Here is a 137,425-nt window from a genome sequence, read left to right as displayed (position 1 = left end):
CAAATCAAATTTCTCTGTGTACTTAGGGGAGAAAGAATTAATTCAAATGCAGGGTCTGCCGCTTCAGGTCCATTTACGGAAGCCGCAATCCTGCACTATGACCACCAGGGGGAGCGCTAGGCCCATCCCTGCACAGGTAGCTATTTTTAGAGGTTGCTTCTAGCCTGGAGGAAGAAACCAAAGAAATAAAAGACTATGATACTTTTTTTTTAACCGGACCAACTTATAAATTATTTGTAAGTCCAATAAAAGGCAATTATCAACATTTCCTACTATTTCAGGAGTAATATATTCTATGTTAGAAAAAGATGCAATTTATTCCATGGCTATGATTCAGACAATGGGAAATTGGAGACAACCACAGCAAAAAAAAAAAAAAAAAAGATTGTTACCCTGTGTAAATCTTTGTCTTTAAAACCCAAATCAGAGGATGTGAATTCTGGCCCTAGTGGGCATGAGATATTTGCCCTGAAGGCTGTGGAATTTGATGGGCTGGGGAAGGTGACTGGAAGGTATGTGTGTGATGCGTGTGCAGTAACACTGTGTATAACTCTCATTCTTTCCACAGCACAAGGGAAGTGAGTCAGGGTACTCTTGTCCAAACAACTGAATAGTGAGCAATAGCAAATTGTTTTAGGGAATATAGTTTTATTATTTCTAACTCTGTAGGCATACAATATAATAATGAAGCTCAGAAGATATTCTCATACATGTATGTACATATATACATACACACAGACATATATATACACACACACAGAGAGAGAGAGAGAGAGAGCATGTGTGTATGTGTGTGTGTGTGTGTGTGTGTGTGTGTGTGTTTCGCTATGTTGCCCAGGCTGGCCTCAAACTCCTGGGCTCAAGAAGATGTGTCCTCCTGCCTCAACCTCCCAAAGTGCTGGGATTACAGGCATGAACCACCACTTCCAGCCAGAAGAGATCCTCTTCTAATAAACAAAATTGTTGTTTTCAAAGAGTCCTCCTGTTCTTTCCAATCAATTGTATGAGCATCACTCTCTTGCCAAGCAGCAGTGTCGTGTGATGGGACAAACATGGTTCCTTGACTCCAGAAAAACAGAGCCTGAACCTTGCCTCTGTGAGTCAGTAAAACTGAGACTTTGGGCAAATAATTGAACCTCTTCCATCTTCAGTTTCTATAATACAATACCTATCTCCCAGAATGAACACAAACCTGGAATGAGACAGTATACATGAGTACCTAGCTCAATAAATATTAGCTTTCTACTTTGATAAGGTCTCTTGTTTCCCTACAGATGGCAACAAATACATTTGAACAGAGTTGCTGGATTCTACATTGTCACATATTCTGAGTCTGTGGGCCTGGATGAATGAGGTTTTGCTTTGAAGCCATTGTAGGGATGAGGAGTGGGTGAGGGTGGACCCGCTCGGGTGTGGAGGCGGGCTTACCGAATCCCTTAGCTCTAAAGAGAAAGCATGTTTCCAGGGCTATGTGTTCTCCAGAGAACTGAGGCCCTTCACTGAGCTGAGAAGGCCTTTTTCTCAAGCACAGGGAACAAAGCAGCAGGCAGTGGGAATGTGAACATGTAAACCAAGGCTCCCATCAGCTGCTGTGACTACTTGGAGACCTTTTCCTGACTGTGTGACAAGCAGAACAATAAGAGCTGATAAAGCTCAGAGCCTCTGCTGGGGCAAACGACTGAATGTTTGTGTGCCCCCCAGATTCATAAGTTGAATCCTAACCCCCGATGTGATGATATTTGGAGGCGGGGCCTTTGGATGGTGCTAAGGTTATGAGGGTGGAGCCCTTACAAATGGGATTAGTGCTATTATAAAAGGGACCATGGCACTATTCACAATAGCAAAGACTTGGAACCAATCCAAATGTCCATCAATGATAGACTGGATTAAGAAAATGTGGCACATTTACACCATGGAATACTATGCAGCCATAAAAAAAGGAAGAGTTCATGTCCTTTGTAGGGACATGGATGAAGCTGGAAACCATCATTCTCAGCAAACTGTCACAGGGACAAAAAAACCAAACACCACATGTTCTCACTCATAGGTGGGAATTGAACAATGAGAACACTTGGACACAGGAAGGTGAACACCACACACCGGGGCCTGTCGTAGGGTGGGGGGAGGGGGAAGGGATAGCATTAGGAGATATACCTAATGTAAATGACAAGTTGATGGGTGCAGCACACCAACTGGCACATGGATACATATGTAACAAACCTGCACATTTTGCACATGTACTCTAGAACTTTAAGTATAATATATAAAAAAAAGGGGGCCATGGAGAGCTACCTCACTGCTTCCACCATGTGAGGTTACAGTGAGAAGCTGGTGTCTGTGAACAAGGAAGTGGGTTTTCACTAGACACTGAATCTGCTGGGGCCTTGATCTTGGACTTCCCAGCCTCTAGCAATGTGAGAAATAAAATGCTTGTTGTTTAAGCCACCAAGTCTATGAGTATTCTGGGTTATCATAGCCCGAATGGACTAAGATAGCTAGTGTCTAGGGAACTTGGAGGTGCAACGTGTAGAGCTTGGAAGAAGGTGAGTTGCAGGCATTCTGAAGATTACCAGGACTCTGGGGGTCAGCTCAGTGCTCCAGAAACAAGAAAAAGCTGACGCCCCTAGAGAAAAAGCCCATTTGCCACAAGGTTTGCCATCAGGCGGCACAGTGAGCCCAGCACCTGCTCCCCATTCACAGAACTGGTCTTGAACCACTCATTTCTACCCACCCATTCCTCCAGGCCTGATCCCTGTTTGTGAGCATTAGCCTAAGACCTCATGCTCATCTCTGCTGTTTATCCTTAATACCCCTCCACACCTGTCCTCCACCTTTCTCAGCCGTTGTCTGTGCCCTGGGAGACTGCACCACCTGGACTTCTTTGCTGCCTGTTCAGGTTAGGAAGCTCCAGCAGGAGGTCCCAAAGTGAGATAAGAAGGAAGTTGAAGTATTTCTCCCCTGCCCCTCTTCCTACTTGGGTGTGAAACTCTGCCACTCCTGGTACCCTTCCAGCAACTGCAGCTCCTACCAACCCTCCTCATGGCCCCCATCCCCGTGGAGATCTAGTGATCATCTTTCCCCTGCCACCTTGCTCCTTCTACCGTCTGTGTGGTAATGGCTTCCTGCTCTTGCTCCACGCTGGGTGCTCCACTCTTCCTTGTCAATTCCTTCAACCCTATTCACAACTCCCTGAGATGTCTTGTCATTAAAATCTCTGCTTTTCAACCACCTGGGGTGAATTCTGTTTTCCACAAGGGCCCTGATTTATATATATCCCCTCTTCATAAATATTTATTTACATATATCTTATTTTAGAAAGGAGCTAAGAACAATATATAAACTGTAAAATCACAAAAGTTAAAGTAAAATTTAAAACCATGGGGACAAAGGCATAAATTGGAACCAAAGACAAAACTAAGAAAACTGCACAGCACCATAACTCCCCCATTTGCTTATTGGTGGCCACAAATGTAGCCCCTTGTTTTCTAGATGCCCACAGATAATGTACAGCCTCTATTGAGTGCAGAGTCTACAAAATACCAATAAACCAAGTACCTCACACAAATACAACTCTACGGGACTATAGTATTAGCAGCATTCTCTTCGTCGTAATGAAAAGACTTTTATACGGAACAGCACCAGAAAGGGGAGGACTAGGTGAAGGTGTTGCCATAAAGATGCCCTTGGCCATGAAGGAAAAGGGCATGTCCCAGGCATCTGAGAACAGGTGCCACAGTGTGGACAGACCTTCCAGTCAAGGCACCTGGTCCAGGGCACCTGCAGAAATCTCAGCGGCAGGGCTTGCTGGCTCTGCAACCCAGTGGTCCACCATTAGCACCGCTGACTTTTTCTAACTATTGGTTTAACTCTGCTTCTCTTTCTGCCAACAATTTGCTTCCTCAAATGTCCTTGGTCTTTCTCAGAGTTCTGGTTACTCAGGTTTCCACACTGCCGTAATTTTGTTTGCACATAACATCAGTTTATTCAGGGCCTCTGTTCTACCGCATAGCCTCTCTCTGGGCATTCAACCAGCCTCACTTTCTGCTACTGATTCTCCCTATATCTTTCAATTCAGGTTTTCCAGAGTGAAAATATGATTGGCCATATTTCTCTTCGGGCAGAACTTTCCATATTCGGTCACATCATAACTGGCGTTTGGTCAGGTGTCCAGCCTAGTGCCTTCTGGGGGCTGCCAGGGTAGGTAGGGTCACATGCTAAACATGACAGCTCAGGATTGTGGTGGGTGCAGGGCAGTTTCCTTTGGAAGAGGAAGATCAACCCATATAGACTGCATCATCTGGGCTCCACCAGTTCACAAGGAAAACCCTGTCAGTCATTTTTCACTCTTCATGAAGAGACTATGGATGATATGTGAACATCTGCTGATTCTGGTCTCCTGGACTTCCCTAGGAATCTCCATCATGGCTCGGTCCTCTGTAAAAAAAAATTTCTACTGATCTACTCCAGCCCTGAAAGCAGAACCCAGACAACAGGGGGAATATGGCCTGGGCAAACACAGTAGATATTTGATTTTGGTGAGGTCATTGGTTCCTGAGCACGCCAGCGTGAGCTAGGGGCTACAAGACAAATGATAACCACTCTCTGCTGGTGAGGACAGAGAAGAACTCTAGCTTGCAATGAACTCAGGCCATGAAAAAGATGAGCTGTGGATGATGTCTCTGAAGGCCTCCAGCTGAGTGCGGCCAGGAAAGGCAAGCAATGTCACATAGCCAGTCTGGAGAGTGTGTCCTTCTGTAGTGTGGACAGCCATCAGAGGAGAACTTTCCCCAGGGAGTTTAGCATTGGTGAGTGCTGGCAGAGCTGGAGTTCTAACCCTGCCGCGTATCAGCTGTGTGACCTTGGACAAATTACTTGATTCTTGAACCTGCGTCTGCATATATAAAATGCAGACAGTAATATCTACTTTGAGGAGTTGAAGCAAGAAATACATGATAGAGTGGTTATGAAGCACTTGGAGACTAAGCTTTCAAAAACTGATAGTAATTTTTATAATTATGATTCTTGGTGGAGCTGCTGACCTGTTTTCTAATATTTGCAATAGGACTTGGGTTCCCAATGACTTGAGAATAAAGGAACCTTTCAAACCAAAATGAGGAATTGTGCCACTTATGATGAGGCAGCCATAGCATTTTGGGTAGACAGGGCAGTGGTTTTAAGCAGAGGCTGGGGCTACGTACTTCATGCAGCTCAGTTGGTTGTGGGTTGAATAATCTATTGCAAGATCCAGATTTGGAGTCAAATTTTTTAAAAAGGCAGTGGTACAAGAAAAGATAACAGGTCTCCCAAGAGGCATAGCAGGCTAGAAAGCATTTGTTGCATGGAGACACAAGGGTGGCTCAGTCCGTTATAGCATAACCCTGCCCCTCAAATCCTGGAGGTGGTGAGGGAAAGCGCAGGCAAGCTTGACCTCGTATTGGAGTTGCCATCTCTCACAATAGCCCTCTCCGCCAACATCTGAGATCCTTAGTTCCAGCAGGGTGTGAGCTCTGAATCACTGAACTCTATCTACCTATACCCTCTGGGGAGGGCTGCAGGAGGCCAGTGGCTTAGGACTTTTTTTTTTCTGCCTCCTAGGGGAAAAACTGTTCCCCTTCAGCCAAAGGGGCCATTTCTGCAGTCAGAAGGGAAGGAGCCCTGCTCAGTCTTGCTGCCAGGTGCGGGCTGAATTATCTTGCAAGAGCAACTGGAGTCTACCTTGGCTGAAGTCAGTGAGGTTGTAAAATCACTTCCCTGAGGCACTGCAGCACCCAATTTGGAGATGAGTGGGGATTTACATGATTCAACGGAATGTTTCTTTCCAGTGTCAGGGCTCAGTCAGTCGTGAAGGAGGAATTTGTGAGCAAAGCTTACGGGCTGTGTTTGAGATTCATTCTTGTCCTTGTCCGGAGGGGCTGGAGGAGCAGTGGCAAAAAAAAAAAAAAAAAAAAAAGGGCTAAATTTTCTGGGACAAGTAAAAGTAAATTATGCTCAGGGATAGGATTTATCTACTCCACTGGGACCTTGTGAGGCTCTCTTTACTGGGGCTGGGGGATGAACCGAGAAAACTTTTCTAAGTCTAAATCCACAATGAAATGGACACTCAATTGCTGAATATTTATTATGATAGGTTAGGTGCTATGTTAAGTCATTTACATAACATTTTCTCATTAGATTCTTACAAAAGATCTATGAAGTAGCTATTTTTGTCCTCATCTTACAGATGAAGAAACTGAGGCTGAGAGAAATTAAATAATGAGCCCAAGATGATGCGGCCAGAAAGTTGCTCAGCTGACTCCATACTGCCCTACCCCAAGGTGACACTCCCTGGAGTTGTGGCTGGAATTCGCACCTGAACGTGTTTATTTCCAAATACATATCATGCAATCTAAGAACAAAATAAGCCAGTACGCTTACTTTGCACTTGGAGGCTCTGTGTGATCTCCCTAAAAACAAGTTAACAGGTAGCTGGAAGTTGGGGAGAAGTTCTGTCTGTATGATTACCCTGTGGTTTAGTGGATAAAGCTGGAGATTGGAGTCCTCAACCAGGCAGAATTCAGATCCATGCTGATCCACTTACCAGGTATGGGATTTCAAGAAAGTCACTTATCCTTTCTGAGCTTCAGTTTCTTCATCTGTTTACATGGATTGCTAAAGGAACTCAGAGTGCTTGTCAATGCAATGGCCTTGCTGTATGGTATAGGCTCCGCAAATGTTAGGTTTTCCTCTCTTGTGGTTATCTATCGCTGTATAACCATTTCAAAACATAATGGCTTAAAATAAAACAATCCCTCATTTTGCTCAGTTAAGGTTAAGGCTCAGTGAGGACATCTTGTTCCTTCTTTATGCAACATTGGCTGGGGTGGCTCATGTGGGAATCCTCTTTCAAGATGGCTCATTTGCATGGCTAGCAAAGCTGCTTGTCATTTCCTTTTGAGATGGGATATTTCCCTTGACCCCTTTGTAGGACTTGTGAAGGGGTGACTCATTTACTCAGCCCGGAGCTCTGAACCCCTCACAGGAGGGGGAACACACAGGTGATTGGGTGCAGGAGCCCATGCAAATGAATGCTGGAACAGGCCGGTTGCTCCTCTCTGGTGGGAGCAGGCTCTGTGCAGCCCTGCAGCAGGGTTCAAGCACATTACAATGTTCTTTTAGCTCTGCTATCTGGGAAGGGGTGTCTGCAATCCCTGGAGCCCCAGAGGGTGTGTGTTACAATCAGTGCTCTTTTAACATTTGCTGTCCATGGATGGCTAAGTGTTTACTAGCTCAGTGGGGAGTCAAGGTGCCAGCCTTTTATACCCTGCCCTCTTGGTACCTGAGTTCTTGTCTGGCATTCAGGAAGAATCAGGTCACATGAATGAATTGAAGGGTGGTGAATGCGGAGGATTTTATTGAGTGGTGGAAGTGGTTCTCAGTGGGAAAGGGAGCTGGAAGGGAGACAGAGTGGGAATATAATCTTCTCCTGGAGTTCAGCTGTCCCCGGCCGAACTCTTTTCTGAAGTCCCCGTCAAGCTGTCCCTCTGAAATCAAGCCGCTTTTCTTCTACATCTGGCTGCTGCTTCTCTACTCTCCTTCTCTGCCACTCCATTCTGCTCTTCTGCCAGTGGAGCTTGGGATTTTTATGGGTACAGAGTGGGAGGCTGGTGGGGGGGCAGGGTGGTTTTGGAAAAGGCAACATTCAGGCAGGAAAACGAGCATGTGAATTTCTAATTTAGGGCCATGGGTCCAGGCTTGAGGGTGGAACCCTCGCCAGGGACCCACCCTCTTCTACCCAGTATTTCTCTGCCTCCTGTCCATATCACTTTCCACATTGGTCTGTTCACAGAGCAGCTTGTGCTTCCTCACAGTATGGTTGCTGGGTTAGAAGAGCAAGTGTCACAAGAAACAGAAAGTAGAAGCTGTCCATTTATTAAAGCCTGGACCTGGAAACTGGCACAGCACTACTTCTGCCACATTTTATTGGCCAAGAAGTCCCAGAACCTAGATTCAGGGGCAGGGGACATTAATGGGAGGAATATCAATTAGTTTTGGGATCAAGTTTTAAAACTACCATGCCACACTTTGCCCTCTGGCCTCAAATTGATTACATTTATTCTACATGCCAACTATACCCACTGCTTCCCAACACCCCCCAAAAAGCCTCATCCCATTATGGTGTTAGATTCAGGCTCAAGGTCCAGAATCCTGTCATTTAGTCAGGTTGAGATGCCAGTGAGGCTCCTGGGCGCAGTTCCTCAGATAAAGCTCCTTTTGATCAGAAGTCCTGTGCACTAAAGAGACAAGTCCTCTGCTTCCACTTACAATGGTGGGACAAACTCAAACCATCAGAGCAGCGGTGTTCAGTAGAAGCTGAGCTGCTGAGTCAGTCTGGTGGGCTGGGGGGTGTCTTGTAGCAGCCTCGTGCCATGGACTGAGCACAGGCTTTGCCACTAGATGTTCTGGCTTCCAATGTAGACGCTGCCACTGATTTTGTGGGTGGCAGTGAGTACGTCTTTCTGCGACTCAGAACCTTAATTCCCTTTTCCTTAAAATGGGAATAATAATCTGCGCTTCACAGGTCTTTGTGGGGTTTAAATAATGTGTTGTACTTGAAATTGCCTGGTAAAATGCATGGCCTATACTAGGTCATCAATATGAGAATAAATTGGGCATAATGATATTTATTTCACAGCATGAATGCAAGACTCAAAGTAAATGAAAGAGATTTGTAAACTGTACAAGTTTTATGAAAGACTAATGTGTGTTTGTTTCTTTTGTTAACATCCATTGGCTGCTTCCTAGTTGAGGCCCCAGCATCAGCAGTGAGGGGTACCCTCTGCCCTGGGGCCAGTGACAGCTTGGTCTCTGAGGCAAAAGCTGGGAAAGGGAGCTGCTAGCTGCACATGAACCAAAAGTCATGAGACTCTATCCCTTTCCTTTTATGGTTGCCTTTGCTCTGAAGCCACCAGATTTCACCCACATGGGATTACACCAAAATGTATCAATCCAGCCTTTGGTGCTAGAGAAAATTTCTGGAGGGGATAATTAGATGAATCTACATTGTAGCCAAAAGGTCAGAGCAGCAGTGAGTGGGTGGGTGGCCATATGGTTTCTGTTTCTAAGAGTCAAAGATGAAGTAGAAGTAATACCGGCTTAGAAGTAGGCAAACCAGGCCAGGCGCAGTGGCTCACGCCTGTAATCCCAGAACTTTGGGAGGCTGAGGCAGGTGGATCATAAGTTCGAGAGATCAAGACCATCCTGGCCAACATGGTGAAACCCCATCTCTACTAAAAATATAAAAATTAGCTGGTTGTGGGGGCGCGTGCCTATAGTCCCAGCTACTTGGGAGGCTGAGGCAGGAGAATGGCTGCAACCCGGGATGCAGAGGTTGCAGTGAACCGAGATCATGCCACTGCACTTCAGCCTGGTGACAGAGCAAGACTCTGTCAAAAAAAAGTAGGCAGATCAGGGTTCAAATCCAGATACTGTCTCTTTTGACTATGTGGTGTGGGAAAGTCCTCTCACCCACAGGATCCTCAGCTTTCTCACCTGATATGTAGGAAAATAATCATCCCAGCTGATGTAGTTGTAGAAAGCACTGAGGCAATGCATGTGAAGAGCTCAGAGCTCGCTTCATTGCCTGATGCAGAGGCAGTGCCAAGCAGATGCTACTTTATTATTATTGGGAGAGCATGGGATAATAGTATTCCCCTCATGGGCAGGTATAAGGATTGGATAAATTGCATTCAGAGCATTTCCCAAGAACTAGACATGTAGAAAGTGCTCAGGAAATAGTGGCTGCTGCCATTAATAATTTTAATTTTAGCAACAACAGTGTTAATCACACTCAACTAACAATCTTTCGAAGTTTCTATAAGCTTGGAGATGAGTAGGTTTGAATTATGTATACAGATGCCATGTGAAAGATTTCTTCTGCAAGACACTGGTGTATAAACAATTTACTTGCACAAAACAAGGAAATAAAAAATATTAACAGAAAAGGAGCCATACTGAGACCAGCACCCACAATTTTGTTGATGTTTCACATGAAAAAGTGCACAATAAAATCTCCATTTTGAAGATGTTGCTCAATTTTTTAGACAGAGAGAAATACTAAGTGGAACAGGCTCACTGAACAGTTCAAACTGGGGCCACAAACCAGATATGGTTTTATTTATTTTCCAGTCACTGCCTTCAGCTAAGCTCTGTCTAAATCCACTTTCCCATATCTTATTGGTAAATCCATAGCTTTTTGGTCACTTTCAGCAACATGGATAAAATCACTCTAGTATTTTAGCCTCCTTGTCCTAAACATGGTACTCCGTGGTCCCTACCTAACCCTCCTTGTGTGGGCTACTCCATCAAGTCTCCTGCCTTCAGAAACCAAAAGAGAAGTAGGCACCAGTTTCTATGCTTCTATACGTTCCCAAACTCTGAGAGACCTCTTTTAAGAACTTTCTTACACTCTTCCCCTCCATGTCAAGGTGGTCCTGGGCTGAGACCTCACATTCTGCAGCTCAGTGGACAGCAGACTGGGGAATATAATGCTTCATGGGTAAGCTATTGATACAATAAGGCTGTCTAACACTTAATCCAACACCTAGTAGTTTAGACCACACTCTTTCTCAGATCTGTGGCTGGCTGAGCAGCCTGGCTTCAGGCTATGGCGGGTGGAGATCAGCTGATTGAGTCTGGATTTGACTGAGCAACTCTAATTCAAGCTGAAGGTATGCAGGTTTGCTGGGCCCTTCTGTTCCATGTGCCTCTTTTCCTCCAGGATAGAGGGATACCTGAGGCATGTTCTTTTTATGATGACAACAGAGACGTAAAAGGGCACCTCTAAGTATCATGACCTCACATAACTATATTCAAGAACATGAAGGGAAATGAGGATTCTCCCTGCACATCTCTTTGTTTCCATGCCTTCAGAAACCAGAAGAGAAGTAGGCACCAGTTTCTATAAGTTCCCAAACTTATAGGGTGGTAGTTTTCCTTAGAAGTTACCCAACAGATTTTCTTCTGTATCTTATCCACCAGGACAGAGTCTCATGTCTATCTTCAAATGAATCTCTGGAAAAGTGAAAGCAATGACCATGGTGGGCTCAGAAAAATGCTTGTTGAGTGAATTGATTTTTATGGAAACAAGCAATCTTCGTTTAGGTTGCTAAACGAAGTGTCACTTCTGAGAACAAGCAAAATGCATGCCCAGGTTAGGGTAACTAAGTAAAAGGAAATGAGGAGGGAAGAGTAGGAAGAAGGATCCTGCTTTATGTTTGTTGCCAGCTCATCTACTGAAACACAATTGTAGTTTCAGTAACACAGAGTGATAATATGCTCAGAGTTTGAGGGCTACGCAAGAGCTTCCCAAGCCTGGGGGTCCTTATTTCATATTCAAGAAAATAAAAGCAGTGGCAGTAAGGAAGTTAATTATAACTGTAATAACAATGTGTTATAATTAGCTATTAATAATAATTAGCTATTTTTAATACTTAGGTAGTACCAATTAAGTGCAGGCACTTTCTTAAGAGCTTCCTAAATATGAATTCATTATTATGTATTGCTCATGAAGACTGCAGTGGCCAGTTGGCCTCAATGAACCACACTTTCTGATATTCACACCCTTGGATGGTCCCCTCCCACATTGATCCTAGGGTTGGCTTGCAATTTGCTTTCACCAGTGGGACATTGACAAGTGTAATATAAGCACAATAATTATCTTTTGGGAGTCAGCTGCTATGCTGTAAAGAAGCTTAAGCTAGACTCCTGAGTGATGAGAGGCCACGTGCAGAGAAACCCTATGCAATGAAAGGATATCTTTCATGTCCCAGCCCCATTTTAGCTCTCAGCTGAACAACCTTCCACAGAGTCCTGAGAAATAATAAGCCAATGTTGTTTCCAGCCACTGAGTTTTTAGGCAGTCTGTTATACCGCAGTAGAAATTTAAATAATTGGTACAACGAATGTGTGCAAATTCCTTGGACAATTTATGTGAATGACTTTCTTTTCCTTTCTTACTATTTGTGATCAGCCAGAAAAAGCTAAGGGGAAGATTATGAGGCTCACAGGGCTCATTTATTCATTCATTCAACACATATTGATTGCATGCCTGCTCTGTGCCAGGCAGTGTGCTTGGTGCTGGGGTACCACTGTGAGTAAACAGCCCCTGCCTTCGTGATGCATATAATTTATGACACAAATCCCTCCTCCCTGATGCCGCTCTGAAAAAATAAGTAGTGACCCCCTCAAATATATCATTTGTTTTCTTAATAACCTATTATGCATCTGTCGCTCATCTAAATTTGGCATTAATCTGCTTGTTATGTCAAAGACAGGGGCCTAGTCAGACTCTGAGGTCAGGTTAACTTGGCCTCAAATCCTCTCTCCCTCCTGCCTCCTTTTGGCCTCAGTTTCCTCCTTTTCGGATTGGGTATAAGAATTCCCACTTAAAGCTATTGTAAGGAAGGCAGGAAAAGCACAAGTGCTCAATAAATGTTCATTCTTTTCTCTCTTCTTTCATGGATTGAATAACTACATTCAATTTCAGGGCAGTTTTCATCAGAGGGCAGTTCATGGGCATCTTGTCTGGACCTCTCCTGTTTTCTAGGATGCTGATGCTGACAAGAATTTTGCACCAAGCTCTCCTAATGCTCTCTACCCCCCTGACTCCCTGATCCTATGCAGTGGGCGGCTGAGCCTGTGATCCTGGATGCAGGGCCCCTCGTCGACAGAGCATTACAAAAGACTCTCATGTACATTATCTCAATTACTCTTTCCAGCAGGCCCACGAGGCAGGTGTGCTTAGCCTCATTTTATAGTCGAGATACCCAAGGCTCAGAGAGCTAAAGTGACTTTTGCAAGGTTACAAAGACAATTAGTGGCTGAGCTTGCCTTGAAACCCAGGTGCCCTACCTCCTGCCTTAAGGTTTTTCTAGTCTCTTCGCACTGCTTCCCTGTCATGCCACCCCCCACTGCCTACTGCTACATCACAAAGACCTTTGAAAAGTGAAACCCAGAGCGTTCTCAAGAAATGGAGGCACAAATGCACAGTTATTGTTTTTCTTGCAACTGTGTACGTGGGGGGCATTAACATTCACCCAGGAGCTGCTGAAATCCGCTCAACCAGAACGAGGCTGGTGAGGAGAGAACTGACCAAATTTGTTTACAGGGGGCTAATCTGGCTCTGTCTCTCACTCCACACAGCCTGGGAGAAAGTCTAATTACAGCCTGACAGCCCAGAGTGTCTCATGGGAAGACGAATCTTGAATAAAAGTATGAAAATAGACTTGAATGGTGTGTGTGTGTGTGTGTGTGTGTGTGTGTGTGTATTTGTTTCCTGGTCCTGCAGTTCTAAGAGGGATTTCTGAGATAAGGATTATATAAGCCTAAGGTTGCCTACTGGAGGAGGCAGTGGAGATAAGCTAACCCTTAGGTGTGGACCCTGAAGTCCGGAGAAGTCACATGACTGTCCCAAGTTCATGCAGTGGGGTCTTGATACAGGTTAGCATAAGAATCCAGGTGCCTGACTCTGGAGATTCTGAGTTCCCTCCAGGGAGCCCCCAAGGGCTTCCCCTTGTGTGGCAGGTGCATGGTGTTCCAGGTCCTGGGAGTTGGTCTCTAACCTGGTTTCTTGGCTTCCGATCCTAACTCCCCGATCCCTGCCCCTCACTGCATCCTCCAAGAGGATCCCAGAGTGCAAAGTACAAATCTGATCAGGAGGCTACACAGCCTCAATTCATTCAATTGTACCTCCATGTCCTTAGGGATGAAATACATATCTGAGTCTTAGCAAAAACCAACAACAAAAAACCAAAACCACAAAACCCAAAGTTGTTGGATGTGGCTTTGCCTGTCCTGCCAATCTTTCTCAAGGTATACTTAGTTCTAGCCCTCCAGATAGCTGGTTGAGCCCCAAGATGGCCATGCTCTTTGGTGCCTTACTGGATTTGCTTATTCTATTCTCAATGTCTGGGATGTTTGCTCTTTCTTCCTCTCTCTGTTTAAAGCAACTTCTGCATCAACCAAGCTCCTATCCCCTTCCTTCTGCTTCCTTCAAAGCATAAGTCTCACATCAGCAGCTGTTTGTGGCTGCTTCCAGTTTGGCCATCTGCAGCTCTCCATGGCACACTCACCCCTAGGCATGGCATGGTGATGGGCAGGGGCTGTGTTCTCTTTATCTCTGAGTGTTCAATGCCCACCACAGTGTCTAACCCTAAGCCTTGATGGAATGAATGCAATAACTGATTGCCATGTGCATTATATCACTGACTATAACATAATAGTGAAAAACTTGTCAGCACTCCCACAGCTCAAGTTCTGACTGATCAATCCATTGGGTCACTATTGCTCTGAGACTTTAAGGCTATAATTTCTTTAAGGGTCTCATTTAAAATGTAAATACTCATGGGCTGACAATATAAAGATGCCTCAAATACATAGAAAAATGGCACACACACACACACAGTGGTCTACATCAGTTTCTCAGTGCCATTACTTGTGCCATTACTGATTGTGCCATTACTGATTCTTCAGATGGCATCTCGGGCACCGCTAAGAGTAAGCCCAACCGAAATAGCCATAGATTGGTATTTCTGGAATAGAGAATCATGACAGAAAGGATGGTGTATTCGTCCATTTTGTGCAGTTGATAAATATACCCAAGACTGGGAGGAAAAAGAGGTTTAATTGGACTTATAGTTCCACATGGCTGGGGAGACTTCAGAATCATGGCAGGAGGCAAAAGGCACTTCTTACACGGCAGTGGCAAGAGAAAATGAGGAAGATGCAAAAGCAGAAACCCCTGATAAAACCATCAGATCTTGTGAGACTTATTCACTACCATAAAAACAGTATGGGGGGAACCGCCCTCATGATTCAAATTATCTCCTACCGGGTCCTTCCCACAACACGTGGGAATTATGGGAGTACAATTCAAGATCCGATCTGAGTAGGGACATGGAGCCAAACCATATCATTCCACCTCTGGCCCCTTGAAATCTCATGTTCTCACATTTCAAAATCAATCACGCCTTCCCAACAGCCCCCAAAGTCTTAACTCATTTCAGCATTAACCCAAAAGTCCACAGTCCAAAGTCTCATCTGAGACAAGTCAAGTCCCTTCCGCCTATGAGTCTGTAAAATCAAAAGCTAGTTACTTCCTAGATACAATGGAGGTACAGGTATTGGGCAAATACAGCCATTCCAAATGGGAGAAATTGGCCAAAACAAAGTGGTTACAGGGCCCATGCAAGTCCAAAATCCAGCAGGTCAGTCAAATTTTAAAGCTCCAAAATTATCTCCTTTGACTGCACGTCTCACATCCAGGTCACGCTGATGCAAGAGGTGGGTTCCCATGGTCTTGGGCAGCTCTTCCCATGTGACTTTGCAGGGTACAGCCTCCCTCCCAGCTGCTTTCACAGGCTGGCATTGAGTGTCTGTGGCTTTTCCTGGCAAGTGGTGCAAGCTGTCAGTGGATCAACCATTCTAGGGTCTGGAGGATGGTGGTCCTCTTCTCACAGCTTCACGAGGTGGTGCCCCAGTAGGGACTCTGACCCCACATTTCCCTTCGGCACTGCCCTAGCGGAGGTTCTCCATGAGCACCCTGCCTCTGCAGCAAACTTCTGCCTGTCATCCAGGTGTTTCCATACATCTTCTGAAATCTAGATGGAGGCCCCCAAATCCCAATTCTTGACTACTGTGCCCTCTCAGTCTCAATACCATGTGGAAGCTGCCAAGGTTTGGGGCTTACACCCTCTGAAGTCATGGCGTGAGCTGTACATTGGCCCCTTTCAACCATGGCTGGAGAGGCTGGGATGCAGGGCACCAAGTGTACACCACATGTACACAGCATGGTGACCCTGCGCCCAGACCACAAAACCATTTTCTCCTAGGCCTTCAGGACTGTGTTGGGAGGGGCTGCCATGAAGACCTCCAGCATGCCCTGGAGACATTTTCCCCATTGTCTTAGGGATTAACATTCAGGTCCTCGTTACTTATGCAAATTTCTGCAGCCATCTTGAATTTCTCCCTAGAAAATGGGTTTTTCTTTTTTATCACATCATCGGGCTGCAAATTTTCTGAACTTTTATGCTCTGCTTCCCTTACAAAGCCGAATGCCTTTAACTGCACCCAAGTCACATCTTCAATGCTTTGCTGCTTAGACATTTCTTCCACCAGATACCCTAAATCATCTTTCTCAAGTTCAAAGTTCCACAAATTCCTAGGGCAGGGGCCAACGCTGCAGGTCTCTTTGCTAAAACATGACAAGAGTCACCTTTGCTCCAGTTTTCAACAAGTTCCTCATCTCCATCTTAGACCACCTCAGCCTGGACCTTATTGTCCACGTCACTATCAGGCTTTTTGTCAAAGCCATTCAACAAATCTCTAGGAAATTCCAAACTTTCCCACATTTTCCTGTCTTCTTCTGAGCCCTCCAAACTGTTCCAGCCTCTGCCTGTTACCCAGTTCCAAAGTCATTTCCACATTTTTGGGTATCTTTTCAGCAACGCCCCACTCTGCTGGTACCAATTTACGGCATTAGTCTGTTTTCACTCTGCTAATAAAGACATACCTGAGACTGGGAAGGAAAAGAGGTTTAATTGGACTTACAGTTCCACATAGCTGGGGAGGCCTCCGAATCATGGTGGGAGGTGAAAGGCATTTCTTACATGGTGGCAGCAAGAGAAAATGAGGAAGATGCAAAAGTGAAAACTCCTGATAAAACCATCAGATCTCGTGAGACTTATTCACTACCATGAGAACAGTATGGGGGAGACTGCCCCTATGATTCAAATTATCTTCCACCACGTCCCTCCCACCACATGTGGGAATTATGGGAGTACAATTCAAAATGAGATTTGGGTGGGGACACAGAGTCAAACCACATCAGGTGAGAAGTGAAAAGATTACAAAGAAAAACAGCATGCATTATGATTTTGCCTGGAAATGCTTGCTCATTCAGGTAAATTCAGTAAATATCAATTAGGTACTGTGTGTGTATATATGATATATATCTGTATGCATATACACACTTATATATATTTATAAACCCAATAATCATCAGACCCACTATATAGGAGGGATGATGAAGGCATAGTGGTGAAACAACTTGCCCAAAGTTGCAAGACTGGTTCATGGCTGTGCTGGGATTTCAATCCAGTTATGTTTAGACCTAAAAACTGAAATCTTCCTGTAACTGCATAAAACATGCACCTGTTATCTGTCAGCAGTGGAAATACAGAGATGATTTAAATCATGGTCTTTGCTCCCAAAAAGCTCGCAGGGTATCGGGAGAACAGAAAGTAACAGACATCTCAGTGTGGTGCTGGGAGGGAGTGGAAGGTTGGAAACTGTGGGAGAAGGCAATGTGACCAGGGACATTGTTTAGAATAGCCTGCTCATGGGGACCACACGAAACCAACTGACTTCTAGTGAGCTTTAGGATTGTTTTTAACATCTCCACACACAGCGTGCTCCCTTATTGCTTGCACCAGGGGCAGATGAAGCCAGCCTGGCTATGGAGAGCTAGTTTCACTCACTGACTCTCAAATATCTGGTTCACAAAGACTTTGGGCCAGGCATAGTCTTGCCTTCCAGAAGTTCACAGAAATCACAAGCAGGATGAAGGACGATCCATCAAGTCAGTTGCCTTTTAAAGCGAGTGGTATGGCCTGGCACTGTGGGAACAGAGAGGGCTATGCTGCACCAAGCTGTGAGTGAAGGCACCACAGAGAAGGAGACAATTGACCAGTGGATGAGGCCCGGAGAATTTGCTCAGGTTCAAAATTAACTCTGTTTTTATTGCAGCCAAATTCCAACACAGATTTTTTGAAGGACCACCCAGATTTGGCCAGAGCTGCTAACAATGCTGAATGCCTCTTTGAGAAAAGGTCTTTAATTTCTATTTTAATGAGGCAGACAGTGACTCCCTCTCATCCACCCCCTGAAATGCAAATACAAAGCTTCAGTATGAAGTAGGGAGCAGCAGGCACGCATTAGCCCATTCGTTGTTAAGCCTCTGATTGAGACCAATTACTAAACCAGCCCCGCTTCATTTCCAGTCGAAAACCCACTGTTAATGTCTGTTGGCTGCTACCAGGGACTGATGAGGTAATCAGGAGGAAAAACAGATATAATAGATGTGTAATCTTACAAAGGGTGAAGAAGGGACGATGGGGAAGGCAGTGGGCAGGAGATGCTCATTTGCTAATTGCAGACTTTGTACCAGGTACTGTGCTGAATATTTTTGCAGGCTTCTCCAGTGAGGGTGCAGGATATCATCTCCCAGTATACCCACACACCCACCCACACATATACACATACATACACAGCCCCCAGAGAGATACCTTAAGCAAACCCACAAAACTGTGTGTTCAGCCATCCATGTTGACCAACCAGTTAGCTGCACAGAGAAACTTTATGTCTTCTATGACCACGGTTAGATTGGCCACGTCCATGTTGAAGTTGCTACTTTGAGTTGCTCTCAAAGTTTTCAACCCTTTAGATGCCATCACGGTACTGGAACTTGTGTAGAAGCAGCCCCTCTACCATGTTGCCACCTGGGATCTACAGCTGGAGTCATTCTATCAGCTTCTGCTGGTTGCATCGTTCTGCCAGAGGGGTTCACAATCAGTCCAAGGAACCAGCACACAGATTTCTCACATCCTCCCTCCAATAGTCTCTTTGCCAGATCCCTCCTCTCTTCCACTTTCTCTTTTCTTGGTACTTAAATGAAAGCTCTCATGCATATGAATGGGGAAAAATAGATTGTGAGAAGGGGGAGCATTGTTTGAATAAAACAGCAACAGCTGCTCAAAATGCCCAGTTGTGAATAGATTTCTTCATTTAGTGTTTAAATATCTTCATTTTAGATATTTAAATATCTTTAGATTAAATATCCTCATTTGGTGCTTGATCCTATCCTGTTAGATAGGTATTATTTTATCCATTTTACAGATGAAGAAACTAAGGCTAGGAGACAACAACTGGCTAGTGGCACTTTCTGATCTAAAGCTGTGTTTTTTCCACTCCAGCACATTGCCTCCATTTGCACTACAGAATTTAGATCTCCTATTTGGACTGGGCCAGCACGAGGGGGAATGTGGCGCAGAGCTTCTAAAAGCTTTGCAGAGAGCACAGATCTGGATGTCACCCCGTGGGAGCAGTCTGAGCCAACATAGGACATGTTCCTTTCTGAGGTCATAACTCACAGGCTGACTTAGATAGTGTAAAGTGTTTCCCTAAGACAGGCAATGTGTTTTCAAAATGAATTACCATCTCCCTGTCTGTTCTGCGTGGTATTTTATAACTATCTATCTTTGATAACAAAATGCTACAATTAAGGTGGAATCCACATATGCAAACCTAACAATTTTTTGGCATTTCCCATTCATCTTAGAACAGTTGGGCTGAAAGCAGATAGATGCCCCTCCCCCATCCCAGTGCAGGCATGCACATATGCACACATGCACACACACACACACACACACACTCACTCATAGAGGCACTGAACACTCACTCCACTCACTCCCATTTCTTATTAGATTTTCTCCTTTGATTTCATCCTGTGATGATTTTGCTTTCTTTGTCCCCTAGAAATTATATTCGTTCTCTGCTAAAGCATAATAGTTCATTAGACTTGGAGCTAGAAGACCGAGGCCTTAGTCCTGATATACCACTTAGCAGTTGCACCAGACCAAAAAGATCTGAAGTTTTGCAGTTGGACGGATTATAAATCCATGACTCCAAGACTCGCCTGCTGTGTGATTGCAGGCAAATTACTTAACCACCCTGAATTTCAATATCCTCATTTTCAAAACTGCATTAGTATTACTGGCCTTGCATGGTTGCTGTGAAGATTAAGTAGACATATAAGGTGGCAGGCACTGGGCCTGGGATTCCAAACATCTTAGTTTCATTTTCCTCCTCAATCGCTATCTGTCTGACTCTCAAGATTCTCTTCAGGATAATGATTTTTTTTTTTTTTTTTTTTTTGAGCTAGGGTCTGGATCTGTCACCCAGGCAGGAGTGCAGTGGCGTGATCTTGGTTCACAAGATCTGATGATCCTCCCACCTCTGCCTCCGAGCTCAGGTGATCCTCCCACCTCAGCCTCCCAAGTATCTGGGACTACAAGTGTACACCACCATGCTTGGCTAACTTTTGTATTTTTTGTGGAGACGGGGTTTCACCATGTTGCCCAGGATAGGATAATGATTTTTAATCTCATGAGATTATTTTGAGAATTAAATGAGTAAATATGTCTAATCATATTCTGAAATAGTAATCTATTTTTAATTGCTTATTTGCTTATTCACTCAATCAACAACAATTTCCTATTAAAGATTTTATTGTTAAGTGATATGGATGATTATAAAGAAGAATCAAACACAGAACTTACACTAAAGACATGTTCATTCTCCAGTTACGCCCTGCTCCCCTAGAAGAATATGAAACAAAAATTATAAGTGCTGCTAGCACATTTATGAGGTTGAGCTTCCAAGCAGACACCTTTTAAATGGAGCCACCAGCAAAAGATCCATGATGGATCTGACATTTGAGAAGATGCTTGGCAAAAAGGGAGGAGATGATGGATGAAGATAGTTCAGGTGGAAGGCCCAGTGTGAGCAAAGCCACAGCAGCAGCAAAGCATGAGGAAGGTGAAGGGAACCTAGACTATGTTGTGGGGGATCATTGCAGAGTTGTGGTTGATAAGGCTGCAAAAATGGGCTGGGACTCATTTATGGAGGAATTTGGACTTTTACTCTTAGAGATATTGGGGGAGCCACTGCAGCTTTCCGAGTAGGACAGTGATGTTGTCAGAGACTGTTTCCTTGATGATGAATCCAGGAGTGCTAGAGAGGGAGGGTTGAAGTGAGAAGTGGAGGCCCACTAGGAGTGGGTTATGAGAGTTACAGAGAGATGAGGCCCTGATATGGATCAAAGACAGTGAGGATGAAGGAGAGAAGCTTGGCGGGAAAATATTACAGAGGAATATGGTGGGGTGTAAGGGACCATGTTGGGGGTGGGGTGGGAGAGGTGATAAAGGTTAAGGAGGAGTCCTAAAGCCATTGAGGGCTTGGGTAAGGAGAAAAGGCATCAGAGACATTTAGAGAAGGAGCTGCTTTAAGAAGGAAGACCCGATTGCTTTTATTTCAGGGATCAGGGGAAGGCAGACCAGCTTTTCTGTGGGGCAGTGTTTCCCAGCCTAGGTACTCTTGATATTTTGGGCCGGACAATTTTTTGTCCTGGGCACTGTAGGATGTGTGGCAGCATCCCTGGCCTTTACGCACTAGGTGCCAGTAGCACAACTCCCCAAGTTGTGATAACATAAATATCTCTGAACATTGCCAAATATCCCCTGAGGGCAACATCACCCCCAGTGGAGGACACTGTTGTAGCGGAGGTTGTCTCCTCATGAGAAAAGCTGTGGGAGGAGTGGGGGAACCTGAGCTACACTTCCCAGGGGGCTCTGTGGATCTGTGTCAGGAACTTTGACTACGGATGAGAAAGGATGCAAGTTGGTAGAAAGAGGCGGCCTCCAGATGTGCCATCCTGAACTGGCCCCAGGGTGTCCAGATAGAATACCCTCCATTGTCCTCCATATCTTCAGTGAAAGCATAATGAAATGCCAGTCACGCTGGAATATTGTGGAGCAAACAGAAAGTGTGGTTTTCAAAGTAGGGTAGAACTGAGGTCAAGAGGACCAAGGAGTCAAAATGAAAAGAGGTAGGAGAAAGAGAGACACAGAAATCACAGGCTCCGGGGACTTCCCAGGACCCAGAATCCACATTTACTTCTGTCAAGTTTACCAAAATCTCTGAGAAAAGGGAGATGATAACAATTTGGTGCCTTTAAAAAAATCTCCGCATTTAAATCAGAAACACATTTTCTTAAGCATACAAGTCATTCATTAAAATTTCTCCTAACTTTGAGATCAGTAATGGTACTACTGGACAGTCCTGCTAATGAGAGAATCTAAATATTCCCAAGGATATTGAGACAGCTATACAACCTTGGGCAAGTTAGTTACTTTCTCTGGGCCTCCATTTATTCATCTTCATTAATTCCATCTAAATGGAATTAATAATTTCCATCTCATATCCCTGCTATGAAAATTAAATAAGACATATGAAATGCCTGCCACATAGTAGCCATTAAATTATTGTCTCTGTATCTATCCATCATCTATGTATTTACCTACCTACCTATCCATCCATCTCTATTAATTTAATTTAATTTATGTCTTGAAGAGTAAGAGATTTTATGCAGGTATGGCACCATTAGTCCAGATGTGTGGTTTTATTGACATTATAATTCTAGAGAGTGCTTCTGGAGATGTCTATTTAAGACATCTGGCCCCCTCAATAAACAGATACGCTGGATCTCAATGATGCCCAATGTCTGTATGAAAAGTGGAAAGTCCATTGAATTACACATATATTTCAGGATTTAGATGTTTGGCAACGTACAGTAGAACCTTCATGTAATGGTTAGCATTTCCTACATTTTTCTGAGTGCTTTATGTCTGAGTTGATATACCAATATTAGCCTTGTTTCAGTCTTGCAAAATAGATTGATCTGACCTCAGAAGTTCCAAGAGACACTGAAAAAGACCAAGAATTCTAGAACTGCATCTTGGTTTGCTTTTTGCCTCCTTTTGAAAATAAGACCTCTTTGCTAAGCTGGTATTAGTTAAATATCTTCCTTTCCTTAACCACACGGATATTGTTTTTCAAAAGGTCTAAAGGGCAGTGGCCTTTGGTTTCTGGAACACTTTTAGAGTATTTAGGTAATCAATATCCTGGTTACTATTTAACCATATTTGAAAGAGAATCAAGTGAGTTCTGTGCAAATCTATGTGTATCTGGGTGAGTTTCCAACATCAGATAGATCTTACAGGTCCCAGCCTGTAGACATCTTTTACTCCAATTTCCTGAATAGATAGCTTTATTCCTTCAAGGTAATATAGCGCGGTGGCTTCTGGCTGAGATGTTTGCTGTTGTTTTCTTCATCTTGTCTTTGATGACTTGTCAGCCTGGGGTAACTGCACAGGAGAAGGTGAACCAGTAAGTGGGCCATATGTCTCTGCAAAACTTGCACATAGGAATCACCTGCTGGGGAACTAAGACACTTTTACGTTTGCAGCAGAGGCTGTGTTAGAATGGAAAATAACCTCTTTTCATGTTATTACTACTCCTGTGGAGGAGGATGGGACAGTGAAAAGACCGTGCACTTGGAGTCAAATTGGTCTATGTGTAAATCACAGCTCTAATGCTTAGAAGCTGAATAATTCAGGGTAAATCATCTCATCGGTTTGATCCTTAGTTTCCCTAGCTGTAAAATGAGAATAATAATACCTCTTCTATAAGAGTTAATGTAGATAAAATAAGATCCTGAATATAAAATGTACTCAGCTTATAGTAGACACTTAATAAATGACAGTTCTGAGTGGTGCTGAACAGTTAACTTAACCCCTACTTTCTTATCTGTAAAAGAGCATCATAAGAGTGCTGTCTCATAGTTTTGGGGGAGGATAAAATTAGATAATGTGTTCAAAATCACTGTGGGGAAGGCAAAGGACTATAGAGATGCTGGGTCATTTGATTCTAAAAATGACTTTATCTTTTGCTATGGGATAATAGAGGGAGGTGATATAGTTTCATATGTACATAGCGTTTTACCCATTCTATTTTCTTGAGATTTCCAAGCTTGCTTCATGGGTTTTTTTTTTTTTTTTGGTATCTTAATATTAAGTATTTTGTGGAGCCTAAGCAGTCCTTTATTTCACCTTCGGGATAGCTTTAAAGCAATCCCTGTCTCCCAAACATTAAAGATTTTAAATAGAATTATTTAATTCTAATTCTTGATAGATGATGCAATTTTGAATCATTAGTGCTTTTAAATGCTAGAGCAAGTGAGAATTCCTTTAAGTAACAGTTCAGAAGGGAGGAAAGCATTTTTAAAAGCAGTTAATTTGTAACTTGTATTTAAAGGAAATACAATTTTGAAATCAGAAAATTCATCTCTAATAATTAGAAGATAAAGGCAAGAGAACTGTGGTAAAGGAAATCTCTGCCGAGATATTCTTAATTATAAAAGCTTATCATTGTAATCCTTTTTGAAAATGAACAAAGAGTCTTGATGTTTGATGAACTTATCAAACAAGACAGACCAGTGAAGGGGCAAATTTCAAGTCAAGGCAAAATGGAACCAATTAAATACTTTACAAAGTGCTGAAGAAGGAAATCATGAGGTCTTTGTATCTAATGCCAGTGTGTCTGACACTGACTTTGAAAGTGAAAAACTACATGGTGAAATGATTTTATTAGGTTCAAATTCTGGCACTGACATTCACTAGCTGTCTGATCTCAGGCAAGTTATTTAATTTTTCCGAGCTTCATTTTCCTTACCTGTACAATTGGAGGAAAGTAAGAACAAAAATTAAATGCATGAAAGTACTTAGATCAATACCTGTTACCTATTACCTAGTAATCATTCAGTGAAAGCTGTCACCAGTGCTGCTGTGTGATTGTTATTGTTATTTTTTGGTATTTCCATTCCCTTGATGGTTGACAATAATCAGACAAAACAAATTTATAATATGCCAATTGGCATGGATCTTTCTGATCAGTCAGAGATTTTAAACTTTATTTTTAAGTAATAGCACTCTTTTTCCCTGCAAAATAAAATTTCACATGAACCCTAACATTGAAAACATATTATATAGTTTTACATTTTAATGGTACACATTTATTTTATAAGTTCATGTTTAACATTTGCTTATTATAAAATCTTAAAAATTTGTTGAGGAAAACATTTTAAAACAATGGTGATGGAAGGAAGTTATAATCTTCAGCCTAAAAATCAGTGGATCTCTATTACATATTTTATACAAATTTATTTTATAAGTTCATGTTTAACAGTTGCTTATTATAAAATCTTAAAAATGTGTTATTTGAGAAAAACATTTTAAAACAATGGTGATGGAAGGAAGTTATAATCTTCAGCCTCAAAACCTGTGGGTCTCTATTACATATTTTATACAAATAACACCTTTCATTATGTGTGTTGCTTAGAAGTTTTTAATTTCAAGTTTCTAATTTGCTTAGAAGTTTTAATTGCAGTTCTTTTAATGTATTGGGATTTGTCTTTTACTAAGAGTGTGATCAACCTTAGTGAATATTCCATATGCTCAAAAAAGTGCATTATTCTGTTGTTCAGTGTAGTTCCAAGTCAATTAAGTCAAGTTGGTTGTTAATGTCACTCAAGTTTTCATCTTGTTCTATTGATTACTGAGAAAAGAATGCTGCAATCTCCAACTGTATTTGTGGATTTGCCTACTTACAGTTCTATCAGTTTTTGCTCCATGTATTTTAAGGCTCTGTTATTAAATACACACACACACACACACACACACACACACACACACACACACACATCTAGAGTTATTCTGACTGCTTGATAATTTACCCCCTTATTATCATGAAAGGCTTCCATTATCCCTGGCAATGGTCCTTGTTCTGCAACCTATTATGTTTATTATTAATACATATAGTTATGCTTGCTTTCTTATGATCTGTGTGTGCGTGGCAAATCTTTTTCTATTATTTTATTTTAACTTATATGACTATATTTAAAAATATAATTCATGTGAACATACATAGATGAGGCTTGCTTTAGCTAGTCTAACAATCTCTGTCTTTTGATTATAGTAATTAGACCACTTACATCAAATATAATTATTGATATGCTTGGGTTTGAGTTCACCATTTTACAATTTGTTTTCTATGTGTCCCATGTCTTCCTTGTTTCTATTTTTTTCTTTTTTTGGGCCATCTTTTAGATTTATATTTTTCTAATTCCAAGGTGGTATGGTTCTGTGGGTTATAGTTTTCATCAAATTTGAAAATTTTTGCCATGATTCATTCATATATGTTTTCTGCCCCATACACTCTCATCTGTCTTTCTTATAGTCCAATTACAGAGATGCTAGCCTGCTTGATAAAGTCCCACAGGTCAGTGATGCTCTTTCTTATTTTGTTGTTGGAAGTTTATTTTCTGTTTCATTTTGGTTTCTATAACTCTATATTTATTAATTTTTTGTTCTGCAATGTTTAATCTGCTGTTAAGCCTGTCCAGTGAATTTTAAATTTCGGTTAATACAATTTTCAGCTTTAAATGTCTCATTTGGTACCTTTTACTATCTTCTACTACCCTTCTCATTATCCTCTTAATTCTCCTCAAATATTGGAGCATATTTACAGTTAACACTTTTAATGTTCTTGTATGCTAATTCCATTATTTCTGTTTCATTGGTCTTTAGAATTAGGAAGGATTTAGTATCTAGCTTAATCCACTCATGTTGCAGAGCAAGAAACTGAACCTTAGAGAGAGAAGGGGAGTATTCAATAACAAGATAACTCAGATAGGCATTTATGAATACTGGCCAATTTAACCCTTATTACATTCTTCTAAGAGTGTTGATTTTACTATCCATCAATTGAAGGCCAAAATTTTCAACCCAACATTTCCATTGATGAAAAGCAGAATTCCTTAGGGGAATTTAAAAAATGTGAATGAAGACCCCAAACATAGAGGACAACTATCTAAGCATCTAAAGTTTTTCTTTTTGCTGAAGCATCTAAAGTTTTTCTTTTTGCTAAGTAGGCCTATAGGCAGTTGATCCTAAAGAAGTTTCAATCATGATGTCCCTTTTTATTTTATTGCTTTTATGGACATCAGAGTATGTTTACCAAAGCATCTTGGGCCAAGGCCATGTGAATATTTTTAATAGTAGTCCAGAAGACTGAAAATTGATATGTATTCAGGAAACATGAATTTTTAATTAATGAAAACAATTGGAGTAGTGGATGTGACTCAAAAGTGAATCATGTAATATGGAAACTTTTATTCAGGGTAACTAATCTTTAGCAATACTTCAGGTGGCATTGGGTCTGGGCTATGAAGTATAATCGATCTGGGATTAAGTCCTGGCATCACCACATAGTGGCTATGGAAGTTGGGCCAGTTGCTTAAACTTCCTAAGCTTCATTTTTTGTTTCATCTATGAAATGGAGATAATACATATTTCTTAGAGTTCTTGTCAGGACTTTAGTAAGTTTATATAAAGTACTTATAACAGAACCTGGTACATGGTAAGCCTTTAGAAAATTATTTTTATTACCCTATTTCTCTTTTGTCAGAAATCCTTCAGAATACATCTCAGAATGCTTAAAAAATGCATAGGCTTTGGAGTCTTTGTTGGTTTGAATTCCAGCCTTGCCACTTTCTACCTACATAACCTTAAGCAAGTTATTTCAACTTCTTATGAATCTGTTTTACTCATCTATAAAATGGGAATAGTACTTCCTACCCCCACAGGGTTCTTGTGAAATTTTAATGAAATAAGATTATATGAGATAATATATTCAAGGTACTGTGCTAAGCACTAGGGTACAATGGTGAGCAATAGAGTCATAATCTCTGTCTTCCAGAGCTTGCAGTCTAGGAGTAGGAATAAAGTGTTAGAAGATCCATGTATATGGCATTATGTTAGCATAGGACAGGCAGGCTAAAGAAAATTATCTGGAGAGAATGAACTGAAGTGGAAAGGTTTGGCCAGATGAATGAGATATGATTAGCATTCTGTGGAGGAAATAGCATTATGCAAATACTGCAGGAGAGCCCAATACATGCTTGGAACTTAAAGTTCTGTATGGAATTCTATGTGCATCTAGCACACAGTGGATACTTTTTTGGATTTATTTATTCATTCATTCAATAAATAAATATTACATGTATGCTAGGTGTTAGGTAATAAACTGAACAGATAACGTTTCAACACTCATAGGATTTACAGTGTAGCGATGGAGTTAGTCAATAAATATATAAACAAAAAATTATCTTAAAAACTGTGGGTGCGGTGGCTCACACCTGTAATCCTAGCACTTTGGGAGGACAAGGCAGGTGGATCACTTGAGCTCAGGGGTTCGAGACCATCCTGACCAACATGGTGAAACTCTGTCTCTACTAAAAATACAAAAAATTAGCTGGGCATGGTGGCACATGCCTGTAGTCCCAGCTACTTCAGAGACTGAGGCACGAGAATTGCTTGAACCTGGGAGCCAGAGGCTGCAGGGAGCCGAGATCGTGCCACTGCACTCCAGTCTGAGCAGCAGAGCAAGACTCTATCTCAAAAGAAAAAAAATTTTTTTTTTACATTGTGATAAATACTGTGAAGGAAATAAATGGGGCCCTTTGTTAGAGGATATCAGAGCAATCTAAAGACAGGCTGATTGAGGGAATTTTCTGTAAAGGTGGCATTTAAACTGAGATGTGAAGGGCGGTAGTGAGAAGCCGGGTGAAGAGCAGGGTAAAGCGGAGGGATCACCTGTGCTAAGACTCTGTGGTTGGAAGTGGCTTGTCATGTTTGAGAACTGAAGGATGGGAGCAACATGAAAGCAGAGAAATGTGCCTTAAGAGGATGTCACAAAAATGGACAGAGGCCAGATCCCAAAGAACCTTAGGCACCACAATGAGAAATTTGGAATTGAGTCTATGGGTAGTAAAACACACACAAACACAAAAACAAAAATCACTGAGAGTCTTATAAAGGAAGGATGTTATCTGATTTCTCATTTGAAAAAATTTTCTTGATTGCTGTGCAGAGAATGGATTGGAGAAAGGTAAAGTAGAAGAAGGTCTTGGCCCACAGGAAGGCATAACAAGGAGCTGCTTAAAAGAGAAAATGAAGAGTTTACATGTGGAACCATTAAGTTTGCCATGTCTAAGAGGCATTTGATAGACATACCAAATGGAGAAGGCGGATAAACAAAACAGAACTACAGAGGACTAGTCTAGGTTGAAGGTCTAAATGTAGGAACATTTGCACAGATGGTGTATGAAGCCAAGGACGTGGATCTTACCTTCTTAAGGGTGAAAAGAGCAGAAAGAGAAAAAGAAGAAAGACCGGACTGCACTTTGAGGAATTCCAGTTTTTGGAGAACTGGCCAGAGGTAGGAAGAGAGTGAGGAGGAATTGTGCTGAAGAAGTCCAAGAGATGAAAGTTCTCATGAAGAAAAAAGTGGTTCACAGACTGCGTCTTAGTCAGTTTTGTGTTGTTATAAAGGAATACCTGAAGCTGTGTAGTTTATAAAGGAAAGGAGTCTATTTGGCTCATGGTTGTGCAAGCTGTACAAGAAGCATGATGCCAGCATCTGCTTGGCTTCTGGTGAGAGCTTTTTTATTAAATTGACATATACATGCTTATTGTGTTTTATTGAGCACCTATTATATGCCAGGTACTGTTCTGGGCCCTGGGGATATAAATGAGAAAGACAAAGTCCTTGATCTCAGATCTCATGAAGCTTCTATTCTAGAAAATGTATGCAAATATTTTATATACTTTAAGTTCTATAAAGAAAATAAATTAGGAACATCCTGGTGAGTACTTTTGTGCTGCTTCAAAACATGGCAGAGAAGGTAAAAAAGGAAGTGGGCACATTTGAAGAGGGACCAAACAGGAGGAGGAACCTTGCTTTACAACAACTCATTTCCATGGGCCCAGTGAGAATGAGTCTGTCTAGCCAGGAGAACCCACTCACTACCACAAGAGCAGCACTAAGCCTTTCCTGAGGGATCTGCCCCATGACCCAAACACCTCCCACCACACCCAACACTGCCGCATCGGGAATCAAGTTTCAACATGAGTTTGTTTTTCTCCCCCTACTTATTACACTCATGCAATCAACATGAGTGGGGACAAATAAACCATAGCAGAGGGCAAGTAAAACAAAACTAGACAACTTTCCACTGGACTTAGCAACATGGAGGTTGCTGAAGACTGAGCACTTTCAAAGTTAAATCTAAAATACCTCTATTGTATGATGGAATCTCCATGTAACTGGATGGGTCTGGCTTAAGATTATATAACTAGTGATAATCAGATTTTAATACAAGCTGAGCCAATTTATTGGGATAACCCCCTGGTAATCATCAGGGTTAGAATTTCTGATCTTCTAGCCTAAGATTGGTAGCTAATTAATTATTTTCTTTTCTAAATTGCTGAAGAGGCCACATTCTGGGTCAAGTATTTGACTTTCACATTGCTTATTCAACTCTAGGTTTTAGACTCTTTGCCCAATATGCTGCCCTATTTTAAAAGGCAGATGGGAAGCATCTCACTTGTCCACAGCCCTATCCGAGTACATTCAATATATTTTTGATGAAGATGGGGTGGTTTGATGAGCATGTGTGACGTTGACAAGGTTAGAGTGATGCTAACATGTATGCCAGGCTTGTGCTCGAGATTTTACATACATGATCTCACCCCATATTCAAAATAGTCTTGCAAACGATTTTCCCTGTTTTATAGCTATAAGAAAATTGAAGTTCAATAAGTAGCAGAAATCAGATTCAAATGCATATTTGCTGGACTCTAAACCTCTTTCTTTTACATCGGTGTTTCAACTGTGTTACATAGTCTTACAGATGATGCATACAAAAAGAAATGGCCTGTGTTTCCTCACAAAATTTGGGAAATGCCAGGTTATGCAAATTAAAATGCAGAAACTCTCTGAACCTTTAATATGTTATTGGGCATTTTGAATCTCCAAGAACAATATGGTGTATGCAGTTCATCCAAATGTATTTGACCATGGAACTTTTCTCCTCTTCCTCCCCGACCCCAGTGCATATCTCAGGAACTGGTACTCTGCAGGGTACATTTTGAGAAACTCTGCAATAGCACCATATAGACTTGTGCTCATTCTGCAGACTAAAAAACTAAAAGTCAGTTAAAGCAGCTTGCTCATAGTAGCCCAGCAGATGAGAGGCAAACTGAAGATTTGAAGCAAAGACTCCTGAGTCCCTATGCTCCGTATTAAATGTTTTACTGATTGAGTAGATTTTTGCCAGCTGAGAGATGCCTTAAAAATATTTTCCAAGATTTATTAGGCCATGGAATTATGAATGGCTCCTTAAGTAATTAAAAAATTTATACAATTCTTTTGGAAAGCCATTTGGCAATATGTGCCATAAGCTCTAAAATCCCTTCAATGCAGTCATCCCACTCTACAGGATATATCTTCAATAAATAACTTGAATACAGAAAAACTGGGGACTCGATAATCTAATTGTTTAATATAAGGGGAGTGGAACAATGTGTATTACCATAAATAGTTTATATTTCTGCTCTATTATTAAGTGGAAGAATCAGGATATAAAATGTAATACTCAGTATGACCTCAATATGTTATGAAAATAAACAGAAGAAAATATAACTAAATATTAATGATAGTAAAATTTGGGGCAATTCTTTTCATTTATAATCTTTCCTATGTTCTCTGTAATGAGGCTGTATTACTTTTATAATCATCAAAAAATGAACCACATTGAAAAATGTATTGGAATAATAAAATGTTGGTCACATTGGTATTGGCTAAAAGGTTGGAGCCCTGTAATGACTTTAATGAATGGTCCTGGTGTATTTTCTGTATTTTGGCTCCGTGATAGCATTAGCATGTATGCCTCTGTCTAGACTTCATGTCACAAGGCTTTTAAAACTACAGCAATACACCAACTGCTCTCTGTCTAGGCTTTTGCTTCCATCCATTAGTACTGTTTCCCTCTGGTTTGACACATAATGCAGTCTCTATGGGCTTACAATGACATTATCTTGACAATTGTGTAGTGAGATGCAGAAATAATGCTGGAGTCCTTTTCTGTTCTCAAACCTTCTCCCTATACCTTCTGTCTCTCCTTCCAATTCGCCGTGTTCCCCCACTTCAAACTTTTATTATTAGAACAGTCTATTAGAAAAATATGTGTGTAACCAACCCTGAGCCGTTTGAATGTCGAGATACCAGGATCTAATTTAATTTAGATTATAAGAATCAAGTTCAAATAAATATCTCAACAATGTCACTGTCTATATCCCAGAAATTGGTTTTATTATTTCCCTTCCCTCCCTCTCTCACTCCCTTCCCTCCCGCCCTCTCTCCCTCCCTCCCTCCTTCTCTCCCTTCCTTCCTTCCTTCCTTTCTTCCCTCCTTTTTTCCCTCCCTCTTTCCCTTCCTTTTTTCCTTTTGTAAATATTTACTGAGCACTTTCCGTGGGTCTGGCCCATGATAGGTGCTGGGAACTCTGTAGCAAATATAGGCAGTATCTGCATTCATAGAGCCTAGAATCTGGTAGAGAAGAAATAAATTATACAAATATTACAAGTTTGATAATTAAGTATTGAGAAAATGTGCAGAGATTGACCAAATCATATGAAGGAGGTTTTCAACCAGTCTGGATATCAGGAAATATTTCCATAAGGAATTGATGTTTATGATGAGAATGAAAGATACATAGGAATTATCCAAAGTAAAGAGGTAGATAATTGGATTCATTCAGGGTTGGGATTTACAGTTAGGTGTGATTGAGGGAACAGTGGGGTCTAGGTGTTTAGAATATAGGTAAGATTGTAAAGTGATGAATCATGGAATCAAAACTGGTTATAAAGGTAAATAAAGAGAAGAGGGGGTCTTATTGAAAGGGAGGAAGCTTAGATGTCGAGATAATGGAGATCCCAATGAGGTTCAAGAAAAAGTGCAGTGGGAATCCCCTTAAGCATATAAGATAGAAGAACAAGAGGCTGTGGAGGCCCCAAGTAACTATTCACAGGTGATTCATGAATGAATGACTTGGAGGAGGAGTTGTTTTAGAGAGTGAGAAGGTTCAGAAGAGAAGATAATTACAGATAAGGAAAAGGAGCAACCGAGCAACCAGAGAGTTGGATGACTCATTTATAAGGATGATAAGTCTCCCAGCATGATGACAGGAATTGATGTAGGGGGAAGATTGTGAGCTGGGCAATGAAGTTTTCTTTGAAGGGATGGGAGGGCTTGTGCCTGCTAGCACCAAGTTACAAATTAGAGTTTCTCAAAGTGTGTTCTTTAGACCCCAGAAAGTCCCCACAATCTTCTCAGGGGACCTGTAATTTCGAAACAGTTCTCATAATAATGGTAAGACAGTATTTTCCCCTTTTACTGTGTTTACAGTCGCACTGATGGTACAGAGGCACCAGTGGATAAAACTGCTAGGGCCTTGGTCAAAATCAAGGCAGTGGCACTAATCTCACAGGAAAAAACAAACAAACAAAACTCCTAAGTTTTAAGTTTTACTTAAGAAAGTCCTTCTAGAAACAGTAAGAATTGTTAATTTAATTAAACCTCAATCCTTGAATAGATGGGACTTAAATATTCTATGTAACAAAATGGGAAGAACGCATAAAGAAATCATTGAGTATACACTGAGTATGATGGTTGTCTTGAGGAAAAGCAATTATTTGAACTGTAAGTTAAGGTAGCCACTTGTCTTACTACTTGGACTACTATAACAAATTACCATAGACTGGATGGTTTAAGCAGCAAGCATTTATTCTTCACAGTTCTGGAGACTGGGAAGTCCAAGATCAAGGCACTGGCAGATTCAGTGTCTGGTGAGGGCCTACTTCTTCGGTTAACAGGTGATCGTCTTCTAGCTGTGTCCTCACGTGGTGGAAGGGATGTGGGAGGTCCCTGTGATCTCTTTAATGAGGGCACTAATTCCATTCATGAGGGCTTCACCCTCGTGACTTAGTCACCTCCCAAAAGCCCCACTTCCTAATACCATCAGATTGGGGATTAGGTTTCAACATATAAATATTGGGGGGACATAAACATCAGTCAGTAAGACCACTTTTTTCCTGGAACACCATTTTTTCTTGATGAAAAAACTACCAAACTATGGTTATTTGGGCTTAGATATTTGGCATGCATTGTATAAAAAAATGCAGAGACCCTATCATTTCAAGGAAAACAAATAACATTACTTGTTACTAATGACAAGATTTGAGCTTCTATGAGAAAATTAAAATTTGGGGAAACATATCCACTACCATGAACTTGACAAGATCACTGGTGATATTAACAGGTTTGATGTTTAGATATTATACAGTGAAATGCATTAATATTTGTAAGGCACATACTCAGTGAACCATTATTTTCCAAATTTCAAATGCCTGATGTCGTAAAAATTGTATATGGGCACAAGATCCATTCAAAGTATAAAGACCAATGGATTTTAATGTGACAGAGAACAAAAAATTCACTTATATGCTTTCAGGTTCCACATGCCACTAACATGTAAGAAATTGCCACTTGTCAAGTTTTCATGTAATAACAAAGGAGAACATCCACAGTTATTGGAAAAGGCTGTTAAAACACTCCTCCCCTTTTCAACTACATAACCATGTGAGGCTGAGTTTTCTTCACAGATTTCAACCAAATCAGTATATAGCAACAGATTGGATGATGAAGCAGAAATAAGCTTCTAGCTATTTTCTACTAAACCAGACGTTAAAGGGATTTGCAAAAATGTACATTTATGGTAACATGTAATAGGTTTGTTATTGTAATTTTAAAAAAGTTAATAAATATTTTTTAAATTTCTCAGTTTTAATTTTGAATTCTGTGAATATTGGTAGATCTAGCCCACTTATCAGCTCTTTGGAGTCTTTAGTAATTTGCTGAAATGTAAGGGTATACTGAGACCAAAAGTTTGAGAACCAGAGTTAAAGATAGACAAAATTTTCTAAACTATTCCATGGCTCCTTGTGCCAAGTTTCAACTTAGGTGTCAGTATTCATCAAATTCATTACATCATTAGCATGAGATTCGAAACACTTTCTGTTCCTACACTAGGGTTATAATCATGCCATTCATCACAGCAGTGGCTGCCTGGCTCTCAGAGGCTGTGGTAATTCCAGTGTTAACAGTGTTCCCACTTTCCCAGTGGGCCAATCTGGCTTTGAAGTTGTAGCAGTGGTGCTATGGGAAGAGGCTAATGTGGAAGCCAGGCAAACTTGCGGCTTGTCTCTCTTTCCCTGAGTAGGCTTTTTAATTGGTGAGGGGGAAGTATAGGGTAAGAGAATGATCGTGGGCTTGGAGATATGCTCTCTCATGTCTGTTGGCTGATTCATAAAATGAGGCAGTAGCATGATGAGGAGCAGGAAATGGGTTTTGCCATCAAACCAACTAGTTCCAATTTTGCCTCTGTCATTCCTGGGTTATGACTTCAGGGCTACTTAGCTTTTAGGAATCCCAGCTTTCTTACACTGTACATAAAATAGATCTAATAATATTTATCTCCAAGGATTGTTATAGGGATTAAATGAGATAATCCACATAATGTCCCAGCATGTAATAATGAAAATCATCTTGTAGTAAACCTTTCATAAGCATTTCAATACACTTTCAATAATCCTTTTAGGTAATGTTTTTTAATGTAGTTTTATAGATGGGAAAGCTGTAGTTCAGAGATATTAAGTAATTTACTCAAGTTTTCAAAGTCAGCAAGTGGTTAAGATTCAAACCCAATCCTCTTACCCCAGACTCCACATTCTTAACCACTGAGCTTTCCGCTACTTTGGCTCTTCAAAAGTTGTTAGCCCTCTTTAATATTCTTCTCTCTAAAATTATAATAATTTGATGCATGGGGGACTGATACAGTATTAAAGGGATAATTTATATAAACCCTCTAGCACCATACACTCTCTCATTTCTGTTGGCATTTCTACATAAAGTAGGAGTACAATAAATGTTCATTCCTCATTTCCTCCAAACCATGTTTTACTGGGAGGAAAATGTGCACAGCTTTCTCATTTGCTTAAATTTTGCATCTCAAAATTGATGCATGGATCTTCCCTTTCTTTAGGAGAGTAAGACGGGCAGCTACACCCGCAGCAGTTACCTGCCAGCTGAGCAACTGGTCAGAGTGGACAGATTGCTTTCCGTGCCAGGACAAAAAGGTGAGACACTTACAACCGGTTTGGGGGCATTTCATATTTGATATGTGTATTAGGCATTCAAATGGAGATTAAGCAGTCCACTATGTCTAGGGGTCTGGGGAGAAATTGGGTCTAGAAATTGTTGTTTGAAATCCATTATACATGGATGGTGAAACTTGTTTCCGTGTCTCCTGATTTTGTTTGTAAGGTAATGTTGAGTGAGGCTGCAAAAGATGTATGTTATGGCTCATAGGCAGAAAAGTCACTATCTGTACATGGGCACGTTTGTTTTTCTCTGAGTCATGGCAAATCTATTGCCCACTCATGAGGGTCTTCTGGAGGAAGTAATAGCTTAGAAATAAAATACAAAGCTGCCCATGAGGAGATGAGATAATCCAAGGGATGTCCCAGAGTGTGTTCTTGAGAATTCCACTTTCATATATTGAAAAGACCAACACACTCAATGAAGAGAGGTGTGTCTACTTTGCCTATCTAAATGGTTTTGAATAGTTCAAAATGATCCCTAGTACCATTGACATATGAAGGGAAGAGGGATGTTGGGAGCCCTCCACTCAGGCAGAGGCGAGTATTAAAATTCTGACTTTGTTCAGAATCCCTGGCTCACAGTAATAATAAAACATAGTCAGCCAGGTGTGAGGGCTCACACCTGTAATCCAAGCACTTTGGGAGGCTGAGGCAGGAGGATTACTTGAGCCCAGGAGTTCAAGACCAGCCTGGGCAACATAGCAAGACTTAGTCTCTACAAAAACACACACACACAGAAAATTAGCTGGGCATGGCAGTGCACACCCATAGTCCCAGCTACTCAGGAGGCTGAGGCAGGAGGATCACTTGCGCCCAGGGGTTTGAGGCTGCTGTGAGCTTAGATTGTGCCACTGCACTCCAGCTTAGTTTACAGAGCCAGACCCTGTCTCATAAACAAATAAATACATAATAAAACACGGTGTTACTTCTAGTCTGTTTTATTATTGTTTTAAAATTTCCTTCAGACTCACATGTCTGTATCAGATGCTCCCTTCCCCACTCGGCATACCACTCACTGCCTGAACCTTGTCTATTAGCACATTACCTCCAAGTTTAAGTGTTAAGATTCAGTTCTGCACTTTAGATCCAGCTTTGCCTCTTATCTGCATTGTTACTTTGGGAATATTTTTAATCATCTCTGTGCCTCAGTTTCATTATGTATAAATTGGAGTATAAGAGTACCTACTTTCTAGAATTATTGTGAGCAATACATGAGTAATGCACACAAAACTCTTCTCATGCATCTGGCTCAGAATACATGTTTAAGGAATTCCAGATGTTTTCCTTCTTTTATTTTTTCATTTTTATTTCAATAGCTTTTGGGAAACGTAGGTTTTGGTTACATGGTTAAGTTCTTTCATGGTGATCTCTGAGATTTTGGTGCACCCATCACCTGAGCAGTGTACACTGTACCCAATGTGTAGTCTTTTATTCCCTCACCCTCCCCACCCTTCCACCCGAGTCCCCAAAGTCCATTATATTATTCCTATGCCTTTGCATCCTCATAGCTTAGCTCTCACTTATAAGTGAGAAGATATGATACTTGGTTTTCAATTCCTGAGTTACTTCACTTACAATAATGGCCTCCATGTCCATCCAAGTTGCTGCAAATGCCATTAATTTCATTCCATTTTATGGTTGAGTAGTATTCCATGGTGTATATGTACCACATTTTCTTTATCCACTCGTTGGTTGATGGGCATTTGGGTTGTTTCCATAGTTTTGCAATTGTGAATTGTGCTGCTATAAACATGTATTACAGTCTCTTTTGTATATAATTACCTTTTTTTTCCTTTAGGTAGATACCCAGTAGTGAGATTGCTAGATTGAATGGTAGTTCTACTTCTAGTTATTTAGGAAATCTCCACACTGTTTTCCATAATGGTTGTACTAGTTTATATTGCCACCAGCAGTGTAAAAGTGTTCCCTTTTCACCACATCCATGTCAACATCTATTATGTTTTGATTTTTTAATTATGGCCATTCTTTCAGGAGTAAGGTGGTATCTCATTACAGTTTTAATTTGTGGAATGCCAGCTGTTTTTTAATAATTATCTGTGCTTTCCTCTTCATTCTCAGTCCGATTGCCTTGAATTAATCCCTGCTTTTCTCTCACCTGAGTTCTTGCAGGGTTTGCGAATGGTCATCCTGCCTCCAGACCCACCACTCAGTTAGTGAGGTGCTCTGTGAATGTTCCTGATGAGTTATTCAAAATTGCATAGCTAGTAAGTGGCAGAAACACACACAATTTTGACCTAGTTCATTCAACATCAAAGCCTGAAATTTGTTATTCTGCCTCTCTCATCTCTGAGAAGTGCTGAAGAATCTTAGACTGTTCCTGTTTAAATGTGTCTGATCCCTACGTGCTCATTTTGCTCTGACATCCTGTATTAGTTTCTTGAGTCCACTGGAACAAATTCCCACAAACTTGGTGGCTTAAAACAACAGAAATGTATTCTCTTACAGTTCTGGAGGCCAGAAGTCTGAAATCAAGGTATCAGCAGAGCCATGCTCCCTCTTAGAGGCGCTAGAAGGGACTCTGTTACTAGGTTGGTGCAAAAGTAATTGCAGTTTTGGCATATCAAGTAACAGCAAAAACTGCAATTACTTTTGCAGCAACCTAATATTTGCCTCTTCCAGCTTTTGGTGGCATTGACAATCCTTACCTTGTGGCTGGATCACTGCAGTCTCTGCCTCCCTGGTCACGTTGCTGCCTCATCTGTGCATCTTCTCCTCTGTGTATCTGCCTGTAATCTCTCTCTGCCTTCTTCTTACAAAGACACTGTGATGACACTTAGTGCTATCCAGACAATCCAGGGTAATATCCTCATCTCAGAAACTTTAATAATGTCTGCAATGGCCGGCTTTCCAAATAAGGTAACGTTTACAGGTTCCATAAATTAGGACTTGTTATCTTTGTGTGGCCATTATTCAACCTGTTATATATCCTAAATTAAATTTTTCTTATTTATTTCAGTTTAGACAGCAGATAGCACAAGACAATGACTTGCAGTTTAAATCAGAATAGAATTATTTCCTTACTGACTCAAAAACACGTGTGTTTTTAAAGTAACCCTTAAAATAATTAACTCTGTTAATTAGGTGAAAGACCACCCTAGTTTTTTTATTAATATGTTTCTTCTTCTCAAAATCATCCAGACAAAGATGTACATTTATGGAAGGAAATATTATCTACCAGTTAGAAAAGAAAATTATGTCTTAATGATCCCAACCACAGGCAATAGCATGGAGAAGTCCCTAAGGGAATATTGGCACCAACCTTCCTGCCACACAAATATCTTCATTATTTGATAGCAACCTAGAAAATAGGGAATCAATGGGAATGAACCTTATGGCTTGCACCATAATTCCCAGTATAGATACTATAGGAAGGATGACAATGGCAATAGTCACCATTTATTAAATAATTTCTATGTACCAGACAATTGTGCAAATGCCTTAAAAAATTATCTTGTTTGACTTTCACAGCCAACTTTAAATGACAGACATCATCATCCACTTTGTTTAGGTCACCCATTAAGAACATGACAGAGCCTTGATTTAAAACTTGGTCAGTTGACTCTAAAAAGCTTCCGTGGCTGACTGCTCCACACTACTGCCTCCCGCTGAACCATCCAGGAGAGTAATGAGTGACATAAGTGGTCACTTCAATTCCTTTTGAAGTAGTCCAACAGCTAGATACAAGAATGATGATGACATTGATAACTACTATTATTGAGTGTATATCAGAAACCAGGCAAATTGATTATTTCTTTACATGTGTTATGATGAATCTTTGCAATGTTCTCAGACATATTTCATTTTAAAATGAGAAAACAGGATCAGAGATGTTAAGTAGTTGACCCAGTGATGCATATACAGTAGGTGGCAGAGCTGGAATTCTAACTCAGCTCAAAATGGGATTCCCATAGTATATTTAAGTTCATAAACTTGCGAAGATTAAATAAGATAAGGAATGTAAAGTGTTTGGCCAAGAGTAGGCACTCAATACATGGTAGCCACCATAAACATTATCAAGTTGGTAGGTACAGGTGTTAAAAATCGAATATAATTTTTAGAGTAAGAAAGAAAATTGGCTGCTAATTCAAAGAAGGAGTACTCAGAGGCAAGTACCTCCTGTGTCTGATTTCGAATAACATTATGTGTTATTTGTTTGGAGAAGCTCAAGCCGTTACTAAACTATATTGAATCTGTTCCTATAAGTCACTGTGAAAGCACTGCAGAACAGTGGCATGTACCAGATCCCTGTTGCTCATTTAACTGTGAACTCCTCACCCCATAACATGTACAACAGATATGCTAAGGTATCCTGGCACCAATTTTCAGGCTCAAATTTGCCCTTTTGTCAAAGAAGCAAAAATGTAGTTTAGAATGACCTAACTGCAATATTCCAAGCAGCAATATTGTCTTTCTTTGGACCTTGGATAAATACCTTTACAATTCACTCCCAACCTCATTCTCAATGAAGTGGAATTATAAGCACAACATATTCATCATAAAAAGCTGTAATCAAAATAGATGTCATGTAATGGCAAGCAGTCGTCTGAGTTGGAGAGCACTATACCATGCATATTGTCCTTGTTAGATATTCCATTCTCATTATGACATTGACTGGATATCTACTCAGTGCTGGCCATGTTAAAAAGTCTGAGATGCTTTCCTTCAAATAACATGTAACATTAGTTGATGATAAAGGAAAAATATAGAAAAAAATATTTAAGATAATATATCTTAATTCAAGTAGAAAATGAAGACAATAAGATCTATATGAGTTTACAAGAAAGTCAAACCTTTGGGGTATGAATTGTGGGAAAAAGGGTGAACAGTCTTAAAAGACTTCATGGTGGAAAACAGGCTCTAAGCTATATTTTAAAGGAAGGAAAAATTTGAAAGTGAGATGAGAAGTCATTCTAAGAAGAAAAACCATGAACAAGAGTCTACAGCCAGGAATAAACATAGTATGTTTAGGAACAATGAGCAAGATATATTTGGCTGAAGTCATAGTTTCATGTAAGGAAATTATAGAAACGTATTTAATGTGGATAGCAGTTACACTTCAAAGAGTGGGAATGACTAAACATTTCGGAACAGAGGAAGTAACAGATAAACCAGTGTTCTTGGAAGGCACATCCAGAAATAAACTGACATAAAGAGAGGAAAAAAAAAAGAAAGAAAGAAAATTGACTCTACATTTCTATGCTGATCACGCCTTTATTTGCTGTGCTGAGGGGCAAGAGTGTGGGTGGGATATTAAAATATACTGATGTTCTCCAACTGGTCATTAATTACAATCTCTTCCCACAGAGTTTACAAATCTCTTACTGCTGTTATTAACTGAAAGGCAGGACAGACCTATGGACAGGTTTGATCTTCACCTCTCCTTGCTACCTTTGCCACTTTGTTAATGAGCCGCTAAGGAGACAGAGGTGGGTAAGAAGAGAAGTGAGCTGCACTGCTCCACAACTCACCCATGGAATCACCTGGAAATACTGCACGGATAACAGTAACAATGTGAAAACCACCTCTGCTTATTGAACACCAATAATATACCAGAAACAGGGCTGGGGGCTTCTTTACACATTCTCTTACTCAGAGCTCACACAGTCCTTTCAAGGGAAAGTGCCATTACACCCATTTCACACACTGGAAGACAGAAGCTCAGAAAAGGGAAGTGGCTTGCTCATGGGCAGTTGGTAAGAAAATCTGGGCCCTGAACCTAAGTCTGTCTAATCCTCATGTCCATGCTCTGTCAACTGCAGGACACAGGTGAAAGGATATTAGTCACTATAATTAGGTAAGTCATTTAGCTCACCCACCTCATTGCACAGATTTAGAAACTGAGCCACAAAGTACCAGACACTGATACTTCACACAGCAAGTAAGAAATTGATTGAGGTAGGAAAGCCACTTCTCTTGCTGCTCAAATCATTGCTTTCTTACCTACATACTAACGTTCTTTTTTTTTTTTTATTATTATACTTTAAGTTTTAGGGTACATGTGCACATTGTGCAGGTTAGTTACATATGTATACATGTGCCATGCTGGTGCGCTGCACCCACTAACTCGTCATCTAGCATTAGGTATATCTCCCAATGCTATCCCTCCCCCCTCCCCCCTCCCCACCACAGTCCCCAGAGTGTGATATTCCCCTTCCTGTGTCCATGTGATCTCATTGTTCAATTCCCACCTATGAGTGAGAATATGCGGTGTTTGGTTTTTTGTTCTTGCGATAGTTTACTGAGAATGATGGTTTCCAGTTTCATCCATGTCCCTACAAAGGACATGAACTCATCATTTTTTATGGCTGCATAGTATTCCATGGTGTATATGTGCCACATTTTCTTAATCCAGTCTATCATTGTTGGACATTTGGGTTGGTTCCAAGTCTTTGCTATTGTGAATAATGCCGCAATAAACATACGTGTGCATGTGTCTTTATAGCAGCATGATTTATAGTCATTTGGGTATATACCCAGTAATGGGATGGCTGGGTCAAATGGTATTTCTAGTTCTAGATCCCTGAGGAATCGCCACACTGACTTCCACAATGGTTGAACTAGTTTACAGTCCCACCAACAGTGTAAAAGTGTTCCTATTTCTCCACATCCTCTCCAGCACCTGTTGTTTCCTGACTTTTTAATGATTGCCATTCTAACTGGTGTGAGATGATATCTCATAGTGGTTTTGATTTGCATTTCTCTGATGGCCAGTGATGATGAGCATTTTTTCATGTGTTTTTTGGCTGCATAAATGTCTTCTTTTGAGAAGTGTCTGTTCATGTCCCTCGCCCACTTTTTGATGGGGTTGTTTGTTTTTTTCTTGTAAAATAAATGGTGCTGGGAAAACTGGCTAGCCATATGTAGAAAGCTGAAACTGGATCCCTTCCTTACACCTTATACAAAAATCAATTCAAGATGGATTAAAGATTTAAACGTTAGACCTAAAACCATAAAAACCCTAGAAGAAAACCTAGGCATTACCATTCAGGACATAGGCGTGGGCAAGGACTTCATGTCCAAAACACCAAAAGCAATGGCAACAAAAGCCAAAATTGACAAATGGGATCTAATTAAACTAAAGAGCTTCTGCACAGCAAAAGAAACTACCATCAGAGTGAACAGGCAACCTACAGCATGGGAGAAAATTTTCGCAACCTACTCATCTGACAAAGGGCTAATATCCAGAATCTACAATGAACTCATACTAACGTTCTTAAAGGAAGGGCCCGTGGACTGAGCCAGGGAGAGAGGCACCAGGAAATACAGGGCTGCACGTTTCCTTGTCGGCCACTGTGTGTTTGCTATCTGCACTGCATGTTTTTTATTATTACACATTTTATGTCCTCAACTAGGGTCTACGCTTCTTGAAGGCAGGGATAGAACCTCATGTTTCTCTGGATATCCTAGTTTTCAGCTTCCTTCTCCTACGCTAGTGCCTGACACTGTACACTATATAGAAAGCATGATTATGAAACTCTAAAGTCCCAAGATTGGCGTGCATTTTAATTCCTTCCTTCTGTCAAGTATCTATTTATCTGCAGTCAAAGGTGGACCCAGGGACTCAGATGATGTCTTCAGAGCTCTCTTTCTCTCTCTATCTCTTGGATGGGTGCTTTCTGCATAATAGGCAAGGCATCTACAACTTGATGTCCACAGTTTCCCACAATTCCAGGAGAAAGAATCTGTCTCTTTGTAAAAGAAAATCCCCAGAGAGAACTTGATTGGATGGGGTTGAGTCATGTGCCAATCCATGAAGCAATGATTACAACAACTAGGCAGATGTGATGCTTTGGTGAACCAGGCCTGGTTCATACCCACACATCCCTGTGACTGAGGAAGTGAGTCCATTCCCACCTTAACTATAGGAGATATATCCCCAAAGAAAGAGGGGAATTCCAGGACCAGAAGAAATGTTGCAAAGAAAAAGCAACAGATGTCTTCTAAACGTGCCTCTTGAGTACCTGACCTTAGATCAAGTGCCAAGTGTATGAAGCCAAATAAGACATGGTCCTCTCTTCTCTACCCTCAATATGAAAATTGCTCACAGTCTGGTGGGAGAGATGGAGAACTACATGGATGCTCAATTGCAACTTCATATGCCAAGTGCTAGTAGACAGGGAAGCGAGCAACTTGCAGAATGTTACTGAAAGATTAATAGGAATTTAACTTCTTCAAGAAGAGGGAACAGAGGTTATTCCTAGCAAGTAGGAAGACCCTAGAAATATCTTGTCCAGGCCTTTCATTTGATGCTTGGAGGCCCTATTCAACATTCCAATCAGTGATTGTGCCACTTCTGGTGATACACCACTGTTTATGCATATTCATCCCTCAAAAGACAGCTTCACAGGCAGGTCTCAGTCATTAGATAATTATTTCTTATGTTGAGCCGAGACCAGGCTGCACAAGTCTTGGTTGATTGATTGATTGGTTGACAAGAATGTGTCTTGTTCAAAATCTGGTTTAGTACCGACACCGGAGCCTCTTGCAGCCAAACAAGTTTGGGGGAACCATCTGCAGTGGTGACATCTGGGATCAAGCCAGCTGCTCCAGTTCTACAACTTGTGTAAGGCAAGCACAGTGTGGACAGGATTTCCAGTGTAAGGAGACAGGTGAGTAGCATTTCAGCAGAATAACAGCTGTGCCTGTCAAAAGTGACATGTGAAACACTTCCCCAGGGAGCTTATTAAAATGCATACTCCTGAGCCCTTCCTCTCGAGGTCGCCATTCTCTAGGTTTGGGATGGGTCCTAGGAATCTGCATTTTAAGCCAAGCCAGCAGCCCAAGTAATTTTGATTCAACTTTGTAGGAACATCTGTTGATTCATTTAGAAAAAGACAATTCATTCATTCACCCACTCATTGAACAAATATTATTGGCCATATATTATGTGCCAGGAAGTATGCTATCTGCTGTTAATATAGACATGAAAAAAATAACGCACCTTACCTTGATGTACTCCTAGTCTAGAGACCTAGAAAGAGTTAATTACAATACTGTGTGATAGCCATGGGCACATGCATGGCCTAGTGGGTCTTTCTAGCAGGAGGTTCCCAAATCTGCTTTGGGCAGTCTGGGTGGGCTTTGAAATGGTAGTTGAGTAGAGACTTGGGAAACAAAATGGAACTTTCTAGGAGAAAGAACATGCAAAAGCATGGGGATCAGAGACTCCCAATCAGCCCAGAATGTTTGCAGCATCAGGGCTTTTGGAAGAGAGGTAGGTGATGGGTAGGTAGGTGATGGGCAGGTAGGGTCCAGACTGTGGCATTTGGAAGAAGAGGAATGGAGAACCACTGGAGGATACTGAGCAAGGGGATTACATGGGCAGACTGGCATTTTAGAAAGATTACTGGGGGCTGCAATGTGGAGAATTAGAGAGAGAGAAACTCAGGCAATGCCCAAGCTGGGAGGCTGCAGACAGGAGCTCATTAGGCTGGAAGGAAGGCAGAGGCAGTGAGAACAGAAAGAGAATGGGACAGATGGGAGGTTTATTTCTGAGGAAGAAAGGACTTACTGATTGTGGGTGTGAGTCTGGAGGGAGAGGGGAACCCGAGGAGCAGCCACAGTCTCTTCTCTCCAGGTCGCTGCCTGAAACGCCACCTTGTGTGTAATGGAGACCAGGACTGCCTTGATGGCTCTGATGAGGACGACTGTGAAGATGTCAGGGCCATTGACGAAGACTGCAGCCAGTATGAACCAATTCCAGGATCACAGAAGGCAGCCTTGGGGTGAGGCCCTGCCTACTAGCTATTTAGGAGCAGGGAGTGATTTGTCTTCAATCGTGAGCATTAGTTTTGAGGACAGAAGGGGGCCATTTTGGAGGGTTCCTCTGGAGTGCATGCTGTGAGCTGCTCTCAATGTCCCCAGAGATGGATTGTCCAGTCCTGCCTGTGTGACACTGCCCATGCTCTCCCCTCATGTCTCTGCTTGAGAGTTCTCCTCTCTTTTAGTACACCTACCCTACTGCTCATCTCCCTTCACCCCAGTGCCATTTCTAAGGCCCATTTAAGAAGCCACAGCTTCCATGAAGCCTTCCTGATGTCTCAGAAAGATAGCTCTTCTCTGATCTAAGCCGTTGCCTTTCCAATAGCCCTGTTCCCAATCTGCTTTGCACTGTAGATGCTTGCAATAACCAGGGCTAATGGTGTGACACAGTGTAAAGAAAATGGGCTCAGGGTGAGACAGAGAGGGGCTTTAACCCCCACTTTCCCATTGCTTACTTAAACCTCTCAGGGCACAGTTTCTTTATCTGTTAAGATGAAATCAGCCTTGATTCTAACTTCTCTTCATTCACCTTATGTTCAGGGTCAGTTCCTTGAATGCATCACACTCTTTCCTTCTGAGCCTTAATCAATATTCCTGGAATATTCTTTCCCAAATTCCTACCTGGGTAACTCCTTATCTAATGTTCTGCACTGTATTGTGTCTCCCCTTACCCCCACATTTATGTGTTGAAGCTCTAATTCCCAATGTGACTGAATTAGGAAATAGGGATTTTAGAGAGGTAATTAAGGTTAAATGAGGTCATAGGGTAGGACCCTAATTCAAGAGGACTGGTGGCTTTATAAGAAGACAAAGATATACCAGCGATCTCTCTCTTTCCACACATGCATAGCCAATGAGCCATGTGAGGACACAGCGAAAAGGCGGCTGTCTTTGAGACAGGAAGAGAGCCTCCAGCAGAAAACAACCTTGATAACACCTTGATCTTGGACTCCTAGCCTCCAGAACCATGAGAAAATAAACTTCTGTTGTGTAGAGCACCTAGTCTATGGTATTTTGTTGTGGCAGCCCCTGCAGACTAGTACACTGAGGTACCATCTCCCCTAGGTAGTCTTGGTAACAGCCCCCTCCCCTGCTCTTGACTTTGCCTAGGTTGACTTAGTCCCCTCCCATTGCTCCCAGAGACTCCTGCAAGTCTTATTCTCACAGCTCTTACCCAATAGGCTGGGGATGTCTGTCGGGGTGTCTATCTGCCCAGGCTAGGGGCTCCTTGTCATCTCTGCTTCTCCAGTACCGGAACAGGGCTTAGCTCAGAATGACGTTCCAGTATTGTTAGTCCTCTGCCACTCTGTCTTTGCCTAGGGTCTTGTCTCCTAACTTGAATAAACTCTTTGAGGGCAGAGGTTGCTTCTGACTCAGCTTTTTCATCTCCTCAGCCCCTGTGTCAGAGCTTGTCCTATAGCCTCTCGCTGAGTGTTGGTTGAATTGAAACAAATCAATATGATCAGCTGGATCTTTACAAATAAGGAAATGAGGAGATGTAGTAACTGTCACAGAGTGACCCAGCCCTGTTGCAGCCCACCCAAGGACAAGTGGGGGTTCCATGAAATGCAGCCCTCATTCATTATGGTTAATTGCTCTGAGATCAGAACCCACCTACTCGATGTAATTGAACTCTGTAAGTGCATGTAGATATACACATATAAAAAGATGAGAAAATTCTGTTTTCTTTCATACCAGCAGTATTAGTTTGCTGGGATTGCCATAACAAAACACCACATCCTGAGTGGCTTAAACAGCAGAAATTTACTTTCTCACAATTCTGGAGACTAGAAGTCTGAAGTCAGGGTGTCAGCAGAGTGGTTTCTTCTGAGGCCTCTCTCCCTGGCTTGCTGATGGCTGCCTTCTTCCTGTGTCTGCACATGTTCTTCCCTCGAACATATCTGTGTCCTAATTTCCCCTTCCTATAAGAACACCACTCACATTGGATAACAGCCCACCATAATGACCTCATTGCAGCTTAATTACCCCATTAAGGACTCTGTCTCCAAATATACTCACACTCTGAGGCTTTGGGAGTTACAATTTCAACACATGAATGTTGGGGAGATGTAATCCAGCCCGTAACATCAGTAAAAGGGGATTCTTGTTGATTTCAAAAGTGACTACAGAGTAAACAATAGAAGTGTGAAATATTGACATGTTGAAATAAAAAATAATCCCTTCCTTATTGGCAGACCATGGATCTTCTCCCACGTGATTTAACTAGAAACATTTCAAATACACTTTCTGAACAGTGTGCTTCACCCACACTGAACACTGAAACTGGTAAAATGGTCCTGCTCCACTCCAACCACTGATGTTTGATGGTTCTTCTATTTATCTCAGATCTCAAAGGCCTTCCTTTCTTGCTGTTATTTTTTTCTAATTTAAGCATTTCCCAGATTAAAATTTTTATTTATTGTTAGAGAAGTAATACATGTTTGAAATAAAAATTGACAGTTTTCTTCCATCTTCTCTTACCTGCACTCCATCCAACAGCCCTCTCTCCTTTCCCTCCCTAGAGCTGACCCCTGTTAACAGTTTGGTGGAGATACTTCCAGATTATGTAAAAACTGCATTGACAATATGCATTATATAGAAAATATACCTATGTGTACTGGGCATTATAGACACAGGTATATTTTACATAATTGTGATCATGCTATACATATTGTCTGCAACTTTCACTTTTATACTTAATAGTAGAGTTTTAAGTTTTCCCCCAAATTTTCTATCTCTTTTTAATAAGCAGCATATTCTTCTATAACATAGTTAGCAAACTATGGCCTGAAGGCCAAATTCAGCCAGCTATTCTTACAAATAAAGTTTTATTGAAATACAGCTTTTACCCTGCGATGACAGAGTTGAGTAGTTGCAACACAGCCCTGTGACCTGCAAAGCCTAAAGCATTTACTATCTGGCCCTTTATTTAAAAAAAATTTCCAACTCCTCATCTATAGTATAATTATATAATTATTTGACTACTTCCTATTGAAAGAGAATTAGATTATTTCCCATATTTTCCTCTTACAAACAATGCTGCAATGAACATTCTTGTACACATAGTTTTGTACACATGTGTGGATATTTCTGCATAGTAGATTTCCAAAAAGTAGAACTTCTTTGACTACACCTTTCCCTTTTAACTGGGGCTTTCACAACCATCTTTTCCAAATATATATAGGCTTTATGCTTAGAGGTTATATTATATTCTTAGAGATTACCGTTTCTTTGAGTTTTGTTCAGTCTATTAAGAGGCTGTATTTATAAGCTACAGGCAGAAACATGTTCAGTGGTCAGGAAGATAGAAACTTCAGGGGAAGTAAAGGGAAGGAACCCAGATTTTACTATCAACAAAATCTAGGAAAAAATCCAGCTATGACTAGAGACAAGTTATTTAATTTTTCTGAACTTCAATTTCTGCATTTGCAAAGTTGTCGTGAGGTTGAAAGCTAAATGTCTAGTAGAGTATGTATTCAATTTACTGTAGTTATTATTACATCACTTCCACTAATATGAAGAAAGAGAAGGAGAAAGAAAGAGAAAAAGGAAGTTAACATACATTGAATTTCTACAATCTGCCAGGTGCTCTATAATTATCCACTTATTCCTTTGAGGTGGGTTTTATTCGCAGTTTATCCCCTGCTCCTTTCCTGCCTTGTGCCTTTTCACAGAGGCCATAAACAATCATGACGATCGCTATGCTACAGGTAGTCACTGCATCCCTTGGGAACACAGAGGAGGAAACAGCAGTCTTTCCAGAGCATTCAAAGAAGGCTGTCGACAGAAGGCAACATTTGAGTTGGCTCCTTAAGGTTAAATAGGAGTTTGAGAGACAAAAAACGAGCAATAACTACATTATCTGCAACATAAGAGGCTTTGATTGTCAGGTCTTAGAACTCTTAGCCAACTCTACGGTTTTTGTTCTGTTAACTTTCCCTTTTTAGAAAATTAAAGCTGTATTTCACCTGCTTGACATTATTTTACCTGAATATGGTAAAACCATCCATATCCTAAAACATGGAACCCGGGTTGATGATTTTTAAATACTCTAGAAAGGGAAGTATAGAGAAATATTTCTGGAAGAGTGTTGGGCTAGGGAAAAGTAAGTATAATTTGTTGAATGCCTAATATGTACTTTACTGCTGTTTTAGTTTCATACTCTCAGCATCACAAAAACCATGAGAGGTAGGTATTATTATGTCTATTCTTTAAATGAGGAAAATGAAATGCAGAGAGCTTCTAGACTGTGTTCAAAGTCATACAGCTAGTAAGTGGCAAAGCTGGAAATTAAACAGGAGTCTCCCTGACTTTTGAACTGTGCACCCTCCAATGTCCCATGCTGCCTCAAAGATAATGGCCTTTCTGAGGATTAGAGTCTCAACCTTAGCACTATGAATTGCATCCAATATTTCAAAGTTTTTTTTTTGTAGCAGCAGAGCCCTTATACTATACTAAGAATTATACTTAATATTAACAATTGCTACAACAGCAACCTTTATTCAGTCTTTAATGTATGCTGAGCACAATTATGATTTCTTTACATGTTTCAACTCATTTAACTCTATGAGGGCAGTAGTATTTAAGAACTGCTTTTTACAAATGACTAAACCGAGGCACAGAGAGGTTAAATGATATGCCTGAGGTCACACAGCTAGATGTGGCAGAGATGGGAAATGGGCCCAGACTGTCTGGCTGCTGCCGTTGGATTCATGATAATTGCACATATTCTTCTCTAACTTATTCAACAAATATTTAAGGCTGCTTCCCATGTGGGAATATGATTCTAGATGCTAAATAGGACTGTCTAGATGATCTGGGTAAAGGAAATCTGAAGGCTCAGGCCAGCCCATTTAGTCTCCAAGTGTTACTACCTACAGTGGCCCATAAGCTTCTTGGAGGAACCCCAGGGCTCCACAGAACATAGATTGAGAAACTGTTACTTGTACCAGCTACAACATCTTTCAGAAGATGACATTATGTGCTACCTTGCTTTTCTAATTCTCTCTCCTAAAAGCTGCTTTTGCTTTTGCTTTTTAATTTCCAACTTTTATTTTAAGTTCAGGGGTACATGAGCAGGATGTGCAGGTTTGTCACATAGGTAAACGTGTGCCATGGTGGTTTAATATACAGATCATCCCATCACCCAGGTATAAAACCCAGCATCCACTAGCTATTTAGAAGCTGCTTTGTTCCATGTAGGTACAATATCCTGACCCAGGAAGATGCTCAGAGTGTGTACGATGCCAGTTATTATGGGGGCCAGTGTGAGACGGTATACAATGGGGAATGGAGGGAGCTTCGATATGACTCCACCTGTGAACGTCTCTACTATGGAGATGATGAGAAATACTTTCGGAAACCCTACAACTTTCTGAAGTACCACTTTGAAGTAAGTCTGAACAGAGGGGCTCTGAGGCCACTGTGGTGTAGGTGGCAGAGAGGCAGAGGCCTATTTGTGGAGATGACTTGCTCTGGAAGCTTTTGTTATCTATAAAGTTTGCTGGTGTCTGAAGTCTCCTTCATACCCATCCCCACACATGCTTCGTGTCGAAGGGTGCTGAGAGGCAGATCATAAATGTGGCTACCTACCTGTTAAATCTTGGCTCCATTCCAAAATCAGTAAAATAGATCTGAGGCTCTATTATCTGGGCTGCCAATCAGACAACCTATTTCCAAGTTGTGGCTCTGTTAGACTATATACAAGACTGTTAGCAGCTAACTCACTGCCCTCCTTGGGCCCAGTTTTCTAATCTGTAGAGTGTGGGGGAGGACAGGGCATAGATGAGCAGGATTCTGAGACCTGTGCTTTTGTTTCACCAAGGGCAGCTCACACTGATCATTTTCATGTCTTGGCTCTTTGTATGTGATTTTGTGTGAAGCAAGGGTTCTTCTGTACAAAAATGCTTGCAAATTGCTGACGATCACTAAGACTCTCTCCATCTCTACAATTTGGTGGTCTCTTGGTCACTTGGAGCTCATGATCAGTCAAGAGACTACTCATGGCCATTAATTTTCTTACCCCTCATCCTTTGGGTGAAACATCCACACAGCAAACATCATTGAATGCTTAACATGTGTCAGATCTTCTACTTTCACACGAATTCTCCCATTTAATCCTCACAACACAATGGGATAGATATTATCATTGCCTCATTTTAGATATTAAGAAAAAGAAACACAAAGGGTTAAAGTGTCAGGATCAAACTCTACTGCAGTTGGTGGCAAAGACAAGACCCAAACCTAGATCTGTCTGAACTAAGTCCAGGCTGCACAACATTTAGAAGAAGAGATAGATTATACACTTTCTAGAGAGAGATAGTAGGATCCTAGGATTCTGAACAAAATACTGACAGAAAATAAGGCCAAGCTTATAGGGCCTGTTTTTAAGAAGTTTGCTCCCCCAACCCCACTCCAACCTCTACTCTCTATCAGGCCAATGGTAAATCAAGGTGGAAGACATAAACAACACCATGTTCCTAATCTCAAGGAAGGTCTTGGGGCTATGTATCAGGCAAGGCGGACTAAGTGCTTTGGGGACAAAGAATTCTCAAATCTCAGCAGCTGAAGCAACAACACCTTGCTTATGCTACTTGTCCACCCTAAGGTAGAAAGGAAACTGACCATCACAGACACTCAGGGACTCAAGGTAATGGAGGCTCCATTTCAACACATGCTCTCATGATTGCAGAGCAAACTACTCACAGGCTCATAAGGCTTACTTCTTTGGCTCAAACAAGGCCAAGACCATGCCTCAGTTCAAGACAGCAGAGAAATGAAATCCTGTATACCACTGCCTAAGACAATCAAAATCTGCAGGTTTCCTTTGCTTCTTTCCTCCCAGGCTCCTGCCCAGATGTGGCTTTCTGTATCTCACTATTGCAAAGACAAGCAGCCAGGCTTCTCTCCTGGGAGGATAAGCCAGCAAGAAAGAAATCCACGCTCAGAGCAATATAGCATTTGATCAGAATCATCTGCATCTGTGTGTGTGTGTGCGCGCACGTGTGTGTGTGCAAGCACATGTGGTGTGTAAATAAGTATTTTATCAGTACCACTACACACTAACAATGCTGTGTTTTCTATATTTTAATAAACATCAGTCTAATGACTGGATTGCCTTATAAAAGAATTACCTACCATAATCTAAAATTTTAGATATTTTACAAAGCAAAGATTTAAGTATTAAATATGAATTGAGAAATGGCTCTATGTGCACAAAGCTAATATCTATCCTTTTTTTTTTCAGGCCCTGGCAGATACTGGAATCTCCTCAGAGTTTTATGATAATGCAAATGACCTTCTTTCCAAAGTTAAAAAAGACAAGTCTGACTCATTTGGAGTGACCATCGGCATAGGCCCAGCCGGCAGCCCTTTATTGGTGGGTGTAGGTGTATCCCACTCACAAGACACTTCATTCTTGAAAGAATTAAACAAGTATAATGAGAAGGTATTCAAACATAATGTCTGTGTCTCACAGTATTCCATAATATACACTGAACACGTATTACCTTAATTTCATTAAAAAGTACAGTAGTAATTGAACCTTAATTTGCTTGTGTAATTGGAAATGTCTGATCAGTGGTAATCAGGTTTGTTTTTCTTATTACGCTTTTGCACACAGAATCATCACAAAGGAAATAAAACTGAATGATAAGACTAGGACTCTTATCACTTTGCCCCCCCCACCATCATTTTTTATGGTTACCTGGAGCATATAGGGAAATGTGTAGAATGGTAATGTTTTAAGAGAAACAGCCGGACCCTCTAAATTTCACTTGGAAGAATTGTAAAGCAAGTCTTACTTTTCCAAAAAGATAGAAGGACTGGTATGCTAAAAAAAAAAAAAAAAAAAGATTTCATTTTTCCAGTAAACCTTCACCATTAAGTGCCTATTATCCTGGGGGGTCAATATATGCTTCCTTGAGGAAAGAACATTGATCTAAGCTTAGATCTAAAGATTAGTGCAAATTGTCCAGACAAAGGGAGACAAAAGTTGGCAGAAGGGTGCTCTAGGCATGGAAATCAGCATGTGCGAGGGCCTGGAGATGAGGAAGCCACACAAAAACTTGGGATTGAAAGTACTTCAGCCAGCTGAAGCACAGGGTGGGAAAGGAAAACAGAGAGTGATGAGGTTGGAGAGGTAATCAGGTGGCCAGGGGAATATTTATTGAATTAATTAGAAGCTTACTAAAAATTCTCAATTGCATTAATACCAAGACTATGGATCAAGGTGGGGTTCAAAAATTATCTTGAATGATGAAAATATAGTTATAAAAATCAACTTACTCAACACACATAAATTGAGTCCTAGAGCTTTGCCAAAGAATTAGCTATTGAGCTGAAGGTAAAGTCCTATATTGTTCAAGGGTTATCCGTAGTGTGTTAATATGGACTTTTTTAAAAGCATGTGTACTCCTCTAACTTCCATCATCACTTTGAATCAAGGCTTCTATTGCCTGAAAGTAAAGCCCATAGATGGCCATCTTCCTGTAAAACCAATCCAAAATTCTTCCAGTGCTATCTCTTATTTTTTTATATAAGGATGCTGCTTTTCTTTATTACTTAGTTCAAGATTACTATTGGAATGTAAACTCCATGGGGGCAGGAGCCTATCTCATTCAAGATTATGTCTTCTGCACCTAGTGTAATGCATTCTACTATAGGCATTGTAGATCTTTGCTCAATAACTTCAATTGAATGACATTTCAGCATGTCACTAAAGATATCTTAAACACAATTTTTAATGGATATGTAATATTAGCATAGGAGGTTTCACAATGCAGTGCTTTGATTAGCACTAGGAGAAGTGTGGGGGTGGGAATAGATTGGGAGAAGAACAGAAGGATGAAGCACAATGAAGAAACCACTGTAGTAGCTCACCCAGGTGAAAGCTGATGAGAACTTGACCTAGGCAGGGGCAGTGGGAACAGAGATGGAGGTGTGGGGGAAGTCTGGCACACATTGGTGCCTAGTATGTGCTTGTGAAATATAGTAGTACTCCAATTACATGTATTTATGTTCATATATGTGTTTATAGATAAATATATATTTAAATAAATATATATTTATATATTTATATAAATATATATTTATGTAAATATATATTTATATATCTATATATTTCTTGCAGCTACTAAAAGCTGACCTTTTGCATTCTTTCTTTTTTGTTTTTTTTTTTTTTTTTGGTCTTTTTTTTGAGACGGAGTCTTGCTCTATTGCCAGGCTGGAGCGATCTCGGCTCACCGCAACCTCTGACTCCCTGGTTCAAGCGATTCTCCTGCCTCAGCTTCCCGAGTAGCTGGGATTACAGGCATGCACCACCATGCCCAGCTAATTTTTGTATTTTTAGTAGAGACGGGGTTTCACTATGTTAGCCAGGATGGTCTCGATCTCCTGACCTTGTGATCCTCCAGCTTCTGCCTCCCAAAGTGCTGGGATTACAGGCATGAGCCACTGCACCCAGAGACCTTTTGCATTATTTCTAATGGTAAAATATATGCTCTCTTTGTTCTTTTGCTTTATTCAATGGCGGTTGCTGGCAGAAATTCATTTTCACGAGAATCTTCACAAAGGTGCAGACTGCACATTTTAAGATGAGGAAGGATGACATTATGCTGGATGAAGGAATGCTGCAGTCATTAATGGAGCTTCCAGATCAGTACAATTACGGCATGTATGCCAAGTTCATCAATGACTATGGCACCCATTACATCACATCTGGATCCATGGGTGGCATTTATGAATATATCCTGGTGATTGACAAAGCAAAAATGGAGTCCCTTGGTAAGTAAAGCAGAAGCTCTATGTACACAGTAGTCAACACAGACACCAGGTCATGGTTTGAAGTTTACTAAGCACTGACTATGAGCCATGGGTGATCTCATTTAGTTTTTAGGACAACTCTATAGGATAGCATAAGTATTATTACTCCCAGGGAACTGAGATCCAGAAGAGTGAGACTTGCTAATAAGTACCACAAACAGGATTTGAGCTCAGACTTGTCTAGCCCCCTAAAACTATATGCTTCTTATTGCATCATAGTTACTTTTATTTAAAAAAATAATTGGGGGGATTTTGTTATTTAAAATGTGAAAACCTGTTTTAAATGTAGTATTATTGGTTAATGGAACTACCACACAGTCAGTGAAGCTAGAAACTTACATTCATCTCAGACTCCTCCTTCTCCTTCACTCCAGTAGATCTCTAAGGTGCTTCAGTTCTCTCTCATTCTTCCACTCTCCTCCATCTCCACTCCTACTGAGGTATGCTGGGGTCTCATCTTTCCCTTGTTACTGCATCAGCTCCTAAATGGTCTCTGGGAGTGGGCTCACCTCTTCCAACCTATTCTCGTTAATTGGATGGATCTTTCTACTTCACAGATCTGATTATATCACTTCCTTGCTTAATATCTTGAATGGCTAAGAATAAAGACTATTAGCATCGACCACATTAAAGATGTTACTCCAACCTAGGAGAACAGTGGTTCTCAAAGTGTGGGCCCCAACTGTCAGCATAGCATCACCTGGGAACTTGCTGGAAATGTAAATTCTCAGGTCTCCATCCCAAATCTAACTAAATCAAAAACTGGGAATGGGTCCAGCTGTCTGTGTTTTAACAAGTTCACCAGGTGATTCTGATGCTACTACAGTTTGAGAACCACTGACCTGTTCAATGAGTGAGAGGAAGGATAAGAGATCTATCCATATTGCAAAGCCAAGTTCAAATTCCCAGCTTTAAGAAGTTTCCTTGACTGCATCATCCCAGGCTGGCTACTCCTTTTCTTCAACACATACATAAAATTCCACACTAGGTAGTCTTTAAAAAACAATTTTCCAGTAATGGGATTGCTGGGTCAAGTGGTACTTCTAGTTCTAGATCCTTGAGGAATTGCCACACTATTTTCCACAATGGCTAAACTAATGTACACTCCCACCAACAGGGTAAAAGCATTCCTGTTTCTCCACATCCTCTCTAGCATTTGTTGTTTCCTGACTTTTTAATGATTACCATTGTAACTGGCATGAGATGGTATCTCATTGTGGTTTTGATTTGCATTTCTCTAATGACCAGTGATGATGAGCTTTTTTTCATATGCTTGTTGGCCGCATAAATGTCTTCTTTTGAGAAGTGTCTGTTCATATCCTTTGCTCACTTTTTGATGGAATTGCTTTATTCTTGTAAATTTGTTTAATTTCCTTGCAGATTCTGGATATTAGCCCTTTGTCAGATGGATAGATTGCAAAATTTTTCTCCCATCCAAAGGATTATAAATTATTCTACCTATAAAGACAGATGCACATGTATGTTTACTGCAGCAGTATTCACAATAACAAAGCCTTGTAACCAAATCAAATGTCCCTCAATAATAGACTGGTTAAAGAAAATGTGGCACATATACACCACGGAATACTATGCAGCCACAAAAAAGGATGAGTTCATGTCCTTTGCAGGGACATGGGTGAAACTGGAAACCATCATTCTCAGCAAACTAACACAGGAACAGAAAACCAAACACCACAGGTTCTCACTCATAAGTGGGAGTTGAACAATGAGAACACATGAATACAGGAAGGGGAATATCACACACCAGGGCCTGTCGGGGATGGGGGGCTAGGGGAGGGATAGCATTAGGAGAAATACCTAATGTAGATGACGGGTTGATGGGTGCAGCAAACCACCATGGCATGGGTATACCTATGTAACAAACCTGCACATTCTGCACATGTATCCCAGAACTTAAAGTATAAAAAAAAAATTTCCAAATGTTAGTATTATCTTCCTTATCCAGATAGCAAGATATTTGAAAAAAAGTATCATGCCTGCCACTTTTCTATCTCTTTAACACTCAACACAGGGGTTAATACATAGTGTTCAAAACAAGACAGGAAGTTCGAGATGAAGCATTAATTTAGATTCCTGGCTAGAGTTATTCATTAATTCATCCGTCTACATATTCATTTAAAAAAAATTCAAATGCTCTAATGAGTATACATTATGTGTTTGTGCTAGGGATACGATGGTGAACAAATCTAAATATGGTTCCTACCCTCTTGCATTACAGTATTTTTCAAATAACATGTTGTAAGCCAATTGTAGTTCTCAAAATCAATGTATATGGATCACAAGAAAAGTTTTGAACAACAACAAAGGACAGAATAGAAAATATCATAGTGGATTATAGGCACTAAAGATAAATTATTACTTCAATAAATCTTTTCCAGTTAAATAAAAACATGCATATTTGTATCGTGTCATGATGCAAAATAAGTAGCTTACAATGGATGTAAAAAATGTAAAATGTAAAAAAAGCATTTAAAAAACTTTACTCAAGTGGGTCTTTTAAGAATCATTCAAAAACACGAGGAAGGAAAGAAGAGTTAACATTTGTTGAGCACCTACTAGGTTTCAGGGGCTATTGCACATATTCTCATTTAATTTTCTTGACACCATTTAGAGATCGGTGTTATCCAAGTTTTAGCTACATAAACACTGTGGCTCATCAGAGAGGCTAATTACTTAGTCCAGGCCTGCCAGAATCTGGGGTCAGAGCCCTGGACCTCTAGTCTTCCACCATGTGGTTGTGGTATAGCCTTTCATTTGGGCTCCCGTCTTTGGGGCTGGATTACTAATTAATTGCCTGGGGTATCTGGTGGCCCCTCCTCTTTAAAATCTGTGAGGCTGAAATGGGCTTCCAATGTGGTTAATATTCAAAAGGAGCCCACCGACAAATTGTCCCAGGGATAATTACCTCAGCTCTGTTTATAGAAAACCATATGTCGATAATAGCACAATTTGCTATTTGTGAAGAGCTGATTTTCTATAAATCCGGAAAGTTAGTGTTGCTTTTCTATAAATATGGAAATGTGCTAATCATCACCTCATCTGCTGGAGACCGCTAATAAATCAGAATGTCATTTACATATTAACCTACAAAGAACAAAAATATCTACCTTCTTTCCCTTTGACAGACAGAATCACACACACCTTTTCTCCATTTTGATGTTTGCTATATTGGGCTGGTTCAAAAGTAATTGAAGTTTTTGCCATTAAAAACCACAACTTTTGCATCAATCTAATAGCTTTCTCTCTGTCTTATTCTCTTCCCCTCAGTCTCATTCCGTTTCTTTCTGGGTACCTTTCTCTCTCTCTCCCTTTTCTCTTTCCTCTTTGTCACTGTCTTTTTCTCTCTCTATGTATCTTTGATCTATATGCTATTAATTTATATTCTATTAAGTGGCTGTTTCTAAGAGACATCCTGTGTGGTGAACATTCATGTCTGCAAAGGACTGAGCTTGGCATGGAATGATTTAAGTGAACATACTCACTGGTTTGCTCTGGGGGAATCTTTTGTCCTTGGGTTTGCTCAGATCCTCTCTGGGTTCGTCCCAGAGGATGCACGAGGCTGTTTTCTTCTAATGTGCCCTTTAGATCACATGCTTCTCCCCCAAAGACAGCAAGAAACCATGCATCAAAAATCAAGGGAAGTCTTGGATGTTAGGGAGGTGACGTTAGACTTCAATGAGATCCTAACATTTCCTCAAGGGCTGTGACTGACAGCTTTCTACCTTCCGCAGGTATCAGTATGGTTGGGGCTTAAATTTCTAGATTTAGACTTTTTTCCCCTCCTTCATTCCTTCTTTGGAGCTGTCATTATTTGTCTTTGTATCAAGGTATACAAAAGAGAAATAATGTATTTCGCATTCTGACTTCTCTGGTTACAAAGCTGCCAATATATGTTGGACAGGTCAAGTACTTCAATGCCATTGTTCTGTTCAGCTGGATATTCCTGGCCTCCTTTGCACATGCTGTTCTCTCGTCTCCCAATGCTCTCTTCTCTGTCTTGCCAACCTGACAAACTTCAACTCATCCCCTGAACCTTGTAGGGGCATCCCCACAACCTTGTAGGGGCATCCCCACCTCTGTGAAACCCGCTCTGATATTGCTCCACCCCTTCTCCCATAGTTTCATCTGTTTATACATTTATTCATTCAACCATGTCCATTGAGTTTGTATCACGTGTGAAAAGAACAAAATCAGTATGGTCCCTGTTCTTGCAAAGCTCATGATCCAGTGGAGGAAACAAAATAAACAGCCAAAGTCCAAATATCATACTTGGTCCTCTTTTACTTCCTGGCCCCATCAGCGAGATATATTGACTTTACTTCTAAAGCATATGCATCACCTGTTCTCCCTCTATTACTGTCTCACTTGTCCAAGCCACCATTGTCTCTCACCTAGATACTGCAAGAGTATGGTGGTCTCTTATTCTCTTTCTTTGTTGTTGTTGTTGTTGCAGGTGTTGTCATCACTGTTGTTCCTGTAACTCTCTGGCACTTCAAGCTTACTATAGTCTAGAGTCTTTGTATTAGCCGTCTTCTTGCCGGAACCACCCTTTCCTCTGATGTGTGTATAGCAGTATTCTTATCATTTGGGCCTCCTTAAGCGTCACCTTTTCAGAGAGACCTTTCCTGACCATGTAGTCAAGTTTCTGTTTGTTATATCACCCTATTTTAATTCTCAGCAAATCAGTAGCCCCCATACTCATAGACTTATTTGTTTATTGTCAATCTCCTCTTTCTAGAATGTTCATTCCAAACATTTTTGTTTATTACTGCATATTCATTTCCTAGAATATAGTAGGGACTTAATAACTTGTGAATTAATTGATCAATATATAATTGCGAATTGTAATAAAAGCCATTTAGAAAATGAACAAGTTGTAAAAACGGAGAGTAACTTCAGGGGGTGAGGGAAGATATTCACTTAGCTTGGGATGATCTGGGAATGTCTGTTTGAGGAAGTGAAATCCAAACTGAGATGAGATCCAAAGGATAAGGAGATGCCAAAGACAAGGGTGAAGGTGCTCTGGGTGAGTGGACAGCTTGTACAAAGGCCCTGTCTGAGGAAAGAGCATGGTGTGTTTGTGAAAGGGAAGAAGGCATGTGTGGCAGAAGCCTCGGAATAGGGGAATAATAGCAGAAACTGAGGTTGGAAGAAGCCAAGAGGTGTCAGAGGGTCTTACTGGCCGTAGTAAGAAGTATGGACTGTACCTGTGGTGGCAGAGAAACCACTGCAGGGTCATCAACAGGGCAGTGCTTGGTCTAATCAACGGGTCAGCAGACCATTCTATTGCCATGTAGAACACAGATTAGAGGAGCAGGAGTGGACTCAGGAAGAACAATTAGGGGCATTGCTGATGTCCAGGTGAGGAATAAAGAATGGACATGAAAGAATATGATAGATTTGGGATGTATTTTGAAAGTAGAAATTAAGGAATTTATAGATAGACTGGGTGTGGATTGTGAGGTGTCAATTACTCCTTTCTCTAAATTGTATTTTTATCATAGACACACATAAGTGTGTGTGCATGCACACATACACACATTGAGGTGAGAAGGACAGGATGTGCTTGTCTGAAGGTGCCAGCTTCATGGTAAAGACATCCTGCAGGCATTTGGAAATATGGTAGGGATTCTGGGGGCAAAGAAGGGACTCTAAATATATATACATATTTAAATGCATATTATAATAATTGCAATTATATATTTGTCTCTTCTGCAGACTATGAACTTTGATGTACAAGTCCTAGGCCTATTGTCCTTGGGGTATTTTTTGTATCTAGCACAAGGCTGGGCCCACAGTAGATGCACCACGAATACTCATTGAGCTGCATTCTCCTTGCTTCTTCTACTCCTGCAACTCTTACCATCATGTGAATGACCTCCACATTTCCATCTAGAGTCTTCTTTCTTCTCCAGAATCCCTACCCATATTTTCATATGCCTGTGAACATCTCCACCAGGAAGCTGGCACCTCCAGGAATAACATTCATGTCCTTCTCACCCTAAACCCTTCAAGCGTTTCTTCCTGAATTCTTTCTCTATAGGGACACCACCATCCTCCCAGTTTACTTGACATAGACAGGTGGAAAAATAATTGACTATTTATTATGTGCTAAGCTCCATACCAAGACTCCTCACCTAAGATTGACAATGATCCTGTGAGGGAGGCATGGTTTCCTCATTTTTACAGATGAAGGAAACAAGGCAAAAAAGTCATATCACTAGTAAATGAAAAATATACAAAGTGAGTTAAAATCCAGGGTTCTTTCTTTTTCATTTCAGTCGCCTTTACTGGGACTCACAGCCTGGGAAAAATTCTGTCTCTCCCCTCTCTCCCCCTACATATCTCATTAGTAACCTCCTCCGTATCCACAATCCATCCCTTTCTCTCTATTCCCGATTCTACTGATGACCATTCTATGCTATTTTCTCTGCAGGTTCCCTCCAGCCAAGCAGACATGCAGAATGAGAAATTTATCAGAGGTTAGATGGATGTTTCATAAAAGCCTTTGGAACAAAGTTGGTGGTGGTCTGCTCCAGACCCCTTCTGTGGCTCATGTAGATAGGACCTGATACATTTGTTTCAGCTTTTGTGCCCTGGGTCCCTCAAAATGCAACATGAAGTAGAATGCTTCCTACCAGTTAAAGAGTCTCAGGGAGTCTGATCGGACACCTCTATCAGGGATGCTGTAATAGAAATCCTGCATAGAATAGAAAGTTAAACTGCTGTGATTCTTGGCCTTATTGAAAGGGCTTTGCAAAGACCTCACAGAAAATGACTTATGTTGATGATTTGCTCACAAAAACAGCCGTAGCCATTCTGCCACCATATCAAAGACAGTAGGCCCCATCAAAGATGGCAGGCAGTGTGATAGTGGAAAAAATTATTTTCCCTGAGATATCTTTTTTTTTCATCTAGGCTCTAACATTCAGAAGCTGGTATGTCACATTTCTGAGTCTCAGTTTTTCCATGACTAAGGTAGAGATTGTCATAACTACTTTAAAAGTCTGTTGTGAGAATTAACCAAGATAGTCATGAAAAGCACTGTGATACCTTAAATACTGTCCAAGCAGCACTTACTATTATGGATTATAATTTCAGGTGGAGTCAGTAAGTACTAAAGCCATTTTGATCAAGCTCTGTTAAATTAAGAAACATGCCAGTGACATGGTAGCAAGGAGTCCACACTTTGAAGTCAGATACATCTGGGTGGGGCTCTTGGTTCTATTATTTAGTAGCTGTATGACTTTGATTGAGGAACAACACTTAATTTCTCTGATCCTCAGCTTCTTCAAGATCCAAATAAGAATGATAACAAGGGCTTGTTTGGTTGAAAATAATTCTAAGTGCATGTTGCATGATAAGTGTTCAATAGATATGTATTCCCTTTAGTGAAGGACATGGATATAGCACAGTGGTTGGAAACATGGACTCTGCCACTTACTAACTGTGTAATCATGGGCAGATAATTTAATCATCTTAAGTTTCAATTTCCTCACCTGCAAGCTGGAAATACTGTCATCTGCCTCATAGAGTGGTTGGTTGTGAAGAATAAGTGAACTTATTTTGTACCCACATTCCAATAAGCACTCAATAAATTTCAATTGCTGAAGTAGGTTCTGAGTCAGATTGCCTGATTCAAGTCCTATCTCCACCCTTTATCAGTCATGTGACCCACAGACAAATTAGTTTACCTCACTGTACCTCAGTTTTCTCTTATAAATGAGTCAATGAGAGTACATACTTCATAGGGTTGTTGTAACCTTGAGGTGAAACAATCTTTGTGAGCATGTGGCATAGTGCCTGACACAGAGTAAGAGTTCAAAAATGTTACCTATTATTGCTGTACAGTGTTGGTGTTATTATTACCACATTTTTATTATTCTCAAATTTACAGTTATCAACTCTGGAATGTTAACTGTTCTCTCATCTGTAAAGTGGGGATAAGAGGAAGATCCATCTCCCAGAGTTCTGCAAACACTCAGCTCTGAAACATTGCTCAACTGGGAGGGAAATCATTATCATGATGTCCAGCCTGCAGTGTCTGGTATATTTGCTGTGGACTTGGAGCCTCAGCAATCATGCCTCCTCCTCCACCTGCCCATTTCTTTGATCAAGGTCATTCATTTCTGTCTCCAGAGCTTCATCCAGTTTTGGAGGGACCACTCTTCCCATTTATCAAGGTCACTTTGAACTCTCATCACTATCTTTCAAAGTGTTAACAACTCTGCTCAAATCAGTGCCTGCTTTCCATCATCCCTGGCCCTGATGGATACCAGATAACAGTGACCCTGGGAAAGACCCTTCCAGCAAGAGTTCAGTACATCCAACCCATTATTGATCATCTTATTCCAGTCAGGGCTTGTGGACCAGCCAGTCTACCACCTAACACACAATGTCTAAAAAGCTACAGGGACAGAATTTAAAACCTCACCAAAGTTAATGCCAGTTATAGCTCTACATCCTCTTCCTCCTTCCTCCCTGCCTTCCTGTATTTCATTCAGTCCTCTAGCCTTTCCCTCGACAAACATTTATGAAGTACACATAACATGGGAAACACTGTCTAGACACCAAGACGCTTAATACATTGTCCCTCTCATCAGGGGGCTCATAGAAAGTAAGGGGGTTTCTCTTTGTCATAATCATCTGATTATGGTCAGGGATAATTTACTCTGTGGACAGCCAAATTGGTTACCACCCAAAGTGAACTAGCAATTTATTTTCTTATTCACTATTTCGTTTTAATACAATGTTTTTGCGTATAATAACATCTACTATTTGTAGAGCATAACACATCTGGCATTCAAATTGATCCTCATAATAACTTTATGAGGAATTATATTATTATTTTCCCCAGTTTTATAGAAAGAAAGTTGAAATCCAAAGAGGTTAAGTAAATGGCTCAGTGTGACTCACTTAGTATTGAACCTAGGTCTTCTGATTTAGATTTTGTATATCTTCCAAGTACTCATCCCTTTTTCCATACATTCTGTCATTCATTCTGATACTATATGCGAGAGGCTTAGACTTTAGCAGTGGTGGTAAGTCAGCCAAGATTTACTGAGTATTCACTGTGTGGTAGACATTAGGGTAAACACCTTAAATGCACCATCTCATTTAATTCTCAGGAGAGACTTGTGAAGAGGATACTATTATATAATCTCCAATTCACAAAAGAAGAACTGAGACTCAGTGATTCTCTGTTAAATAGCTTGCCCAAGGTCACATAGCTATTACTTGGTGAAGTCAAACTCAAGAACCTGTAATGTTAAGCAAGGTGCTATAATGTCTCAAGGATGTCTTAACCTAGGATTTTTCAAACTGCAGACCATAACCCATTAGTAGATTGTAAAAGAAATTCAGTGGGTCATGATCAGCATTTAAAAAATAAAGTGTAATAGAACACAAAGTATCAAAGTATGTCACACAAAGTGTAGTTAAGTATTTAAACTTTTAAGCTAAGCACAGTGGCTCCTTCTTGTAATCCTAGCATTTTTGGAGGCCAAGGCTGGAGGATCATTTGAGCCCAGGAGTTTGAGACCAGCCTGGGCAACATAGGGAGACCATATCTCTATAAAAATTAAACAAACAAACAAAAAACTAGCCAGGCATGGTACATGCGCCTGTAGTCCCGGCTACTTGGGAGGATGAGGTGGGAGGATCACTTGAGCCTGGGAGGTCGAGGTTGCAGTGAGCCAAGATCACACCATTGCGCTGCAGCCTGGATAACAGAGAGAGGCCCTGTCTCAAAAAGAAAAGAAACTTCTTTTAAATGAATGTGTGTAGACTGATCATGATGTAAAATGTATTTCTTACTTTGAGAGTGGTCAAGAAAGTATTGAAAACACAATCTTAACTCAGTGTGCTCTACTAACTACAAAAACATATTTAATTACTTTAAATAAAGGAAAAATCATCAATAGCCCTAAGGGAGGCATTGGGAAGTGTATTAGTCAGGTTCTCCAGACAAACAGAACTAATAGATACCTGTATCTCTCTCTATTATTTATCTTTATATAAAATGTATACATAATATAGAGATTTATTACAATGAATTGGTTCATGTGATATGGAGTCTGACAAGTCCCAAGATCTGCAGTCGGCAAGCTGGACACCCAGGAGGGCTGATGCTTTCGTTTCAGTCCAAGTCTGAGGGCCCGAGAACCTGGGCAGCCAGTGATGTATTTCCAGTCTGAAGGCCAGCAGGCTTGAGACCCTGGAAGAGTTGACATTTCCATTCAACATTTCCTGTCCAAGGGCAGGAAATGAAAGCCAATGTTCCAGGTTGAAGAAAGGAAGACTCTTCTCTTATTCAGAGGAAGGTCAGTCTTTTTGTTCTAGTCAGTCCTTCGACTGATTGCATGAGGCCCATGCACATTAGAAAGGGCAGTTTACTTTATTAAGTCTAGCACTTTAAATGTTTATCTCACCCAGAAACACCCAGAATAATGTTTGATCAAATACCTAGGCATTCCATGGCCCAGTCAACTTGACATATGAAATTAACCATCATAGGAAGATAGACGTGGGAAAGCTGGAAGCAGATGTCAATAACAACTGTGGAGCTAGGTCTGGAAAGTCTCATGTAATCAAGTGCTTCCAAGAGTGTATCTCAGTGGAAATAGAGGAATAAGCATCACTGGGTTCTAACTCTGTGGCAGGTGGCACGCTGAGCCCTTTCATACACATCATCTTATCCAAGCCTTGTGGCAACCCTTCAAGCTCTATTTTATGGCTGTCCTCATTTCACAGATGAGGACCACCAGGCACTGAAAGGCAAGATGACATGTCCAAGGTGACACAGCTGGTCAGAGGCAGGGCGAGGTTTGAAACCAGGTTTCTAATTCCAAGTGCAATGTTTCTTGCAGTAAACCTAGATATTTTATTTCATTTATTTTCCTTTCTAAGAACATCAAACTGTTGTGATAGCTTTGAAAGCGAGTAAATTGGGTTTTAAAAATAATTAAGGGAGTATTATTTTTATATCTATTTCTAAATGTAATGTTGGGTCAGTTTGACCCATTGATTGGGAATTGTAACTGGGAGAATTGTTAATGTTTAAACTGAAAAGCATGAGATTGTTCTGAAACTTAAGTACAGGCACAGAGCCAGGAACAAGCAGAGTGTGCTGGCTGGTGACACTCAAAGAGGTGAACCTCAGAGACTTGCATGTCGGAAGAAGTGTCTAAGCCAGGGATGGCAAGTGGTCTTAATAGCAAATGCTACCTAGACTGCTGAGTTGAAGATTGGAACACAAGATGCGGGCTCAGCCAGAAAGTGCTATCATCGATTAGTGATGTCTGCCAGAGGCTGGGGACTGAGGGCAACAGGGCTCTTGGGCTGTGTATTTACTATACAGTTATTAAAATAAGACAAAGGCAGCCCAGATGATTAAGCCATGTGCGGAGAGTGATTGGGGTGGGAAAGACATTTAATCAAAGTCCCTTAAATTACCATCACATTTATATATCATGGCTGGTTGTTTGATTATAACTCCCTTTCAGGAAGATTCTGAGTAGAGCATTTACCCTTGTTGCACAAAGTTGGAAATAGGAAACAATCTCAGGGGAAAAACCGTATTCATAATCTAATCTCCATTCATCCATTCATCCACTCATTCAGTAAATGCTCACTGAGCACCCGTGATTTCTGGGAACACAGGGGTGAGACATACAGAGCCCTTCCCTGGAGAAATGTGCAGTCAGTTGGGTGCCAAGAATAACATAATGTGATAAATGTTTAAATAGAAACAAATACAGTAGAAGCACAAAGGAGGGAGCCACAACTTTTTCTGCCCCTCCCACTTGCTAGACCCTAAAGACATTCAAAACTCATCTTCCAAAATTACTAGGAGTAGAAGTTTACCTGGAAGAGAAGGGAGTTGCATGGGAATGGTTGGGGCAGCAAGTAGGTAAGGATGAGTAAAAGGAGATGAATGTCCAGATTCACTCAAAGGTTGGACTCGGTTTTGGAAGGGCTTGCTGCTGAGGCCAGGGCATAAATGAGAACAATCTTGGCTGGATTATGCCAGGAATAGTGATGATAACAGTGGCCAGAGTCAGTGTTGACCTCTCAGAAACCACAGAGAGGATGGCAAGCTGCAGGAATCATGCAAGGTGAACACTGAAAGCAAGAGAGCCTCTGCGTCTGGAAAAGAAGGCCAGCATTTCAGTGAGCATGCACAGACCTCCAGCTCATTGTTCACCATTGGGGTGCACTATACTGAGCAATGTACTGGTCCCTGGACTTACCATACTCTTTCTCCTTGATTTGCATATGCTATTTCTTCTACCTGGAATTTTGCACCTCTCCCTCTGCCCTTCCTTATTCGCCTGGTTTATGCTTATTCATCCTCAGTTCTCTGCTTAGCTCAAATAGGACTCTTCCAGGCAGTCTTTCTGTCTCCTCAGTTCTGGGTTGGAAGCCTGTTTTAGGTGCTTCAGTGTACTCAGGACTTAGCTCTGAGTATCACACTATTGCAGCTGCTTGTGTCCAGTGTGCATCCTGTTAATGTTGCATCCAAGAGTCTTGCCCATTGACTGAGCATGGCCCACAGCAGAGACTCTGCGTCTTTCTAGCTGGGGTGGTTCCAAATCTGAGCCCATGTATGCTGGGCAGCCTCCAGAGCTTTCCTAACACTGCAGAGTCAGGGGTGGTATCCTAAAGTTCTGAACTGAATTGGACAATGAGGAGGATAATGTGGGCAGGAATCTTATTGTAAAAGGTCCTATGTTCATGGCTAAAGGCTCTGGGACAGCCCAGCAGGTCCTTTTATTTATTTATTTATTTTTGCTCCTGCCAACCAACCAGTCACCCGAACAGACAGTTACTAGATTCTAACAAGCTCCAGGCTTTATCCCCAGTTACCATGACAACCAGTCTTCACGGTGATGGATGGTATTGATTGACTGACAGACTCCTAGTTTCTTGGCTCTGTCCTTACTCCCCTTAAGTCATCTGCATATACATGGAACTGAGACTCTCAGCACCATCCTTCTGATTTTGTCTTGATTTTGAATTTCCACCTCTAATATCACTGAGAACAGCTTCATACTTAAAGGAGAAAAGCTGAGATGGTGTCAACATTCTTCCCAGAGCCATCCTTAGCTCTCTTTCCCATAGGCAGTATAATATGGCATACAGAACGTGGTCTTTGGACACAGGCCTTGGTTCAATCCCAGTTCTGTTATTTACTTAGTGTATAACCTGGGCAAGTGACAAGCTATCTAAGTTAAGTTTAAACTATTTCAACCTACTCCTTTCTAAAATGGGACTGATCATTCCTATTGTGGCATGATGTGTGAACACTGAGTGAGCTAACACATGGAATATCTCCACCCAGTACATAATAGTGCCTATGAAGTCACCGGGTGCCCTTGTCCTCCCCACTCGCTCCTGGCCTAACCACTTATACTGCAGAAATGCCCATTAAAAAAACCTGATTTTACAAACTCCTCAGCCTCCCTCTTTTTCTAACTTTTCAGATTCCAAATCAGGAGCCAAAAGCCTCAGTGTAGGCTGCAGCATTTCTGGCAACAGCAGTAATAGCAACACTTGACTGTGATTGCTAGCTCTGAACCAGGCACTGTCCAGAGCACATTACATGGCATGGATTAACTCATTCAACACTCAAAACAACCCTGGGAGGTAGACAGGATTAAAATCCCCATCTTACAGATGGGAAAACTGAGGCAAGAGAGGTTAAACAATTTGCCCACATAGTCATTGGACAGGGGTGGAATTCCAGCTCAGGTAGTCTCTGTTTCAGAATTTGGCCTTCATCTACGCTGTCTCTTGTCATGGCTGAAATTATGGAGAAGAGTCAGAGCCTCTGAAGAACCCTTATCAAGTAGGAGGAAGACATGGGACTGTAGTCAACATTGCCTCCTTCTTCTGCCTAGCTTCCTTTCTCTGAGCTTCTTTGTAGAATGAGGTAGTCAGGGAATGAGGAGTTGGAAGGCTCCTTTCAGGACTACCATTGGCTACACACCATGCATGATGAATGTTCCTCTGCAGAATAACAGTAGCATGATGAAATGGAGCATCCATTGTGTTTGAGTATGGCATATCTTGCTTCAAGAGCTGATTCTTGGGCCTGTTAGTCCTGGGTGACTTTGGCAAGTTACCTAACAATAAAAGCTAGTATTTATTGAAGACCTAATTGTGCCAGACACGTTTTAGGAATTCACTTATAGAAACAATTATCATTCCCGTTTTAAAGATTGGGAGTATGAGGCAGAAAGCCATTAAATGAGTTACTCAAGTCACTACCAGAGAAGGTGAATGGTAGGACTCTGACCCCAGAGGTTACACTCTTAACCACCACAATTCCTGCTTTTTCCAATCTTAGCCTGTAAGATGGGTAAATTCTCCTTGTCCCAGAATATTGTTCAGAGTCTCCAATGAGATAATGCAGCTGAAAGTGCTTTATAAAATACAGCATGAGATATTAATCTAGCATGAGATATTACAAAACTGTGATTTGCATCTTCAATTAAAGAAAGACCTATGACTCCTAGAACGTTTTAGAGGCATTGTCTATATAGGCTAAAGTCAGCCAATCCCCAAGCCCTCCTGGGGGGCTTGGCACATGCCAGGCTCTGTGCAGAGATTTGCAAACCCGAGAGATGACTTAGAAGCTTGTAGTCTTATAGGAAGAACAGACCAAGAAATTGACAATTACTAGAGTGAGCTAAATACTATGCTGGAGAGAAGCACAGGGATACACTGGAACATAGACATAGGGCCCTTGGGGATTAAGAAAAGGCTGTCCGGAGCTGAGTGGGAGAAGCTCAATGAAAGAGATAAAGGGACTTTCTAGCACCTGCAAAGGCACTGAGGTACTCATTTTATTCTCAGGTGTTTTGGAAGAAGTGTGAGTTTTAAAGGATAAACAGAAACACAAAGGGGACAGGTGAGTTAGCTAACACCTCCCAACTAGCCCAGCCACACACTCCAATCATCTTTTCCAATGTGATGATAGAAAATAGACTATTAGATTCTCTTTCCCATTCTGAGGCTGTCTTTGGGGGCAACCAACATAGCAAAGCAATGTAGCAGATAAATCACAGCAACATGAATGGTATTTGTTTTTTGCAAAGAGATAATGAACTACACCTGCTGTTTTCCACCTAATGCTTTTAATCTGAGGAATGACAGACTTGCAGTGTTCTGGCACCTTGGAAATCAAGCTGCCTGGTTCTGCCTGAGAGCCACAGACATGCAGAAGCTCCATGGAGGTGCAAGGGTGGCTCTCCCACCTGCGCCACAACCAAGACCATGTGGGAAACAAGTAGAAGACATGGTGGCCAGACTCATATCCTTTGGGCTCCTAGCCTGTCAAGTAGCCACAGAAACAGCTCACCTTGAGACCAGACTAGACTGGGAAGCAATCCAGCATCCCACTACCTCTGTACTTCCTTAGGGACCTCAACTGATTTGCATCTCTCTCTTTTCCACTCTGGAGTTTAAGTCACATTGGCTTTTCTGAGTAGAATCTTGCTGCTGAGGAAACAAGTCCTCTGCAGGGTCTCCCTCGTCTCCCATTATACTCCTAGCTTTGTCTGGCTAATCCCTACTTGTTCTACTTGTCTCTGGCTCCTTCTTCTGACCCCCACAGATGCCTTCCCTGACCCTGCTGCCCTGTGTCAGAGTCCTCCTCGCACACTACAATAATTATCTGTTTCCTTGTCCGTTTCCCCACACTTGACTCTCAGCTCATAGAGGTCAAGCACTCTCCTGAGTCGTCTTTATTTCTCAACTAGCTCTAACACAGTAAAACGTCATTAGGTACTTATCAAAGTTGTCTCAAATGTTCTTAAAGTGTTCCGCTGTGTTCTTAAAGTCTCAGGATCATGGCATTAGAGGTCACCTTAAAAGATCGCTGGTCTTTTCTACCCTTCAAACCCTCCTGTACCCTCACAGGCAAACAGCCAGCCTCAGCTTGGTCTCCTGCAATGGTGAGAGCTCACTGCCTGCTGAAACACCTCATCTCTGCTTGACTTCTGACTGTGATAATGATGGACCTTATGCTAAGCCTAAACTTGCCTTCCTGTAGCTTTTGGCCTTTGGGTCCTAGTTCTTGCCCTTGCAACCACACAAATAAACCTTATTCTTCTTCCTCAAGACAACTCTCTGGAGGGTTTAATCCAGTTCTACTGGTGTCTCTTAAAGATAAATCTTTTTTCTTTTCTTCAAGTAAACATCCTTAGTCGCCTCTAATATTTTCAAAAGGATGTGGCTTTGAATATCTTCACTATCATGCTTGTTCTTCTCTGATCATTCCCTATTTTTAAATTTTATTATGGTAAAAATACTTTAACATGAAATCTACCCTCTTAGCCAACTTTAACAGTACAATACAGTGTCGTTAACTATAGGGACATGTTGCTCTCAGACTTTATCTTGTATAATTGAGACTTTATGGTCGGTCATTGATTAGTAATTCTACCTTTCCTCTTGCCCCCAGCCCCTGGCAACCACCATGATACCCTTTGATTCTATATATCTGACTATTCATATATCTAATATAAGTGGAATCAGGCAGTCTTTATCCTTTTGTGACTGGCTTATTTCATATAGCAGTATATCCTCAAGGTTCAATCGCATTGTCACATATGGCAGGATTTTCTTCTTTTTAAAGGCTGGATAATGTTCATTGAAGAAAATCATATTTTCTTATTTCATTTTTTAAAGCATTTTTGCACACAGCTCTGAGTTTCCCTAATCTATGGAGAGGAGAGTGAGATTACTTCCTCCTTCATTTTACTAATTATAATTTGTACCCTGGTTTCATTACCCTACTGAGTGGGGAGTAATCTAAAACTCTAAGGCCTTTTCTTTTGTTCTCCTGCTAAGCTGTCTATTTCTCACTGTGCTTATTCATTTGGTATTTTGTCTGTAGGGTAGGATGTTAAAGTTTTCCCAATTCAGTCTCATTTTGCTATGCTTGGTGATATGGTTTGGCTGTGTCCCCACCCAAATCTCATCTTGAATTGCAGTTCCCAAAATCCCCACATGTCATGGGAGGAATCTGGTGGGAGGTAATTTAATCATGGGGGTGGTTACCCTCATGTTGTTCTCATGATAATGGGTGGGTTCTCATGAGTTCTGCTGGTTTTATAAGGGGGTTTCCCCCTTTGCTTGGCACTTCTTCTTGGTGCCATGGGAAGAAGGATGTGTTTGCTTCCCCTTCTTCCATGATTGTGAGTTTCCTGAGGCTTCCCCAGCCATGCTGCACTGTGACTCAATTAAACTTCTTTCTTTTATAAAATCACCCAGTCTTGGGTATGTCTTTATTAGCAGCGTGAGAATGGACTAATACACTTGGTCAGTGTATCCACCCAGCCTTTTGAGACCTTTTTGGATCCTGTTTCTTTAACTGACTTATCCTTGGCTTCTTCTAGTTCTTATTCTGAGTAGATATGATGGAACTGGCTACTAAGTCCATATCCAAGGCATTGACAAAGGTATCAACTGAGACAGGATGCCAGAGTCCTGTGGCAAGCCACCAGAGATACTCTGTAGGACCACCATACTCAACATCTGATCCAAGATCCAATGAAGAGGAATCATCTGGGATACTTGTCTGAAAAACAGATTCCTGATTTCATAGAAATATACAATTAGAATTGATAGAGGTTGGGCCTAGTTACCTATATTTTTCAAAAGCACTCCAGATGATCTCAATGTACAGCCTGGGTTGGGATTGATCAACTCCAGAGCTCACTGAGTTCAAAAGCCCCAAATAAACTGCAGTTTGACCTGGTCCAAAGTTAAGCCTAAGGAGTGCAGCCTGATGGGATGAGGTGGAGCAATGGCAGAGGATTGTCTAGTTCCATGAATATAGTCAGTCTATCCACACTACACACCTATCTGGGCAAGTTCTCTATAATGGCTCCAGACCTTTCTCTGTTCCTTTCACCCCAGACCCCCACCCCCAACTCTTTCTGTTTATCTCTCTGGTTCTGCGTCCTGGCTTCCAATGCCAGTTTCAACTCCTGGATTTTGGTACCAGGTTTGACTTCCTCTGACCCGACCCCAACTTGTTAGTGTCATTTTCCCACAGGCTCACTGTAGACAGCTCTGATTTTGGCATCTCTTACAGCCTCTGATGAAAGACTCCTTTCTAGCCCTGGTATATTGAAACAAAAAACTCTCGGGATACAGATTGGTCTTCATTTAAGATATGGCTCCCAGCCTGCTAACTTCTCAAGGGCAGGATCTTACCTTTGCAGTTTTGCATCATATTCACATTAATTATATTCTCAAGGTGTCTACATTGCCCAATATGCGATATGCTGGGGATGGTACACAGTAGGTGCTTACTACATTTTCCTCTCAGATAGCAGAATTCTTTTGTCTGAGGCAATAACTGAGATTAGTAAAATACCACAGGCTTCTAAACATAACAGACTTGAGTGTGAATCTCAGCTTCACCATTTTTTAACTGTATGGCCTTAGGCAATATAATTAACCTTCATGAACCTCAGGCATCTCAGCTATAAATGAAAAGTATGAGCTAAGTGTCTAAGAGTGCTTGGGCTCTCAGGTTCTATGATTCTTTGTAAGTCACAGACTCCCCTTGCTGGCTGGGACCCTCTTTGGGGTCTTAGATGGCAAATCTCTGCAGTCAAGTCATGCTTCTCAAGTCAGACTGGAATTCTCTTCTCCCAGCATCACGTGGCAGGCTGTTGCCAGATCTTTCATGAGCATAATCACACCACAGGCATCCTCCAGCCCCCATTAATCAGCCTGTCCTGTCGCTTTAATTCAGCAGCACTCCACCATCCACCTAAGTAATCACTCTGGCTTCTGCCCGTGAATTCTTTTCATCCACTTTTGTTTATCACTGTTGAAGCATTTTTTAATCAAAACAATTAAATATGCTAAATCTTCCCCCAATTAGTAATGCATTAAAAATTAAAAGTGTTTGAATGGAAATGGCAGAAGAAGCCCTTTGCTCAGTGCTGAGTGCCGGTGCTCAGAGCATCACTTTCCCCAAGCACTTTCAGCTCAGGAGTGACTCAGAAACTGATATCCAAAGAGGCACAGAGGGCTGCAGCTGAAAGGGGTCTTGGAGATGACAACCTCTTCTTTTCATAAATGGGAAATGGAGGCCCAGTGGGATCATGGGCCTTTCCTAGGATCATACAGGGTGTTAGTGACTGGAATTTGAATTTAGGACTTATGACTTCTAAGTTTCCTTCCATCAGAAACCCTTACCAAAAGACTCAGGGCATTCATTTATTTACTCATTTTTTTCATTCATCAATCATTTATTCTGAAAGTACTTACTGAACACGGCACACACCACATTGGTACACTAACAAGACAATGGTGAATTAGACGCAAGTCCTTGACGTCACAGAGTTTGCTGTTTAATGGGGACACAGGCAAATAAACTTTGATGCTCAATACTCCCTTGAAAATAGTGAATCTAATCTTTAGCTCAACTGAATGACAGGTCTAAATTATTTTTCCTTTATGGTTGATAGAATAACAGTATGACTGGAAATAATTATTTTTTATAGTTGTAGTTTAAAGGAATCATGTCTCAAAATACAAACTCCCATTTACAACTTCCAGAAGACTCCTTTAGCTACCGAAAAGGTTGAACTCTGTAGCATGGGCAATATTCCTCCAGTCTATTTATCTAGTTTTATCTTGCCAGGCATACCTAGGGTTGGAAACCCAGCTCTGTTTATTTACATAGCAATGTGGCTTTACTGCTTTGAGAATTATTTTCCTCATCTACAAAATGCAGGTTCCTCAGTGGGTCCTCAGATGTAGACAAATACAGAGATGGCTAACGTGGGCCTGACAGTCTTTACGGAGTGTGAAGGGCAGGTAAACTTTCCATGGTGATCCATCCATCTTCTAGCAAGACTTTGGCCTCTCTGGGGCGCAAAGAGGACCTGGACAAAAAGAATTGTGATGAAGATGATCATTCAGGCACAGAGAACATCGGTAGCTCTGAAAAAAGAGGGAATTATTCAGATCTAAAAATAGTTCATGGAGTAAATGACATTTGAATGGAAGCTTGAGTAGCCTTTGGAAAGATGATGGAAAGGGAGGAGGAGGGGCATTTAGAGTAGGGACAAATATGTGCAAAAGTTCAGGGTAATGGTGCCCATCATGGGCCAGGCACTGAGGTAGGCATGGGGGCAAATGCAGAAGGATGAGATAGAATTATTGCCTCAAGGTGGCTCAATAAAGAATGGTCAAAGGAAAGAGTGCTAGCATTTTTTACCAACTAGTATGTGCAACACATATCTCTTCTCATTTCAAGAATTATTTTGGTTGGAACCATGCAGAAGAGAAAACTGAAATTGGATTAAAGAACCGGGCTTTCAACCCAGGCCTTTTGGACTCCAAAGCTGAAGCTAGCTTTTACTACTCTGACATAGTTGTACCATGTCAAGTGTCTTTTAATAACTCAGCATTTTGTGTTTCTCTGTCTCCCTGTTGCAGGTATTACCAGCAGAGATATCACGACATGTTTTGGAGGCTCCTTGGGCATTCAGTATGAAGACAAAATAAATGTTGGTGGAGGTTTATCAGGAGACCATTGTAAAAAATTTGGAGGTGGCAAAACTGGCAAGTGTTTAGTAATAGATCTCCCAAAAAGAGAAGCCAGGCTTTCCTTTGGACACACACTGGGACATGGAAGCTATTTTTTTTCCCAGTTGATTGCATTTTAGTCAATGATCAGACTGCATAGATGCTAAATACCCCAAAACAATGACCTGCAGTGGCTTTATTTTGAATCTACCATGGGCTTAAAATCACCTTAGAAATACCTACCTTTATACGGGGCACCCTCCTAGATTTCAAGGGTTAGACAAAGGTCCAAGTAAGAACTAGAATGAAAGGAATCTGGAAAATGGGCTGTTTGAATGAAGACCCATCATATTACAGTTCAGAGGGAGGAAATAAGGCTGTTGAGAGAGAATATGGTACCGAGTCCAAGCTCAAAGAATAATTATTAGAGAGGGATTGTACAGGAATATTTTATGGCATTTCCTGAACAAGTCAGTTGGGGTGTTCATGTGTTCATTTACTCATCCATTCATCAAACAGGTATTGAGTTTTTTTCCCCAAGTGGGAGACACAGAGGATACAGGGATGATGAAGAAGTTTATAATGCAGTGGGTGGAATAGATATTAATCAGGTTCAAGCTATTCCTATTGCATTATGTTACCTGTACCTCAGGGCCTTAAGTCAAATTGTTTCTTCTCTCTTTCTATCCTCTCTTCATTTACCTGGCAAATATTCACTAACCTTTGTAGACAACTCACCTTTCTTTCTGACAGCCTCCCACACCTCCTACTGTATAGCTAACTAGTTTCTTTCACTGTGCCCACATTGAGTCCTATAGTAACATCTGTTGTACCTATAGCACCTATAATATTTGATTGAACCTATTTGGCATATAGCAGGCACTGAGTAAATATTTGACGTAAGAATGAATGAGTGAATGAATGAATAAATGAATGACCACCCATTTCCTGTTCCCCTTATCCTCCATGTGGTCTGGGCTGTCCTCTCAGTATTTCTCCACTCCAGAGGATGGGTCTATTTCTGAGTCTTGGTCCTTCCCTTCTGCCTTGTCCTGCTAGCTAACCAAGAAGAGTAGAAGAATGGTAAACATCTAAGGAAAACATGTAAACTTTCTTCCAAATCTCATTAGTGGGGTTTGTCAACCAGTCCTTGGGCTTTTTGGGAAATGAGTTAATGCAGTTTATCCTCTTGATGGCAGAAACGGCCAGGAAGGCCATGGCTGTGGAAGACATTATTTCTCGGGTGCGAGGTGGCAGTTCTGGCTGGAGCGGTGGCTTGGCACAGAACAGGAGCACCATTACATACCGTTCCTGGGGGAGGTCATTAAAGTATAATCCTGTTGTTATCGATTTTGAGGTAAGTCTTTTCGCAGTTGAAGAAACTCTACGTCCATGAGGGATGAAAGTGAAGCAGACCAGATCATTTCATATTTTTTATTATGAGCCCATCAAAGAGCAAGATTAAATGTAATGGCACACTGAACTAGTGGCCTTGCTTGTGCCTGACTCCAGGGAGTGCATGACTTCAGACCCAGGCCACGGGACAGCTGGGATCAGAAACTGATGATCCGGTCAGTGCGTAGTTTTACACTGCTCATCCCAGAATTTCCTCAGCATTAGGTCACATTAGGCAAATCATGATTTTTATGTATACATAAAAGACTTCAAAAATCACATGGGCTAAATTAGGGGGTGGCAAACTTTTTCTGTAAAAGGTCAGATAGTAAATATTTCAGGCTTTGTGGGACACATACAATCTATAATACACAAAGTAGTAGTATTAGTTCTTCTTCTTTCTCTTCTTCATCAAATCTCTTTAAAAATATAAAAGTCATTCCTGGCTCAAAGGCCATAGAAAAATAAGCTGTGGGTTGGACTTGGACCCAGGCTGCAATTTGCTACCATGCTCCAAAGTTATCTCATCTCTCCATTAGAGGAACCTCTGTCATAGATACTATTCCCTCCCATTAAAAAGATTAGGAAAGAGGCTCTGAAAAATCAAGTGAAAATATTTGAGGTCATATAGCTCAGAAGTGGCAAGGCTTGGATTTCAGACCTTTGGACTTCGTATCCAGTTCTCACTTCTCTCTATCCTAGCACCTCCGTTAAAGCAGTGGCTCTCAGCTACTAGGGGCAGTTTTCCTCCACAGAGGAAATACGGCAATGTCTGGAGATGTTTTTGATGTTTTTGTCACCACCCACAGTGGGGCAAGGAGGTGTTACTGGCATCCAGGAGACAGAGGCCTGGGATGCTGCTAAACATCCTTCCATGCACAGAACAGACCCCACAGCAAAGAAATATCTGGCCTCAAGTGTCAATACTGCCAAAATTGAGAAACCCTGCCTTAAATGCTTAACCTCACAAAGTGTGAAAAACTCTATTTTAACCACAAAGGAAGTGATTGTTCTAGCAGTTGCCAAACTATTTCTGTCCATATGTGGTGTAGTCCATTTAAGAGACTGCATTTCAGACTTTGAAGCAAAAGATCATCATTTTCTCATCCATTTTCTCCCCACCCTTGCCTATTTTTCTACATAGATTTAAAATCCCAGATATGGATATAGTCCTCCTCTTAAAACATATGCCTACAGTTAAACCTAGAAGTCTATTCTAACACCCTGGTTTCTGTGAAGAAACAGGTCAGATGGATCAACCTTGATTTCGTTTCTTCTTCAATAAGTAAGAGACCATTTTCATGCAACTGTAATTCACATAAGGTTTGAAAATTGATATCATCAAGCTATTAGTGATTTGAGCAAAAACTGTAAAATTGATATCAGGAGTAATACATAAACTTTCATAGGCAAGAGGTGAACTTGGTGGTTGCCTTGAGAAAAACTTCCCTGGGAAGACTCAGGGTCATCATTTGGAGAAGACCACTACAGTCTTTTGGGAAAGAGCCCAGGCTTTGGCAGGATTGGGTGAGAGGGAGGAGAAAGACATAATTTAGGTCATAGCTCAGCTGCTTTTTCAGTGTGTGACCTTTGACAAGTTACTTCCCTCATTGAGCCGCAGTTTCCTGCTCTATCACATAGAGATGTTTCACAAGACTCAGGAGATCAGAAGTTACTTGGTAAATGTCAGTTGAAGAAACAGGTTCAGCACAATATCTCAAAATTGGCAAATGATAGAGTCCAACTTGAGTCATGTTTGACTGACACTAACATCCTCAGTCTCTTCACAACTCATGTTGCCCCCTGAGAAGTTCGGACTCAATGCATTAAGCCACGGGCAGGCTTTATAGCAGGGAAGTAACACAGCTAGCACTGTGTTTTAAAAAGAGAATGCTCACAGGGAAATAAAGGGTGATTTGAAGAAGAGAGAGATTACAGACAAGGGGACCAGGTAGGGGTTATTTGGAGCCTGATGTTCAGAGTGGAAACAGCATGTTATTCACTTGCATATCCCCCAGAGTTCAGCAGTGCTTATTTATAGCAAGTACTTAGAGTTTGTGAATGTAGGAGTCCTGTTATGTTACGTTTGTGTTATGTTATTTTGTTATGTTGTGTTGTGTGATATATTATTATGCCTTATCTTGTGTTGCTATATTGTATCATTTGACCTCTGAGTCTTTTTTCTCATCTGCAAAACGGGAACAAGATCATTGCCAATACTTTTTCAAGCTCTAACGTCCCAAGATCCCTTTTCTCCACCTCTCTCTCCTCTTTTAACTCCACCAGTCCACCCTATGGAGGGCTTCCTGTCTTCCTGTGGTTCCTGGGAGGGAGAGATCTGAGGTGGGGAACTGGGTGCAGAGCCCGACTGGAAAGTCAAAGAGAAATTGCTCAATGGTCCTGGCTTTCCCTGGAACTAAGAGTCATCTTTGAGAAGGCCAACAGGGCAGCCTATTCTACACTGACTTCCTAACAATGGGACTGAATTCTCTGAACTTCCAGCAAGCGGTTTTCTCCCCTTGGCTGGGGACCCTACCAGTCCTGATATTACCTGCCTGCTGACCTCAACCGCAACCCCTGACCACAGGCCAAAGTCTGTTTGCCACAGGTCTTTCTGTACACATTTCCAGGAACTCAGTCAAAGCTATTGCCAGTGCCCTCAGTTGACTTCTGTTTCCAGGGAAGTGCAACTACCGTAATGTGGCTCAGTCCTACTGCTGACTTGCTCTGGCACAGTCCTACTGCTGACTTGCTCTGTGACCTTGGCAAATCACTTCCCCTTTAGGGGCCTCAGGTTCCTCTCCTTAAAATGAGAGATCTAGAGAAGTGCCTTCCTTTTATGAATGTATTAACATGTATAACATTATAAGCATGCTGAAGATAACCACATGTGCATGCAATTTGAAAACATGGGTTTCTTTTTTTTTTTGCTATTATCACATACAACTAACAAAAATGGTGCTTTATTTTTTGTCATTTTTCCCTTGTACAGTAGTATCTCACATTCAGTACTTCTTTAGATTCTCATAAGAAATCTGGGAATTAAGTATTATTCCCATTTTCTAGATAATGAGGATCAGACTTAGACAGGGGCAGTTAGGCCACATAGCTAGAAAGTGAGTCACATTTACTTAGCTTTTACCATGTGACAGTTCTTTCCCCTATATCATCTCCCTTAATCCTCACAATAATCCTGGAGGGTGCGATGACTGTTCTCCCTTTACAGATGAGGAAGGAGGCTCCGTGTGTCATGTGCCAAAGATCACACAGTTGGAAGCCGGGTAGCTGGGGTTTGAAGCCAGTTTTTCTGGCTCCAGATTCAATGCTCCTTGTGTTTCATCTACTACTTCTCAGTCGAGGCAATTGTTTCCCCCAAGGAATATTTGGCAATGTCAGGAGACAGTCTTGGTTTTCACAACTGGAAGGGGGCTGCTGGCATGTAGTGGGTAGAGGCCAGAGACTCTGCTAAACAGCCTACAATACAAGGACAGCCCACTCCTGCCAGTAAAGAATTATCCAACTTGATACACAATAGTGCCGAAGTTGAGAAACCCTGAACTACGGTCATGCCTGGAATGGGTTGCATCAGTTGTAAATAACTCCCACCCAGCCACATGTAGCTGCCACAGTTACACCATTAGGGAAATTGCTCAGCAATGACAACAACACTACCTGTCAAGGATTTTATTAATTCCTGCATTGAAGGCTGACATTTAAAACACACACTTTTCCTGCTTCCTAAACGTGGTGGAGAGGGCAGATGAGTTGGCACAAATAACTTCTAAGCTCACTTGGGATTGGGAGTGCACAGGTTTCAGAGTTAAGTAGGTGATTCTTGTGAGGAATGCACACATTGCTCCAGGATTATTGTGAGGATTAAGGGAGATGATATAGGGGAAAGGCCTGTCATATGGTAAAAGCTAAGTAAATGTGTCTCACGTCCTAGCTGTGTGGCCTGGGACTTTTAACTGCCCCTCTCTAAACCTGATCTTCATTATTATTTCTTAATATTTGTGTGATTCTGAGCCAGTCACTTAAACACTGAGCCTCCCTTTCTTCTGCTAGGAGCTGAGGAGTTTAATACCTATGTCACAGAATGGCTGTGAGGATCCAAGGTGGTGGGATAAATTGGGTGTCTGTGTCTGTGCCTGGCATGTATCAGGCCTTCCAGAAGCTTGGTGGCCGGTTCTTGGGCTCTGGGAAGGTAGATAGAGCCCAGGGAGGGGCCCTGTGTTCTTTCTGTGCCCACAGATGCAGCCTATCCACGAGGTGCTGCGGCACACAAGCCTGGGGCCTCTGGAGGCCAAGCGCCAGAACCTGCGCCGCGCCTTGGACCAGTATCTGATGGAATTCAATGCCTGCCGATGTGGGCCCTGCTTCAACAATGGGGTGTCCATCCTCGAGGGCACCAGCTGCAGGTGCCAGTGCCGCCTGGGTAGCTTGGGTGCTGCCTGTGAGCAAACACAGACAGAAGGTAAGGTCCGTGCATCCCCACCCAGTTCCAGCCTGGCCCAGCTCAAAGGGGCCAGTGCAGAAAGGACTTTTGGGGTTCCCAGCCCCTCCTTTTGGAGCTCTCCTAGCCACTACCCAGGAGCCACCCTTGAGAGTTCTGTTACTCACCCATCACATTTAGTGGTTCTTGTGCTTTGTCCTTGCCATCAAGACCTTTTCTCAGATGAGAACTCTTTTTCGCCAAGATGTATATGGACAACAGGATTCATTTCTGGAAGAATAAACTAGTTTCCTAGGGCTACCATAACAAATCATCACAAATTAGGTGGCTTATAACAACAGAAGTGTATTGTTTCAGACTTCTGGAAGCTAGAAGTCCAAAGTCAGGTGTGTTGGCTAGGTTGGTTCCTGCCAGAGACTGAGGGAGTATGTGGTCCATGTCCCTCTCCTATCTTTTGATGGTTGTCAGCAATCCTTGGCATTTCTCGGCTTATAGATGCATCGCTCCAGTCTCTGCCTCTGTCTTCGTGTGGCATTCTTCCCTCTATAACTCTGTTTCTCTTCTTATAAGAACCACCAGTCACTGGGTTTGAGACCACCCTAATCCAGCATGACCTCATTTTAATGTGATTTCATCTGCAAAGATCTTATTTCCAAATAAGGTCATGTTGACAGGTAACAAGGGTTTGCCTTGAACATATCTTTTGAGGAAACACAATTAAACTCACTAAAAGAGATAGGTAGTTGTCATTATAGTGTAAGAAGTTATGACTAAAAACAAGGTTTGGGCAAGGAAGGCTTAAATGCAGATAACTGCAACATGAACCAACTGGTACCAGGGAAGAAAGTTATCAAACAAGCATTAAAAGTCCATTGCTTAAAAATGAAGAAGTCTGGGGACTTGGATGTGAATCCCAGATACTTTACTAAGTCACTGTGAGACACTAATTGTTCACTTCTTTCTGGGGCTTAGCTTTCTCATCTATGTTCCCTTTTAACCCCAAGAGTATGCATGTTCCAATTCCTGAGCTCCCACTTTTTCAGGCATATGAAACTGTTTGTATGGTACATAAAATGATGGCAAAATGTATGGACTACCTAATCAATGTATACATTAACCTAAATTGGCTATTGCAATGAAGAAAACACAAAGGGAAAAACAAAGAAGTCTGGATGGGAAATCCAAGGTATTACAATTGACTCCAGAAAACAAAGAGTTGAAGCACAGGGTGGAGGGGGCTGAATCCATGTGGCTCAATGGCCATGTGAAAGAAACAGCCCAACCATTAGTCCCAGTTCACTCAGTGGGAGCCTGATACAGACAGCCCCACAGTGAAAGATGGGTTAACAAAAGTCAAGAGCCCAGGATAAGATTCTTCTCTGGCATACCAAGATCTTTGTTCTTGGTGCCACACTTCACCAGATACTGACAAAGCAAAGCAGGCAATCCAGAGAAGTGGGAAGGCTCAAACCTATGTATTAAGAAGATCTGGAAAGATTGGGAATTTTTGGCATGAAGAAGAAAGACTCAGAAAGGACAAGTCCCACATAAACCGCCATGTGGGAGGACATGGAACTTGTATTCTATGGCCACTGAGATTAGGTTGTAGGACTAAAGGAGAGAAGCTATAGCAAAGGGATTAGGGCTTAATGAGGGAGGACTTTCTTCTGCGTGTACTGCAGTAAGAGTGAGGGAGGGGGATAGATGACCACTTTTCAGGGAGTTGGAAGAGATTCATTCTTCCAAGGGATGGTTGGGCAAGACAGCCTCAAGGTCCTTCCTACCCCCAGAATCTCTGAGTCTCTGACCTAAACAAGGGATAGCAACATGGTGAGCAGTTGGTAGTTTGAAGCTTAAAATCTTTAAATGCAAAATTGAATTTAAATATTTTAAGCTTCAAACTACAAATACCAATTTCTTTAGGATTCAAGGGGATCTTCATGCAGTAGACCTGGTTTTAAAATCAGATGATGTTGAGTTATTATTTCCTCATCGGGAGAGTAGTTCTAAGTAGGAGGCAGGACAGCATAGCTCAGGTACCAAACCGATCTTTAGTTTTTTGTTTTTGTTTTTCTTTTGAGATGAAGTCTTACTCTGTCACCCAGGCTGGAGTGGAATGGCATGATCTCAGCTCATTGCAACCTCCTCCTCCCAGGTTCAAGCGATTCTCCCACCTCAGCCCGCCCTGCCCCCACCCTGAGTAGCTGGGACTACAGGCATGCACCACCATGCCTGGCTAATTTTTGTATTTTTACTGGAGATGGGTTTTTGCCATGTTGGCCAGGCTGGTCTCGAACTCCTAGTCTCAAGTGATCTGCCCGCCTCAGCCTCCCAAGGTCCTGGGATTACAGGCATGAGCCACCACATTCAGCCCAGGTCTTTAATTTCTTTTTTGTTTTGTTTTGTTTTGTTTTGTTTTGTTTTTTTCACGGATGAGTATGTCTTTATTTATAGAGAAGTTGGGGGATTTGGTTTTCTTTTTTTTCTTTTCTTTTTTTTTTTTTTTCTTAATTTTTTATTATACTTTAAGTTTTAGGGTACATGTGCACACTGTGCAGGTTAGTTACATATATTTCTAAGCTGCCAATTTCCATCTGGGCATACCCTGTAAAATGAGATTATATTGGAACCTTCCTTAAAGGTTGTGTTGAGGATTAAGCTAGTTAACACTTGTGGTAGGCTCTATTTTAATAAGCAAAAGAGACAGCTTCATGTGGGATGTTTCATTGGTAGAGAATTGTTCTGGGTTGTTACTTGTTCAAATTCCTCCTTTGCTGGCAAAAGGGGATAGAATCTGGGTTCCATGAGCTGCCTGTGTCCTGCGGGAGGTATGCTGAAAGAGGTAAGCCAAGAGGGTGAGTGAAAGCCAAAGACCTTATGAAGGAGCATGCAGAGAATACAAACCAAGGAGACCAACTCCCGGGGCCAGTTCCATCTTCCATGGAACTGCAGATTCCAGCTTCCTTGTGTGAATCGGAAAAAAGGCACTGCTTGGTAGGTGGGTGAATTGGGAGAGAAAAAGAAAACTACTCTGGATTGATACAGCCGAGCTCAAGGGCCCAGGGCTTTCCTGACTTCCCAAGCAGGGTATGGACTGGGTTGTAGCCGCCATTTTCCCATTGGCCAGGCAGCATTCCCAAGGGGACCAAAGATCAATGAACAGAAAAAATAACTAAGCCTTATTAGTAACAGCCGTTAGAGCTGCATGTGTATGAACTCATTTATTTTCCCAAGAACCTTATGACATAAATGCTATTATGAGTCCCAATTTACAGATGAGGAAAACAGGGCAGAAGGAAGGTTGGATAATTTGCTCAAGGTCACCTAGCTGGGTAATGAAAGAGACAGGATTTGGACCCGGGACCCAATCTCTTAAACATTACACCCTACTGAGTCACATCCTAAGAGTGAGGAAATTTGGGGAATGAGAGCAGAGGGTCTGAGACAACTTCAGTAAGTATCATTTTGGGGAGTGGAAAGTGGGGTATGTACCAGTTCATGGTTATCAATCTGGCCTGGCTTAAAGGAACAGATGTGAGCCTTGCCAGAGTAATTTAATTATAGCACTCCAAGGGCCTCAGAACCAGTGACTTGCTAGGATCCCTGTCCACATAGCATAGAGACAGGAAGAAGGGGGAGTGTGGGCTACCCAGATGTGCCTCTCCATGGTCCAGTGCCAGGCTCAGTGGCAGGCAGGCTGAGACACCTGCACACATGGTGGGTATCAGAGAAGGTGTGGGCATTATGTAATGATCTGCAGGGAGGGAGGAGACAGAGGGCTGCTCCCAAGGTCCCATTCCTCCTGCATTCAGTTGCAGGCAGTGCAATTCATTGCAGGCAGCTCATGGCGCTCCATCAACCTGGTTCCAAACAAGGTGTGGACATTAGGTGGCCTTGGGGCTGTCATTCTGAACTTTCAGCCTGATGGAGACTGGGCTGGCAAGGAAGTCTGAGGCAGGGCAGTCAAATTCCATGGAGGCCCATTACAGTCCCTGGGAATTTTCCCAGTAAACCTTTGCCTATGGAGACTGAGGCACAGAGGTGGGAGAAAGAGACAGAGAGCCTTGCTGTGGCTGCCCCATCAGGGAGTATAATTACAGAGCTGGAAGGAACTTGGAGATAATCCAATCCAATGATAGTCACACTGTGATCTGAGGAGCCCTGGGGTCTCAGAGCTGCCCCAGCAGAGGAGGGCGAGCCTGACAGACATCCAGCTTCAAATAGAGCAGCTCCACTTTCATCTGACTTAGAGGTTGGGGGTCCATGTAAGATTTCATTTAGGAAAAATGAAATTGTGATGAAAAAAATAAACATTGAAAAAAACCACTGGATTAGTCCATCCTTCTCATATGATAGCACCCAAAACTCAGGCGGAGCCCCACGCTAGGTAATTCTCTGAGCTAGATTTCCAGATAGTCCATGGTCAGTGCATGTGTTCAGATGCTCTGTGCAGAGAACCTGTCACCCTCTGCAGCTCCATTGCCAGAATCTGAGGGGGTTTGATTTGCAGATCCTCATACAAAAGCTTAGCAATCCTCTCCAGGGAGGTGTCTGGCCAAACCTTTTCTCTGACTCCCCAGCAGGGCGGTGCTCCCCTCTCTTCACACCCTCCAGTGACTCTGTGTCATTCTTCCAAGGGAGCATACCTCCTGCCTCCCTCCGCTATCCATCTTCCATGGAACTGCGGATTCCAATTTAATGAGATGGGCTCCCAGTGGCCTCTTCTCACTCCATCCAGAGTTTCAAATTAAGTGCAAGGCAGTGAGCACAGAGGTCTTGGTTGGCTACCTGAAGGCATTTCCCCAAGGGGGATTGCAGACCACTCTCAGGCAACAGGATGGCCTTCCCTCCTCAGTAGCAGCTCTGCAACTCCCTGGACAGAGCCCCCAGGGGCAATTAAAAGCCTGACTGCCATGGTCTCTGCAGTGAAACTGCCTTTGCTACATCTGGACTAACAAAGGAGCAAAGACCCTATGTACCTTATCTGTACGTACCTCCAACAAGCTGCAGTCGACCAGAGGAGGGGAGGCCAGTCCCTCTCCCAAGGGTCCCACACACCTCTCCCTGTTCGTCACCAGACAGGCCCTTCCTTCTTAGCCATATGCTAACCTCCTCCTCCCCGGGAAATTTCCTCTGCAGGAGCCAAAGCAGATGGGAGCTGGAGTTGCTGGAGCTCCTGGTCTGTGTGCAGAGCAGGCATCCAGGAAAGGAGAAGAGAGTGTGACAATCCAGCACCTCAGAATGGAGGGGCCTCGTGTCCAGGGCGGAAAGTACAGACGCAGTCTTGCTGAGGGCCTCTGGACACAGGCTGGACCAGATGCTGTGGATGTCGACCCCTGCACTGACTATTGGATAAAGACTTCTTTCAACTAAGAGAAGATGCAAATCAGCACACTTTTTTCTTTGTTCTGCCAGCTTCCAGGCCTAAGACTAGGTTTTGCTATCTACAGCCAACTATTCTATTACTTACCAAACTCAATCATTTTATTCAGCAACTGGATGTTAACTGTTAACTAGAAGCTCTGTCCTACTTACAGCACTTTGGATCATCAAAAAAATAAAGTAAAATAGAAAACTGAGAAAACTCAATCCATGACCAGGGAGAACTTACAGGATGTTAGAGACAAAACAAGCAGACACCTGAAACAATCAACGCCCAATAAAACAAAGTAGGATGAAAATTCTCTTAGTTCTTTGATAACAATTTGTTCATTCATAGAAACATTATTAATTGGTAGGGTAATCAGACACTCTGAAATAATGAGAAAAATACTAAAAATTGACTTGGGTTATTTCAATTTGCCTTCATTTGAACTCATTTATTAATTCAATTAATCTCTCTAGTTCCCTTAGGTTCTTACCACAAATGTGACGTTTCTCCTGATTATTTTCTCATGAAACACTTCTTTTCCTACATTGCAATTTTCACAACTAGTAATTATATTATTTTAGTCTATTTGGGCTGCTATAACAAAAAGCCATAAACTAGGTGGCTTATCAACAACAGAAATTTATTTCTCACAGTTCTGGAGGCTGGGAAGTCCAAGATCAAGGCAGATTCAGTGTCTGGTGAGGGCCCACTTCTTAGTTTTTACAGGACTGTCTTACTGCTGTGTCCTTACGTGGCAGAAGGGGCTAGGCAGTCTCTTAGGTCCCTTCTTTAAGGGCACTAATCCCATTCATTAGGGCTCCATTCTCATGACCTAGTCACTTCCCAAATTTCCCACCTCCTCATGCCGTCACTTTGGGGTTAGAATTTCAACATATGAATTTTGAAGGGACACAAATGTTCAGAACGTAGCATATATATTTAATCCCACATCTCCTGTGACTATGTAAGACCTATCTCTTCCTAAGAGATAATAATCTTGAGGGCAGAAGTCAGGCTTCTTTTGTTTAGCACTGTAGCCCCGGAGGTCAGGCTTGTGCCTTAAATGTAGCAGGGACTTAGTAAGTAGCTGTGATTAAATAAGTGAATGAATTGAAGAGTCAGTTCATAGATGAGGTACACATTGGTCAGCCTCCCAGAGTGGAGAGTGGATTTGAAAAAGCCAACTAGTGACGATCAATCCGCCTTCTCTGATCCATCTCTAGGGGACGCCAATCACACCAGCCAGCCTCAGAATCCCACAGCCCTCCAGTCATGCCTCAAATAGAGAACATGTTAGGTAGCACTGAATTTTCTGTTTATCCATCAGTTTCCCCTATTAGATTTTGAGCTCCTTGAAGGCCAAATCTACAATCCTACTGTATAGTAGGTACTCAAGAAATGTCTGGTGACTAACATATACATTGATGCTTCAAGTCATTCCAGAGTCCTCAATCTTGTGAAAGTCAGAATAAGAATTATGTACATGAAACAACTAGAGGAGGTTTTAGGGAAATTAATTGTTGAGTTAATGCTAAAATATGTAGCACACAAAGTAAGTGCTGAAGGAGGCCAGGTGGGAGAGAGATTTACCTTTCCATTAGTGTGTATATTGTGGATGGCATGGGGATTGCCCCAGGCCCTGAAGGACTTTTCAACTAGGCAAACTGGGAGGAGATCTCTCAGACAGAAATTCAGCATGAGACAAAGTCTGAAAGTGAGAAAGACATTTGGGGGTGCGTGCAGGTGCGTATGTGTCAGGAAAGGGGAGTGGGGAAAATAATGCATGTAAATAAAATAAGGCATATAAAACACTCGGCACCATGCCTGTCATACAGGACATTATTACCCTCATGCTTATCGTCATCATTATTAAGACTCTTATTAATTAAAGAATGTGATTTAGAAGTTAATTTCTGAACTCTTTAGATCTTCTACCTGAAAGAAGAAAAAAAACTCTCTTATTGCTTTTCATCCTGTCATTAATTTGCTTTTTACTTTTTAACTTACATTAATAATTAACCTACATTCATTATTTACTGAGTAGTGGCAGTTACATGCTAGAAAGTGACAAAGGGCCAAATATGCCAGGCCACGTGGGCACTTTAAAGAGAACGTTTGATCTTGACCTAAAAAAACAGTGGTTCTTAAACTTGGTTGTATGTTACAATCACCTGAGCAGTTTTCAAAACCCTGATGTCTACAGGCTGCACCCGAAACAAATTAAATCTTAATCACTGGGTGTAGGGACCAGACATCAGTAGTTTTTTGGGGTTTTTTTGTTTGTCTGTTTGTTTTGAGACAGAGTCTCCAGGCTGGAGTGCAATGGCACAATCTTGGCTCACTGCAACCTCTGCCTTTGGGGTTCAAGCGATTCTCCTGACTCAGCCTCCTCAGTAGCTTGGACTACAGGTGCACGCCACCATGCCCAGCTAATTTTTGTATTTTTAGTAGAGATGAGGTTTCGCCATATTGGTCAGGCTAGTCTCGAACTCCTGACCTCAGGTGATCCACCCGCCTCGGCCTCCCAAACTGCTGGGATTACAGACTTGAGCCACTGCGCCCGGCCTGACATCCCTAGTTTTAAAAGTTCCTCAGGTGATTCCAAGTGCAGCCAAGGTTGAGGCTCCTGAGAGTGGAGGAATCATTATACCTGCATGGGGAATGGGGTCTGTGACAAAACAAAAAGGCAGGGACAGTAAAGTTATTTGTGCTATTTTAACTAGTCTTATGCAAGATCTCTTAAGGTTTGTTTTCTATGTCCTATTGTGCAGCCAAGAAACTGAATCTCAGCAAGGTTGAGCCTCATGGGTCACAGAGCAGGCCAGGGTTTGAATGCGTCACATCAAACACACGCTTCCATTTCCTCCACCCACCCTTTGCTCTTGTCTGCTGGTGGAGGGATTTGGAGAATAGTGTGTGGGGCACAGGGGAGGGGAAGAAACCAGAGGCAGGGAGGCTTATCAGAAGGTAAGTGTAGTAATCTGGGCAAAAGATGAGAACTTTGAGATTAAGTAATTGCCTGGATCATCTGTGAGCCAAAACCACCGGCTGAGCAATGCTGACTTCCTGTCTTCTGAGCCAGAGAACCCAAGCCAGCATCTGTCCCACTCCTCTGAGGCTGCTACATCCCCAGAAGCTTTACAAATTAAAATACAATGGCAGTTTCAAGCATAGCAACCCTTTATTACATCAGCAGCTTTCCCTCTTCAAGAATGACTGGCTCTCACAAAGCAAAAAGCATAAAACTCATCCAATGCATTTTCCCTTAGGTCTTTTAAGAAGATCTATAATCTAAGGTTTTATAGGTAGTGGGTGTAAATACATGGTTTAAAGATATAATCTTCAGCTTGACAAGGTGTCTTTTGAAAAGTAAATTAATGACAGAATAAAAAGCAATAAGGAGAGGGTTTTTTCTTTTTTTTTTTTTTCTTTGTGAGAAAGGAAGATCTAAAGAGTTCAGCACTCAATGAATCTCTTCTGAACTGTATGCCTTTAGGGTGAAGAAAATGGACAGAGAGAAAGGGTAGGCTTCAAAAGCCACATTGCAGAAATGAGAGATGGCAAAGTGAAGCCACTGAGTGCCATGAGAGGAAGGGGATGTGATACGGATTAGAGGAAAGGCATGAAGAAAATTTATGGTGCCACTCCTTCACATCAGAAATGGGCAAAATACTCTCTGGAGATCTCTTGTGCAGGCCCCATGCTGGGTGCTGGAGGTTCAGAAATGGATCAGACATGGTCCCATCCCTGAAAGAATGCAGCCTGGTAAAGGAGAGCTGTGAACAATGGCAATAGGTACCAGGCAGCAGGAAGCCCAGGGACCTGTGGGGGATAACCAGCTGTGGGAGCAGGGCAGGCAGCCAGGACAGGGCCAGCAGAATCTCAGACACAATGAGAGTTGGAGCATCAAAGAAAGCAGAAGGAGGGGCACGATTGTGCAGGGGAAATGTGCAAAGTGACAGAGCTGGAAAACCAGGAGATAGAGTGTGGGGCAATTTTTGCTCAGCTCTTTGGGTAATGGTGCTGGAATTTGTCAGGCTGGAGATGACTGAGTTTGGAATTCCAGTTTGGTCACTGGGCCTTTCCTGAGGGGAGCCAGTTCTTGGTCCCAGGGAGATTCCCACAGACAGCCCCTTTTCTGATTACCCTGGGGTACTCTTGGGCTTTCAGCAAGCCCACAGCTGTTGTTATAAAGGCCACGGATTTGAAACTGGATTCATAAAGCACATCTCTGAGGCTGATGTACCCCTCCACCTTTATCTCTGTTCAGACTTAATGAGCCAATTGTGCGAGAAATCTATTGTCCCTGACATGAGGAACAAAGCTCTGTGTGACGAGCCCTTGGCTCCCTCTCATGTCCTTCCCTTCAGTTCTTCCCTCAATCATGCTCCTCCAGCCATGCAGGCCCTTTTGCCGTTCCTCATGCACACCAGGCCCTCCCCTCCTCAGGACCTTTGCACCTGCTGTCCTCTCTGCCTGAGATGTTCACCATCTAAATGAGCTCATCCACAGCTCACTTCCTCATTTCATTCAAGTCTTTGCTCAAGCGTCACCTCTGCAAAGACATTCTCTGTGCACCCTATGTAAAGAGGCTCACAATTTTCATTGATTTTTCTCATACAGAATTACCGTTACCTGACATTATAGATTTGTTTATTTGTTCTTTTTTTCTTCTCATATGTTAAGGACTGCATGTTTGTGTACCCCCAAATTCCTATGTTGAAATCCTAATCCCTAATGGGATGGTATTAGGAAGTGGGGCCTCTGGGAGTGCTTAGGTCATGAAGATGGAGTCCTCTTGATGGGATTAGTGCCCTTATAAGGAGAGACACCAGAGAGCTTGCTTCTCTCTGCAATCTGCCATGTGAGGATACAAGAAGATAGTGGTCTGCAAACCAGAAAGAGTGACTCATCAGACACTGAATGGGCTGGCACCTTGCTCTTGGACTTGCCAGCCTCCAGAACTGTGAGAAATAAATGTCTGTTGTTTAAGCCATCCAGTCTATTGTATTCTTCTATAGCAGTCTGAAACGACTAAGACAGTATGACTCCCCCCATTATTAAGCAAGCCTTTTCACGGTTAGATCCCCAGTACCAAATAGTATTTAGCCTTAGTAGGGGTGCAGTAAATGTTTATTGAATTAAAGAACTATTTCTGCCACGCGCGGTGGCTCATGCCTATAATCCCAGCACTTTGGGAGGCTGAGGCGGGCAGATCACTTGAGGTCAGGAGTTCAAGACCAACCTGGCCAACATGGTGAAACCCTGTCTCTACTAAAAATATGAAAATCGGCTGCATGTGGCGGCGGGCGCTTATAATCCCAGCTACTCGGGAGGCTGAGGCAGGAGAATCGCTTGAACCCAGGAGACAGAGGTTGCAGTGAGCCTAGATCACGCCACTGCACTCCAGCCTGGGCAACAGAGGGAGACTCTCTAAAAAAAAAAGAGAACTATTTCCAATTTAGTTCCCCAAATAGGTCAGGCCTTTTATTGCCTCCAGCTTTTGCACATACTACTCCTAGAAGAACTACCCCACTCCCACTTCTCAGCTCCCATCTTCTAGCCACTCACCAGCACTTTCCTGGGCATAGGTTAGGTGTCCGTTCATCCAGAAAACCAACCTTGACCCCTTCCATTACCCCACACTTCATCAGGCCCTCCTCCCTCACATAGCTCTGTATTCTAGTATTTTTCCATGCTCCATCCCTATAGCCTAGTTGTGTGTCTACCCCACCCAGTGACTTCTTGCAGGGCAAGTGGGGAATCCTATTTACCGTTGAAGCCCTAGCACCTAGCATCATACTTGGTACATAGGAATTTTCCAGAGAAAGTTTGTTGGCTGCTGTTGTCTCTGGTTTCTCTGCGCTGGAGGTAAAGACTCTAGAATGGTTTTTGTGTCTAGCCTGCAGAAACTCATGAGGGGAAACCTAATGAAAGACACTTTCACAGGACTCCTGAGTCCTGCAACCTTCTTGGTATGTCAGAGGACAGCCGAGCCCACGTCATTCCTGAAAGCTGCACAAATTCAAGAGACAGCCCACCTTTCTCACCTTAGTGAAGGGAAGTCCATCAAATCGAGTTAAAAATTCCTCATTCATGGCCTTAGAATTTCCCCTGGGAGAGATAAAGGAAAATATGTTTTCCTTCTATATTAACAGCTTAAAATGTGAGATAAATCCTCCCGTCCTAACCTGTTTTTAATAAATGGACTCTGCTGACCAGTGGCATGATACATGTCTGACAGATCTATTTATCCATTCTATTTCTTTAGAGATAAGCAGCTAAGAAGTTTTATCTATGATTTGTCTCCCTCCCACATTCCCATTTTCCTAAGCAAGCATGTGGAGCAAGCATCTGATGGATGGGCGGTGTTTGGGATAAAAGGGGCCAGAATCAGATAGTTTTCAGGATGTGAGCAAACTGGCTTATTAACAAGGAGTCATCTGGCAGGAGGTGGTGAGGGAAGGAGGAGTGGATACAAACAATGGCCAATGATGGATGAAGGAACACCTGGGGTTGCAAGGTGTAGACTTGAGATAACTGGTGGATGCAGCCAATAGCGATAATGGGAGTGCCCAGGCTCCGGCACGGCCTGCTACACAGAGGTGAATGTCAGACTAGCCACTTGACTCCCTTTGACAATCCTCCGAGAATTCCCCACTGCAAATGCAATCACCATTTCTTTTTGTTTTTCTTTTTGTAAAATATATCCACCTACTCAAAGAGACAGATGCTAGGCAGGGTAAAAAGAGGCAGAAGTTAGGCAAGACTATTTTGTTCAGCATCCAAGAATGTTAATCCTCAGAGTTGTGCCCTGAAGATTAACAGCCTCATTTTCTGATGAGGACACTGAGGCCAAGAAAGGAAAAGTGACTTGATTCAAGGCACACAGCTAGGAAGTAATGGCGTTGGGTGTTACACCTGTCTGTCTATTGCAAAGCCTTCCAAACCTGCTCAGTTTCTCCACTGCAGGGCTGTCAGACCAAGGGCCTTTCTCTGCCCCTTCTATGTAAGCAGGCAGGTGGGTATTTGCTCTACGGATGAAGCTGGATCTGCCTCTGCTGTTGTGGGAGACATGAGGACAGAGGCTGCAGCTCTTGGACTAAGCTCTGCTGCTTTCAAGCTGTGTGGTCTTGGGCAAATCACTCAGGTTCTCCGAGGCTCTGTCTCATCACCTGTCAAAGGCAGATAATGAATCCTTCCTGTTGCAGGCATTGAGAGGATTAAGCTGGATTAGGTATGTGAAAGTTCTTTGTAACTGGTAATGCCCTCGGCAAATATTAGTTATTATGCTGATACATTTTTTCTTAATAACCCAGAGCTTGAGATATAAAAACCCTCCATGTCCTTTATTAAGACATTCCCTAGGAGCTAAGCTATTTTATGTCTTTTTGTTCTTGTATGATATAGTGGGTTTTACACTGAAATGTCTTTAAAGCAGTTTTAAATGACTTAAAAAATAACCAACCTGTGGTTCTTGTTGATGTTTTGAAAATCCCTGGAAATGATTATAGTAATGACATAGCTAATTGTGGAATGCTTACTAGGTTCAGGGTGCTTTCCTAAATGCAGTAATTCACATAATGTTTACAAAACCCCAGGAGGCTGACACTGCCACCATCCCCATCTTACAGATGAGGAAATGGAGACACAGACAGGTACATAACTTGTATAAGGCCACAAGGTAGTAAGTCACAGAGCCAGGCTTCAAATGTCAGCAGTCTGGCTTCTAAGCACTATGCTATTTGGCCTCTCTCTATGCTGTCCTTCCAGTTTTGCCTAAGAGGTTGTGACAACACCCCCCATTATCTCTATAAACAGATCCCTGAGTTTCTGAATACCTCACTATTGGAATCTGGCCTAACATTTAAGAATGGTAACTCAAAGAGGAAAACACAATATAGAAAGATCTGATTTCATGCCAACATTCAATAAACAGGGAATCTCAAAGACCTAACATGCACTATGCTAATGTGTTGCCATTAGGTTTTTTGTGGCCATTCTAGGTTTAAAACTAATGTAGAGATGAGAACACTGAGGGTGAAGCAGAATGTGGGAAGATGATTTTTTTAAGTTCCTCTTTCCTACCTCTGCCACATAGTAGTAGGCCTTTTAAAATCTCTTGAGCCTTGGTTTTCTCATTAACCTGTAAATGTGCTTCTCAGGTTTAGTCCACCAATAATTGCAGAGTTTTTGTTCCCTTCCTTGGCAAAGCTTCCTTGGGGATTCCTGGCTGTCCCCAGGAGGTGTCAACAATACCACCTCCAAACAGGTATTATCACTCCCTTCATGACATCAGCTGTTTTTTCTTCCCTTTTATTTCACTTTGCTCTTGCACTGCTGCCCACAAAGCCAGTTGAAGGTGCCTATTCTTCACTACTACGTGGGTTGCCCCTACCCTAGGGGTTGCTCTACCCCTACTCTCATGATGCCACTATCATGTACCGCAAATTCACTAAAGGTTCTCACCAGCATGAGAAAGTTCTTCCCTAGGCCCTACTCATTCCTTTCACTAATTCATTAATTACCCAATTATTTATTGATGGTCTACTTGTGCCAGTCACTAAACTTAGAAGTTGGGATATATTAGCACAGCAGACACTGTCCCTCTTTCATGGATGCTATATTTGAGATAGAATAAGCAACAAGTAAATTATACAATGTCTGCAAAGTCTAGAAACATTGGTGGGTAGACACGATGTCATTAAGGACATCTTCAATCTGTAAAACAAAATATTATCTCCATTTTCAGACTTTCAGACTTACCTCTATTGTGATGGTGGAAGTACAGAGTGAAATGAAAACAGAGAGAGTAGACATCTCTCTCTTAACGTAATGGTGGCAAGGAAGGCTGTAGGAAAGAAGAGACAGCTGAGACCTGGAGGATGAGTGAGGAACTGGCTTCAACAGGAGGGTGAGTGGTGGGGCTGCTGCGTGCAAGATCCTATGGCCAGTATGTTTTTCCACCAAGGTGCAGATCATGAAGGTCCTGAGGGATGCCAGGCTGATGTCCCCAAGGCCTTTCTGTGCCAGGCCCACTTTCTCCTGAGGACTTTTTTTTATAAGTACCTGGGAGCAGGCCAGAGTCCTCTTCTTTAAGACAGAGATGACTTTTCCTTCTATCTGGATTCTCTGCCAGCAAGTGCTCTTTCTCCTGACCTCTGTATCCCATCCTGACTTCTATAGTTGACTCATTAGTCATAAGGATTGAGTTTCCATTTGAAGCTTTCTCTACCTGTCATCCAATGATTGTATTAATATCTACCCTATGAAATTCAGATGAAGATTAAATAAGATAATGTAGGTTAAAAGACTTCATAAACTGGGAAGCACTCTATAATTGGCAGCTATTATTATTATTACTATTGTTAAACTAATTATAATAATTATTATTCCCATAGAAATTATGTTATTAGTCCAAGGTCACATGGAAAGCCTCCCACCTGGACATTAAGCACATGAAGCTAAAAGCATTTCAAAGATTTATGCTCTGGGATGCAAAAATCTCCCACATCCAGGCATCTTGTGCTGTGTTCAAGCTTCCAGGACCACAGCCAAACTGCCCTGCCTGGACTCTGCCCCTCGAATACTGCAGCTCCTTCACTGGTACACCAGTGAAAGCCATAGTTGCCAAGATTTTCCAAAAGCACGGTTTGCATTTATTTTGTTTAATTCTTACATTGTGTTTCAGCCTCCTCCAAAATGCATTTGTTTGCAGAAAGAGCCACGTGGGGAAGTTTAGCCCACAAATAAGAATATAATTATTACACAGTTTAGCGATGCCTGGCCGTCACCCGGGTATTCACCAGTGCTCCAAAATTCAATTGTCTCTCCTTCAAGACCGTATTTAATAGGATAAACAATTTCTGCTAAATGCAATAAATGTGAACCTGGGCTGTCATCTCCATAATCAACTCAAATTTCCCATTAGAAACAGTGGCTGTGATTGAGATTCAGAATTTAATTTGGCAGCGCTCGCTTCAACATGCTAGTGTCAACTTCATGGGAGCCTCCCATCAACCAAAGACAGAATCGCTCTTCCCTGTCTCAGGGGAATCTTAAAAGAAGATAGATTATAACTCAAGAAAATTATACGGCTTCAGTACAATGAAAGAGATAAAACATTATTGGATTATCCTGTTGAAATAACAGCAGACGGCAAAGCAATAATAATAAACCAAACAAGGGCCCAGACCCATCAGCTGAATTGCAGGGGCCATGGGGATGCAGGAAGGCAGGCAGGATCACCATACTTGCTGGAAGAACCCCTAGAAGTACAATAGCAGCTCCTTCTGATGGCTGTTCTATGGACCCAATTCCAGATAGCTGGTTGGGTGAGATTGCTGTGTGCCAGTAACCAAAGCTTGGTGTCATGTTAAGGTCTCAGGCCCCAGCGTCAAACCCAGTGGTAAACTCCAAGCAGATGATTTGGCTGAAAATCTGTGGGTTGAATCAACAGGATGAACCAATTCACCTTTAACCAATTGCTTTTTACCCCACCAACTTTATTTCAACAAATTCACCTGAAGTACTTAAATCAGACAGGAGGGGCCCAAGACCAAAGAAAATCTTACAGGATGTTTTAATACGATTGAATGAATGAGAGAAATAAAGTTTAAATGCTCACTTGACAATCTAGAAAATTAAAATTTTATTTCTGGTAGCCCAGAGAAAAATTGTCTTCTTATTCTCTTCTTCAAGCCTTCCGCCCTCCCCCCAAAATGGTATTTGCACAAGAGCATAAATGAGCAAAGTAGAATGTACAGACAGTTTCATGGGGGAGGTAGGGAACAGTTTACCTTGCACATTACCCCACAGCCATCAACTTAAAATTCTCTTTCACGTGTTTCCTCTTCCAGCCACCATGATCTTCTCTTCTTTTTCAACTTTCTCTCCTTCAGGGATCAGTTTCCCTGGCTCTTGTCTCCAGCTCAGGATCTTCCCTGGGAACCCACCTTGCCACTCCTTTATTAAGCACAACAATTCCACTCTGCCCCAGAACTCCTGCTTCCAACATGCACAACCACACCCTCCCTATGCTCAGCATCAAAGTGAGCTGGGGAATCAGGATCCTCTCTCCTCAGAAGGGAGGGGCTGGAGATTTGTCAATCACACACACACGCACATGCACACACACACACAGTAATTTCTGCTGCATTTTATTTCATGAAAATTCTTTGTTAATCAGATACTCATTTACTGAGAGGTAAGAGAGCATCATAGTTAAGAATTTAAAACTCTGGAGCCTGACTTTGTAGCCCAGGTCTGCTGCTTTCTAACTGTGTAACAGTGGACAAATTGCTTAAGTGCTCTAAGCCTCAGTTCCCCCCAGCTGTTCTAGCATCTACCTTATAAGGTTGTCATGAGGATGGAAGGGATTAATACACAGAATCCATGGCTGACACATAGTAGTCATCCAATAAACAGAAACTGCCATTATTATTGAACAAGACCTTGTTCTCATCAAGGAAAGAATGCATTAATATTTATTCATTGATTCATTATTAAGCACCTATTTATACCAGTCACGGCTAGAGAGTGGAACTGAAATGTGAGCAACTTCCAACACAATTCCTGGCTGGTAGTCAATATGAGTGAAATAAAATTGTAGAGTGAGTAAGGTGAGGATTACAAAGATGCTTAAGCCTTTAACTCAGTATTTATTTAAATCAACTTGCATTTTACAAGCTAACATCTTTATTTTAAACAGCTTGCATGGCACTGCCTTTTGCCCTTGCATGAACTCCAGGTGGCAACTGGTGTAGGGCTGAGCTGGCCTGAGTTCTTGAGGGCTCAGGGCTCTCACTGTATGTAGCCCACTGCTGTATCATCTGCTAGGAGCAGTCAAGTGTTTCTGAAGCAGGGCCTGAACAGGGGCTACCCCCATTTTGAGGAGGTGGATTGTTACACTGCCTTTGTCTTGTCTTACGTCTTCCAGAGCATGAAGACCAATTTGACCAGCAATTCCACTTCCCATCAATGGGGATATCTATAAGAAAGAAGATCAACAAGCATCAATCAGCACTTCTTATATTCTGGTGCCTTACTGGGGTTGGGTGAGCTATGTAAGCCAAAAGGCTTTGGTAGTCTGAATCTCTGAGCTCCCTGCTGCCATTTTCCTGGCCATTGTACTTGTCATGCTCTTGCCTACCACAGGGCCTTTGCATATGCTTTCCCCCCTGTGCCCGGAACACTCTTCCCTCCTCTACTCACCTGGTCAATCCAATTCACCCCTCGGATCTTAGTAAAAGTGTTATTTCCTCAGGAAAATCTTCTCTGACTCCCCCAGTCCCCATCAATTCCCTGTGACTCCTAACTCTCCATCAATTCCTCATATTTTAAGTTCTCTGAGCATTTTGTAGCAGTTGTTACAATTTAAAATTTAAAGAACTTTATGGGACAATTCAAATGATATTGGCCTTCCTTTCCAAAGCAAAATCTTGATTGTGACTGGGGCTATATCTTATTTGTTCACCTAGCAGCTAGGCAGGCAAACAGGAGGCCCTTGCTAAACATGTGTTAAATGGATGAATGGATGAATAAATAAATGAATGAATGTTTTCCAGCTTAGACAGTTCCCACCTATAGGATGCTGGATAGTTATCTTCTTCTCAAACTATATAATGGGAGCTGTGTTATCTACTGTGAGCAATGGATGTTGTAGATGAGGTGACAACAGACACCAGTGCTTTCCACACCCTGACACTTGGCTTTCACTTGAGGATTTTTGATTCTTGGTGAGATTGGCAAGTCATCAATCACTTCCATCACGATTTATCATGTGTCCAGCTTTGCCACTACCTCACAGTGTAATTCTGGGTAAATTACTTAATAACTGGGCCTCTCCATTTGAAAAATAAGAGAGCTGGAGTGCATGGTTCCCAAGGCCTCCTCCAACCAATAGGAACCCTGTGGTTGTGTGACTGCAGACTCACTGGGAAGATGACTGCTAGGGGCATGGTTGAGGTGCAAGATGAGAGGGTGGACAACCTTGAGTGTTTTACTGGAAACATAAGAGTGCAGGCGGGAGTTACGATCAAAGGCTGTGGGGGCAGACCCACTGGACCTGAACCTGGGTTTCCACACTTCCTAATTGTGTGACTATTGGGTATGTTAGTTAGTGACCCATTGAACCTCAGTTTCTTCATCTATAAAATGGGAATATCAATAATATCTACTTCATGGGGTTGTTGTGAGGATTAAAGAATTTAATATATATAAGATACAAAGTAACAATGTGCTCTTTAAAAAGTAACCAATGTTTATCTTGCTTTTACAATGTGTAAGGTATCATTCCAAATGCTTTATATGCCTCCTTACAAACTCAAGACAACTCTATGAGGTTGTTAATATGATCATATTCATCTTACAGGCACAGAAACTGAGGCATAAAGAGGTCAAGTATCTTGCTCCAGGTCAGTTATTAAATGATGGAGATGGAATTTCAATCCAAGCTGAGTTTAAGCACTCAGCAAGGTGTCTATTATGTAGTAAAGTGTCCAGTAAATGTTCGTTGTTTGTTTTACATGTGCCATTTCCATATTGAACAGTATCACCAAAAAGTCACCGAAAGGAATAAAAGTGAGAGAGGAGTGAAAGGTTGAGAGCTCTTATGTGTTAAACTGGCCAAAGAATTTGAGATCTGGAAGGGATCTTAATGATAGCCAAGTCTTTCATTTGTTAATTCACCTATTATCACTGAGCAACAGCTGTGCCTGGCTACTGAGACACAGAGGTAAATGGGACATGGTCCCTACTCACAGATGCAGGGGAGTTAGATAGATACATCAACCCAAAGTACAATGCACAAAGAGCTATAATAGATACATGTTCAAAGTCCTGGGGGAGCCAGCAGGAGGAATTAGCTCATTCTTTGGGGATTAGAGGAATTTTTTGTGGAGGAGGAGGCATACGTGCTGGAATTTGAGGGCTGAATAGGAGCATACTAAGCAGGAAAAGAGGGTAAGCATTCCAGAATGATCCAAAGAGATGGCTTACAAAAGCCATGCATTGATATTTCTCTAATATGAAGCACTCTGTGTTGTAAAAATAATGAAATGCATAACAATCAATCCATCAGTTATTAAATGATGGAGATGGAATTTCAATCCAAGCTGAGTTTAAGCAGGATGGATCTCAGGTTTCCTAGTATCCAGCCCCACACTCCACACCAGCTCCTTGCTCTTCTTCTGGTGAATTATTCTCTGGACCTCCCCAGAGTTCCTTTTCCAATTAACTTACTCTTCCGATAGGAGACCTCACAGGCTAGGCCTTGGGATCCAACAGGACAGATGCAGTCACAGCGTGATCCTGAGAAGACAAGGCAGAGAAAGTGTGAATCATGCCAGGTGGAGCAAAGAACTCCTGGAGCTCAGCCCTCCACATCACTGCAGTTCCATCAGGTTAAAACAGAGCACATATTTAGTTAAATGGCTTGCTATAGGCAGGTTCAGTGCCAGGAATACCTACTCCTTTCCTGAGGGCCTTTGCCATGAAGGGGTGTTTATTGTCATCTCTAGGAATACATAGAGTTGTTGAGGACAATTACTCATGAGCTGACATTTGACCCATACTTAAATGCTTTCAGTGTCAGAAGCTACATTAGCAGTCACTGAGGCCAATTGTCATTGATGTTCAGTTTCATACCAAATAATTGCCTAGCTTAGGCTTGAATACCTCGAGGATGGGGAACTCATCACTCTTAGATGTCTCATCTGACTTTGGGCCAGTTCTGACTCCTTGGAAGCGATTCCCTATGTGAAGTTGTAATCTGTCAAGCAACTTCTCATATGAATCACAAGAAATCTCCTTACAGGATGTCCATCATAGGTCAGGCCCTGCAAGCATCCCAGTCTCTGGCTCCATATTCTCCCTCACCTTCACTCTATAGCCTCAGGTGGGTCCAAGTTTCTAGGTCCAAATTTCGCACAAGGCAAGGGAGAGTTCAGCAACCCTAGATTAAAATCTTGAGTTGATGAGCTGACCCCACTTGCTGCAGAACTAACCCTCACATAGGGGTCCTTGTGCTGATAGCAGAACTTCTAGGCCATATGCTCTCACTTATGTCTTCTCTGCTCATGTCTATCCTCTCCAAGGAGCCAGAGACATATTCCTCAATCCCAGTCTGGCAACTGGACTCTTTCTGGCTGAGAATACACCTTCTTCTATATCCCTTCCGTTGAGCTAACTTCATCCACGTGGGCTCTGCCTTGACTCCTGCTGGTTCCCTGGGCTGAGACTTGCTGTAACCAGTTGCTCCTGATGCCCTGTTTTGTGTGCTGGGCTGTCCTCTTTTTTAGAGTCTTGCTAGGCTATCACAACAGGAGCATAAGATCCCAGGCTCTCACCCCTCCCAGTCTGCCCTGCTCACTGCAGTGACCCCAACATGACTCTTGAGTTTAACAATCAAGTTCTAGTGGCCCATCCTTGCTGCTACCCCCAAATCTTCTTATTACGTATTAGTCAGGACATGCACAAAGGGCTTCTCCTACTCAGCCCAGGCCCCCTTTGGGTAGAGATTCTCTGAGTCTATTCCCACTCCTTGCTGTGGACCACAGGATCTCAGCCTGCTACTATCTTCAGCTTAATGATGCTGTCACCCACGGTAAACCTTGGGGCTAGAACCCAGGTATACTGACAGCCAGAGTAGTATCTCCCAGTGGACTAAATTCTGACTTCTCAGTAAACAGAAGCAGGCAAATGGCTGGCCCCCGGCCTGCTTCAGATTATGGCTTCCACCAGGGACACCAGCTGCCTGAAAGTGGTACCTTTCAGGACAGGGACTCCATTTCCTTGGCAGGGAGCACAGTGGCAGGAACTAACTTCCTTCTGGAACTCCTCCAGTGCCTGCTTCATGTTCTGCTTCACTGTGCTGGAATAGGCAAAATCTGTGGCTGTCACTAGTTCATACAGAGGCTCCACCTGGAAAGGGAAAGGGGCATTTATTTCAAGAGAAAAACATTTATCAAGTAGAAGTGTAAAACAAAACTACAAAGGAATGGACTGGGATCAGTGCATAGAGACCACATGTGGGTTCCTATGAAACTAGATGGATCTCCCATCTTCTCTCTGCTTCCCCTTACCCGATATACACAAATTAGCTCACTCAAGTTCAGGTCAACAAACACTTAGAATGCTTAACTAAGTGCTAGGTATTAAGCATAAAAAATGAGTAAGATAAAATCCCTACTCTCAAGGAACTCAGAATCGAGAGAGACAGACAAACATACCAACAGATGGTTACCACATGGTGGATACAGGCACCAGCAGAAACTTGTAGAAAGAAGCAGGTGAGAGCAGAAAGGAGTGGATGCTTCATCTATCTTTGGTGGGGCAGAGAAGGTGATTTTCCAGCAGCTCTTTGGAAGGATTATAGGGGTACCGTCCCAACATCACTACACCCTCCAAACCTATCAAAATCATTCCCATCCTGCAAGAGTCACTATCAGGAACCTTCCAGAGCTGCAAAGCTCACAGAACACCTTCCCGCCATTAATCACTCAAGATACTGTCTGCACTACTCATCTGAAACAAATCCCATGTTTTTTATTGCTCCTTTATAGTCAATACTGTTTTTTTTCTTTTTTTATGTGCAGAGTTCCTTTTTTTTTTCTTTTCTGATTAGATTGTAAGCTCCTGGAGATCAGGGCAATGTCTCAGCTCTGTGTTTCGAGGGTCCAGCCCCCAGCTAAGTGAATGTAGTGGCTGGATGGATGTAGGGGGATGGAAGGCCTCATTAAGGTGATGGCAGGGGGCATGGATGAGAGGGTTTGGCTGTCAGAAGCATAGAGGAAGAATCAGCAGATGCTGCTCACTCAGTGGGCATGGCCATGTTTGAGACAGAGAAGTCACAGATAGATGTGGCATTATTTGTGGGTTAGAAAAACCAGAGGCACAGACAGTCCAAATAGATAGTTAAAAATGTTCTATTCCTCTTGGCTCAAGTTGCAACTCCAGGGCCAGGTTCCTCTCCAGCTTTTGCTTGTGATTCTGCCCTAATCCTGCCCTGGAGAGTTTAGGGTACGTCTAAATGCAGGCAATCATGACTAATAGAAGCCTCCCTTGGGAAGAAAATTGCTTCCATTTCTTAATGCATCTGATGCTGACCTTCGCTCCAGTGGGCAAAGCAAGGCCCCTTGGTGGTCCCATTGTCTCACCATTTTGTGGTCAATGAATTGATCCAGAGGCTGTTTGCAGAACCATCCAACCTGCTGGCCACACAAGGGGTGGGGGTGGGAGTTTGGAGAGAGAAAGAGGGGAGCTTGCTTTACACCAATGAAGAGCTCCTCCAACAATCTGATTTTGCTCCCAAAGCACCTTGAAAGGCTGCCATTAACCACAAAGGCATTTTCCTACCAGCACTGAGGTTTGCTGCAGGAGACAGAGGAAATCAGAGAACAAACTGGAATAAACCTTCCATATATACTGTGTCCTGGGAGCTGTGTGGAGGTCTACAAATATGATCCTACTTCATCCTCACAAACTAGCAATTATCAGCCCCATTTTCAGGTCAGGCTAAGTAATTCGATCAAGATCACGCAATTCATATATGGTATTACCAGAATTCTATTCCAAAACCTGTGTTTTTCCTCCTAGTTCACCATGATTATTGATAAAAATGGCTTGATTATTCCCATGTACAGTCTCCCTCCTAGGCTTCTCCAAATTTTGCCAGCTATGGTTTGACTTGCAGCTTAACAGCAACTCCTCAAGGCTCCAAATTTCCTTTTTAAACCTAATATAGCACATTCGTCTGTTCTTTGATTTGCTGCTCATTTTTTTCCTGTCTTTTTTCTTCTCTCCTTTTGCTCCTCCCTCCTTAACTTTTGTCCTCCTTTTCTCTTTCTCTTTCTTTCCCACTTCTCCCCCAAATACACAGTTCTAACCACTGACATTGATCATTGGATCCTCAGCACACCTGCCCTTCTGAAAATTTTCTTTTATCATATTGCTGCAAAGAAATTGTGAGCACCGACTAAACTCTACACAAGTTTCCATACTAAACCTTGGTGTTCTTAGTGATAACAAATAATTATTTCCACAGCTAGCATTTATTAGGTGCTGAATTAAACACTTTATATACATTATCTAACTTAATCTTTGCAACAATCTTATGAGTTCGTTAGTCTTTTGTTTCCTTCTTGTACAGGTGAAAAAGCTGAGGCACAGAGACATTAAGTAGATTGACGAAAGTCACATAGCTAGTGAGTGGTGGAAAAAGGGTGTGACCTGTTAACCCTGTGGTCTGTTTCCTTTCAGTGTATATTTTTGGGCAGGTAGATGGACCTATCCAAGGGATGAATAGGTAGCTATTTACACCAAATTGGTGGCATAAGTGTAATTTTATATCTCACTTTCTTCACTTAACATCAGAATATGAGCATTTTTCCACATGATTCCATCGTCTTTGATAAAATGGCTTCTTACAGCTTCAGAGTATCCTTCTATATGGATGAGCCACAATGTATTCAACTCTTCTTCTGTTCTTGAGCCTTTAGGACATTTCCTTTCTTTCTTTTCCCTTTTGCTACTTCAAATAACAAACTAAGACATGCCTTTACACATACATCTTTACCAACTTGTCAAATTATTTCTTTAGTACATTCTTGCATTGAGTGTTGTTGGATGAAAAGCTATAAGCATTTTTAATGTTTTGAATATATCTGCTTAAATTCTGTTCCTAAATAATTGTATCAAATTATATTCCCATTCTATTTGACAAAAATATCCATCTCATCACAGTCAATGCCATTGAGTATTGTAGACTTTCAATCACTGTACCTTTAATAGGTAGAATATAATATTGCAGTTACTTTAATTTTTATTTTTTATGACTACAGAAGTTAAACATTTTGCATCTTTATAAACCAACTGAGAAGTGTTCATCTCCTTTGAGATGTTTCTTTCTTCAAAACTATCATTCCTTACATATTAAGGATCTCATTTGTGGTAAATTTTTTTTTTTTTTTTTTTTTGGTGTGTTATCAGCCATTTAGTTATATTCGTGGGTTTTCTTGGTTTTTTCTTTTCTTTTTTTTCTTTTTTTTTTTTTTTTGAGACAGAGTCTTGCTCTGTCACCCAGGCTGGAGTGCAATGGCACGATCTCAGCTCACTGCAACCTCCACCTCCTGGGTTCAAGCGATTCTCCTGCCTCAGCCTCCCGAGTAGCTGGATTACAGGCGCACGCCACCACACCCAGCCAATTTTTCTATTTTTAGTAGAGATGGTTTTCACCATGTTGGCCAGGTTGGTCTTGAACTCCTGACCTCACGTCATCCGCCCGCCTTGGCCTCTCACGGTGCTGGGATTACAGGTGTGAGCCACCGCACCTGCTGGGTTTTCCTTTTTGAAATTCAGAATTTATTTTTGCAGGTGAGCTTTGTCAATCCAAATCCAACATTGTCTTTCCAGGCGTATGCTGCCACAGCATTTATATTTTAAGCACTCCCTGGACCAGAGTAATTTGCTTTGAGAAAATCTTTGATACCTTGCTTTGAGAAAGGTATGAGGGTCGTTATTACAGTTTATTAAATATTTCAGCTTCTTTTCCTTCTGAGCACATGGTAAGGCTGACATTCTTGCTCTCTTTGAAGGCAGGTTTGCAATGTGACTTGTTTTGACCAGTGACAGGTGAGAAGAGAGTGTCACTTCAAGGTTGAGGCTTTCCAAACAGAGTGAGGTGACTTGTCCCACTCTTTTATTATCACTGCTGTGGTGATCTTGGGAGCACACGACAAGACGCAGCCCCCATCAGCTGGATCTGTGAGCAACTACGTTGAGCAAATCCCCCTTGCCAACACACTTTGGACATATGTGATTGAGAAATAAGCTTTTGTGGTATCAAGCTACTGAAATGTGGAGGTTGTTTCTCTGCATCATGACCTATGCTATCCTGATCTCTGTGTGGGCACCATTCATTACTGTATTTTTTCCCTTCTGCCCTGGGCAATGCCAATAATTCATACAATGGCTTCTCTACCAGCATAGAACCCAGCCAACAACCTAGCTATCCTGACTAGCATAGAAATGTACATGGATGACAGACTTTGTGACTAGGATTACCAGTTAAAGACAGGCCATTCAGCTATATTTTAATATGAGATTAAAAAACAAATAATTTTTTTTAGTTTAAGTATATCCCATGCAATATTTCAGAGATACTTACACTAAAAAATTATTCCTTATTTACCTGAAATTCAAATTTAACTGAACTTCCTGTGTTTTCATTTGCGAAATCTAGCAACTTTTTATGTGACTTCTTTACTATCTAAAATCTCTTTGGAATTCTTCACCCATTAATGACCATTTCACTAGGTCACAAGTTTTTCCTTCAAGACTCCTCAGTTGTTGCTCCATTTTCTTCAAGCATTTCACACTGCAAAGAATTCTAGGGCCAGTTTGACTTTTATTCCTGTAGGATATATTTGTTCCTAAAAGTAAACATTTTCACCAGGATGGGTTTCAGCTTTGTTTTGTTTTCAGTACTTTGGCTTAGTTTTCAATGAGCTGTTCATTCTGCATTATCAGCTCAGGGAAGATTGTCTTCTTATATTTTTGATTAATGTGTTTTCACATTTAATCTTGTCTCTTTCTTAGGAAGAGGTCTCTGTGTTTTAAGCTTTCTACTCCTGTACTCTCTGTCTATCGTATTTCTTTTCTGCCATTGTTTTAATCTCCCTGTCTCTTGCGTCTGCATTTTAAGAACATGTTTATAACACCTTCCACATCACTGTCTCAATTTTCTGCAATGTCAATTCTGTCGTTTATAGCTTCCAATGTGGGCTTTAATTCTGTTATTGTATGTTTGGCTTCCTGTATTCAGCCACTTGCCTTTTCATCTGATTAGTGTCTAAACACCTCAGCTTTTATTTCATAAATTCTTCATTTCCTTGAATTGTATGATAATCACAGAAAATGTATTCTAAAATCTTCTTCTATTTTTCTGTTTTTTTAGACATCATTATTTCCTATAGCATGAACATAATTTCAATCTTTTGTGTTCAAGATCTCTTTATATGTTCATTGCTGTCTCTTAAGTCTTCTTTGAACAAAGAGCTACCTATGTCTAAAGTTTACCGCTTAACATTAAGAATGGGTTCCTCTGTGGTCTCCTTCCCTGCCTACCTGCTTCTATAGAAATCATGTTTTAGGACTTGATCTTGAAGACTGGTTTACATAATTAAGCTTTGGTTGAAACTATTGCATCTAGAAATTGCTTGTCTACTGGGCTCTGCTGTCTTGAAATCAACTGCCACTCCAGCTACCTGGTAAGCTGGCTTTGCGGAGAAGAATTATTCTGACATAATGTGAAGCCATCTGCAGTTCCCTCTTGCCAGAAAAAAAAAATGCATGTGAGAGTGGGATGCCCAGAGTGTATATTTCCAACTCAGGGTGGGAAGGTACAGATGTGTGTGAAAGCCGTCAACACTCTTGCCTCCTCTACTCCTGCAACACTCCCAAAACATCTCTGATTCTCTGACACATCCCACATCACATCACATGCTTGGCATTTGACATTCCCAGTGCCCAGGTAGGCACATTGAACTGATCTGAGTGACCAGGGAATTCATTTGGTTCTCAGGTTTTTAAAAAAGATTCAGGTAAGATATCTCAGGAAAAAGAGATAAAGGCTAGAGATCTATTTTCCCTTGATCTCTGTTTTCTCCCATGACCAGCTGTGATGCCAACCAATGTCACCATGGCATCGGCCAAGCCCAGATTTCTCAGGAGCCCCTGCAGCTCAGCTGATTTTATCCTTTGCATGTTTGCCAGCAACTGTACCCTAAGTGCCACTGCTGAGTAAGTGCAAAGGAGAGGGTTTGAATGGCAGCCTTCTTGTTCTGCAGAAACTGTGTATTTGACGTGCAAATAAAGAAATCACCAGGCTGGGGACTGCAGAGTCTCTCATCAGAGCACCAGTCCCTCAACCCTCCACCTTGACTGCAAGGTGGGATCTCCAGCGAGTAGGTACTGGCCCATAATGACGGAACAGACATTAGCAAGAAGAGCATGGTGTTAAGACGTACTGTGCAGAAGTCCCCACAGGCAAGGACCTACCATTGCTGACGTGTATGACAGTCCTGGTCTAACAAACATCTTTTTAGTTTAACGTTGTAAAACTCCTCTAGTTTGGGTGACAAGTGGTTAGGATCATTATGTTTTATTCATCAAACCCGCAGGAAAGTCTAGAGGGGAGGGAAGAAGTCAAAGTCTTTTGTTTGAACCGAATAGACTCTTGAGCAGCCAAAGATGGATACAACTTCTCTAGCCCTTGATTTTTGTCAACCACAATATGGAGATAAGAATAATTAATTTGCAGACCAGTGTGGGGATTACATAAAATAACATTTCTAGATGTTAGATGAAGAAATATTTCTAAAGAGGGTCGTGAATATATTAGGTGCTCAAGACATGTTAGTTGTTGTGATGTCTTGTCCTGTAAGATAGTTATGTGTGTGTGTGTATCTTACTGTTCCTCGTAGACCATATGTTTTATCCTTGCATTTTCCTCTATTTTCCCCTAGTACCTTACTTCCTGTAGCATAGCAGGAATTTAGCAACTATTTGTTGGTTGAATGCATAACGTTTAAATGAATAAATAACTAAATGAGTGATTCTCTAATGAAATAAAAGGAATATTAATTTAATTGATTAAATTTAATTGATTAAATTTTAAATAAATTAATATTCCTTTTATTTCACTAGAGAGGCTAGAGGCCAGGCACAGTGGCTCACACCTATAATCCCAGCACTTTGGGAGGCAAAAGTGGGAGGATCACTTGAGGTCAGTTCAAGACCAACCTGGGCAACATAGCAAGACCCCATTTCTAAAAAAAAAAAAAAAAAAAATTTAATTAGCCAGGTGTGGTATCATGCACCTATAACCCTGGCTACTTAGGAGGTTGAGGCAGGAGGATCACTTGAGCCCAGGAGTTGGAGGCTGCAATCAGCCAAGATCATGCCACTGAACCCTAGCCTGGGTAACAGAGCAAGACCCTGTCTCTAGAAAAGAAGAAGAAGAAAGAGTAAGCTAGAATTAGAAGCTGATTGTTAGTTTCCTTTAGCAACTTGGGGCCCAAGTGAGAGGGAGTCGAGGGTCTCTAGGTAGTACTGAGCAGTGTGTTATAATTTATTTATTTTAAATATATTTTCTACTATCGTATATGTGTCCCAAAATTAGGGCCTGGGTCTTAGTGATCTCTGCATTTTATACCTTGGCTCATGGTAGGTCCTCAGAAGCTATTTTCTGGGTGGAGGAAAGGATGGGTAGAGCAGCGTTGTGTACCTTAACTTTGATGATGGCTGGGTTGTACTGCACAGCGTCTCCCCACTCCTGCATCAGGTCCGCCGTCGGCAGCTCCTGGTATGCCAGGGTGGTGATGTGCTCACTTGCCCCTCCTCGTACCAGGACCACCAAGTCCTCCACCATGGTGTCCCTCTTGTTTCTGTCTGGAATGGACACAGAGCTAGCAGGTCACAGAAGATATTCCTTTGCCCCCTAGAATTTACTGCAACCCAACCAACAATTTGGGTACATCATATTCACTGAACTTGTCTGAGAGATGTGAGTGGACCAGACACTTCCTTGTCCACAGGGCCGTCATGGTGCATGGGGCAAAGGGAAACTCACCCAGCCATAGGCAACACAAATTGAGGGCAGGACAAGAAAAAGACATTTATCTTGAGCAGCTGTAAGTGCTAGTTTCTGAGTAAGTTTATGGAAGATAGATGATAGCTAGATTAGATAGATAAATAAATAGATAATAGGTAGGTAGATAGGTAGATAATAGACTGGTAAATAGGTAGGTAGATAGGAGAGTAGATAGGAAGATAGATGATAGGTAGGTAGGTAGATAGGTGATAGGAGATAGATAATAGATTGATAGAAAGATAGATAGACAGACAGATAAATAGATAGATAATAGTAGATAATAGTAGATGATAGATAGATAGATAGATAGATAGATAGATAATAGACAGACAGACACACAGACAGGTAGATGGATAGATAGAGAGATAGACAGGCTATGATATTTTCTTTTACCAGATAGCAATTTTAGGAGCCCAGCATTATTAGCTCTACTTCACAAATTATGAAACACGTACCTGGAATTGTTCAGTGACTTGCCAAGGCCCACACAGCTAGTAGCTGATAAAGATAAATTTTAAACAAGGTCTGCCTGGTTTCATAGCCACTGTTCCTTGGTCAAATAACTTTCCTCTCTCCAAACTGGCTCCTGCAGGTAAAGTGTAGTGGAGCTCACCCGGTGGAAACTGAGATCATTCTCTCCTCCACTCACCCTACACACCTTGACCAGGCATGAGTCCATCTCTGACTTTGTCTAGCCTTGTGGTTTGGGACAAATCATTTATACGATATGAGATTTCTTTTTTGTTCTCATCTATAAAGTGGATACTCTGCATCCATGTAAAGAATAAATGGTATATTAACAACTAATAATTATTGATTATTTATGTGTCAGTCACTAATCTAAGTGCTGTACATGTATGAATGCATTTGATCTTCACTACAAAATAGTAGCTATATAATCCTCACTGTGCAGATAAGAAATCTGGGAGAGATGAAGGTACTTACCAGACGGCCCTGTCCAGGCCTTAAATTGTCTCACTTCTTTGTGTGAGATGACAATTGTGGGAAAATTTATAAAGGCTGTGCTAAGCATGCAGCTGACACTTACTAAACAGTGACCACTATAAAGCAATTATTATTTTGACTTATGGAGTTGCCCAGAAAGCCCTCAATCATATCAGTGAGTTATTTCCATTCTAATGTGTCTATGTCCCCAGTGCCAAAAGAACTGATGTAAAACAGCCCAGCATGGTGGCTCACGCCTGTAATCCCAGCACGTTGGGAGGCCGAGGTGGGTGGATCACTTGAGGTCAGGAGTTTGAGACCAGCCTGGCCAACAACATGGCGAAACCCTGTCTCTACTAAAAATACAAATATTAGCCAGGCGTGGTTGCACACGCCTGTAGTCCCAGCTTTTGGGAGGCTGAGGCAGAAGAATCCCTTGAACCCGGGAGGTGGAGGTTGCAGTGAGCTGAGATCATACCAGTGCACTCCAGCCTGCGTGACAGAGTGAGACTCCAACTCAAAAAAAAAAAGAACCAGTATAAAACAGCTCCTCAAGTCTGAGCCTGCAACACCTAAGCAGCATTAAAAAGTAGGGGGGCGTCTCCACCAGGCATGGTGGTTCATGCCTGTAATTCCAGCACTTTGGGAGTACCAAGGCTTGTAGATGGCTTGAGCCCAAGAGTTTGAGACCAGCCTGGGCAACATGGCAAAACCCTGTCTCTGTAAAAAATAAAATAAAATAAAATAAATAATAATAATAATAATAATTAGCCGAGCATGGTGGCATGCACCTGTAGTCCCAGCTACTCAGGAGGCTGAGGTGAGAGGATTGCCTGAGCCCCAAAGGTGGAGATTGCAGTGAGCCGAGATCACACCATTGCACTCCAGCCTGGGCGACAGAGTAAGACTCTGTCTCAAAAATAAAAATAAAAATAAAAATAAAAAGCTGGGGGAGGGGAGGAGTCCTCATCTACTGCCAACAGGAGTATAAATTGGTACAGCCATTTTAGAAAACAGCTTAGCACTATCTAGTCAAATAGAAAAAGTACACCCTCTAAAACCCAGCAATTCCAGTCCTATGTGTATTCTCTGGAAAGACACTTGTATGCGCGTACCAGATAACTATGTAAGATGTTCAGAGCAGCATCACTTATAATTGCTTGAAAGAGGAGATAATCCAAGTGTTCATCAATAGTAGAATGGACAAAGAAAGTGGTATATTCAACAAAATAGTATGCAGCGATAGAAGTGAACTAACTATAGTTATACACAAAAACATTATGTTGAATGGAAAACACAGGACTGGAAGGATTATATTCCATTCATATAAAGTTCAAAAATAAGCAACACTAAGTCATGTTAATTAGCGATATGTTAGATGGTAAAACTATAAAAAACAGAAGGACATAGTTGGCATAGAAGTTGGGATAGTATTTGTCTCAAAAAGGGAGGGAGGTGTTGTAATCACCAGAGGCGCTAGGAGGATAAACATTATAAGTGTGGAAGTCACAAGCCCCTGTCACTCACCTTTTATTTCATTCAGAATACCTCTGCATTTGCCTACGGACACACCCAGACTGACGTAGACCTCTTCAATGGCACCACCAATTTTAAAATCATTTTTGGCACAGGCGTGGACGTTGTTAAGAGTATAATCTGAAGAAAACAAGGAAAAAGGTCCATGACGTAAAAGGTAGTTCACTCTGTCCCTTTTCCTATGATCGAGTCCAGAGGCCTAGCCCTGTTGAATGTCACAAGGACTCGGGTTCAAATAAATAGGTCACCAGCCTGATAACAAGAAATGTAGGCAGCAAATGGCACCAGGGCAGAGACCTCGTAGAGCTCAGGCCCAGCTTCCCTTTCAGACTCCCCGCAACGCTCTCTGAGGATTCTTGCTGACTTTGAAAGAGGGGAAGTGCTCAAAGTCATTTTCTAAAAATTTGATCTGCTTATTGATTCTCTAGGGATAGATCCAGCGAGTACAGAGACTGTTACAATCTGCCTGCCCTCCCTGACCCACCCTTCTCCAATCTTTGATAAAGTAGAAAAAGTGTGTTAATTAATTAGTTGAGAAAATGCATACAAAAAGTAAGGCGTAGTATCTGGCAAAGAAAAGGGGCAAATGTCCCTGATTTCTTCTTCATTTTTGGACTATTTCCTACTTCTTCCTCCCTAATTCTCCCTGAGGCATCCTCCTCCTCTTGTCTTGCTGAAATTCCAGACGTGACTTATAAGCACCTCTCTAAGCACTCTGAGGCCAGTTCAGGGAGAAAAGAGCAACTTTGACCACCAGGGCTGTCTAGCAATGTTGGTATAGATCAGTTTTTCCCACAGTGCATTTCTTGAAACATGAATCCCATGAGATGGTAGCAGATGTTATGAGAAAAGGAACTTCTGTGGTCAAGAAAGTGTGACAAATGTTGCATCAAAATAGGTGGAGAGGTCATTTTATTGGAGTACATTCGTGAAACTTTGAGAGTGGAATCTATTATGTGTTTTCCCAACTTATTTAATGATTAAGCCCTTTTATGGGAAGCAGTTTGAGGAACAGTGGAAAGTACTTCTGAGACCATTTTTATGCAGGAAGGTACCTCTGATTTTGACAAGACTGAGGCCACACTGTAAAAATTTACATGGTGTACCACGTGTCCTCTTGCAAGTACATGGACTGGTAATCAAGCCCTGGCTCCACCACTGCAATCTGTGTGACCTACAGCCATTCACTTAACCCAACAAGTGCCATGTCATAGGAAAGGATATTGGGTTGGAAAGCAGCAGACTTGTAGTTGACTGGAATTGGAAAGAGCTGGGATATCTCTATGAAGATGAATTACAGGGGAGGGATGGGGATGGAATATTACTTTGGAGACCACAGTAATAATCTGAGACCTTGCTATGTAAAGTATGGTCTATTGGCCAGCAGCATCAGGATCACTCCAAAGCTTGTTAGAAATGCACTCTTAGGTCTCACTCCAAACCTACTGAATCAGAATCTACCTCTTCCAAGATTCATACTTGATTCACATCCACATTAAATTTTGAATGTGAAGATCTGGTCATGGGGTGAGCCTATGGTGGTAATAGGAAAAATAGAAAATATAATTTGGAGGTAGAGCTGATGGATTTGAAGAAAAGAAAAAACAGTAGATTTGAAGAAAAGAAAAATAATCAAGGTGGACTGCTAGTTTTATGGCTTGAGCCACTGGTTCGATGGTGGAACCGTTTCTGAGATGTAGATGGCTATAGAAGAAACATATTGGAGAAACAAAGTCAAAAGTTCTCTTTGGGCACATGTTCAGCTGGTGAGAGTTGCTACACATTCACATGCAGACATCTAAGAAACATTTCAACATAAACTCTCGGGTGCAGGAAGAGATCCAGGATGGATCCAGGAAGAGATCCAGGAGTTATCTGCATGCTGAAGGTATTTAGAACCATGGGATTGGATACAATTGCATAGAGAGAAAAGCTGTAGAAAAGAGAATGGCCTAGGGAGCTAGGCAGAGGAGGACTGACATTGTCAATCAAAAAGAGGAGGAAGAGGAATCTGCAAATGACACTGTGAAGGTGTAGCCAGGAAAGTAGAAAGAAAACTACAAGTTCAACTTATGACTCTTCCCCCAGCTTTTAGGAAAGCCATGGTCCCTTGGGCAGTATACCTCCTCTCTCCATGGCCTCTTTGTTCATAACGAGGGTGTATTCATAAATGCCCCCAAGCACAGCCTCTGTGATGTAGTGGGTCCCAAAATCACGGAAGAGATCTCTGTATTCCCCGTAGCTGTACTCCAGGGGCAGCCGCTTAACTCTCTGAAGGAACTCGTAATGGAGCATGAGGCTTCTGGGTTTCAGCTTGTAATGTGCTACTTCAAGGTCAGAGCGTGCATGCAGAAATACGCTTTTCTAAATGAAATACCAACATGGGAAAACCAGACCTTTAAAGTTAGGAATCTGGAACGAGAAGATGAACTTTACAAATACCATCCGATGTTCTTGGCCCGGGGTCATCACTCTTATGATTCCTTTAGGATACTTGAGGGAAGACAGCCTCTTTGACAAGCTTTCAATGCTCATAAATATTCTGACATCCTGTTCAGCTTGGAAGAGCTTGCTTTTAATTCACCTCCTTACTGTAGAGAATAAGGACTGGGAAGGGTAACAAAAGCAGGCATGGCAGGGAGCAGCTGGAGGGCATGGGACCTCTCTGATGCGACATGGGGTTTGCTAACCTGCAAAAGTGCCCGCTTTGCTGATGCCTGTAAACTCTGGAAAAAAAGCCGTGCAAGAAAGAGTAAAAGTGGTGCTTTAGGAAAACCAGCTATGACAGCGTACGGCAGGAGTCAGCAAAATACAGCCTCATACCAAACCCAGTATCTGTACCTGTAAATAAAGTTTTATTGGAACACAACTGCCTCCATTTACTTACATACGGTTTACAACTGGTGTCACACTCCAATGGCAGTGTTGAATAGTTGCAACAGAGACCTTGCAGTCTCACAAAGCCTAAAATATTTACTATCTGGACCTTTACAGAAAGTTTGGTGACTCTCCATGTATGGAATAGACTGAAAGCTGGTGATGCCAGATGAAGTATAAACATCTAGAAAGTGTTAGTACAACCCTAGGTGAGCATTCCCTATAGTGCTGTATAGGCAGAGAAAAAGAGGAAGGTGGCAAACGCCTGTGAGATATGTTCGGCCTAATCCTAAACCCTTCAGTTCTACAAAGCCATGCCAGCTGTGCTGGTGCCTATTGCCCTGGGGCCTCATTTTGTCTCCTAGCTTGCTCTCGCCCCATTCTAGGCCTGCCTCAGTGACCTATGACCCTCTTCCTTCTCCCTTACCCTTCCTAAACAAGCAGTCACTAGGTACTCTGTTCATTATTTTTCTGAATATTTTAGGTTGCATCTCATTTTGTTTGCATTATTATAAAAGCCTCCTCCCTAATCTCCTTCCTTTCTTTTGCCTCCTTCAATGCCCCAATCAGAGTTGACATCCTAAAATTCAGATTGTATTATGACCATGCTCCTCTTGGCTTAAAGCAAAACCTTGCATGGCTTGCTGTTGTCTTCAGAATAAAATCAGCTCCCCTACTCTGAGTATAAGATCATCACAATTTGTCCTCCAGTAGCCTCTCTGGCTTCAGCTTCTACACCCCTGAAGTTTTCCTCTCCACACTTTACTACTTTCTACCAACCACGTACGTCAGCATTCATCCAACTTTTCACTGTTCCCCAAGCCTGCTATTCTCTTTCATATTATTTTGCACATGCTGTTCCTTCTCCCTGAAATGTTATTTTCTCCCTTTTCTGCCCGACATATACCTACTTACCTTTTAAATTTCTACTTTGCCATTGCCTCCAATCTGATAACAACCTGAAGGTCCCAGATGCACCCTGGCACTCCCTTTTCTAGGATTGCATTGTACTTGCTTGCATTTCCTTTATAGCGTATGCCATGTTGTATTACAACTGATATAATTAAGAAAAATATGGCCGGGAGTGGTGGCTCACACCTGTAATCCCAGCACTTTGGGAGGCCAAGGCAGGCAGATCATGAGGTCAGTAGATCAAGATCATCCTGGTTAACATGGTGAAACCCCGTCTCTACTAAAAATACAAAAAATTAGCTGAGCATGGTAGCATGTGCCTGTAGTCCCAGCTGCTTGGGAGGCTGAGGCAGGAGAATCGCTTGAACCCGGGAGGTGGAGGTTGAAGTGAGCCGAGATCATGCCACTGCACTCCAGCCTGGGCAACAGAGCAAGACTCTGTCTCAAAAACAAAACAAAACAAAACAAACAAACAAACAAAAAGAATAATATATTGGCTTTCATGTTTGCTGCTCCTACTACACTGCACTGTGAACATGAAGGCCAGAATATTATCCTAGAGGCTACAGATCCCTAGTCTATCTCTAGGATAGTGCCTGGCCCAATGCTAACATCCTACAACTGGCAATTTGAATCAGGGAGCTGGAAGGGAGAGAAGGAGAGAAGGAAATGGGGAGGGAGTAAGCAATAGGAAGCAGATGATATGATCAGATTAGTATCACAGAAATATTTCTTCATGCGTTTGAAGGGGAAAGCTAGGAGACAAACTATTTAGTTGGGCACAGTAAGAGATGAAAGAACATGGATTAATTAAGAGGTAATAGGAGTTAGTGTAAACAAATATTGAATAGTAATACTGAAGGATTTGGTAATCAACAGATGTGGACATGAAGCAGAAGTGAGAGCCAGATATGATTCTGGCTCAGTTCTTAGCCTGGAAAAGTAGAGGGGAATATGCCATTAACATCCATTGAAAATTTAGGAAGAAGACATTGCCTTGGAGTGTCAGCACAATGCCCAGGTGAGATGCTCAGAAGAGTGGATAGGGAAGGTCTGAAGTTTAACCAAGAGGTTAGAAGCAGTGATGAAGGCTCATAGCTTGTCCCTGTAAAAGAGGAAGTGAGTCGAAGAGGGCAGGCACCCAGGGGAGATTGGAGAGTACATTGAGAAGAGGGCCATGAATTAAATAAAGGACAGATGGGAATATTAGACCCAGGAAGGAAGCTGATAAGGAGCAGAAAGAAAGCAGGAGAAACAGGAGAGCAATGGTTTGGTCATCTCCACTGAGCACCCTAAGAAGTCAGAGAAGAGGTCTTGGGTAACATTCCAGAGAGGAATTTCAGCTGGATGTCTGGGATAAAAGTCAAATTCCTGTGGGCTGAAAAATCTCCAGAGAAGTTCTGGTCTTCAAAGCTACATCTTAAGCTTATTGAAACCCTAAGGGAAAAGTTTATTAGAAAATGAAAGAAAATAATTAGAGAAGGTTATCTCTGCCTGGTCTCTCTAAAAAGTAAGTTAGCTATTTTTTTTTTTTTGAGAAGATTTCAAGACAACAGAAAGATAATTGGTTGTTAGAACTAGTTGTAACGTGGAATATAGACACATTTGGGGCATGTCATTTCCAAAGGATCCATATGCTATATCTGGAATGTCCCCTCCAAAACTCATGTTGAAATTTAATTGCCATTGTAACAGTTTTGAAAGGAGGCACCTTTATGAGGTTATTATGTCATGAGGGTTCTGCCCTCATGAATAGATCAATGCTGTTGTTTCAGGAGAGGGTTAGTTATCGTAGGAGTGGGCTCCTGATAAAAGAATGAAGTTCAGCCCCCTTTTTTTCTGTCTCCTGCATGTACTTCCTCACCATGTGATGCCTTCTACCATGTTATGATGCAGCAAGAAGGCCCTCACCATATGTGGCACCTTGATCTTGGACTTCCCAGCCTCCAGAACTGTGAGCCAAGTAAATGTCTTTTCTTTATAAATCATCCATTCTGTGGTGTTTTGTTACAGCAGCGGAAAATGGAGTAAGACAACATATACGTTTAAAAGCAACAAAGACATACTTACAGTATGAGAGAATCGTTTGATTCTCCTAATATAGTGTTTGCCTCGATCACTTTGACTACTGATGCCAAGTTCAAATATTCCAGGTATTTTAAAACCAAAACTGAAACCAGACTTGCTTGCCATTTTCTCTGTGACATTGCGTTCAAAATCTGAGTATGATTCATACTCTTTCAATATAAATTCGTATTTGCCTTGGGTCTAAAGAAGAAAAAAGAAAGGGTTTTTTATTTCATTTGACTCAAATCAGTTCAATACCAGTGAGCAGACAGCCACTCTACTCCTACCATGTGCTGGATACTGAACTAGATGCTCTGTATACAGAGAAATCAGGGCCGATTTGTGTCCCCACCTCAGGGCTCTTGGTTCGGTAGCAGAGACAGACCTGATCAATACCTTGGGTGAAAACTTAGAGGTTGGTTTTTGATTTGTATTTCAACTGGCAAAAATGCAGGGGAACATTCTGGGCTGTGGGCTCAGCTTAAGCAAAAGCATGGAGGTGGGAAAGGGGAGGGTGTGCCCCAGGAACTGCAAGGATAGCAGTGCAGTTCATTGAGAAGTTGAAACAGTGAGGAGAAAAAGGGGATGTTGTGAGAGGATATTCTGACATCAAAATAGGCTTTTGAATTACTTGTCCTGAAATCTGGGCGTAATTCAAGTATGACCTAGCAGAGGAAGTAGATCAAGCCTCAGGAAGATGATGTGGGACAACCTGGTGGTTGGATTGGAAGGGAAAAATTTGGAGCCAGAGAGACAAACCCATGAGGAGGCTGTAAGAGCAGTGCAAGTGATGGTTGATGAGGGTCTGGTCTAAGGCAGTGGCTGGAGGATCAAGTGACAAGGGCAGGAAAGTGCCTTAGAGAGAACTTAGGAGAGCCATTTGCTCGCAAACCAGTGTTCATGGCTCTGTGTGTAGGGGAACTGCCAAGGGTACTGCCCTGGGGGCCCTGGAGTGACCAGTCCTGAGTCATCTCCCTGCCCACAGCTCCCATCAGCTTCAGCTTCTGCCCATTCAGCCTGCAATTCCCAGACGAGGGTGCAACAGCTCAGCCGCTACAAGGGGAAGGAGGAGCAGTTCGGACATGGTCTACAGCGTGGTCACTGAGATGCGCTGTGTCTCTGCTCTTGTCTAGTTGGATGACTTTGGACAATTGCCTTGACCTCTCCATGCCTCAGTTTCTTCATGTGTAAAATGGAGGAGATAATGGTCCCTTTCATCAGGCTTGTTCTGAGGATTGGGCTTATACTAGTAAATCATAGCACGGCACCTGGCACAGCACTCAAAGAATGTTGGTATGGAGAGTGGAGAGTTTACCATGTATGTCCTGCCTGAGTTAGGATCCACTTGCACCTGGATGGTAATTGTTGCTGTGAAATCCTCCCTTGAAATTAGAGGTTTTGAGGATGGCACTGGACACCCCAATGGAGAGTGTGTTTGGTGCTAAGCCAAATTTGTTCTTTCTTGGCTAAAAAGTGTGTTGGGGAGGAAGGGAAGGAGGAGTAAGGAGGAGCTAGCCTTCAAAATGGTGCTATAAATACATTTTAAAGGCAGGATCTTGCTTTGTCACCAAGCTGGAGTGCAGTGGTACGACCTTGACTCACTGTAGCCTCAACCTCCTGGGCTCAAGTGATCCTCCCGCCTCAGCCTCCCGAGTGGTTGGGACTATAGACATGCACCACCACACCCGGCTAGAAAAAAGGGAGCAATTTTGGAAGTGGAAATTACCGTCAAGATCTTCTAGTCTCGTTCCCCAGTTTCACAGATGAGAAAACTGAGGCCCAGAGTGGAAAAGGAACTTAACCTAAGGTAAAATTGGGACCTGTGGCAGAGCCAGTCCTGGAACCCAGTGTGTTCCCATCGGATCTCAAGTGTGTGTGTCCTACAGGCTATTCTATACCCCACTGTCTGCGAGATGTTTCTAAGTTTGTACATCAATCATAATAGGGGCTTACATTGGTAAAGCATTTCATAAAATGCTTAGAGTAATGCCTGTTTTAATAGGCAGGGATTTGATAAGAATGCAATAACAACAGCAACAAGAGTTAACATTTTCTGTGGACTCACCATTAAGCCAGGTGCTGTGCTAAATACTTACACACATTATCCCACTAATCCCCTCCCTGCAGGGTAGGACCTCTATAACTCCCAATTTAAAGATAGGAAAACAGAGGCTCATAGCCTTTGGATTATATGGATGGTAAGTGGCAGAGCCACCAAGTCAGTGTGTCTCCAAATCCTAAGCTTTATTTCTATCTTCAAGGTAGCTTTTGATATTATGGTTTCTATTATTACTGCTCTACAACCGCCCTCCTGTTGCTATATACAGCATGTCATCTTCACCACAATGTCTGGAGGAAGGAACTGCCCATTTTCACATATGAAGAAACTGAAGCTCAAAGAGAAAAGGGGATGTGTCCAAGGTCACACAGCTAGCAGGCTGTCAGGCCGGGCCATGGACCCTGCTAACTGGGTGCTCAGCTGGGGCACCCTCCACTGCTACCTGGCTGTCTCTTACCTGTGGCGTGTAGCTTTCCACATTGTAGGGCTTCCTAAACCTCGTGTTCAGGATGTAATGCGGGGAGCATCCACCTGCATAATACCTGTGATCAAGAACTGGACCCTCAAAACTGTTTGTGAACAAATTTATCCTGTGAGGAAGAGACAGAGATGGCGAAGAGGTTAAAGTTTGGGGTTGCTTAATCTTGATTGTCAGACCCTGCTGAACGAAAACAAAAACTCCTTGGCACGCCTTCAAGGCCCTTGATACCTGGTCCAAACCAGCTTTCCAGCTTCATTTCTGGCCGCTCTTAACCACAGCCACATGCCCTAGTCCCCAGCCATGTGAAGAGGCTTGCTCTTGCTCCAGTCTACTCAGCTCCTTTTGTGGTAGGTACTGTTCCCTGTGCCCAGAATGCCCTTCCACCCAGTCACTGTTTTATCTCTGACTTGTCTGTCAAGATTGAGCTCTGTTGCCACTGTGGTGAGAGGTTCCACTGACACTTGTGGTGCTTGAAGCCAGCAGCCCAGCTGGGTTAGCGGCCCTCATAACACCCTGTGCTCTCACTGTTGTGCATTTATTGTCCTATATTACTACAGTTGCCTTGCGAGAGTTGGGTAGCATAATAGGTAAGTGCGTGGACTTTGGAGCCAGACGTCTGAGATCCAATCTTTGTTCTGCCCCTTACTGCCCAGGTGACCTTGGGCAAGCCAATTAAACCTTGGGTGGCCACTTACTACCTGTGTGCCTCAGTCTGCTCATATGCAAATAGGGACCATGAAAATACTACCTCATGGGGATGTTGTGAGGATCACATGTATCATGTTTATGAAGTCCTTAAAACACTACTTGGTCTGCGATAAATGTGCTATTTATGTATTTGTCACCCTCACTATACTGTGTGCTGTTTGAAGTGGCAGTTTTCTTAATTTCCGTACAACCCTCATTACAACACATTTACAATATTATTCACAATAATTACTGTTTACTGAGGGTGTAACTGGTGACAAACACAGCAGTGGGTAGCTACATGCATCATCTCATTAGTGTCCCTGCAGCTCTGTGCAATAGATGTTATCTCCATTTTAGAGAGGAAAAGAATCCAGCCCCTCCTTAGACATTATTTGTCACTGCCTCCTAAGGCAAGCTTCCATTCTTGACCATCTCTAACTACTGAAATTTCTGTTTTTATTAAGAGTCTCTGTCTCCTATCAGCTTCCACTTATTGGCCTTGGTTCTGTTCCTCACCAGAATTGTCTGGGGTCTCTTTCCCATGACATATTCCATGTATCAAAATAATGTATACATATTTATTTTCTTTAACAACTATAATGTGGTGCTGACTTTGTGGAGGCATCATCCTAATCAATTTACACACAATGGCTCATTTAATCCTTATGAGGATTAATCATTAGGAGGTTAGTATTACTATTATCCCCATTTTGCAGATGAGAACATGAGGGTAACTGACTAACCCAGAGTCTCCCTGCCGGGAACAATGGGTGGACTGGACTTTGAAATCTGACAGTGGAGCAAGAACAGAGTCTGTATTCTTCCCACCACACGAGCTGCCCAGCACCTCATATATTAGTCACATTCACTTGTTCAATCTTCACAGCACTTTGAAAGAAGCATGTTATTAACTTCCTCCTGCAGATGATAAAGCTGAAGTTCTACGTAGATAAGTGCCTTGCCCGAGGTGCCCTGGCCAGTGAGCCACTCCTTCAGTTCCCTCCTACAGGGTCCTGTCAGACCCTACTGCTGGCTTTGAATGTCTGCTATCCCACACTCTAGCTGGGTGACCCTGGAACTCACTCAACTTTCCCGGGCCTCAGTTTCCTTATCTGCAAGGTGGGAATTATAATAACTAGCTTATAAGGCAATCCTGAGAGAAGCCTCCCACGTGAAGAGTCTCTAGTGACAACTTTAAAAATTGAGATTTGATGGGTTTTTTTAGAAAGAAGGTAAATCCCATTCGGGGTCAGTGTTTCCCTCCCCAGGCTGTGTCTCATATGATGATTCCTAAAGCATATGAGGGGAAGGTCTCCCTCTTCCACCTGCAGGCTGAGAAGATGCAAAATATGGCAGGAAAGTAAGGTGCATGCCAGGCCAGTGTGGCCCCTTCTGAACTTGCTCCTCTGTCCTCGCTAGAGGACAGGACCAACTCAGAGATCCCCAAAAGCCCTGGAAATCCATCCCTTCACTGTCTAAATAGAGACCTCTCTTCTTGGAGGGACCAATGCTGGGAAATAGGGACAGACCTGGATAAAACCTGCCTGCCAAGTTGTCAATAGGATTCAAGAATGTAAGGCTTAGAAAGCACCTAACGTGGTCACACTGCAGGTGTTAAAATAAAGGCTCCCCTCCCTACCCCGGCCCTTGCATAGCAGCCTGTGTGGTTTCCACACATGCACAGCTCTGTCCCAGTGTTCCAAACCAGCCCTCCTGATGCCTATATCTGTCCATGGGACGCGTTCCTGGAGCTGCTTGGAACTGCCCTCAGAGAGCAACCAGAAGTGTTACTTACAATACAGTCTTTTCTCAGAAAGGTGAGTGAGGACCTCTGTTTATATCAGTTCTCTCATTCTCTATCCACCAGAATTCCATTTAATGCTGTGCCTTCCCATCTACACCACAGAAAAATGGTCACTTACCCACTGGCCAGACTGCCAATTCCCCAGTATTGGTCCATTTCATGCTGACATTTTTTATAAATCCTTCTACAGTTTGCTTCATCTGACTGGTCTCCGCAGTCATTGTCCCCATTGCAAAGAAGTCTGCGGTTCACACACCTTCCTAGAATGGAGAAAGAGTATTACCCACAGCCACATGGTTGGCAAGAAAGGAACTAACATAGTATAAGCACCTACCAAGTGCCAGACCTTTTGTCAGGCCTTGCATGCTGCCCTGTTTTAATTAGTCATCCTGTATCCAGACAGATTGGTTATGGCACTAACAGTTTATTCCTCTATTGCCACCTCCCTCAGCAGAAGAGGCCAGTGTTGTATTCCAGAAAGCAGCAGGGCAGTTTGGACTCTCTCTCCCTGGGGCTGGAAAGAGGGGGTGGGATGGGTGTGTCCTGTAAATTGTGTGAGCTGGGCCACCTTTCTCTTGTTACTTAACCTCTCTGCCTCAATTTACTCACCTGTAAAATAGGAAAGTCACCATACCTATCCCATAAGGTTGTTCGAAATTTAAATGAATAAATAAAACAGTACTGACTCCTAGGAAGTGCTGTGTAAGTGTTATCAGTACTATTCATGTTTTTGAGGGCCAAGTGCACATTAACTAGTAAATATTTGCAGTGGGATTGAAACATTTAACTGTCTAATCACAAATTCTTCCCACTAAACCACACTGCCTTCAACAACATAGTCATTTGGATTATGAAAAATTATTTGCATCCCTTTTGCTTCCTTTAAACTTTTTCCTCCTGATTGATTTCCTTTCTTATTAGTATATTATTGGGAGATAAAGCCCATAAGACAGGTAGTCCTATTTCCTCAGATATGTCTGGTCATTTTAAACCAATGTTCTTGGAGTGTTAAAAGCAGAAAAATAGCAATCTGGCCTTCAAATGTTTCTTACCAGACATTTGAACTAAAGCCTGCCCAAATAACCATCATGGCTTTCGTCAGAATCATGGAACACAGGCCATAATGAGTCCATGGATACACTGTAAAAAGTCTCTCAGATTTATTGGATAGAATTTTGCATTTGCAATAACCCCTAGAAATTGCTCTAAGAATCCCTAACTCTTTCTTGAAAGATCCCCATGCACAGTCCACATGGGTACAGTAAATGTAGAGAATTGCAACTTCCATCTAGAAAATGTGGGTCAAAATCTTCTCATTTTTGCTGGAGATGGAGAAATAGAGAACCATCTGTTTGCTTGGATTCTCTGAATGAATTGAAAAGTTGTGTTTATTTAGTTTTGCAGCAGGTGATTATTCATTTCTGTACTCCTTTCTTCCTACCTTCCTTCCTTCCTTCTGTCAATCTATCCATCTGTCCTTTTTTCTTTTCTTCCTTTTTATAAACAATAATTTTTACCGGGTATATCATGGATTAGGGATCATCTTGGCCTTAGTGATGCAGAAATGTAAATGACAGGAAATATCTTTCTAAAGATTTATCAGTGATAAATGATGCTAACTGCCCTATGTAACCGTTCTAGATTTTGTCATATTCTACTTAACCCCAGACCTCTGAGAGAGCTAAGGGAGCCAACAGTCTACAAAGAGCTCTCATAGCTATGATGTCACTTGATGCTTATAACAGACTTGTAAGGTATTCACATCACCCCTAATTTTCAGGTGAGGGAGCCAAAATGCAGAAAGGTTAAGTGACTTCTGCTAGTCACAAAGTCAAAATAAGGCCTGACCCAACATTTCTGACTCCAGCACACATACTTTTTGTGTCTTTAATGTCAATGAATGTAATCTGAATTCTCGAATTTCCAATAGAAGCTTTTCCACTTACCTGCTATATGAAGAAGTAACCTCTTCAAGTCTCAATTTTTTAAGGTGTATAATGAGGATAATAATAACACCTACATTATAAGGTAATTTTTATAAAATAATGCATGTGAAAGGAGGTCAGAGATTTTAGGACAAGGAGGCCTCCTGAGCTGCCCCATGACCCTGATCTTGAGCACTGGACATGGCCTGTCCCTTGGTCATCAAGAACCGTTACCTCATTTCAGGCTTTCCCCTCTTACTCGTACATTGATTTATACCTGTCTGTGCACACACAAAGCCTTCACATCGCACTTGACTTCTGCATGGTCTGTTGGTAACACAGTCTTCGACTTCCTTGTCAGAGAAGTTGCACGGTTCCCCATGGAACTGAGAGGGCTGGAGCAAGTAGGCATACCTGTACTGTAGCAGAGAGGAGCCAGGTGAACCAAGGGCAAAGCCTTAGATCTCAGGAGCTGAGGGATACTCTGTGTAAATGGGTCTTGAGCCAGGATTTGGGCTCCACAAGAGCACTGAAATGTCTGATCATCATTCCCCCAGCCCCTTGTGCTCCCCCCATTATATACACTTAAGGAGCTATGTTGTGATTTGCTGTTTGCTGGATGGTTTCTTCAATTAGTCTGTGAGCTCTCTGAGGGCAGTGACCTTGGCTTTGATCTCTGCTTCTGCAGTGATCAGTCAAGATTTGCTGAATGTGGGAAAGTCAGCCCATGCTGACTCCATGGGCTCTGGAGTCAAAGGTTAGTAGATGGACTCATGTAGCCAGTTCAATAACACAAAATAAATTATCTCTCAGCTTTATGACTCCACTGGGTTGATTCAAGTATTCCCCTTTATTCCTGAAGGCATCAGTATATTATAAATGCAAAAACATGGGCTTTGGAGCTACAACTGATTCTGATACTTTATAGTTGTGTGATATTGGGCAAATTACTTAATATTTATGAATCTCAATTTACCCATCTGTAAAATAGGGATCACGAATTATCTGAATGTTCAGTTATGAATTTTAAATTATATAATCTCATTATGTTGTTGGATATATAGTAGGCATTCAATTTATTGGACTTGTTTTTCTTTATTATTGCTTTTTAGCAGTCAATATTGCTATATCTCTACCATCTTATGCATTTATTCCAAAATGATTGATTGAGCCACCCAGTGTTGAAAAGGTAGATGTTATTGTTGCTTCCTTGTTTGGTCAGTTTTATTGGTAATTGTATCCCCTAGCCTGTTCTCAAGGAGGTCACAGATGCTGGGGTTGGGCCCCAGGCAGTTGCAGCACAGTGCAATGAGTGCCATGACAGGGGAGGCAGAGTGCTTTGTACACTCATCGGGAGTCCCTCATGCAAACTTAGGAGAAGCCCAAGTGGAAGGCTTTGGAAGAACTAAGTGACACCTCAGCTGAAACTTGATGGCTGAGTAGGAATGTCTGGCAGGTGTGAAGAACTGATGAGAGTGGGGCTCAGAAGAGTGATATGGGTGGAGGAAATTCCTGTACCAAAGCTGAGAGGACTAGAGAAGGTGTCCCGTGTTCCAGAAAACATTAAAAAGATTCATTGTGGCTGGGGAGAAGAGCACAAGTAGGAGAGTGGCCAGAGTAGGAGGGAGACATAGACAAGAGCAGATAACACAGGGGCCTCCAGGCCTTAGGAAAGTGATTACAGGATTTTATCCTGCGGCAATGAGAAACTGCTGCAGAGGAAGAAAGTGATCAGATTTGGGTGATTTCCAAAAGTTAGTTGCAGTCAAGATTTTAGTAAACAAAAGAACACAGGAGGCAAGCCAGGATAGCAGCCCCTGCTTTGCAGAATGACATTAATAAGGCATAGTTATTACCTTTATGGCATCTATACTTTGGCCTTGGAAATCCAAAAAAAGAAATGTAGATAACCATTCACCTATGCCCTTTGTACTTGCAAAGGGTCATTCTTTCTAGAAGGCAGAGCCTGTCAGGACAGGGACAAGGCTTGCAGAGAACACTGTGAAAAAAAAAAAAAGACTAAAAAGCTCCAGGCTCCAAAGGCAAAGTGGGTTCCAGGAGTGTGTAAGTGGTGCAGGAAATATATCACCCAATCTGACTTGAGAGGCTTTGCTGAGCCCCCAGCCAGTGACCCTGCAGACAGGGATGATAACCAGCTGAGGGAACATCTGCGGCAGACTCTGAGAGAGGAGCTCTGGCTGCCAGGCTGACTCATGCTGAGTCTTCCTAGTTTATGGTGCAGATGAAGCAATTATCCAGATAATTGGATCAATGCTGATACCTTCAGCAATAAAACCTACTTTGGGGACTGAATGATCCACCTTGGCTCTCTCCATTGATCCAATTAACTGGATGATTGTCCTGGGCTTACTTCCACAGCCTCTTTAGAGTCTAAGCCCATGGCTGGTTTGGTTTCCCAAGGATCTGGGGAAATAGCAACCATTCTCTTTTCTCTGGCATATCTATTGTTCTCAGAAGTAGGATCCTGGGTCAGCCCTCCTATGACCAAGGAGGCTGAATGACAGATATTGCAGAAATTGAGTGTGTTCACTGGAAGAACACTATACAAGGAACAGTGGACAGTAGCCTGAGTTCGAGGTCTGCATTTACTACTAGGTGAACTCAAGAAGGCATTTATCTGCTCTGATTTCCTGTTTATCTGTCTGTTTAACAGAAAGTGTAACAACAACATTGCCTTCCCTATAGAGATATCAGAAAACAGAACAAGATCAAACACCACACATTTATGAAGAACCTATTCTGTGCCAGAGATTGGTCTACACATTGAAAATGCAGAATTGAATCAGCCTTCACAAGTTCACTGTGTATTGAAGGTGAAAAATAAGTGGCATGATGTGATAAATGTGAGGATACAAGAGGAATAAGGAGCTATCGAAGCTCATAAAAGATTGCTTTATCCAACTGGAGGTAGGGCTGAGGAGGAGTCAAAAAGCTTTCTCAAAAGAGGCAGCTCCTGAGTAGGAGTTTCAAATTGTGAGTAGGTGTTCACCAGTGAAGGAAGTGGGAAAGGTCACCCTACCTGAGAAAGCAGCATGAAGAAACGCCCAGAGAGAGTGAAGGCCAGAGTCATAGAAGTGTCCATTGTGCTGGAAATGTAGGCTAGATTCAGTCATAGGGATCCTCGAAAACCATGATCCTGGACTTGATCCTAAGGGTCATGGGTAGACTGTGAATGGTTTCCAAGTGGGCAAAGACAACTCAGACATACACTGTGATTGCTTCCCCTGTTTCATGATGAAAGATTGATTGAAAGAACAGGTACAAGGCAGAGAGTCTAATTAGGAAGGTAGTAGAGTGAGAAAGGCTGGGTGTGCTTGGAAAACACTGGAGAACCAAAGGAAAGAACTTATTGCTGCTTGGAAGCACAGAAGGAAAGGATGCATTTATTAAATTAGCCGACATTTATTGAGGGCCAACTATGTGCCAGGCACTGTTAGCAATGGCTCAGCCGATCTTGCTGGGGACAAAGGCTCCTGGAAGCTTAGAGCTGTCCCAGGCCTGGTTGCTTACCCTTTTCTTCTGACAGGGGTCACATGTGGTCCAAGAGGACCAACTAGACAGCTCACAATCAATGGGCATCAGGGTAACATCCACACTCCGCATCTGTCTGCTCTTAGCAAAGCTCTTGTTGACTGCATTTGACTCAAAGGAATGTGGCCTTTCACCTCTAAAAGTCATTATGAGAGAAGAGAGTCACGTATCAGAAGGGAATTAAGTATACATCCAACCATCTATTTGTACATTCAATAAATATATATTTGCTCACTTGTGTAAGGCTATTAGTTTATCATTCCAGGATAACCTATCCTGGAATTAATTAACCTATCCTGAGTTAATTAATTAATCCAACAAATATTTAATCCAACAATTAAATATTAATTAATTCCATTCCTTAATTAATTAATTAATTTAGGTTAATTAATCCAACAAATATTTATTGAACATGTAGTAAGCACCTAACATTATGGCTAGAGAAACATGTCTGTGAGAAACATGTCTCACGCCCTAGCTCTATGGGACTTTATCCAGAGGGCAGGGATTTCCAGCATGCAGGCCCCATGGCTGGAGCTGTGCAGGCCCAGTGGGAGTCAGGAGAGCCTGGTAGTAGGGAAACAAGGAAGAGGCTGGCAGCAGCAGTCCCACTGAGTGGTATAAGCCTGAATCATGGCAATGGCCAGGGAGAGAGGATGGGGAGAACCAGCATATGAGATGCTTCTCATGTGGAATGGATAGAAAGTGATGGTGGATGGTGGAGGTGGGGTGCTAAAGGAAGGCCTTTTAAGTGGATGCTGTTTTCCCATTTGAGTGTGTGGGCGGTGGGAAACACAGCAGAAAATAAATCTTGATGGGGAAGACTTGAGTTTCGGGTGGGGCATGCTGAGTTCAAGGTGCCATGAAACACCTACGGAGACTCATTTAGTAAATAGTTCCTATATGGGCTTGGATCTCAGGATGAGAGATTTGTGCTAGGTACAGATCTGATCATGGAAAGCTATGGAAGAGGAGGAGATGGTTCTTGAGAGAAGAAGTGAGTGAAGGATACTTATTCTTGGAAACCTCAGCACCACCAGCAGAGATAAGGCAATGCTTTTGGTTCATTTCCTGGAGCACATTGGGTTATGAGTGGATGAATGAGGATGCTGTTTAATTTGCCTGGGCCTTCAGTTTCTTCCTCTGTAATATGAAGGGTGTATGATGATTCTTATTTTTTCTTACAATTGAAAGGGTGTATTACACTGTAAGATTCTTTGTAATTTGTGTTCCTTTCCAGGGCACAAAAGGAGATGGGAAGACAAAAGGAATGGAGGTTTGCTGAGCACCTATGACAGACATGACAAGGCTGTGCTCAATGGCCCAACATCACCCACGCTATGTCCTTCTATTTTCACAGCAATGCTGGAAGGCAGCTATGGAGCACTGCCGCCTGGGCAGATGAGGGAAGTGGCCCAGAGAGACAGTGACACATCCACTGTCATGCAGCTGGTATGCAGTGGTGTTACGATCTGAGCCGAGGTCTCTTAGGCTCTAGAGTATATACGGGTTTTGTCCGTTGCCCCATGCTGCCTGGAAGGAAACAGGGCCAGCACTGACTCCAATAATCTCTTCCAACATCTATGTAAGGCCTCTTTCTTTCCATATCCCGGATTGAGTCATTAGGGAGAAGAGCATCACGTAGTTTTCACCATCTCATATACACAGGATGTCACTCCCGACAAGGTCATTAACAATATGTTCTCAATTGGCAAAAGTCCTAAAAAGAGGATAATATTAACTACGGTGAAATCCGTGTCCATGACTACCCCAGAGACCAGCAAAAATCAATTGCCTAGTAAAGTTGGATCTTTAATGAAAGGTCAAAGACTACTGGAAACCACAGGTGGATACTTTAGAACGGTTACTTGAGGCAGGATGCTACACACCAGTGGGGGGCTTCAGAATGTGTTCTTATCTACTAATTTGCCCAGGTTTGACAAAACAATATTGTCTGTGATTTGGCTTCTCCTAAGTATGTATTTGACAACTCTGCAGGGTACCCTCTTCCTATTTCAACTACAAAACAGTTACATTATGTTTTTAGCAACCAAGACAACTCCAGGGCCATAGGTGAGACTGAGCAGGTAAGTAATGTACACACTAGCTATTAAGAGTCACAGTTATTTTCCTCTCTGAGATTTGAAAGCCTGTTAATGGGCAAGATGATCACTTACAGAAAGAACTTGGTAAAAAGTAGTTATATCCACCACATCTCTCATTTTTGCACCCAATTTTCATTATGGAAGGTGGCAATATAATGAAGTAATCAGCTGAATAAATAGTATGTTTGTAAATTACATCGGATGAGATGTGTGTGGTTTATTAGTACTATAAAATGCAAATCTGAAAGAAAGGCTAGGATTAAACAGCATCTTTAGTTCCTGGGACTAACGAGGAGCCACATATATTCTAGGTTCCATCAGGGCCTCTGTGTGTGGGAACAACATGAGCCTTTCACCCCTATGGATTTCTATAGAAACAAACCTGATAGACATTTTGACCAACTGACTAAACTTCTGTCATTAAAAATCCTCTGTATGCTTTTAACATTGAAAAATTAAGCATGCCTAGAGAAGTACAATAAATAATATAATGAACACCCATGTACTCACATCCAGATTGGCAGTTGTTCACACTTTGGTACACTTGCTTCAAGTCTTTTTTTAAATTTTTAATTTTGACATCTGCATTTTACAGCAGCCTCAATTTTGCTCCCCCCACCTTACCCCCAGAGGGGCTATTGCCATGAATTTGGTGTGTTTCCTTCCAGTCTCTTTTAGATAATTTGATGTCTATACACTATCTATAGTATTGCTTGTGTGTGCTTTATTCATACTTACACATATGATTCTGCAACTCACTTTTGTTAATCAACATTGCATTTCTGAAGCTATCCATGTTGATTCATAAAGAGATCTAGTTCATTTCTTTTGTCTGGATGTTCTATCATATGACACACATTGCATTTAATTTATTCCTTCTCTTTTTGAGGGACATTTATATTTTCCCAATGTTTTGCGATTGCAAATAGAGCTACAGTAAACGCCCTTGCTCAGCTCCTTGAACATGTGCCCCCTCTACTTAAGGACTGGCAAGGAGGTGTCTTTCCCGGGGATGCAGAAAATGCTATAGCCAGCATTAGGACACATTTCACTGGGCCCAGGTCTCCCACTCTTTTCCTAAGAGGCGTCTCTGATCAAAATAAAGATGGATCCATCCAGTACGGCAGGATTGGGTCAGCAGTAAATTGCAAGCCATCAGCTTATATAGATGGGGTGCGTCAATATATTTTGGCTTTCGGTAGAAATGCCCTGACACAACAACTTTCTTGTCACACACAATTTGTTAAGCAGCTGCATCCCCTTTGCAAACAGCATCCTTTTTCTTTGCTAGAAGGGGCAGCTTCTAGGTGGCAGGTTTTCAATTTCTCTTCTCTCTGTCGTTTGCTGTGGTAGACATGAAATTTAAAGCAACATATCAAGGCAACAAATGTGTGGCCCAGAGATGGAGAAACAGCACAGAGGCCAACAAGTCAGATACACAATGTGGGGGTTGGGGGGTGGTGGGGGGCGGGGAGGGGACAACACATTAGTGAGAAGCAGAAGGATGCAGAGAGAGTGCAGGGGCTCTGAGACCTGAATGAAACTGGATTTGAATCCATAGTTAGCTGTTTGTTAAGTGGATAGCCTTGGGACACTTATGTTTTCTGTTTCCCTCTCTGTGAAACTGTAAACAGTAGCAGTTACCTGGAATAGCTGTGAGGATTATAGCTAATGTTTCCAGGTTGCTGGCACAGAGTGGCAATACATAATAGGTCTTACGACACAGTGATTGTGATTTCATCATCTGACTTGATTACAAGAGTAAGAACAAAAAACTCTTTTGGCCAATATGAAGGTGGTCTCAGCACTTTCTGTTCCAGAACCAAAGACTATTCTTCTACTCGCAGATGGAATTCAAATACCTGCCGTGTTCAAGACAGCCCCATGGGGATTATAGGTGGATGTCAGAACTATACCCGGATTCAGATAAGGATTTGAGAACCTCACCACACATGCGTGAATCTTTTCTTGTCACTGAGGATCAGTTTGTTCTCTTACATAGCGAGAAGGAGAGATTACACCCACCTCATGATGTTGTAGTGATGATAAAATACAATTTCTCAGACTGCACTCTAATCAACCATTTGCCCCTCCACTCCCTACCTCAGAGTGAACTTCCTAATATATAAATTTGATCGTGTCACTCCTTTGCTTCAACCCTTCAATGGCTTCCCAATGCATTGTGGTGAGGATATGGTTCAAGTTCCTTAGCTGGTACTCCAGCATCCCCCAACTCTGCCCATGACATGATGCCTGTTCACTCCTACTCTATCTCATCCCTCTCAACTTCCTGCCAGGACCTGTGTTCAAGGCCCACTGAGGTGTCTGGAAGCTTCAGGAGCAAGCCAGCTCTCTCACACTCACGCACCGTTGCCTGTGCTGCTCCCTCTACCTGGCACACCTTTCAACCCCTTAGCCATTCGGCAAACACCCACGCACCTGTAGAGATTCAGCCCTCACACTCTCTGTTCTAGAAGCCTTTCCAGGCCCTATGCCCCGTAGGGCTGATCATTCCCTCCTTGTTTCCTGGCTGCCCCTGTAGCATCTTTTGTAACGGTACACATAGCATATGCTCACATGTTGGCATTCTTTGTGAGAACATAGGCTCATCTCTGTATCCTCAGAGCCCAACAGAAAGCTCCCCCCAGGGGCACAATGCTATAGACAGGGTTGCTATGGTTCCCTTAAGTCCTCCATTCCGGAGACATTTTCTTGGGTCCTGAATGCTTCTCTGTGTACGCACAGTACACACAAGGAAGGTCTTGGCAGCTTAGTTATTCTCTGGGCTAAATGGAGTTTCTTGATCATCCTAATAGCTGTTACTTATTGAGTGGCCAATAGATAGTGAACGAATGCTCATCATCCTGTGGTTCCTAATGGCAGCTCAACAGAACTGAGACCAGAGGCTGTGTCCCATGGGTAGGAGGTACTCCTCACATCAAGTGAAAGGTTTGTTCAGATCTCATTTTTGGACTAAGTAAAAGGAATGGAATTATAGTCCCTCTTCCCACAGGAGTGTTTACATGGAGGCCGGGGACACATGCACACTTCAACATCTCATGGCAGGGGTTTCTCATGCACACGGAGCATCCCCACATTGCTACGTCACTGGCTCGTCTATCACTGGAGCCCAAGTTTGAGCTCCCACTAGGATATTTTCTTTACCTTGTTTTGCACTTTATTAATGGAGACTAACAATGATGAAATAAATCAGCCAGCATTTAACTGCTGGGAACCTTGTGGGGGGTGAGAGAGAGAGAGAGAGAGAGAGTGTGTGTGTGTGTGTGTGTAAGAGGGGGGTGGGAAAGAACCTGAGAATCTGAAGATTTGGGGTTGATGAGCAGGTAGAGTAGGTCAATCTCATTTATTAAAATCATTTCATGAATTTGCTCTTTTGTCCTCTGTACGTAACAAACTTTCTTTTTCGTAAAGAATCACACGGAGGCTTTGTTCAGAATACAGAAAAAATATCCTATTCTTCTCAGCATGACAAAATACATTTAAACATGTCAGTTTCTTACAGGAACTTTTGTTGAAATCAGCTACTTGGTTCCACAATAATTTGAAGAGAGTTGTTGATAGTATGTTATCAGATGCATGCAAATTGCCTTAAGAGACGTTCCTCATTCAATAGGCATGCAACAAAGAGATGGTCAGCATCATGTGGCTGCACCTTCCCTGTCATATTATTGATCAGGGAATTATTGGTAACTGTCACTTACCTGGAGCCAGGCAAACTGAGACAGCCCAGGGCAGCACAGAGAAGAAATAGCTCCACCGGCGCCCTCCAAGCCCATGTCCTGGAATTCTTCATTTTCCCAATGTGACAGGAGATGCCACAGAGGTTGCTAGACCCATAACAAGCCTGTGCTGTGAGTGCCACTGTCAGCTTCTGTCCCCAAGAGCAAATCGCTCTGCAAAGTAAACAGAAAGCCACTAGTGACTGGAAACAGACTTTGCACAGACCAAAAACTTACCTGTCACTCTGGAAACCAACCAGAATAATGAAAAATCTGTAGCAGCATGGTGTTTATTCCTCTGTAACTTTAGGGTAAGCTGCTAAGTGGACAGGCTATTAGTGAGGTGGCAAGGACTGTGGGCTCTAGGTCCAGACAGCCTGGGTTCAAGTACATTCTCTGCCACTGACTAGGTTGGTGCAAAAGTAATTGCAGTTTTTGTCATTGCTTTTAATGGCAAAAACCACAATTACTTTTGCACCAACCTAACAGCTTTGGACTATGGGCAAGTTGCTTTACTTCTGTGCCTTACTCTCCTTACTTGCTAAGTGGTGAGAATTAAACACGTTAATATAAGGAAATGCTTAGAACAGGCCTATGTTCGGCGCTCAGATATGTCAGCTATTATTACTTAGTAGAATTCAGGGTTTGGAGTCAGACAGGCCAAGGTTTGAATTCCATGTTTGCCTCTTTCCAGTTACATGATGTTGAGCAAGTCAGTAAGAGGCTGTAGGGCTCTAGAACCCATCTACCTGACTTCAAATTGCTTCTGTATGATTCACCAGCTGTGTGGCCAGAGAAAATTACTGACCCTCTCTGGGCCTAAGTTCCTTCATCAATAAAACAGGGATAATAATAGTACCAACCTCACCGGGTTGTTATGAAGATTAAATAAATTAGATTATTATTAATTATTATTGTAATTATAATTAATTATAATTATTATTATTTAAAAATTAGATTTATTTAATCTTCACAACATGTTCAAAACATGTTGAACATTGCCCGGCACATTCTATGTGCACTCTCTATAAGTGAGCTGGTATTTTTATTGACTGTCTCTGATTCTGTTTCTTCATATGTAAAATTAGGAGGACTATGCCAACTTACCACTCACAGTTGGGAGAGTCAGACCAAATACTAAATGTGTAATTGTTGAACAAATAGGCATTATAGAAATAACTACATGACACTTTGGGAGGCCGCGGCGGGCGGACCACGAGGTCAGGAAATCGAGACCATCCTGGCTAACATGGTGAAACCCCGTCTCTACCAAAAATACAAAAAAAATTAGCCAGGCATGGTGTTGGGTGCCTGTAGTCCCAGCTACTCGGGAGGCTGAGGCAGGAGAATGGCGTGAACCTGGGAGGCAGAGCTTGCAGTGAGCCGAGATCGTGCCACTGCACTCCAGCCTGGGTGACAGAGTGAGACTCCGTCTCAAAACAAAACAAAACAAAACAAAACAAAAAAAACCCAGGAAATAACTGCATGAAAATAATTATCTAAATATATATGTGCTGTTGTTGTTATTGTTTGCATCCCAAAAGATGCAAATGACTGAGGTCCTCAAACCTACCTTCCTGAAAACCATCCCTGACTCCCCAGAATGAACATATTAAAGTCCAAACTGCACCAACCTGGCATTTACAAAACCAACCTGCAACGCATAAAGGGCTGAGTCCATGTGTTGGATGGCGTCCTGTTGCTTTTGCTATTGCAGATGTGGGTGAGGAACCTCACATGGGAGAGGCAGCTTGCAAGGTATGAGGGTGGGCTAGTAGAAAGAACACTGGATTTGCTTTCCTTAAACACAGTTACAGAGTTTCTCTAAGACTCTGTTTTCTCAT

General features: G+C 42.1%; 2 protein-coding genes across 3 annotated transcripts; one reads left to right on the top strand and one right to left on the bottom strand.

The window, feature by feature from the left end:
• The first annotated feature begins 22,858 nt into the window (after window positions 1-22,858).
• On the top strand, window positions 22,859-87,665 carry C8A (complement C8 alpha chain). The gene is made up of 11 exons (XM_003824213.6): window positions 22,859-23,040; window positions 35,714-35,807; window positions 44,317-44,461; window positions 45,430-45,577; window positions 50,817-51,006; window positions 52,861-53,061; window positions 55,157-55,397; window positions 75,930-76,055; window positions 77,219-77,376; window positions 81,666-81,888; window positions 87,007-87,665. Exons 1-11 carry the CDS (start codon window positions 22,964-22,966, stop codon window positions 87,156-87,158), a joined length of 1,755 nt encoding a protein of 584 aa, XP_003824261.4. The 5' UTR covers window positions 22,859-22,963; the 3' UTR covers window positions 87,159-87,665.
• Window positions 87,666-98,875: 11,210 nt separating this feature from the next.
• Window positions 98,876-135,722, bottom strand: C8B (complement C8 beta chain). Of its 2 annotated transcripts, XM_008977953.5 has the most exons (12): window positions 135,564-135,722; window positions 129,716-129,872; window positions 126,462-126,603; window positions 124,378-124,519; window positions 121,742-121,874; window positions 119,229-119,426; window positions 115,493-115,733; window positions 113,361-113,489; window positions 110,523-110,686; window positions 103,006-103,159; window positions 101,480-101,548; window positions 98,876-99,227 (listed from the first exon to the last, which is right to left on the bottom strand). In XM_008977953.5, exons 1-12 carry the CDS (start codon window positions 135,653-135,655, stop codon window positions 99,073-99,075), a joined length of 1,776 nt encoding a protein of 591 aa, XP_008976201.3. In that variant the 5' UTR covers window positions 135,656-135,722; the 3' UTR covers window positions 98,876-99,072. The 2 variants fall into 2 exon arrangements, with proteins under 2 accessions (XP_008976201.3, XP_057154744.2); XM_057298761.2 differs by lacking the exons at window positions 129,716-129,872; window positions 135,564-135,722 and adding an exon at window positions 129,225-129,287 and having other exon boundaries at window positions 98,960-99,227.
• Window positions 135,723-137,425: the final 1,703 nt, after the last annotated feature.

The sequence above is a fragment of the Pan paniscus genome, chromosome 1, assembly GCF_029289425.2.
Source record: "Pan paniscus chromosome 1, NHGRI_mPanPan1-v2.0_pri, whole genome shotgun sequence".
Classification (NCBI taxonomy): Eukaryota; Metazoa; Chordata; class Mammalia; order Primates; family Hominidae; genus Pan; species Pan paniscus.
This window is presented reverse-complemented; position numbering and strand designations above follow the sequence as displayed.

Coding starts and splice junctions, on each gene's coding strand:
- C8A (XM_003824213.6), top strand. CDS start 22,964: ATGTTTGCTGTTGTTTTCTTCATCTTGTCTTTGATGACTTGTCAGCCT. Junction 45,578..50,816: donor TCACAGAAGGCAGCCTTGGG/GTGAGGCCCTGC, acceptor TGTTCCATGTAG/GTACAATATCCTGACCCAGG. Junction 55,398..75,929: donor AGCAAAAATGGAGTCCCTTG/GTAAGTAAAGCA, acceptor TCCCTGTTGCAG/GTATTACCAGCAGAGATATC.
- C8B (XM_008977953.5), bottom strand. CDS start 135,655: ATGAAGAATTCCAGGACATGGGCTTGGAGGGCGCCGGTGGAGCTATTT. Junction 124,520..126,461: donor CTTTGTGTGTGCACAGACAG/GTATAAATCAAT, acceptor TCTCCATTCTAG/GAAGGTGTGTGAACCGCAGA. Junction 99,228..101,479: donor TGAGGTCTCCTATCGGAAGA/GTAAGTTAATTG, acceptor TCTTTCTTATAG/ATATCCCCATTGATGGGAAG.